Genomic DNA, 144,179 nt, shown 5'->3' on the forward strand with positions numbered 1-144,179 from the left:
TCTGCAAGCCCGACCTTGGGAGACGGCAGCGTAGCCAGGCTTTTCCCGGACTGGTTGGCCGGTTCATTCATTCATCCAGCAGGGATTCCCGAGAGCCCGCACTGCCCAGCGCTGCGTCGGGTTGGAAATTGGGGGTGAACAGCCCAGGCGGGGCCCGTGCTCTCCTGAAGCTGTGCGCGCCGGTGGGGGAGACAGTCCCCGCCAGCAGCTCCGGGGCAGCCACGCCGTGCAGGCGATGCTGTAGGTGCTACACGGCCCCGGGGCGGGCCGGCGGGGGGAGGAAACGGAGGCCGGGGCGCAGGCGGGGCTCGGGGGGCTCCCGGGGCGGCGGGGCGCAGGCCCTGCTGGACTGCGCGGGGCCCGCCGCTCCCGCCCTCCGCCGGCCCACGTGACGGGAAGCGGCGGCGGCGGCGGCGGCGGCGGCGGCGGCGGCGGCGGCGGCGGCGGCGGCGGGGCCGGGCCAGCCCAGCCCAGGAGCGGCGGGCCGGGAGCGGCGGGCGGCGCGGGGCCCCAGGCCGCAGGGCCGCGCGGGACGGCGGAGGGCGGCGGGCGCCGCGCGGGTGAGCGCGGGGGGCGGTGGCGGGGCCGGGCGGGGCGCGGGGGGCCGCGGGGGGCGGCGAGGGAGGGGCGCCTGGGGTGGGGGCGGGGCGCGGCCGGCAGGTGTGTCGGCGGGGGCGGGGGGCTCGTTGGCGAGGGCAAGTGTGCCCGTGCGCGTGGCTGGGACAGGTGCGCCCGCGCGGGGGGTCAGCGGGGGCGGAGGGTGCGGGGCGTGTGCGTGCTTAGGGCGGGGGAGGCGGGGAAGACCCAGTCCCCGGTTTGGGGGAGGCTTTCGGTTTTCTGGGGGGAGGAGCCCCGGACTCCACCCCTGCGCCCGGAGCCCCGCCGCCCCGCCGCCCCGGGTAAGGACTGGTTCCGTCGCTGGAGCTCCTGGGATTTCAGAGTTGGGATTCCGGGTCACGTTGGGGCCCGAGTCGTGGCCCCCGAACTGGGAGACGGGGCAGGGGTGTGGTGCGGAGGAGGAGAGCGGCTTCGGGGCCTGGAAGCCGCCGGCCCTGCGGGATTCTTCCTTTCCGCGGCCTCCTGGAGGTGCAGGTGCCAGCCGGGCGCTGCCGCTTGCCTCCTGGGTGTTACATGGGTCCGACTCTAAAGACAGGCGCTGTGCTCCCCACTTGTCTGCACCTGCCGTTGCTTCTGCCCCGGGCTGTTGGGTGATCTTCAGACCCCCCCACCCCCCGGCTGGCTGCCGGGAACGGGGGTGCACGCCGCTGCTTGTCAGTGGACTGAATGGGGCGCTGGGGTCGGAACCTGTCGGAGCGCCCGTGGGTAGGCGCCCGCCCATCCGGAGTGAGGGCGGGCAGCCGCCTGTGTGCCTCCAGCCGCGTGAAGGCAGTGGCCGAAGTGCCGAGGAGGGTGTGGGGCAGGGTGCACTGGCTGACCTGTCAGGGCCCAGCGCCCCCCCCCCCCCCCCCGCTCCCTCCCGGTGGGCTCCCTCGCCCTCTCTCTGTCCTGCCCAGGAAGCTCCCGGCCTGTGGGCCTGCGGTCAGATAGGAAGGAACTCGGGGCTGGCTGCTTCCTTTGCATTTCTGCCAGCCCAGCAGATTCAGCGGTCCTCGAAGTGGCTGGCGTCTTTGATGCGTGCCACCAGAGAGAGCACTGACCAGAATCCCTTGGAATTCTCTGCAACGTGCCTTCCCGGGCTCCAGTTCCTCTGTATAAGGGGGACAGTGCTGCTCCGCGTGGAGCTCTGGGTTCACACCCTGCCCCTGCCGCCTCCTAACTGTGAGCCTTGGGCCGTCTACTGGATGCTCTGCGTTCCGATTTCCCCCATCAAAGTAGTGGAAAGATGCATGTGTTCCAATAAGAAAATGTGCATTTGGCACAGGGCCTGGGACTTATTAGTAGGTGCTCGGTAGATTATTAATAAATGTAAATGAGAATATAGTGCTGTATCCCAGCTCTGAAAAATCAGTAGTTTTATGCTCTGAGAAATTGCTAACTTAATGAATATTCTGCTCTAGAGTTAGACTGTTTGGGTTCAGAGTTTCAATTTGCTGTACACATCACAGCGTACATTTTACAAAGAAATCGTGTGAGAGGTGTGGCAGTCACCTTCACCTTCATTCAGATCCCCTGCCTTTTCTCCTCTGCTCAGGACTGTGAAGAGCAGCCCTTGCTCCAAGAGCTTCTTCCTCTAGTTTTAAAAGCACAGAGCTCACAATTTTAAAAACGCTAGATTTTCTAGGCCTGATTGGCAGCTAGCATTTCTGATCAGGGAGAAAGGGGAAAAAAAAAGTGAGTATTATAATTTCTTCCTTCACACTAATATTAAAAATGTGTGATCCTTTAGGAAAACTTGAGGAAATTTTCCTTACTGGGTTAAGCATCTTCATCTTGGTCTGAATCCAGTCCTCATTAGGAATACATTAAAGTAATCATTTGTGGCGGCCAGGTGTTTGGATACTGCTGGAATAATTTGGCTGGGGCTCTACAACTCATCTCCTCTGTGGCAAACCTGACCTGTTTTTCTTTATTAAAAAACATGTAACTACTAAATGAACGTAGAAGTAACAAGTTAATTCGGGGCTGCCCCAGACAAGCTTGACTGTTTCACGCAAAAGAACAGGAGCACTCATTGAGTATGTTGTGAAATCTTGCAGATAATTGGAAAGCAAGATCTTTTCTCGATCGTCAAGTAACTGCTATTGAGGAAATCAAAGACTCAAAAAAAAATACCGAATGTAAAGTAAGACCATTGCCTAGCTTCCAGCAGGCACTCGGTAATTTTTTGTAGCTCTTTGAAGGTCCAGTATTGAGGAGATGCTCTAAAGGAGATGCCCTTAAGACCCAAGCCCCGCTCTGGTCCTCTTCTGCTCTTCCTTCACTTCCCAAATCCCTTTAGTTATAACTGTTGGCAGTAATATTCTAGGATGTATGTGATATATACATGCATAGACATAACATGTACATACATGTGTGTGTTTGTACCTGTATACCTAAATGTTTATATATACCTAGGATATGTACACATATAGACATCTGTATACCGTAAACATGCAAATAGGGTGTGTGTGTGTGTGTGTGTATATATAAATATATGTAGTGTGTATAAGTAGTGAATATATATTATGTATACACTTACATATATATTTACATGTATTTGAATAATTTTGATGAGTGTTGCCAAGGAAATGGATACCAACTATGAATAGTTACATATAGGAATGCGCCAGGATAATATCAAGATGACAGAGTAGACGTTAGACATTAGCTGTGTTTTTTTCTTCTTTTATAAGATATACTTTTGGGTCACTGGAGCAGGTTTATTGTGCTGTAGCTAGTCTCACACTATCTCTGTCACATGAGTGCAGAGATAACCTGAAGTGGTTGTCAGGCAGGGCCCTAATCAAAAGACAGAAACGTTGTCTGTGGTGCATGTCAATACATTTGCTGTTGATTCCTGGCAACTTTCAAGATTGAGTCAGGAAGCAGATGGCTGTGAGAACTTAGTGAAGAACCCAGGGACCAGCATGGGGTACTCTCCTGTAAGAACTATTTATGTCACGTGAACATATATCCTGTTTTGATAAAATTACTAGCTAGTGGGGAAAAGTGTGAACATATCTATCATTTCTGTATCTGAAATAGTAAGGCAGTGCTGACACTGAATTCCACATGGTCAGAGGCATTTATTTATGACTAGCGTTGTTTAGGGGGCCACGGAGCAGGGGTAGGCCGTGTGGCAGCAAGGGGTAAGCTGAGGGATGATAATAGCATTTCTCTTCTGGACTCATGATGGCAAAGGTAGGGCTGTGCTGAGAACAGGTGTTCCTGAGGAGGAGCTTACTGCAGGACATCTAAAGACCTGGTACCTTAGTGGCCTCATGTTTGGAGTAATCGGTTCCTTTAGGAGGACTGAATTCTAAGACCGGTTTGAAATCAACGTGCCCCCTTCTGTCATCAGAGTGGAAGGAATACAACCATGGAGTCAGAACTAGGCACTGGGGTGGAAGCTGATATCATTACCTTATAGCTGAGTAACCTTGACTGAGCCACTGAAACATATCTGCATGTCCATAATAGTATCCACCTGTCAGAGAACCGTGGGTGTGAAAGAAAATCATTTCTATCCAATATGCAGTAACCACCCGAACCCAGTGCTTGGGGCTCTCAAGAGGTGGCTGTCAAGGCATCCGCCAGGGCTGTGGGTGGTTGGTGCCCAAACTCAGCCCATACTTGGAGCAGTCTTTACCCCTGGGCAGACTGTGTGCTCCATGCTTAAGGGTGTGGGTGCGTGAGTTGAACTACCTTGGTTGGAATCAGCTCTCATGGTCGTTTAGCCTATCTAAGCCCGTTCCCCTCTCTGCAGAGTGGAATAATGGTAGTACTTTCTGACAGGCTCCTTGTGAGCATGGAGATAGCTCTTAATATTGAGTCTGGCACACAGTGAGCCTTCCAGAAGTCTTCAGTCCTCTCTGGTACTATTACTATTACTCTTCCTGCAAAGGAGCTAGAAAAATAGTGTGGGGGAAGCATGTAGTGCAGTCTAAATTACTATTTTACAAGGAGGTATCAGGCCCAGAGGCTTTAAGTAACTTGCCTAAACTCAAGCAGGTGCCCAAGCCATGAGAGCTCAAGGTCCCCAGATTAATATTGAGAATGCCTGCTGTGGCTCATACCTGCTTTAGCACCGCTTGCCAGGTTGGCTCTGGGGCCTGAATCCTTACAGAGGGCACTGGAAGCCTTCATCCCTTTCCTCTGCTGACGCAGAGCCCCACGGCTCTTCATCCGAGTCCTATACTGGCCTGCTTCTCCTGAAGCTCAGAATATATCAGATTTTGGGCCCAGTGGGAATCCGTTCACATTTATCCTAACTTCAAAAAAAAAAAAAAAAAAGCTTGATTCATAGGTATTATTCATACTTGTCATTTTAAGCTAGGACACCAAACTTGAGACAAATCACCCCGGAAAGTAACTCTATAAAGCAGCTGACCAAACCACTCCCGGAGCCTGTGGCAGTCAGGGCATGGCGGGCTACCCTCCATCCTTCTCGGTTACTGACACAGATCATTCTGAGCATCTCCTTTCCTGCTCACAAAGGAGAGTCTAGGAGCTCCATTCTCTTCGATTACTCTAAGGCAAGATGATAAACTAATAAACTATGATTACATTTATCTTTTTAACTCTCTGTTCTGAAGTCACTCTGGGTTTACTGAAGAGTCAGAAGAGTCCAGAGCTCACATATATGTCTACCCCAGCTTCCCCTTTTGTGAACACCTTGAATGTGGTAGAGCGATCAAGACTAATACGCTAACATCAATACTATAACCAGACTACACACTCTATTCATCTTCACCGATTTTTCCACTCACATACCTGTTTTCTGTTCTGTGATCCTGCTTCTGATCCAATTTCACCACAGTGCATTTAGGTGTCGTGTCTTCTTGGCTTCTGATCTGTGACACTTCCTCAGTCTTCGTTTTTCATGACCTTTATAACTCATGAAAGAGAGGGATGTTGTAGACTGTCCTTTAGCTGGTGCTTGTCCGGTGTTTTCTCATGATGAGGTTGCAGTGAGTATGATGGGTTTTTGTCTAGAACACCACAGTGGTGGCATGCCTTAATTCCATTTTAATTTTAGGGTGCAAAGCTTTTCATAGCTTTGTCTTTCACCCCCGAAACAGCAGGGGAAACTGCTGGAACTTTGCTGGATCCCTCTGCCCAAGCCCCAGTACTGATACCCCTGCCAGACCCCTGCGGAGCCAGGACAGAGATGTTCTCTTCTTCTCCATCAGGTCTCTCTTGCTTTCCTATGCCCAGTCCCCTAACTCCCTTGCTATATTCCCTCAAGGATTTAGGGGAGATTTTTCAGAAGACCCAGTCACAGTTTAAGAAACAAAAATGTCAAGTTTTCTTATCATTAAAAATTGTTTGTGACCACTGAGCCCTTAAGTCCTATCAACTCTCATCTAACTTTCGAGTGGTTACTAAGATAAGTCATGTTTTTTTTCTTAACCTCAAGATTATGTTGATTTTAGTTATAGTCAATTTGTATCCTAAGAAGAGAGCTGATGGGCCCACAAAGACCATCATAATTCATCTTTAATGTGTGAACTAAAACTTTTAAGATGCTGGTGTGTTTTATTAAATGTATTATTTCTGCAGACTGAAGTCACTTGTCAGCACCCATAGGAATTGGGGATATTTAGCACTTTGTTTTAGTAAAGGACTTTGATTAACATTTTATTTTGCTAATTTAGCACAAAGGAAGCATCTGAAGGTAGCTTGCAGTGGAAGAACTTTGGCTAGCAAGATTTGCCTCTTCCCACCCAAGAGAGAGTTTTGAGTCTGTGACTTGGCTATTCATTCAGTCAGGAACATAACAAAGGAAATAGAGGTTTCCAGGCCAAAGGAAAAAATGGGTGTCCAATCCCAGCTTCCTGCCCAGCCTGATGCCCAGGATGAGCGTGCAGTGGGAGGGAGGAGGATGGGCAGGTCAGAGTGGTGCTCAGGGCCAGCAGGTACAGAGACAGAGGCTGGACACCAGGCAGCAGGTCCCGAGCCACTGCCCGTACTGTTTCTGCTTTATGTAGTAAGCTGACCTGAGCTGGGCTGATACCAGTACATGCCCTCCACCTAGCCAAGTCTATCATCTAATGTTTCTGGCTGGCCCAGGGCAGGCATCAGGTCAGCCTCCATGGCTGGGACCAAGAATGTGGCCCTCTCGAAGGCTTCTAACTTTCCTACCCAAAATGTCCCTCAGGACCAGCCTGAAACAATCTGGGAGTCAGGCAGAAGGTTGTGCTGTGTTGTGGAACACTCCCTTCTGGACCCTTCCTCCTCCCCCATGATGATGTGCTATCAGCTCCACCCTCTGCGTTTCCACTGTCCCTCCTGATCACAGGGGACCAATGTAAAAATCCATTGGCATGCAGCTGAAAATAGCTGAAATAGCTGATGGAGCCCAGGAGGCTCTGTATTCCCTCCCACCCCTTTCCCAGGGTGTGAGGCTGGATGATGGCTTGGCTTAACTCCCCTCTACGTTTGGTTTTTAGAGCTGGTGTTTTCAGTTTTCACAAAGATTTTCCCCTGAAATGGGTATTGGTATCTGCTTATGGCTTCGTATTCTCAATAAGTATGTTTACCCAGGATAAGTGAGAAAATTCTTAAGAAACTTTTTTTTCCACAAAAGGAAAGTCCTTTATTAATATGGCAAATCAAAATTTTCTAAAAGTCCATGTAAAGAAATACTACAAATCACAGGAAGATTTAGGAATGCAGGCACACTTCTACCTAATGCCTGAATTCCCATGATGAACCCGTGAATGGTTAGGGGTAAGTCTGCAGTCCCCCATGCCCACTTCCAGCCCCAGCTTTGACCCTCACACATTACTTCTTTCCATGTGTACAGGTGACGACAGTTGGCAGATGTAGATGAGGCAGTGTCTTTTACGTTAGAGATTCTTATGTTGTTAAATTCAAACAAACCATCATGGTTAATGATAACTATTTTCTAACTAATGGTTTCAGACTCTTAAAAAGGTACTGGGAGAATAGTTTTGGCTCAGGACCCCTCTTCACCACTGGTTGGTTTGTGACATTCGCAGGTACTGGCACTTTCAAACTCAAGCAGCTAGTGGACTCAAGAATTCAGAACTGAATGTAGCTGAATAATAACGAAGCAAGGGACTAATAATGAGGGACTGATATGAATAGATCAATAGCTGTAACTTGTCTTTATACACAGGAGCATAAAGATTGGCCAGGATTGGATTTTTAAGGGCTGCATAACTTCTGCTGAGTTCAGAGTCTAGCTGTTAGGCAGTGGCATCCTTTCTGAAGCATTTTAAGGATAGTGACAACATGATGTTTTAGGCATGAGGTCCGTGTTCCTGCTCATCCTCACCTATGGCTTTGAACCTGGCCTGACTCAGGCCCAAACATTAGGATGACCGTTTGATCTCTATTCATCTAAAATGGGCTATCAGAAACTCAGAAGAAATTAATGTAAAGTGAGAAAAATAGTAAATCTAACTTTAGGTAGAGTATCCTTTTTAAATGTAGAGGAAGAATTAATCCCTTATCCTTTTTAAAACGTAGATGAAGAATTAATCCCTAGCTTGTCATAGGAGGTCACCTCCTGTTAGAGGGCTGTCAAACACATTGATGAGTTTTTGAGTTTTTACCCTCCAAGGTGATGAATCTCTGGTGCACGTAGAGCTGATAGAGCTCTAAAGAGTCTGTTTCATTTTAAAGTGTTGATGTCATTCTCCAATGTGAGATTTTTTGCAGACACATAGGACACTGTGTCTATCTTGAGGTTGTTCTCATACTCTGTGCACATTCTGTGACAGGAGCTAACAGAGCATCATTCTGTTGGTTCAAGAATAATAATTACTGGTAAAGATTTCATCTTAATGTCACTTTGTCATAGCATTCTTAGAGCAGAATGTATTTCTGTCCCAGATCAAGAGTACATGTTTTTTACATATATATGTATATATTTTTAATCTTGTAATGTTGGATCTACAAGCCTCTTTCCACATGCAGATAATCTCTTTCAAACATTGTCATAGTCCATGTTTATTCTTTCTCTATGACTTTTTAAAAATGAGGCCTGGCCTTGGTGGGAGTTAGTACTGAGAAAATGAAGAGGGGAACAAGACACTTACTAATACCAGTCTCGAACTGGTTGAAAAATAAGAGTGGAGATACAGTTGACCCTTGAAAAACACAGGTTTGAACTGCACGAGTCCATTTACACTTGGATATTTTCCATAGATACAGTACTGCAAATGTATTTTCTCTTCCTTATGATTTTCTTAGTAATATTTTCTTTAACCTACTTTATTGTGAGAATACAATATAAAATACATAAACCTACAAATATGTACTAATCTGCTGCTTATATTATCAGCAAAGTTTCCGGTTAATAGCAGGTTATTAGTAAGTTAAGCTCTCGGGGGAATCAAAAGTTATACACGGATTTTGGATTGTGCTGGGGGTTGGCATCCATTACCCCCAGAGTTATTCAAGGGTCACCTGTACTTATATGGAAGGGGAAGCTGGGGAGAGGTCCCGGAGGGAAGAGGCTGGCCTCGTGGGAGCTGGGACCCCAGAACGTGCAGGGCATTTACCTTCTTGGGCACCTCATGTTAGTATTACATGTTAGTATTTTCCTCTGTCTTCCAAGAATCTAGGGGGATTTGTGGAAATAACTGATAGGCTGCCCTATATTGAACTTTGTAAATATGGATACACTGTAAAGTAAGCTCTGGGTTTAGATGAACTAAGAAATTATGAGTAAACCACTTATATCAATGATAAGTGTTTTCATTAAATGAAATTTTAGATCAGGAACGTGGATTTTGTGCCTTTCTTTAGGTTTATTAAGCTGAGGTTCTATATCTATTTCTACAGTAAGCTGGTTTGGGGAAATGAGTAGAATTTGTGTGTGTGTGTGTGTGTGTGTGTGTGTGTACATATAACTTAACTGCTATTCAGTACACTTAAAAGAATATAGTCTACATTAAGACATAAGGAATAATAACAAAGCAGCCTCAGTTTGGGGTGTCTAGGTGGCTCAGTTGGTTAAGCATCCGACTGTTGATTTCAGCTCAGGTCATGATCTCAGGCTCCTGGGATTGAGCCCTGCATCGGGCTCCATGATCAGCAGGGAGTCTGCTTCACAATTCTCTCTCTCCCTCTGGCCCTTTCCCCCAGTAAATAAATAAATCTTTAAAAAAAAAAAAAAAAAAGCAACCTGAGCTAAAGAAACAGAACATTACTAATACGTTTGGAATCCAGCCTATACTTATTCTCCATCCTGCCTCCCTGGATTTGTGTTTATCATTCCCTTACTTTGCTTTATGATCTTAGTACATATGGCTGAAGCCCTAAACATTATATTAGATAGATGGTCATGTTTCTGAGTCTTACGGAGCCTTATATACCTATCATTCAGCGTAGCGTGCTCTGCAACTTGCCCCTTAGCTTGAGATCCATCCTTGTTTGTAGCTGCAGCTCTTTTGCTGTTTAGTGCTCCGTCCTGGCCAGGAACATGAGCTGTTCCCAGTTTCCTCTGTCTCAAACAAGATTGTGGTTGATGTTCTTGCTTATGGCCCAGTGAACATAAAATCTGAAGAACATATGCCTAGAAGTAGGATTGCTGGCCTGCTCCTGATGTCCAGAGCTTCTGCATAGCTCCGGAAAGGTCTTGACAGGTTGGAAGCTTCCACCAGCAGTGGAGAGTTCTCATTGCTCCATGTTCTTGCAATTAGCCGATGTCATGGGACTTCAGATGTTTTGTCGGTTTCATGGTATAAAATGAAGTTTCACTGTAGTTACAATTTGCAATTCTAGATGATGAAATCAGGTTGAGCATTCTTTCATGTCTGTTGGCCGTTCACCTTTCCTCTTCTACGAGACACCTGCTCACATATTTTGCCCATTCATCTATGAGATCTTTGTTATTTTCTTTCTGTAGCAGTTCGCTGCATCATCCAGGGATCTCTTTTTTTTTTTTAAATCAGATATGTGATGTCAGTGTCCTTTCCCATCTTATCACTTTCTTCACAGTGTCTTCTGAAGAACAGAGATTTTACATTTTAACGTGAACGAACTTATCTCTTTTCCTGGCATTTATACTTTTTTTATATATATACCTTATTTTAGAAATTCTTCCCTACCCGAAGGTCATAAGCATTTTTTCCATATTTTCCTCTCAAAGTTTTAAAGTTATGCCTTCCATACTTAAGGATCTTAATCCACCTGGAATAATTTTGAAAATGGTATAAGGAGTCAAGTTTCTTTTTTTTCTTCTTCATGGCATCCAGTTGTCTTGCACTGATTATTGAACATGTATAGGTTCTCTGTACGCCCCATGATATACAGTACCACCCTGTCATAGTTTGAGGTTCCATCCATGCACATCTGTTTCCTGGAGCCGGACATGTTCTCTTGGGTTCGCCTCATACCTGTACCCCGTTATCTTAATAGCCATACCTTTATGTTACCTTTTATCTGTTGAGTCAAGTTTCCTTACTTATCTTTTCCAGAAGTGTCTTACTTACTTGGCCCTTCTCTGCCATATGAATTTTATAATCTGCATGTTCAGTTACACACACGTGTATTCCTGTGAGGATTTTTCCTGATTGCACGTACAGACCCTACGTGCGCAGCTCAGTAAATTTTGCCAGATCTAACACACCCGCGTAACCAATACCCCAAACAAGGTCTAGAATATTTCTGTCACCCCCGATATTTCCTTGTGTCCCTTTCCATTTGGTCACCCCCTTCCCTCCAAGGTCTACACCATTCTGATTTCTGTCGCTAGAGAGGAGCGTTGCCTACTTTTGAACTTCATCTAAATGAACATATACAGTAGGTGTATCATTTTTTTCATTCATTGTTTTTTATTTCATTCATATTGGTGTTTACCAGTAATTTATTCCTTTTTTACTTCCAAGTCATGTGAATACCCCACATTGAAATGAATACAAATGAATAAAACTGAGCTGTTTCCTATTTGGGGCTATTATGAATAAAGCTGCTGTGCACATTCTGGTAAAGGTCTTTCTGCGGACTGGAAACATTCAGAGTGGAATTGTGGAGGAACAGGAAAAATGCATGTTTAACTTTATAAAAATCCATCAGATTTCCACAGCGATGACATCATTTTTTTTTAAAGTTGAAATGTACTTGACATACAGTGTGATTAGTTTTAGGTGTACAGTGTAATGATTTCACAATTCTCTACATTACTCGGTGCTCACTAGAGCAAGTGTAGTCACCATCTTTCACCACACAGTGTTATCACAATATTATTTTTTTAAAAAAGATTATATGTATTTATTTGAGAAGGAACAAGAGAGAGTAGAGGGAGGAGCAAAAGGGGAAGGAGAGGGACAAGTGAACTTGGTGGTGAGCAGGGAGCCTGACGCAGTGCTCGATCTCAGGACCCTGAGATCATGACCTGAGCCAAAGGCAGACACTTAACCAACTGAACCACCCAGGTGCCCCTACAATATTATTGACTATATTTCCTACATTGTACTTTTCATCCCCATGACTAATTTATTTTATTTTATAACTGTAGATTTTTATCTCTTAATCCCCTTCAACTATTTTACTCCTCACTCCAATCTCCTCCCCTCGGACAACCATCAGTTTGTTTTATGGTTCTATCTCTGCTTTTTTGTGTTTTGGGGGAGGGGGTGGTTGTCTTTTGTTCTTCGGTTTTTGTTTTTTAGATTCCATATGTAAGTGAAATATTTGTCTTTCTCTGACTTATTTCACTTAGCATAATACTCTATAGGTCCATCCATGTTTATATGGCTGACTAATACTGCAAAATATTTATATGTATACACATATACATGTATATGTAACATATACATCGTATCTTCTTTATTCATCTATCAGTGGGCTCTTGAGTTGCTTTCATATCTTGGCTATTGTCAGTAAACATAAGGGTGCATTAATCTTTTTGAATTACTATTTTCATTTTCTTTGGGTAAATACCCAGTAATAGAATTACTAGGTTGTATGGTATTTTAAAATTTTTTTGAAGAACCTCCATACTGTTTTCCATAGTAGTTGCATCAGTGTACATTCCTGCCAACAATCTGTGAGGGTTCCTGTTTCTGCACATCCTGACCAACATTTGTTATTTCTTGTCGTTTGGATACCAGCCATTCTGATAAGTGTAAGGTGACGTCTCATCGTGCCATGATTAGTGATGTTGAGCGTCTTGTCATGTGTCTGTTGGCCATCTGTATGTCTACTTTGGAAAAATGTCTATTTAGTCCTCTGCTCATTTTTCAATCATATTATTATTTTGTTGTTGAATTATATAAGTTGTTTATGTATTTTGGATATTAACCTTTTACTAGATATATATTATATTGTTACAAATATCTTCTCCCATTCAGTAGGTTGCCTTTTCATTTTTTTTTTTTTGATGGTTTCCTTCACTGTAAAGCTTTTTATTTGGCATAGTTGCAATAGCTTATTTTTGTGTCTCTTGCCTGAGAAGACCTATCTAGACAAAAGTTGCTGATGTCTAAGAGGTTACTGCCTATGTTTCCTTCTAGGAGTTTTATGGTTTTAGGTCTTGTATTTTAGGTCCTTAATCCATTTTTGAGTTAATTTCTGTGTATGGTGTAAGAAAATGGTCCAGCTTCATTCTTTTGGATGTAGCAGTCCAGTTTTCCCAGCACCATTTGTTGAAGAGACTGTCTTTTCTCTATTGTATGTTCTTGTCTCTTTTGTCATAGATTAATTGACCATGTAAGTGTGGTTTTATTCCTGGTCTCTGTGTCCTGTTCTGTTGGTCTATGTGTCTGTTTCTGTGCCAGCATCATACTGTTCTGATTACTGCAGCTTTGTAGTGTATCTTGAAACCTAGGATTGTGATGCCTGCAGCTTTGTTCTTTCTCAAGATTATTTTGGCTCCTCAAAGTCATTTGTGGTTCCATACAAATTCTGGTGTATTTAGGATTATTATAGTTCCATGGAAAATACTATTGGTATTTGATAGGGATTGACGTGAATCTGAGACGGATTTGGGAAGTATGGACATTTTAACGATATTAATTATTTTAATCCATAAGCATGGGATTTGTTTCCATTTGTGTTGTCTTCAGTGTCTTCTATCAGTGTTTTGTAGTTTTCAGAGTATAGGGCTTTTATCTCCTCAGTTAAATTTACTTTTCAGTATTTCATTTATGATGCATTTGTAAATGATACATTTTTTGAAATTTCTCCTTCTGCTACTTGATTATTAATGTATAGAAATACAGCAGATTTCTCTGTTTACTTTTGTTCCCTGTGGCTTTACAGAATTCACTTATTCTAACGGTTTGTTTCAGTGGAGTCTTTAGGGTTTTCTGCATATAGTATCACATCATCTGCAAACCCTGACACTTTTACCTCTTCCTTACCAATCTGGATGATTTTTATTTCCTTTTCTTATCTGATTGCTGCAGCTAGGTCTTCCAGGAGTATGTTGAATAAAAGTGATGAGAGCGAACATCCTTGTTTTGTTCCTGTCTTAGAGGAAAAGCTTTTAAGTTTTCAGCTTTGAGTATGATGTCAGCTGTGGGGATGATACCATTTTATACATCTTTCAAAGAAGTATGAGATTTTTAGTTGTTCTTCATCCTCATTAATGTTTAGCATTGCCATTAACATTTAATCCTTTTAATTGTAACCATTCTAAGAGATGTGAAATGTTATTTCATTATGGCTTAAAATAAATTTATCTTACGACTAATGATGGTGAACATCTCTTCTCATGTTCTTATTGGTCACTCATATACCCTCTTTTTTTTTTTTCAAGATTATTTATTTTAAGTAATCTCTACACCCAACATGGGGTTTGAACTCAATCCCAAGAATAAGAGTCACTCACATGCTCCTCCAAGTGAGCCAACCAGGAGCCTCTGTATACCTTCCTTTTTCGCATATTTTAAAAAAATAAGTTTGTCTTTTTATTACTAGTTTGTAGAAGTTTTTATGGATTCTACATATGAGCCCTTTGCTGGATATATAATACCGCAAATTTTTCTCCCAGTCTGAGGCTTCCATGTTCACTTCCCTAACAATGCCTTTCAGGGGACACAGTTTTTAATTTTTATAAAATCCAGTTTATCAACTTTTTTTATGGTTGGTGCTTTCTGTATCCTAAGAAATCTTTATATACCTCAAGGTCTCAAAAATATTCTTCGATATTTTCTTCTAGAAGCCTAATAATTTTGGCCTTTGCTTTTAAAATAATTTGATTCATCTCAAATTAATTTCTGTATTTGGTGTGAGGTAGGAATGTTTAAAGTAAATTTTTCCCCTCATTAGGTTATCCAGTTGTTTCAGCACCATTTATCCATGACTTTTGGTATTTGGTATTGGCACTTTTGTCAAAAACCAATTTCATGCATATGTGTAGGTCTGATTTGATCTTCTCTTCCATTGATCTGTTTGTCTTTCCTGTTATCTTAATTATTGCAATTTTATAGCAGTTTCTGAAATCAGTTAATGTATGTCCTTCATGTTTGTTTTTCATTTTCAGGATGGTTTTGACGATATAGGTACTTTAATTGCCATTTCAATTTTTTAAAACCAGCTTGTCAATTTTTGCAGGAAAATCTGCTGGGATTATAATTTAGTCTTTCTTAATGCTGAACAGTAAGATTTTATGTTTTTCTCCATAAAGATCTACATCTTTGTTAGATAATTCCTTCATAATTAATTTTTAATACTGTTGAAATATCTTTTTTAATAATTAAAGTGTCTGTGGATGGAAATGCAGATTACTTTAATATGTTGATTTTTAAAATTAAACAATATTTCTAAAATTTTAGTAATTCTAGTAGTTTATTTGTGAGTTTCCATGTAAACAGTAATAGTATCTGTAAATAATTAGTTTTATGTTTCTGTTTTCAGTTTCATAACTGTTCTTTAGCTGGCAGAAACTTCCAATATGATGCTGGATAGAGATGGTGCATTAGTGTGCTGGGGCTTCCATAACAGAGTGCCATAAACTGGGTGGCTTAAACAATATAAATTTAAAAAATAAACACCAAAAATGTATTGCCTTATGGTTCTGGAGCGTAGAAGTCTGAGGACAGGGTGTCAGCAGGACAGAGTTAGCTTCTCTTGAGGGACACTCTGTTGCAGTCCTCTTGGCCAGCCTTCCGGTAGCCTCATGCATTCCTTGGCTGGTAGATGGCCGTCTCCCGGTCTTTGCACTATGTGTGTCTGTCTTGTCTCCAGATCTCTCCCGTTGTATAATGACACCTGTCATATGGGGTTAGGGCTCACCTTAATGACCTCATCTTAAGTTGATCATCTTCAGTGACCCTGTTTCCACATAAGATCCTATCTGCAAGTAATAGGGAGTTAGGACTTTAACATATTTGGGGGGACATAATCTACCCATAACAGATGGCAATAGTCTTGTTCCTTGTTTTACGCTTTTTCTCTTTTATTTTGTAAATGTGATAAATCAACAGATTTTATTACCTTAAGCCAATATCACATGCCAGCTTATTCATAGTGTGTGTGTGTGTGTGTGTGTGTGTGTTCAGGGTGCTAATATTTAATACTTTTCCATGTGATGTGTGTGTGTGTGTGTTCAGGGTGCTAATATTTAATACTTTTCCATGTGATTTATAAGTAAGAATGATTAGGATTTTCTTTTTTCCTATATCATTATTGGGTTTGGATATTAAAGTTATATTTTATACTGGCTTTATAAAAGGAAGTGGGATATGTGCCCCCTCCTCTTCTTTTTTTTTTTTAATTCTCCGGAAGATTTATTATTTAGAGTTGGTACTATCTGATTCCTGAATGTTTGGTAGAACTTGATAGGAGAGCCATGTGGACATGGTGCTTGTTTTCTGGGACAGTGTCCATGAAAGCAGAGTATAGGGCAGTCCTGGTGGCCCAGCGGTTTAGCGCCGCCTCCAGCCCAGGGCCTGATCCTGGAGACCCGGGATCGAGTCCCACATCGGGCTTCCTGCACGGAGCCTGCTTCTCCTTCTCATGAATAAATAAATAAAATTTAAAAAAAAAAAAGAAAAGAAAAGAAAGCAGAATATAGCCAGTGCCCTTGCATTGCTTATAAATTCATCTGAATCTGCTCTCTTCTGGGCCTGTAGGAGCCTGTATAACTGTTGTTACAGATCTTAAGTCAAGAACATGGAAAAACATTTTTGAAGCTTATGGGTAACCTCAGAATCTCCACTGCCCAGCTCGGGATATAGCAGAAAGAATGAAATTGTCATACTTGAGTTGAGATTTAAGAAACAAAGAATCTGAGGGAAGATGCTAAGCAGCAAGAGCCTTTCACAGTGGCTACGGGTGTGAACTAGAAGATAATGTTTCTGTGTACACCTGTAAAAGAAAATTAATATTTTTCCATTAGCATTTTCAAAGATGCTCACTTAGATTCTAATGTTACCAGCAGGGTGTGTAGGCTCTCAATGTAGTGGAAAGTCATTACTAATATTTTAACTTTGGTCCTTAGTACATATTGTTTTACATACTTGCTTACTTTTCTAGTCCTTTTTCCTTAATGTGTTTGGGATACTCTTGGGAAATGGAGCAGTGGGTTTGTTTTTTTTTTTTTTGCACACTTAAAAGTGTTTATTGTGTTTGTAGTGTTATTCTTATTTGAACTACTGTCTGTGAGCGTACTAGTATTTTTCAGTCTCTTTCCCTCACTAGCTCTGAATTTTGCAGCTTTGAGAAATATATTAAAATGTTGCTCTTTCAAATGATAGCCATGCTTTTAAGGTGATATTCTATCAAAAAGTTAGGCTAAATTTCAGATCAATTTGAGATCACAATATGAATTGTACATCTTAGAGAAAGTTTCAATTTTGTTACCATGTTGAAACCTCTCTGACTTCAGACCCCCAGTAACTTGGACTTAATGATAATACAGAGTGGTTTGGCCTACACTTTACCTTTTTACGATTCATACTGTCTCAGAGTGGGTTTATCCTATGAATTAGATCATGGAGAAAATCTCCCTGCTGCTTGAAGGAGTAAACCACTTTTAGGTACCAGAATGTTATTGCGTCACCTTTCAGTTACCCTTGTGTGATCCTGATTTAGCAACTGTAAAGTTTATAACACATTGCTGATAATTGGGAGGCTGTATTATCTATCCCCTAGTTCCAAGTTTGTGCCCTAGACAACATCTTCCCAGTATCCCCACCCCCAGCCTCTGCTAAGCACCATTTAACTCTATTTGTATGAGTTTGACTCTTTTAGGTACCACATATAATTGAGATCGTGCAGTGTTTGTCTTCCTGTGTCTGAATGATCTCACTTAGCATAATGCCCTCCAGACCCATCCATGTTGTCACAAATGGCAGCATTTCTTTCTTTCGGCTGAATAATATTCCATTGCCTATATACACACACACCTTTACCCATTTCTCAGTTGAAAGACTCTCCTGGCCTGTGAGGGAAAAATTCAAAATCCCTGGATAGCCTAATGGGGTTCCTTTGAAGGTCACAATGTTTCTTCCCCTGGCTGCTTTTAGAATTCTTTCTTTATCCTTGATTTCTGACAGTTTGATGATAATGCGTCTTTTTTGCATTGAGATAATAGGGTGACCTGTTGGCTCAGTAACCTTGGATGTCCATTTCCCTCCCCAGGTTTGGGACACTCTCAGCTATTATTTCTGTAAATAATTTTCTGCCCCATTCTCTCTTCTGAAAACTGCAGATGTTCCAGCATCTGTTCTTTTGGTGGAATCCTGTTGATCTCTCTCCGGCTTCCTTCACTCTTTATTCCCTTCTCCTCATCCTCCTCCAATCTCTAACCACTTCTGTCCTCCATACACTTTACCCTACTGCAGATGCCCTATTGCATTTTTCATTTTACTCATTGAGTTCCTCAGCCTCAGAATTTCCATTGGGTTTTTTTTTTTATGATTTCTTTTTCTTTGGTAAAATCTCGTTTGGATCATGTAATTTTTTTCAAAGCTTCACTGAACTGGCTGAGTTTTCTTGTAGCTCAGAGTTTCTTCAGAGCAGCTACTTTGATTTTTTTAATCAGCTAGATCACAAATTTCATGCCTTTGAATTCAGTTTTGGAGGAGTTACTGCTGTCTTTGTGGTGGCATGTGTTCTTGGTTTATCATGTTCCTTGTGGCTGTGCGTTGCCGCACTCATATTTATGGTAGCGGATACCTCCCTCAATCCCTACAAGTTGCCTTGAGAGAGGGTGTTCGAGCTGCGAACCAGTGGGGGCCAGTGGGGGCGGTAGAGGTAGGAGGGGGTAGGTGGAGGTCGGTGGGGGTAGGAGGGGGTGGGGGGGGTTGATGGAGGTAGGAGGGAAGGAGAGGGTAGATGGGGGTAGGAGGGGGTGAGTGCGAGTAGGTGGGGGTAGGTGGAGGTTGGTGGGGGTAAGAGGGGGTAGGTGGGGGTTGATGGAGGTAGGAGGGAAGGAGGGGGTAGATGGGGGTAGGAGGTGGTGAGTGGGAGTAGGAGGGGGTAGGTGGGGGTAGGAGGGGGTAGGTGGGGGTTGATGGAGGTAGGAGGGAAGGAGGGGGTAGATGGGGGTAGGAGGGGGTGAGTGGGAGTAGGAGGGGGTAGGTGGAGGTAGGTGGAAGTCGGTGGGAGTAGAAGGGGGTAGGTGGGGGTTGGTGGGGGTAGCTGGGCGCTTGTGGGGATAGGAGGGGGTGGGAGGGGCAGATGGGGGTCAGTGGGGGTGGGGGGGCGGGGTAGGCTGATTGGTGCTTGGGCCTGGACCCGGCAGCTCTGCTCCCTTGCTCCTCCTGGTGGCAGGTTTCTTAAATGATGACGTCTTCTCTGGTGACTCAGACTCTGGTGGCTGCTGGAAGGCCGGCCTCAGTTTTCCTGAAGGTGGCTCTGAGGCTCCTCTGGTTTCTCCCTCCCCGCACACTGTGGCCTGCTGTCCTGGCTCTCTCTGCAGGGAAGCGTGCTGGGGCAGCTGCACCCTGGGAGGAGATGTGGGTCCATTGGGGGTGCCTGGAGCACACTGGTGAGGTCCCCAGCTGGGGTGCTCCCACAGCTCCTGGTTAACTTCCTGCTACACACAACCCCCTTAAGGCCCTTTGCGGTTCTCATGGGCCTCTCTCCCAGTCTTCTCTCGCCAGGCAGGGACATCCAGCCTCAGTACTGTGGTTCCTCCTGGAGAGCCATGGAATTGTGCAGATGCCTCCCACACAGCTGGGGTAGCCGCACTCCTGCCCTGCTGTCCCCCATCTTCCCCTGTCCTCCCCCCTCCTTCCCTGTCCTCCTTCATCCTCCCCCTGTCCTCTCCTGTCCTCCCTCGTCCTCTCTGTTCTACTCCGCCCTCTCCCTGTCCTCCCATGTCCTCTCCCTGTCCTCCCCATCCTCCCCCTGTCCTCCCTCTGTCCTCCCTCATCCTCCCCTATCCTCCCTCGTCTTCCCCATCTTCCCCTATCCTCTCCATCCTCCTCTATACTCTCCTGTCCTTCCTCGTCCTCCCCCTGTTCTCCTTCATCTTCCCCCATCCTCCCCTGTCCTCCCCCATCCTCCTCATTCTCCTTTATTTCCCCCCTCTCCCCGTCCTCTCCCCGTTCTTCTCCATCCTCTTCCCATCCGCCCCCTGCTGCAGGGGCTGTACCCGCCCCCAGATGAGCACCCCTGCAATGCTTCCTTGCAGGCCCAGCCCAGGAAGGTTTCTCTTCAGGCTGCCCCTGCTGTGACCAGACCCAGATTGTCTTGTTTTCTGGTTCTGTGGGCTCCAGTGGCCTGCTGGGACCTCCCCCGGGGATGACTGGACACCCCTGTCTCCTGTGTACTCCCGCCCAGGTCAGCGCCCCGCAGGTTCTCTGCAGCCTCAGCAGGGGTTTGGGGGGTGGCTCCGGGCTCCGCAGCAGGGGCCTGTGTGCCTGTTGCTGGACCTGCCCATGGGTGAGGCCCCTTGGGGCCCAGATCCCGACCCCCCGCCGGGGCTTGGTGTGTGGGTGGATGTCTAACTTGTTGTGAAGAGGGTGGAGAGAAGGAGCAACATCTTAGCTGCCGTGAGGCTGACGTGGTGCTGCTTATAAACTACATTGAACTTTTGTTTTTAAGTCCTGTCCTGGGGAACTTGAGCAAGACTGGGGTCGCCTTGCTTACCATGTAGTCAAACAGTGTTGCACGTCTTCTTAAATACTCATCCTGTCACTGTTTAATAAACCAGTTGCTTTTCTTACAGCCCTAGCTCTCCCCTCTCTCCTTCTCCCTCCATCCAGGATTTAGACTAAATATGGGTGTTTTCTGTATTTTCACCACGAACGTGTCTAGTTTATCTCTTGTGCGACAGGAAGACCCTACACCTTGGGAGAGTGACGTAGGGGAGTTCGCTGGCGAGGGCCCGAAGCCTGTACCTCTGTGCCTTCTGCAGAGGGAAGGGTATGCTTCACACCCCAATCGCAGCCTCGCTCTCCGGAGCTCCTGAAGGGCAGCCTGTACTGATCAAGCGGGGAAGGCAGTAGTATTTCGTGATACCTTGCTTTCAGGCACTTAGGATGTCTTAGACATAGGACATTTCAATACCTGTGTTTAATTCATTGGCATTTAAGTGGAAAAAAAAAAAAGTATTGTCTAAGTTGGGTTTTAGATGGAAAGGCCGTCTTGCTCGTTTCTGCGGCCTCTGACTTTGTCGAGTGTGAAACCAGAGTCCTCAGAGGAGGACTTCAGAGGAGGAGGTAGGAAGGTGAGGGCCCCAGGTTGGGGCAGTCAGCCTCCCAGTGGAGGTCATCCATTAACTGACGTGTCAGTGACCTTCTCCCAAGTGCACCAGACACCTCAGCTCCTTACCTGACAGATGTAGAGATCTGAGGCATGTCTTTACCATGAACACATTTACTTGGGGAGCCAAGTATGATGCTGGAAAGAACACAGGGTTCAAGGTGTGGTCCCTGCCTCAGTGTTCGTGACAAGATCCAGGGGTAATACTTAACCACCTGATGCAGTTGTGACCCACTTCACTTAAATGCTAAGTCAGGTGGCCAGAGAAGCTCAGGGAAAGATCAAGGGGGATCATTTTTGCCTGTTTCCATAACATTTCTGTTCTGTCGTCTCTGGGTGAATATGTGTGGTTGTCTTCTGCTGACAGGTACGTCTCCCAAGAACAACCTGAGGAGGCTCCATGTAAATCTCAGCTCTGTTAAGAACGGGCAAGTTGGCCCTAATTAAAAGTGCATGCCAAATAAATAAATAAATGAATGAATGAATGAATGAAAGCGTGTGTCTGTGCTATCCTGGGGTGTGTGGGGGGAGGTCTTCCATTTGCCTGGTGGAAGGAGACCCAGAGGGAGAGCTTTTTCTTAACAGGGTCGAATGGTTTCCCTCCACTGAACTCATAACTGAGGAACTGGGCATATCCACTGAGACCCGACGTGGTCCTGCTTTGTGGTTGGCTACCTTGCATTAATCTTCCTGTCCCCGTCCCCACAGATCACCGCAGACATGATGAGCACCAAGGCCTTCACGCTGGTCTCCGCCGTGGAGTGGGAGCTGCTGGCGGGCGACAAGGAGCGGGTGCACATCGAGTGCGTGGAGTGCTGCGGAAAGAACCTGTACGTGGGCACCGGGGACTGCGTGGTTTACCACTTCCTGTTAGAGGAGCGGGCGCTTCCCACGGGGACGGCCACATTCTCTGCCACCAAGCAGCTGCACCGACACCTGGGCTTCCGGAAGCCCGTGAGCGAGCTGCGAGCGGCCTCGGCCCTCAACAGGCTGCTGGTGCTGTGTGACAACTCCATCACCCTGCTCAACATGATGAGCCTGGAGCCCGTCCCCTCAGGGGCACGCATCAAAGGGGCCGTGGCGTTGGCCTTGAACGAGAACCCCGTGAGCGGGGACCCGTTCTGCGTGGAAGTCTGCATCATCTCGGTCAAGCGCCGGACCATCCAGCTGTTCCTGGTATACGAGGACCGGGTTCAGATCGTCAGGGAGGTGTCGACGCCGGAGCAGCCGCTTGCTGTGGCCGTGGACGGCCACTTCCTGTGCCTGGCTCTGACCACGCAGTACATCATCCTCAACTACAACACTGGCTTCTCCCAGGACCTGTTTCCTTACTGCAGCGAGGAGAAGCGGCCCATCGTCAAGAGGATCGGGAGACAGGAGTTCCTCCTGGCGGGCCCCGGAGGACTGGGTGAGCCTCCGCCGGCCCCCGCCTCCCGTCGGTCCGTTCCCTCGGCCTGGCCTCCGGGAACCCATGCCCGGACCCAACAGGGAGGATGTAGCTGTGAAAGGAGATGCCTGGGAAGGGCATCCGCCAGCGTCGAGGCTGGGTGGCACGGTGGCCACAGAGGGCCTCGCCGGCGTTGGCCCATGTCCCCTGGCTCGCCCCGCAGCTATAGGGCTGGCGCAGCAAATGCAGGTCGGCTTCGGGCTGCACTAAAGAGGAGCCCCAAGGTGGCTCTGGGCAGACAATTCCTTCAAGTAAATAACTGCAAAATAAAAAGTCCTGTAGGACTTCCTTGGAAGATTTTCTCACGTGGGTGGGCTGGTCAGTTGATCGTCTTTAGCCTCCGCTGTCAGTCCCAGTGGAGATCCCTGAGATGTCTTTTCCAGGCCGGAGACGTCAGTGTTCCGGCCATAATAGTACCCACTGCGGTTCCATCCCACCGCGCTTTCTTGCCACCAGCCTCCTGAAAGGCCTTTCTTTGGCTCTGTCATCCCGCCCTGCGAATTCTCTGTGCCACCTTCTTGAAATTAAGACTCAGAGCTGCTCGTGGTGGGCAACTTGTACTTTCTTGCGGTTGCTGATGGCTCAGTTTAGGGCTTGCATGTATCTGTGACCTTTGGGTGCTGGGGAGGGTGAGTCCTCACTGCCGGTACTCCTTAACCGTGGTCTGTGTGTAGGCATCTCATCTCAGAGTGATGGGTACAAACGTATTTTCTGGTAATAACATAAGTTGAAGTCATGAACTAGTTGGTGTACACTTAGTGGTTTTTACATTTTTTTAAAGATTTTATTTCTTTGACAGCACAAGAAGGGGGAGCAGCAGAGGGAGGGGGAGAAGCAGGCTTCCTGCTGAGCAGGGAACCTGATGTGGGGCTCAATCCCAGGACCCTGGGATCATGACCTGAGCTGAAGGCAGACGTTGAACCCACTGAGCCACCCAGGCATCCTGGTTTTCACTTTTTAAAATCGATTTTAATTTTCAGAGCAATTTTGGGTTCATAGCACGGTTGAGCAGGAAGTCCAGAGTTTCCCTACACCGACTGTCCCCAAACACACGCATGTCCTCCTGCACTAACCATATCCCCCCCACCCCACCCCAGAGTGGCACATTCATGATAATGACTGAATCAACGTTGATATGTTACAGTCACCCAAGGTCTGTGGTTTCTGTCAGGGTCACTCATAGAGTTGTACATTCTGTGGGTCTGGACAAATGTATGATGACATGTATCTATCATTATGGTGCCATAGAGAGTATGCTCACTGCCTTTAAAATCCTCCATGTTCCTCTGTTCATCCCCTGCACCTCAACCTGTGGCAACTGCTGATCTTTCCAGATTGTCTTGTCGTAGGCTACCTTTTTGCACTGACGGCTTTCACCTAGTAACATGTATTTAAGGTTCCTCTACACCTCTTCGTGGCTTGATAGCTCAGATTTTTACCTTTTGGGGAAAAAAATCTTTATTCCAACTGCTTTTTTTCTTTAGCAAAAATTCACAATTTTGATGAAAAGCTTGTCTTATGGAAAACATACATGTATATAGTAAAGTTCATCATTCTGATGAACTCAAATGTATCCATCACTCAATTCCAGGTGTAACTAGTTCCTTGCCAGTTGTTTGATTTATCATTTATCACAGCATCATGGACATCATAGCACTTCTCCTATAAACTAATTGTTCAGTATGTAGTTCTAAGTTCCTTAAAAAGAAAAAAAGAAAGAAAACCACAATGCCATTGCTTTCCTAAAAAAAAAACCTTAACAGTGATTCCTTAATATCATCAAATATCAAGGCATGTTGTATTTCTCCTATTATTACACATATGTAGAGAGACGTATGCAAACGCTTATCCATATACATTTATGTCTAAGGATTTGTATATTTTCCAATTTGTTTGGGTCAGATCCCATACGCGGCCTGTACATTGCAGTTGATGGATCTGTTAAGCTTCTCTGGGTCAGTAAGTCCTCTTAAGTTTCCTTCTCCTTCTCTTTTTATTTTTCCCTAATGTTTTGTTGAAGGGGTTTGACCATTTCACCTATAGCTTCTGAATTTTGGCCTGAATTTTGATTATTTTATCCCCTTTTATTGTTTACTGTGTCAGGCTGACCTTTATGATTCCTGCCAACTGGTAATTAGGATGCCAGGTTTGTCAGATTCTTTTTTTTTTTTTTTAAGATTTAATTTATTTATTCATAGACACACAGAGAGAGGCAGAGGGAGAAGCAGGCTCCATGCAGGGAACCTGATGCGGGAATCGATTCCAGAACTCTAGGATCATGCCCTGAGTCAAAAGGCAGATGCTCAACCACTGAGCCACCCAGGGATCCTGGTTTGTGAGGGTTTTGTTTTGTTTTGTTTTTGCTTATTTTGAGGAGAGACAAGAATTCCTCATAGGCGGTGGAGGACTTCCACTGAGGTTGTGTAATTTATTTTTCTCTCTCTGTGATGTCAATAGCCACTGATGAGTGATACGTGATGCGTGGACCCTTTGAATCATGGGGGGCTGCCAAATGGCAACATTCTGTTTCTGTCCTTTCCTCCTTCGTACATTAACTGGACTGCTTCAGTGAAGAGAAACTTATATTTTATTTCATTGCTCCCCAGTACATTGTATAAGAAAGGCAGAACGAGAGGGTTTTCAATAAGGTGATTCCTCTGTCTTCCGGAAGTGATAGTTTTTTAAAAACTATCATTTACGCATCATGGATGCAGACATATATGGTGTGTTTCCATCTATTTGTGCTGGGGGTGGGGAGGGAAGTTAATCCAGGTTGACTGCCAAGCCCCTTTCACATGACCCTGGGACGTTGATGGCCTTCTGGTGTGACAAGGTGTTCTAGGCTCATCTTGTGCGTTTCCTGCCCTTGATCTGGTTGCAGCTGTTTCTCTAAGGACCCCTGATGTTTAGAGACCACAGTTGGGTGCTAGACCTGCTTGCTGTCCATTGTTTTTAGGGCTCTTCAGGGACAGAGTTGGGAAGGATGCATTTCTGTAAAGGTAAAGTCCATCGTGAGATCATACAGATGGAACCGATTCAGGGCTGCAGGGCATTGACCTCGTCTGTCTCTGTGCTCGTATCTGCTTTCAGCTGCATGGCAAGTCTTCATAAACCACTGCCCAGTGTAGTTGTTCCTTTGGTGAATCCCACAGTACGCAGAACGATGCTATCACCATCATTCCCACAACGTAATGACTGAAGAGAGTTTGGTTGTTTAGAATTCTTTTTGTCTTTAAGGCAGAGTGTGGACGTAAAACCCGTCAGGGATGTACAGTCACGTTGCTGTGTCTTAAAGTCACTTGGAAGAGTTCCCCTCTGTCTGGTTATGCCACCACCCAGGTATGCAGTTCATTTATTTTATTTTACTTCTGATTTTTAGGGATGGCTTTATTTAATGTTGTATTTTTACTATGTAAACATTTACAAGGCTCCAAGTTAGGCAAGCTCCAGCAAGGTATACTCAGCTGGTATCCTGTCTCCTTCACTTATTCTCTTCTTCCCCCATAGGCAACCTCTATTTTTATGGTTTATCCTTTCATTTTTTAATAAAAAATACAAATAAATATGTAGATATTTACATCTCTTTCTCAGTACCTCTTTTTTTTTTAATTAACAGTGTATTATGGTGATCCCTTTACAATATAATCCAAAGATATTTCTCATTTCATAGCTGCATGCTACTCTGTTGTGTGGAGTCACCATGGTTATTTCAATCAGACCCCTATTGGTGGTCATGTGAGTTTTTTTCCAGTATTAACGGATTTTGTATGTGTGTGTGTGTTTTCCTGGTGCATCCATGGGAAAGCCTTCTGTAGGTGGGATTGTTGAGTCAAAGTACAAATGCATGTGAATTTTGCTAGGTATTGCCATATTCTTTTGATAGAAGTTGCATGTTTTCTGTTTTCCCCAGCAACATAGGACAATGCTATCCAGCCTCCCATGTTGTTCCCAGTCCCATACATGAGAAATGGTATCAGTGTAGTTAGTTGCATTTCTCCTGTCATGAACAAGAGTAAACATTTTTAAAAATGATTTATTCATTTATTTGGGGGGTGGGTAGAGGGAGAGAGAATCTTAAGCAGACTCCTCTTGGAGCCCAATTTGGGCTTAGTCTCACAACCGCGAGATCACGACCTGAGTGGAAAACGAGCCAGTACCTTACTATTTCAGTTATAAAGGCTTTATAGTGAAAACATTTTACTCCAGTATCACTTGTATGCTCTCTTATACTTTACTCGTATACAGATTCTGTATGCAGCATAGTAATCACCAGCATTATTACATGGGACGCTCAGGCAATTAAGCATCTGCCTTTGGCTCAGATCATAATCCCAGGGTCCTGGGATGGAGCCCCCTGCCCAATGTTGCTCAGCAGGCAATCTGCTTCTCCCTCTGCACCTCTGCCTCCCCCTGTTCATTCTCTCTCTCACTCTCTCTCTCTCTCATTCTTTAAAATAAATAAGTAAAATCTTTATAAAAATATAGAACTAAGTTCAAATAAATTATTGTCAGGAATGCAAATGTACCTTTAAACATATGAAAGCTCTATATTTTCATTCTGCTCCTGTTTCTCTCTGAAGATTATACACACTCAGTCCCATGTCATGAGAAAGCACTCTTAGCTTTTTGCCTGAGCTTGAATTTTCCTATTCTCAGCAATACTTTGTTGAAATTTTCATAACGTGATGGAGTCTTGTGACTTTAAACTCTATCCTTTGATAATTACTTCTTGAGAAATGCAGATAATTCAGCTTTTCCTGACTCACACAGCCCCCTGGCCCCCTCCCCGGCTCCTAGTTCAGATAAGGGGACCTCTAATCTTTAAAGGGTGCATGATTGAAAATAATGCTTTTTAAGGATGTACCATTTACATATTTATTACATTTGCATGTTGACAGCACTTGACTGGACAATATAGAAACAATAGTTTGTCACTTGCTCAGCAGACATATAATTAATTCGTGGGTGTTAATAACAGTTACCGCCTGTCCCTAAGTGGTTCTGCGGCCCCTTCTACTGCCTGCCCTGGGCCTGTCAGCTGCCAGTTACTGCTCCGCTCTTTTATTCCAGTGTCATCTTCTGCTTTCTGGGTGTATAGAAGCCTTAGTTCTTGACCTCTGGTTTCTGCTTATTTTACTCTGAGAACATTCATGTCAGGCCCTCTGCACTGTACACTTCCTGGCCCACATGCTACCCAGCCTTGAGTGGGGGAAATGCGGTCACCTGGATTTAATTCCAGGATGAGACTGGACAACATCTTACCATCCATGTCCCCATGAGAGTGAGCTATCCACTCTCACATGGTTACTTGACCCAAAGTGTCACAGCATCTTCTGCCTTAATGTGTGCTTGTCCTCCCGGGGCTTTACGATTGCCAACTGCCTGGGTGAGTGGCATGTAGGCACCTGTCCCCTCAGCTTCTTTTTAGCTGGCTGGCTCTAAACACACAGGACATTTAGCGCTAACAGAATTTCCTCCAAAGCTAAGCCCTCATTCCACATTCTTGATACTTCTCAAAACTCTAGCCCTCAGTTTCTCTCCAGCAGTTCTTAATGCTGTCTGAATACTTTGGTGATGCAGTTGGCAGGCTAGTTCAGGTTGTGCTTACGTCCTCATCCTCTGACCATAAAACACTGGAAATGCCACACCTGGGGCCTTCAGCCCCTTGCACTGTCCAGCCGCCGGTATCATTCCGTCCTGCCTTCCAGCTCTGAGTCATGTGGTTGGACTTTTCCATGTTTTCTCTGAACTCCTGACTTCATACCTGCTTTGGAAAGAGACGGGAACAAAGGCCCTGCCAGCCTCAGGAGCAGTTCTCGGTTGCGCTCTACAGACACCCTGTATTGTGCTATGCCTTTGGTGTGCTACAACATGGAACAACCTGCTCCTTTCTGGAAGCATGCCACCACCACCCCACAAGAAAGCCCTGGAATGCCAGACTCCTCTCCTGGAAGTCTGTGACATCCATTTCTGGGAAGTGCAAACACTGCCTCTTGAGCAGCCCTGCATCCTAATCCCTGTTCTGTGTTAGACTCCCTGAGGGGCTGTTAATCCTGAGGCTAACAGCTGCATGGTGGCCCTTGACTCACCCCCTCTCTCACTCCCACTGAGTCAACTGCCAGGCTCCCGGCTTCACCCCCGGGAAGTTCAACCCCCACCCCCCACCCCACCCCTGCTGCTCTGCTCCAGCCCTGGCCTGGCCAGGGCCTCCCCTTGTGTGGCCCCTGGCACACAGCCTCCACACTTGTGGCAGGCGGGCCTTCAGACATACCTGTGAGCTGTCACAGACACAGGCCGCACTCCTCAGCCTGACTAGAGGCCAGTGCTCCCTGTTCCAACGCCAACTTGACTTTCTGATGGGGTTTGCCCTGTTCAGGGACACATGCCCTCCCCACTGCTGTGCCCTCCCTGGGCCCTCTTCTTGTGCCAGCTGGAGGCTGATCACTCAGCTCTGTCTGGGCTTGACCTCCATCAGAGCTGCCATCAGCACTCCAACAGCTTTTTACACCTTTCTGTGCCCTGGTCTTTATTTCTCAAGTGGTCATTATTTACGTATTTCCTTTAACCCCTTCACCACTCATGAACTGTTGAATCCTTTGTCTGTCTCTTGGTCATTAACTCCGAGCTCCACACAGCGAATGTTCACTGAACTGAAATCACTGCCCAGTGTGCTCATTTGTAGTAGTTCCTTTTGTCTGTACTCATTTAATAGGTGAGCTAGCTTTCTCTCCTGTTCGTGGTGCGTTCATCCAGGACCACATATTCTTTTAGTGTATTATACTCAGTTTTACACTGTTACTAAAAATATCACTGTGACCATCCTTGTACTTGCCAGTTGGCAAGTAGAATCAATTGAAGAGGGTAAGTTTATGTTCAGTTTTGGTAGATAATACCCAAATTATTCTTCAAAAAGTGTTTCCTTATGCGATACTGATACTTAGAATTATCGATCTATCATCCAATCATTGGATAAAAGTTGTGGTTTTTACTGGGCTTGTTTTTTCATTTAAATTTATGCCCTTGGTGGTTACTAATGAATATGAGAATCTTCAGGGATTTATTAGCTATTTGCACTTTGCCTTTTGTGAATTACTAATTTATAGCCCCTCTCTCTGTGTTGTTAGTCTTTTTCCTAATGATTTTTGGAGACTTTGAAGGGTCAATCAGAAATACTTATGATGAGAATGGTTTATGTTAGGTAATTGTGACTCCTTAGGGGACACATGCGTGTGCACACGCGTATGAGCGTGCACACACACACACACTCTGGGCTTCTTGTTTTGTCTTTTTTTTTTTTTTTTTTTTTTGATTCAAGGTAGCTAACATATAGTATAGTATTGGTTTCAGGAGTAGAATTTAGTGATTGCATGTAACACCCACTGCTCATTCCAACAAGTGCCCTCCTTAATGTCCATTACCCATTTGGCCCATCCACTCCCCCCAGCTCACTTTGAGCAACCCTCAGGTTGAGAGTTCCAGTTGTTTCTCATGTGCTGAGAGCCCGTATGTGAAGTGTTAAGCAGGACCTAACAGTGTTCTGAGCACAGTGCTGTTCTTCGGGGGGGCCTTGCATGTGTTACATTAAGAGCAGGGCATGTACACATGTGTGAGGTCCCTGTAATACCCAGTTTCAGAAACAGCCTGATTTAGAGGAAAAGAGCTCTATTTACAAATGATTGATTGCAGCATATTTCATCTTTATAACTACATAAAATTTAGGCAGGTTGATGATTTCATGGGTTTAGGAATTTTGCTCATGATATAGTTGAGATACGTTCCCTTGTTCCCTTGTTTTAATCTTGAAGTTCTCTCCATGTCTCTGTCTCCACCCTCCACATTCTGCATCCTACGTGGTAAAAAAAAAAAAAAAAAAAAATTATTGCAGTAACAGCTGATGGTTTGCAGGCAACAGCGTGCTGTTTTTAAAGGTGTTTTAAGTCAACTAGTTTGAAAACCAAGTTAAAATGGATTGACTTTGTGACTATCTTAAGTTTGGTAAACCCCAATATCTGTGGACTATATGTAGCTCATTGGGAAATGGCTAGTTTGGTACTTTATGCATGAGACAGATAAGTTGTCATTTGGTATGGATATTATTGACAAACACTCAACAGCAGTGTGTCTTGAAGGGCCAAACTGGTTCTATGCCTGCATTATAGAGTGCCCATGTCCAATATTAGACTTCAGTTCTGAGCAGGGACAGTTCCCGATAGGATGCTTTGTGAAGTGTCTGGCACATAGTAGGAACTCAGTAAATGCTTGAGGGAATGTATTCAATATCCATTCAATAAGGAAGAGCCGTAACTTAGAGACACTAACCAGTTGCAGGACTGGATATGAGAGACAGCTGGCAAAGCTGCTTCACTTGTTTGGAAATCATTTTTTTCCCCACAGGTGAGGACATGTGCTTTATAAACCTTTGGGTGGGTACATGTAAACCTTTTTGTAAGCTCATTTATACTTGGAAGTAAATGAAAGGTACACATTCTGGTGGGGGGATAGTTCTTTTCACAAAAAAAATTAAGTCATGGAAGGTTCTCCACACCTGAAGCATAATAAATTATCTTTCCAATCTTGAAATATAAGGAAGGAGAGGGTGGTATTCTGTATCCAGACACATCTACAGAAAGGAAAAGTGCCACGGTCCTTTGGAGGCCACCTAATGCTTCCTATTTTTGCAGGCATGTTTGCCACAGTTGCTGGCATATCTCAGCGAGCCCCCGTGCACTGGTCGGAGAATGTGATCGGGGCGGCCATTTGCTTTCCGTACGTCCTAGCGCTCGATGATGAGTTCATCACAGTGCACAGCATGTTGGATCAGCAGCAGAAGCAGACCCTGCCCTTTAAGGAAGGCCACATTCTACAGGACTTTGAAGGTACCTCTTTGACAAGAATCTTAATGAAACTTAGTTCTCAACCCTTTTGTGACGTTTCTTCAGTAAACGGTATTAAGGCCCCTTTCAGAGCTTGGACCTCATGCTAAACTTAGAAGCTACATGGGAGATGGTGATACGGAGTCTGTGCTGCAGGGGCTCCAAGGTTAAAGGGGAAATAGACATTTGGACAGATAACTAGCAGTTTAGGAGCTTGATAGGCATGAAACAAGGCCAGTGAGGAGAGTGGGGGACAGGAGGGGGGAATGTTTCCTGGAAATATTGCAGAGGGCTTCCTGAAGGAGATGGTATTTGAGCCAAACCTTGAAGGATGTGTAGGAGTCAACCCAACAGATTTGGTGTGAAAGAACCTCAGGTAGAGAGAAAGGTACTTGCAGATTTGCACAAGAGGGAGCCCTGACGCTGGGAGGGCCAGGCTGGCCTGAGCTGAGGCTGCAAGAGACCAGGGCCTCCAGGAGTAACCTCCCCTTGTGTGCAGTGGTGAGCCAGGCAAGGGGTTTCTTTTACTTTCTTAAAGTTTATTACGAACATTTTCAAACGTACTGAAAAGTCAAAAGAAAAACAAAATGAAGCACCATATACCATTCACCTTGGCTCAGCACTTGTAAACATTTCACTGAGCCATTCAAAAGTAAGTAAAAGACATCATGACATTTAATCTGAAATACTGCAACATGCATCTCCTAAGAGTTAGAGTATTTTCCTATATAACCACAAAACCCTTTCACCCCTTAGAAAATCAACTCTAATATCCTGTCCGTGTTCAGATTTCCCCAGTTGTCCCAAGAAGGTCTTTTATGCTATTTTCTTCCAACCGGGAATTGATCTAGATTTACACGTTGCATTTGCCATTTAAGGATTTTAGCTCACCAAGCATCCCCCTTCCTGTTATAGATGCAAGGGATATAAACTTACTGAAACTCTTGGCCCCCACACTAAGCATGTCACATTCCAGTTGGAGTCCCAACACACATATCAGAAGCACATGTCTTGTAACAATATCATAGTGCCACAGACATTGAGTGGTAGAGGTGGGCACAGGGTCATGAGCACATGGAGACTGCCAACATAATACCCCCCTGCCCCCCAGGTGCAGGTGCAGACAAGGGAAGGCTTCCCAGGAAGAGGGACACCATGCAGAGAAGGGACAGGATCTCATCTGAGTATGAAAAAAATTACTTCGCTTGTGATATAGAAGGCAGATAATGTGGACAAGAGAGCAGAATGGGAAGACTAAAAAGAAGATGTCCAGGCAAGGAGAGAAGAGGCCTGTTAGACCAGACAGTGGGCTGGAGTGAAACGATGGGTTCCCAGGAGAGAAGAGCAGAGGAGTGGGAAGGCTTGGCTGACACTGTGTCATCCTTCAGACAGGAAGGAAAGATCATCCCATTGCTTCCTATGCACAGTAATAGTTTGCTTAAAGAATGTCTCCAGAGGGGAGCAGAACTCAAAGCTTTGTAGCAGGAGCGTCTTGGATTGCAGCTCCAGTTCTGTGGGCTATTAACCCAGGGTCTCATAAGTAACATGAGGGTGTTGGTGTTGGCCGCAGGTCAGGTGAACTCACAGGGCTACGGGGAAGTCAATAAAGTCAGGCCAAGACTTGGGTATTTGGATGGTAGGTGAGTATGAAATATCTAATGGTTCAGAATGTAGTATTATAATCTTAGGTTCCTATAAACTAACGTGGAAAGAAAAGGAAGAATATCATAATTCCCATAAATCATTTGCCATAATTGATCTGTACAACTTCTTTGGACTATATGTTATGTATCTACTCAACTGATTTTATTTATTTTTTTTAAAGATTGTATTTATTTATTTTAGACACAGAGCATGAGCAGGGGGAGAGGGAGAGGGAGGAGCAGGCTCCCTCCACTGAGGACAGAGCCTGACAGGATCCATCCGAGGACCCCTGGGATCGTGACCTGAGCCGAAGTCGGATGCTTAACTGACTGAGCTACCCAGGTGCCCCACTGCTCAACTGATTTTAAATTTATCAGCACTTTCAAACAAACAGCAAAACATATTTTGTACTTTGGAAATGTGGTATTAGCATCCTACCCTTTTTCTGACAGTTGACAATATGGGAAGAAGAAAATAAAAGCATTGTAATTTATAATTTCTGTAGGAATTCTGTGTTGGGAGAACTACAACGAAATTAGCCATCAAGGGTGCCTGGGTGGCTCAGTCTAAGCGTGTGCCTTTTGCTCAAGTCATGATCTCAAGGTCCTAGGATTGAGCCCTGTGTCAGGCTCTGCTCAGCGAGGAGCCTGCTTCTCCCTTTCCCTCTACCTCTGTGTTCTCTCTCTCTTTCTAAAATAAATAAATAAAATCTTAAAAAAAAAAAAACAAAGACAAAGAAATCAGCCATCAGATCGGATGACAATCCTATTTGGGGGAAACAGCGTGTGTCTGTACAGTGTGTTCTTTCTCTTTCCAATATTGTTGAATTTTTTCCCAGGAAGAGTGATTGTTGCCACAAGTAAAGGAGTTTACATCTTGGTACCATTGCCCCTGGAAAAGCAAATACAGGATCTTCTAGCAAGCCATAGAGTGGAAGAGGCTTTGGTTTTAGCAAAAGGAGCCCGGAGGAACATTCCAAAAGAAAAATTTCAGGTTTGTAATTAGTTGGTCACAAGAAACCATGCCGCCAAGCCACCAGCTACATGACATTCAGATTTCACTTAGGTACGTTGGCCCTTCTTGTGTGCCATGATCCTGCAGACTGCTTCTGCATCTGTGGTTTAACTTCCTCAAGCCCATCCCCATTACACAGATACGGAGGCAGGTTGCAGAGCAGCTGGAGAGCTGGACTGAGGCCTCACTGCCAGCTGAGGCCAGGTCAAACTGTGAAGCTCTGACTTGATACCAAGTAGTATTTCTAATCAACTCTCTTTCCAATGGGCCTTCGGAGAAGAGTCAGGAGCATAGTGCTCATAAACCTCAAGAGTAACATCAGCTTAATTTGTCTCCTAATTTAGAATTTGCATTTTTTGGGACAGGATTCAATGCTAAAAGTTTAGACGTTCAGTATCTACAGGAAAAGCTTTGTTAGCCATACTGGTAAATGATCTAATTCTGCAGGAATCCATCTAATTAATTTCCATAGGAGAAAACTTTTAATGCACTTGAGACACCAACTTTAATATAGTTGGAATGATAAATAAAATGGATCCAAGAATCATGGGTTATTCTTATGTCCATTGAAATCAGCTTCCCTAAAAATTACTGCTGAATTGGTTGTTAGGTTAGTTCACATTATTCTACGTATTTGAAAGTAATGAAACATTCTGCTTCACTGATTATCGAAACCAATCATGAAAAGTTCTGTGACTTCATCATGATCCCTCGATACTGCCAATCAGCCAGATTGGCACCAGACTCAGTGATTGTTGTGCAATGAAGTAACGCCTTCTGACCTCAGCTGCTTTATGCTGCCAAATGAAAGAAGACCGGACGTGTAACTTACTGTTTTAAGTAAGAAAGTGGGCATTTTTTCTGTAATTTTTTTTTAATTTGAGTAGAGTTGAGACACCATGTTACATAAATCTCAGGTGTACGACATAGGGATTCAGCTTCTCTATATGTTATGTGGGGCTCACTACATGTGAAGAGGGTGTCTTTTCTATATTTAAAGAATGATAAACTGTTCCTCCGGGATCGTATTTAGAGTGGAACTGATCTATTAGCGTTCAGCAGGGGGCAGCAGAGGCAAAGGAAGAGCAGCAGCTCCTGTGGGTTCAGGAGCAGCATTGAGCCACTTCCCCCTGCAGCGCTGAGGCTGTCCCAGAGGGGTGGCTGTGCCTTCCACAGGGTCTGAGGCCGCCCCACCCTGCTGGCTCCACCCCCGAGCTGCCTCCTGTGGACGTGTGGATGCCTAGGTGGGCCCCACATTGGGGGGGCCCCCTCCTTGCATACACACATACATGTGCACGCTTTAGATGCAGGAAATGTTCTTCCAGAAACACCCAGTGTTCCTTGTCTGATCTTTGCTCCCTTGCTTCTCCTTTTGCTGAGTAAAGAAATGCAGTCAATATTGACTCATATTAGTTCTCATCTTGCTCAGACGTCACCTAAGTGTCATCCTATCTCAGGTGTAGTTTTTTCTTTCTCACATGCTCCTGCCTTCTCCCACTTGTGACAAAATCATATATCCAGACCTGGAAATAGATTTTCAGAATGATCTCGAATTTAGCCCTCATTTCCAGTGCCTGTTGCTTTTGCTGGTGTGCAGACACATCTGTTTTGCCTGAGTTGTTACTTTAACAATGTGTGTGTGTGTGTGTGTGTGTGTGTGTGTGTGTGTGTGTGTGTTCCATCGTCCATGCCATTGTGGGAATGTTCTTTTTTCTGCATTCTAGTGGACTCGTTTGCTCAGAGTATCATGGCGGGTGCCTCATGCACACTCTTGAAGAGCTTCGTGGTCTGGCCCATGCCACTTCCATGACCCACGCTACGCCTCAAAGGGTGGAGGGCAAAGGAGTCGACAACTCTTGAGCCCTGAAACATGTAAGCATTCTGTGAGGTACCTCAAGACATTTTTAATCCTCAAAATAATTAAGAAGTAGCCAGCACCACTGTCCAAAGATGAGAAGGCAGGCCAGCTGAGATGATTTCACATGGGGACACCTGTCCAGCTGCATCAGTGCCAGCCCTGTGAAGTGGCACTTCACCCCATGTGCCTAGCCTGCCCGTTTGCAGAAGGCGCCGTGTGCTTTCACACACCTCTCTGTCCTCCCCTTTGCCTGACTTGTTATTTACGCTGGCTTCCATTACTGGGGTATGCTTCTGTACTCGATGATACAGAACTTTGCTTATCTCTCTCCTCTGAGTCCTCCCCATCCCTCCAGGAAGAACCAATCCCTCCCCTGCTCTTTGTGTGTTAACATTTAATACATCTGTTTGCACTACATGGCTCAAGTTTTGGCCTCCTGAGTTCCTAGGTAGACTCTGCCCTCTTTCTGTCCCTTGGTAGCCTGGTCACACCTGGGGCCAAAATGCCACACAGTGGGTGATGGTAACCCACTCCTCTTCAAACACAGTTGGGATATAGTGGATTGCAGAGCAGAAGTTTTGTGTTAAAAACAGAACCATAAGGGAAGAGTAATATTGACAGAAAAGATTTAGAGAGAACTTTTCCTGAACATGTCTATGTTTTTGAGGATGAGATGTGACTCTTAGATGATGAAGCACGTTACTTATTTTAACCTGAGGATGCTTGCCACCAAATGCTGGACTGTGGGCTTAGAGAAGCCAGAAAGGGAGAGAAATAGGGACAACTGTCTAGTGGACAGGCTTGTCACTGTTTCGTCGGTTTTGTGTCACTGACTTCTGGACTAGGGAGGGATTTATCAAGAAGTTTAATTCTGGGACCAGGATTAAAAGAATAATGCTCCTAGAGATCCCAAAGGGCCAGAGAGTTTAGATCTCTAAGAAAACTGGGCTTAAATTATCTTAAGGTTTAAGATATCTTAAGGTTTTCTGTAAAGAAAGCAGCAGTAAGGAGACCTCTTGTGTTACACACAAAGGCTTGTGTCAGAAAGTTCTCTTGGTTTGTGTTGAGTACTACGGACAGTTTTCGTATTTAAGCTTGAACTCCAATACCTGTATTTCTTTTTCTGTCTCATCTAAAACTAGTTGAGTATATATCTTTAAAAGTCAAGATGTTCCCTTTTAAGTGTAACCACAGTACGGTCTACAGAACTCCCCAAAGTCATTACAAAGTCCTTCAGAGAACAGAGAGTCCCAGCAGTTTGCATTCCTGTTGTCCCGTAAGTGCTGTGTCTTGTTATTCTCTCTGTCCTTCAGGGAACTCCCAAGCGGGCTGTGCAGTCAGGTGACTGTGCTAGAGCCCCCCGGGAGCCAGCTCTGTGCAGGCCCACCACTGCGTCTCTCATGTATGTAGTTAGGGTCCTTTGTTTGTACATTTGTCTTCTAGGGATTGCTTTTTGGAATTTAATTTTGTCTTACGGTTATGTAAAATATTTACAGAATTTAGAAGTCAAATCAACAAAACCGTTCATTCACAGAACGCTGTTCTCCCTTCACCTGTCAACCCCCACCTCCAGCACTCTTCCTTCCTCCTCATTCCCAGGTCTTCTTTTGGCATGAAGCTTGCAATTTCTGTTCTAATGGTTCCCCTAATAGTATTAACTTTATAAAAGTCCTTTGGTTTTTTTCTTCTTCTTGCTGGGGAGAGCTCCTATTGTCTGTCGATTCCCCACTTTGAGCAGCATTTGGAATTAGCTGGTAAGCCCTTAGCACCTTTCCCTCCTTGCCCCCAGCATCTGTGTTCAAGTCACATTCCTTAATCCTCAGAGAGCACATTGTACTTCTGCATCATCTCTCTGTTGCCCCCTGTGTTTCGATGGTCATGATGTCTCTGCTGTTTGAATGCATCTCCTGCCTCCCTTGTATTTGTCTGTCTTTGCTCAGGGCAGATGTGTACTGAATGCTCACTGGCACATTTTATGCCGCTGACTCTGCTGTCCTCTGGCTTCCTGCAGCAGTCGATCCCCCAGCAGGTATCCCAGCATGGGGGTTTGAGAACACTGTCCCTACACATTGATAATAGTTCATCTGCAGCCTTTATGCCTGAAGACCACTGTGGCTGGCCCTAAAATCATTGACTCACACTCTTTCAATGAGAAACTTAAATAAGTTGCACCATTATTTTTTGCCATCAAGCATCGACAAAAATTGGATGACAATATGAATTCCTCTCCCTTTCAGTGAGTTGGCCTTTTGTCTTAGATGCCCAAGGAGGTTTCCCTTGGTTTAAAGCTCCCTTTCTCATTGTTCCACTTACTGGCAGATTGGAGCTGGCAAAGGCCCTTTTCCCTCCCAGGCTTTCCAGTGGTTCCTGACAGAGGTTTGGAAACTCTGGCTTTCATGACCGTACAACCCCCTTGGCCTCTCTCCGCGGCTCCCCACAGTCTCATAATGTATATTGGCTTCCCGTATAGTTGGTGCTGGTTTGTCCCCAACAGCTCGCGCTTCTGGGTTTGTGGGATGCTGTCACTTGATGTTGTCACTGAGTTTTTGGTTTTGTTATTCCAATAGTTTGTTTGACTTGTGATAAAATACACATTAACATAAAATGTACCATCCTAACCATTCTTAAGTCTACAGTTTGGTGGCATTGAGCATGTTCACATTGTTGGTCAACCGTCACTACCATGCATTTCTAGAACTTGTCATCTTGCAAAACTGAAACTTTGTCTTCATTAAGTGCTAACTGCCCCTCCTCCTCCCTGTGGCAATGTCATACTTTCTGTGGTCTATGATTTTGGCTGTTCCGAGTACCTCCTGTAAGTGGACTCATGGAGGATTTGTCCTTTTGTTCCATGGCTTACGTCACTTAGCATAATGTCATCAAGGCTATAGTATAGTGCCTATGTGTCGGAATTTCCTTCCTCTCTAAGGCTGAATAGTATATTCCATTTATGGATATACCACATTTTGTTTATCCATTCATCCACTGACACTTGGGTTGCTTCTGCCTTTTGGCTCTTGTGAACTGCTATGAACTAATTGTTCTGTTTTTATGAGGAAGCTGCAAGATTAAAAAGACTGCATGCCACTATCTTCCCAGATACTTTGGTTTTGGAACATTTTAAAGTAATTTTTAAAAATTTAATAAATTTACATACATACACTTACAAACATATTCTACATGTAAAACCTACTATAAATAAGTTTAAAAAGTAAGTAGCAAAAAAGTACTTGCAATTTAAAGCACAGAAGGTAGGCTAATTTCTGTAAAATGTTAGGACCTCCTCCAAATAAATAAGAAAGAAAATGAATAGCCCAATAGAAAAATGGATATTAACAGATATTTCATAGAAACTGAAATCACCTGTCTTACAAATGTATGAAAAGATATTTTGTCTCACTCATAGAAATGTGCAAACTCAAAGCTCACTAATATGTTTTCCATTCAGATTGTTAAGGATCAGAGGGCTCAAGGATACTCTGTTGAGGGTGTGGGGAAATGGACACTCACAGATAGCACTTCTGCGAATGTAAACTGCCTGTGGAAGGACAATTTGAGAATCTCTCCCCAAGTTACAGATCTGTGTCTAGAGGGGTATACTATGGATCTAGCCACAAAAATGCAAAATAATTAATGGAGAAGATGCTTCACGATCACACTGTTTACTTAAAAAGAAAAACCAATGACTCAGATGCTGTCGGTGGAGGAATGGTTGAATGCGCTGTGGTCTAGAGGGCCGTCGGGATGCTGCAGAGCCATGAACGAGAACCAGGGACTTTGTGTGTCAAGGCAGAAGGATTTCTGAAAGACACTAGGTTAAATATGTACAGAGAGTACAGACAGTACTCTGTCTTTAGTGCTATTAAATGGGGGGAGTTTTCTTATAAACACATAACGTATTTCTGTGGCTACCCCAGAAATTGATAGTATCGGATTATCTCTGGAGCAGTGCTGGCAGTGGGAGGGATGAAATCCCTTTGAATGTTTTGAAATTTGAGCTATATGAATGCATCACTTACATTGTAAATCTTAAAAAATACATGTATGTCGGTAAAGAAAAAAAGATCGAAGAGCAAGGGGGCTTTTGCCTTCAGAACATCATTTTTCTTCTAAACAGCCATGTGTTCCTATCTCTTAGTGTATCCTTTGCAAGGGTTTGGACCTGTGCTTTGGGTAGGTTTCGTTATGCATGCTGAGTTCCTCAGGCCCTCTTCTCTTGCCTCTTCTCATGCTGGCCCCCACCATCCGCACCTTTGGAACTGACCATTTTTCCTGCTTTGCATGCTTCCCCATTACATGGCTGCCTTCTGGAGCATGGCTTCCAGTTTGCATGTCACCAGATCCTTGCTCTGGGATGGTGATGGGTGCAAGGTGGAAAGGTTCTGTTTTGTACAGTTGCATTAATTGTGTTTCTTAATTGGAGGACTTCTCAGAGCTTCTAATATACTAATATCCATGTATTATATTTTTATTGTTATCTTTCTATGAATTCCCAAAGAGGGACATATGTAAAATACATTATTTTATACATTATGGATTTGTTTTATATATGTAAGTGTGTGTATATATGGCATGTAAATACTTTTTACATATATATTTTACATATCATTTACTTATTTATTTTAAGATTGATTGATTTGAGACAGAGAGAGAACACAAGTGGGGAGGAGGACCAGAGGGAGAGGGAGAAGCAGACTCCCTGCTGAGCAGGGAACCCAATATGGGGCTCCATCCCAGGACCATGGGATCAATGACCTGAGCCAAAGGCAGATGTTTTACTGACTGACCCCACCCAGACACCCCATATCAACATTTACAGTAATACACACACATATATACACGTAGACATCTGTTTCCAAACTTAATCAGGATGTATTGCCTTTTGAACGAGGAGAGAATATCATGGCTGCTTAGGTGGGATTACTGTTTCACCCAGTGTGTTTTGGGAAAAGTGTTTCTATTTAGGCAATAATTAAGTAAGAAGAGTTTTTTAAAAAAAGCCTAAAACCCACCACTGAAGTGTGTATTATAGGAAAAGGTATGAATACAGTTTAAAGTATAACATTTGTACCAATTTTTATTTAAAGTGTTAGTTGTACTCATTTTACAGGAATGATATGTAGGTACCATATATCCCAAGTCTTCTTCTTATAGAGCATTATAACCAGAAACTTATGGGTAGTCTCATGTCAAGAGTAGGCTGTCCTCTAGGTTTGTATCTGGTTGGTAATGACTGCACCTGGTGATTTGTTAACAACAGATACACAGTTATTCTCAGTAGGAAAGGGGTATGCCCACCTGCCCTGCTGTCCTGAAAATGAGCCCACTGGCAAAGTGGAAGTGCTAAACCCCTGAGGTGGGAATTGGGGGATCCAAGCCTGATCCTAGAAGTTGGCTTTTCTGCCCTTAAAAAAGCCTCATTCTAAATCAAATAGAATAGAATCTTCTGTTTCACAACATTTCTAGTTACCCAAAGCATGAAATTTAGAAATCTTAATTCAGAAATAGGATAGTAGAAACAGAAGTTTTGACTTCAGTTTCACTTTGCTCCCAGAATATACATGACCTCTTACACCTGGCTCGTAGGAGCCCCCCATCTCTGTGCTGAGTGAGTGGCATAACTTAGACTTAGAGCTCTATTTTGCTAATTTACTCTCTTGGCCTGGGACTTCTAATAGCTACCTTATGCCAAGGGACAAATTAATAAGTTAAAAAGACAGCTAAAGATTCCATTGAATTAGTTTTGATGCTGGGAAGATAAACGGACTTTCTTGTTCTTTTTCCTCACATGGCCATCCTCCTTGTCCTGCTGGCCAACCTGGCCCCAGGTTTACAGTCCACATCACCTGAGTGGAGTGCCAAAGGAGCGGTCAGTCATAGTAGGCAGTCTGGAAAGGAGACAGACTTTCAGAGCACTGGGAATTGGCTATGCTTGCTAAGGTTTTTGTTCAGGTGTTTTTAGGTCTGTCAGTGGTTTTATGTATCATCCATGGTTTTGCCTCTAGATGCTTATGTTCAGGATGATGGGATCTCTTTGCATGCTGCTTCTAAGTCTACCTAGAGTGAATGTGGACTAGAATGCAAAAAGTAACTCCATATTCTTAAAGATTGGGAGTGTTTGCATAAGTGTTTTTTATTTCCCTTTAGGAAGGGAAACAGTAGATGGCATTTGAATACTGCAACCACGAGGAGTAAATTGTAGTTTGGCTGATTTCTCATCACAAGGCCAGGCGGTGATCAAGAATTCTTCTGCTGGAGCTGCTGGGTCCTTTGGATCCTTTTTGCTAAGTGGATAGTCTTTATCACATCTATTTCTGGAAATGGAGCTGGCATTCCTGTATAACAGAACTTTGACCCACCCCTGTCTGCTTATTGTTGGGTATATATTGTTAGGCCACAAATGGCTGCTGTCAGGGAAGAAAGGTAAAGGTAATGAGATGAAAAAGCAACCTGCCTTTCTGACTTCTCTCAAGGAATTTCTATGGGAACAGGGAAGGAATGCTACATTTTGAGAACTCTTCAAAAGTACAGCAAAAATTTCTTTAAAAGCTGATGTGAGGAAACAGGATTCTTAGCCTCTAGGTTCCAAGTCTCCTCTTCCCTCACTTCTTCAGTGAGTAACAGTATTAACTGCTTGCTGTATAACTGTGCGACTCAGTGGGTGGAAAGAATTGGGCTCTAGACTCCGAAAGATCTATTTTTTAAACCCGGCTCTACCACTTATGACTTCACTAACTTTGGGCTAAGATTTTAATATCTCTGGGCATCAGTATTGTCTCAATACCAAGACAACAGCTCTTCAGATCCAGAAGCACTTCCTGAATGGCAGGTGCTATGCTGGGGTGTGGGGCTACAAAGAGGAGTAACATATGCACTGTGCTTCCAAGGAATTCATGGCTCATACAGCAGCACAGTGGTTGGAAGGTGGAGGAATTGAACTCTCAGGGTCTGAAACATGAGTAGAATCTTTGACCGTGTGAGGGTGACAGCCTGGCTATAGGATGGCGCCAGTATGAACAGAGCGAAGAGACATGTCCTAGGGCTACTCCAGGCAAAGGATGGATGCCTGCATGTCCAGCACTGACCACGTTGGACAGCAACAGGGTGGAATCGAGACACCACAGGAGAGCTTTCTGTAGCACACTTTGCTGTTACAGGATGTCACAAGAAAGAAGTTCTGTGGTCAAGGAAACCTTGGTGGTACTGGCTGAAACAAAGATCACCCAGCACCTTGACAGCAGGAATTCTGACTGGTGTGTGACTATGGATCATGCAGCTCCAGGAGAGGGAATGCACTGCATTTTCCCAGCGTGGGCTGGGAAAGCATGAGGGTTTATCTATTTTGATTAAATGGCATAGGCCCTGTGCTCTGAGGGATACTCAGAAGTGAGGTGTCAATTCCAGAGGAGTTGGAAGCAGGGTGAGCAGCTTCTGGACCTCCAGAAACACTGGAGCTGTTGATATTCATCTGAGCATCCATAGGTAGAAGCCCTCACTGCTGCCCTGTGAGTTAAGGAGGAGGAGGAAGATCAAAGAACACAATTGGGAAGGAAATGAGATTTAGGGGGAAGATCTGAGGAGAAAGTGAGGGAGAATAGTCAAATAGGGAACAGCATTATTTCAGGAATGAGCGGGTTGATTGACACACACACGCCCACAAATATATTTGTCTATATTGAAAATAATTTCATATATGCCATTTTTTTCTTTACCTTGGTTGGAACTTCCAGTTCCTGTGTAACCATGAACATTTGGCTTGGGTTCTGATCAGAAAGCTCCTCCTGTTGTGTTGGTTTTAGGGTTTGTCTAAGAGATGGATTAAACCTGTCTTTCCTTGCAGGTAATGTACAGAAGGATTCTGCAGCAGGCGGGGTTTATACAGTTTGCACAGCTTCAGTTCCTGGAAGCTAAGGAGCTCTTCAGGTAATTTGAGGTGCTGGTGGCGAGCCTCCCCTCATGTCCCTCTGTGGCCCAAACCTTCATCTCGATTGGGATGCCATGATTAGAGTGTGCTCAGGGGTGATGGGGAGGCTTGTTGACAGCAGCATCTGCCACCGGTGCTCATTCCCCACCCGCACCCCTTACCCTCAGTTTATCTGCCCTGTGTCTTGAGGAGAGTAGAAGCTAACGAGGAGGTGCCCATAGCAGGCCCGTGGAGAGAGGAGAAGGGAATCCTGGAGTGAATTCACTAACATGGAAGATTCCTAGGAAAATGCTATTATTTGCTCACCTTCCTTTTCTTCAGATATTTTACAGGAAATTAGAAGTTTAGGAAAAGAGCAGGTGCCTCTGGGAAGACCGGTAGAAACTGCTTCTTCCAAAGACTTTGCACGGAAACCTTCATGAGGACAACTTAGGATATAATTTTTCGGACTAACCAGACTAGATTCCACACAGTTTAGAGGATAAAGTGTATAACAAAGGGTCCGAACAGATCCTTCACATCCAAGTAGCAAGCAGAGCAGAGCACGACTATAGCATGCCATCCGCAGTCCATTCTGTGGGGTGTGGACTCAGCCCAGGCCCGGCCTCCTGCTCTGGTTGGAGGAGCACACTTCTGAGTATAGTCACTTAGCAAGGAGTGATGCCCCGTATAACTTACATGTATGTGAATTCTGCATGCTATCATCATCTATTCCTGGCAGGGTCAGCAGTAACTTGGGGACTGAGGTAGATTCTTTGTCCCCGTGGACCTAGCTCCTTTCTGCCCTACCTGTTTTAGCCAGGTGGTGTCAAAACCCTCCTCCTTGGGGTCACGGGACTGTCTTCTTCTCGTGAGTTAATTTGTAACAGTGGGCGAATGGTCATCATGCATTCCTAGAAGAGTTCAGACTGTGACAGAGTAAGTGGAGGGCCTGCTGGTCATTAACATGAGGTTCCTGTTTCTCATGCTTCGGCCCCTTAATAGCTTAAATTGATGGCTGCTCAGTTTTTGTCAAAAATGTGACCGACACTTAATACTTGAAGTAGGCATGCCGAAGACAAGCGTGATTCCACTTTCCCTTCCTGTGCCCACGGCAGATCTTGCTAATAACTTGTGATTTTTTTTTCCTTACTGATTGAGACCTATCCTCAGATTCTTTCTCAGTTCAGGGCTAGAAGCCACAACTGCCAACTAATCCTGGTCGGCAGCCTGGAGAGAACCTGTTTATGATGCACGGTGTGGGCCACACGGTCTGTGCCTCTTCCTCTAGATGTCCTTGTGTCCGGTCAGGTCAGCATGTCTCCCATGAAGCTGACTTGGCCCCAGTGTCACAGCCAGAATGTCAGGGTCACACCGCACCCTGCTTTTATGGCGTGCCCATGTGGGTCTGGACTCTGGCTGTGTGTCCGTTAGGCAGCAACGTGGGTGCTGCTCCACGGTGGGGGTGGAGTGCTTTGGGGGCAATGCACAGCATGGGCATAGATCAGGATTTGGCTGGAAGCTTCCAAAATTGAGAATCATACCTGTCATCACTTTTTGGGCTGGATAATCTGTTATGGGCACCCTCTTGTGCATCCTAGGAACTGCGGCCTCTCCCCACTCAGTGCCAGTAGTACCCTCCAGTGGTGACCAGAAGCATCTCCAGACATGGAGAAAAGTCCCCAGGGGAGCAAAACTGCTTCCGTGGAAGGCCGTGGCTTTAAGCAGAAGAAGCAAGGCAGCAAAGCCTAAGGCATGAAGTGTGTAAACTAGGGAAATGATGGGTGGCACAGAAGCATCGTAGAGTGGGCAGGATGGTGGAAGCCAAAGCTGTAAGATCAGTGGGAGCAGCAAGGAAGAACACCGTGCTCAGGGGTCTGAGCCCAGCCTCGAGAGGCCCAGCAGCAAGGAAGATGGAGTGGGGAGGCGGCAGGAGTGGAAGCAAGGAGAACCAGAGGCCGGAAGCTGGGGAAGAGGAGAGGCTGTCAGAACTTGCAGGGAGGCGGGTGCAGTGAAAGTTGCAGGATGTGTAGACCCCAAGCCGTACCTGGGGTTCCCATTCATGTCGGGGGCCCTGCAGCTGTTTCCATAAGAGGGGCCCACAGGTGAGGCTGCTCCTGGGCCAGGGTTGAGGTCTGCAGCTCCGTGATGCTGCCGTTGTCATCACGGTGGACAGGATGAGCAGGCCTGCGGAGCACGGTGGGGCCTACAGGCAATAGAGGTAGGACATCACCAGATGGGTTCCCTGGCCTTTTGAGGTTAGGACACCACGCGGCTGTTTGAGTTGTGGCCTAACCTTATGCTCTGAGAGGCCATCAAGAGTCAGCAGAGCAACAGCCTCATGAACACTCCCATGGCTCCTGTCCTAAGATCTTTGATGAGGCAGTTGTAAGTCATGTCTGGCAAAGTCCCTTTGTGGGCCATTGAGCAAACCTGCTTATAATTTGGTGCCAGGACAAATGTTGGTTTCAGAAGGACTGTACTTTGCCTTTGACCAGACAGTGCTGTGTTCCCTCCATATTCCTTTCTTGGCCTTGGTTTCCAGGGAGTCTGATGCTCACTTGGTGTTCAGACCACCTCAGGTCTTGATACTGGGCATCAGCACTGGCAGTGTGTGTATCTTTCTCTGTGGTCCCCTCATGCGTTCTTGGGATCACGTGCTCTGCTGGGCTTGCCAATTAGGACTCACCCACACATCAGCTCCCCGTTACTGTGTGCGGATGTGCACGCCCCCCATGTCGTTTTGTGTGCCTATGTGTAGTCTTTCTCTCTTTTTGCTTCATTTAGTTTGACACTGTAATTGCAGAAGCGGCCAGCTTGACGTCCGGGAGCTGATCTCTCTGTACCCCTTCCTGTTGCCCACCTCTTCCTCATTCACACGGTCCCACCCTCCTCTCCACGAGTATGCAGACCTGAACCAGCTGACACAGGGGGACCAGGAGAAGATGGCCAAGTGTAAGCGCTTCCTCATGAGCTACCTGAATGAGGTCCGCAGCACAGAGGTAGCCAATGGCTACAAAGAGGATATCGACACGGCCTTGCTCAAGCTGTACGCAGAGGCTGACCATGACAGTCTGCTGGACCTCCTGGTCACTGAGAACTCCTGTCTCCTAACAGACAGCGCTGCCTGGCTAGAGAAGCACAAAAAGTGAGTGTTCCCTTCCCACATGTGGCCAGGGGCATCGTGAAGGGGGGTGGGCTGTTGTGAAGCCAACACAGCTGGTGGGTGTGAGTCCCCAGGACACTCAGCAAGTGACTTCCATGACGTCATAGTGACATCCCAGCACCCCTCAAGTTAGATCACCCTTGGCACAGTCTGCAAACAACTAGAGAGGTCTTGGAAGGCATTAGCTCTCATAGCAACTCTTTTGTTGTTGTTGTTTTGTAAGATTTTATTTATTTGAGAAAGAAAGAGAGATCAGAAGAAGAGGGAGGGGCTGAGGGAGAGGGAGAAGCAGACTCCCTGCTGAGCAGGGAGCCCAACACAGGGCTTGATCCCAAGACCCTGAGATCATGACCTGAGCCGAAGGCAGACGCTTAACCAACTGAGCCATCCAAGTGCCCCTCATAGCAACTCTTTAAGGTTGGTAATTACAGCCAGTCAGAGGCCCAGTTAGTAAATGAAGGGATTCTTAGCATTCATATCCATACTGTTCCATGTAAAACTCTCCTGTGGAAGATGCCACATGCATGCTGGTGAAATTAATAGCACACTTTAGTCGTCAATAGGCCAAATCGCACAGATAGATAGCTGTCTGGATAAATAGATTAAAAGGGAGACTTTTTGATCTTGTTGATAAAAGTTTATGGCTTTGAACTCTGCCTTCATAATGAGCACGAGTTGGTAGACAGCCGCCCCCTTGCCTGACACACAAGGGCAGTTGGCCATAGCACCTGGCTGGGTAAGAGCCGGTAGCTCCATCCTGGGCAGGTATGGGGATGAGGGGGGATTCTTTCAGAAGTGTCAGATGATCTCTAGACTCCCTTAAGCAGTAAGGTTCTTCAGCTGTGATTTTTGTTATGTATTTGAAATGTAGAAGGACAGATGCAGTCCCATGAGAATCTTAGGGGTTACAGTATAGATCCTGTTCAGATGGAACAGGGGATCAGGATTGGTCTCCACGTGGGTGTTGGCCCTTCCCAGCACTTTCCTTCCATTTCCCAGACATGCTATAGAAGAGAATTACTTTGCTTAGGAACCAGAAAACCTCACTGATGCCTCATGATCGTGGCTTGGACTGGTAGGGTCCAGAGAGTCAGTATAACTTCCTGAAAGGCTGAGGAAAAGAGGAGGGCATGAATAGTTGGATACCTTGAGAGTTCGCTCTCGGAGGGAGGCAATCCAGCATCCCCCCCCCCTCCCCCCGCCCCCGGCTCAGCTTGGTCCATCACCGGCTGGGGAGAAACTGGACAGGGAGCAGGACGCTCCTGTGGAACTTGGGAGGCTGGAGCAGCTCATGCCTAGGCAGTGCCTGAGCTACTGCTCACCCTTCCCTTCCCACTCACCACTGAGGAAATGGGGGGCCAGGCAGGCTTTCTACTTGCTCAAGGCCACAAAGTCCTCAAGTAACAGAACCTAAATTGAACCTTGGGCCTAGATACCCGGGTGCCCTCCCCGACCCTCCCGGACCTTCTGTTCTCTGTGACAGCTGGGCCCTCTGGGCCTGCATTGCTGTTGTTCTTCAGGCTCCTGACCGCCCCCCCCCCTTCAGTAACAACTCTGACGACACACCCTCCAAATATTCTTCGACACTTCGTGATGGGTTGATGGTGATCATCTGAAAAGATACGAGATTAGATTAATATTTGAGGAAATTGTAAAACAATTCCAATTTTGATTCTCTGTAATATAGTTATTTTATTTTTTGGCTCATCCTAGACTTGAATATGATCCTTTTTGGAAATTGATAGGGCAGATTCTTTTTTTAAGATTTTATGTATTTATTCATGAGAGACACAGAGAGGCAGAGACATAGGCAGAGGGAGAAACAGGCTTCCTACAGGGAGCCCGATATGGGATTCAATTCCAGGACCCCAGGATCACAACCTGAGCTGGATGTAGATCCTCAGCCACTGAGCCACCTAGGTGCCCCAGTAGGGCATACAGTTTAATACCAGAGTAAATAAACTGAAATAAAGATCGTGTTGTCCTTGGAAATCTGTTGTTGAACTCCTCGAACACAGGCGATTGGGGGCTGTCGCTGGGCGGGTGCCACCCACAGCAGGTGGTGGGGAGAGGGTGTACTTACCACCTTGTCTCCTTTCAGGTATTTTGCACTCGGACTGCTCTATCATTATAATAACCAAGACGCGGCTGCAGTTCAGGTTAGTTCAAAAGCATCTTAGCATGACTTAAAAATCACTATCATTTAACTTGGAAAAAAAATGCACAAGTTGACAGAGACCACTTTTGCCCGACCCACAACTTTTTTTTACTGAACGAAAATAATACTGTTTTAGAAAGTGAATTCCTTGAGAAAAGTCAGTCAGCGGTTTTCTTTTGTCTTTACATCTTCTTTGAAGGACATTATCAATATTGAGGTTTTGAAATTTTAAGAAACAAAAGTAAATGATTTCTTACTGAGCCACACGGCATATGACATCCCTGCCTTACTGGGAAAATAACCCTGCAGATAACGGTTTGTTTGTGATTTCCACTATCAATGACAATAACCATTGCCAGTGAACAGGGTAAATCATTCTCCCTCATCACCTGGGACAGAACTAAAGCTGATGAAGGCCGCTCGCTTGCCTGGGGTCACAGCCCTGCTCAGCAATAGAACGGGGATGTGAACCACTATTCCGGTGGCCCTGGCCATTCGTTTCTAGGCTCATATCTCGTCTCTCGTCCCAAGTCTTGTGACTCCTCAGGAGACACTGTCCCCGTCTGTCACTTGTTAGCGACTGGTATTGCTCTGTATTATAGTTTCCTCATGGGCCTTTTTTATTTTGTTCTATGAGTGGCCAAGAACATTAGCAGTGGTCACAAAGCTAAGGTCAGCCTCATGACTTTGGCAAAGCCACACATGCAGTCACTGTCATGGTAACGATATGATTGCAGATGAAGTTAAAAAAAAATGGATTTCCATCAATACATACCCAGTGGCTGAGTAGACTTGAGTGTCAGGGGCAACATTTTTATACTGTAAAACACACAACCCTAGGAATTACAGCTTGATGTGAGCATAATAGTAACATCAGCAGAGCTACATAGGAGGGATTTGCAAAATCGAAGTGGTATGAAAGATATCTTCATATATGGTGGGATTCTACTGGTTAAAAAAAAAAAAACAACATATTTCTGTGTGTGATTAGCTTATTTGGTTTGAGGAATTCAGTGTTAAAGAAACTGGTATCATGAGAAAGGTTCACATGCTGATACCAGATTCACAGAGTTGACCCCGCCAGCCCTGTTTCTTGGGCTTCATGCCGGTGGTGGTATAGTCCTGAAGTGCAGCATAGCAGGCAGGCGGGTGGGCGGGCAAGGTACAGGGGATGCGGTATGGCTGTGGGGCAGCCTCCCTCCCCCACCCCCACGTGATGCAGCCTCACTCTGGGTCTCTGGCAGGAAGCTTGGGTTGACACAGCAGGGAAGTTTCTGGATGATATAGTGAGGGACTGTTACTATTAGCAGCTGCCATGAGCCCTGGTGCACAAGACAGCACAGTAAGGGACAGAATCACTAGTATTTCCGAAAGCACAGTGTCTGCCTATGACAGTCCACAGGGACTTCAACGGCGAGGATTCCCGAGGTGGGGAAGGTGGAAACAGCCCCGCTGGTGGAGGCTGGTGAGTTTCCTCTTCTGGGTTGAGATGCTGTCAGTGATTGTTCTATTTCATGGAGAAACCTCTTTAATACATCTACCACTTCCTGTGTATTGTGTTTCCTATTTGCATTACTGCCATACCGTTAGGACGGAAAGAAAAAGAATCTGGCCCTTTATCTCCTTGGTTTCCTGGGCCACGTCTTCCCCATCATTCTGTTTCTCTGAAAACTTTAAAATTGACCGAAGCATTGAAAATGTGTCCTACTACTTTCAAGTCTCAGAAGGCCAAATGAGTGAGCGTATGCTCTTGCTTAGATAATCCTAGAAGGTATGTAACCTTCCATTTCTCTTTCTAATTTTCTCCCCCCCCAGCTGTGGGTGAACATCGTGAATGGCGACATTCATGACTCCACTCGCTCAGACCTGTACGAATATGTCGTTGACTTCCTCACCTACAGCTTAGACCAGGAACTTGTCTGGAAGTATGCCGATTGGGTCCTGCAGAAAAGTGAAGAGGTTTGTGCCTTATAAATGTCTTTTTCTTTTGGGAGGAGGGGGTGGCTGGCAAAAATAGAAAGCTTTGTTTCCAGTGAGACACAAGCCATCACGCTGTAGCCTCAGCCTGCCTGTCATTTGCTCCCCTTCTAATACATCTCAGTGTGCCCCTGGCATGCCAGCCCTTAGGAAAGTCTTGCATCTCAGTCCTGAGATGTGCTGTTTGGCATATCTGTCTGGGGCAGGCCACTTTTACAGAAAAGCAGAAAGCAGAGCCAGGTCACCTTCTTAGCGTCTTTTGAAAAATGTGTGCGTGTGTCTGTGTGTATGTGTCTGTGTGAATCCCCCTGCCTGACCAAGTGTGGCACCTCCATTTTTGGTGGGCCGGAGCAGTATCAGACTGTCCCCTCGCAGGGCTTGGTGCCCCTGCCTGGGCCATAGCAGGCCACCCCTTGTCCTGTCTCTGTGCTGCCACAGCCCCTGGCATGGAAGCTGTGGGTCTGGAGGAGGGAAGGAAGCTGCACGGGACTTGCCGTCTTCGAGCCAAGAAGGGACAGCAGAGAGGGGGTGATGGTGGCTGGTGGCTGCTCACTCCTGGGGGCAAAGGGCAGTGTGCAGCAAGCTCAAGACTCCTTAGGGAAGCCCCAGAATGACTGGAAAAGAGATAATAATAGCATCTCAGTTCTCACCGTTAAAAACACATGTTTCCTTGGCTCCCCTTGGAGAGACAAACTTAGCTTTCTGATGGAGGACCTTCGTCATAAACGTAGAATTTTCTGTGTGTCACATGTGCCTTTCTAAAATCTCAGCATTTTAGGGTCTGTGTTCCATGGTGCCATCTGAACAGGAAGGTCCAAGCCCTTGTGCCTCGTGTACTTTTTCCTTCATCTTTACCTTGTCTCTGTGCACACGCATAGATAATGTACCCGGACACACTCACGCACACCTGCAATGCAGACTCAAAGCTGTGGGAAGCTTTGGGCTCTTCACAGTGCTGACGGATGGCGTCAGCAGATCATCTCCAGAATTCTGTGTGCCTGATGAGGTGCCAGCCGCTCAATGCACATCACCTCTTAAATGCCACAGCAACGTCAGGAGGTGGCAGCTACAGACAAGGGAACTGAAGCTCAGCTTTGGAGACTTCCCCCAGCTCGTGTCATTGGTACAGCACAGACAGATCCAGGCTTACAGAACTGAGATCCAGGCTAACAGAACTGAGAATTCATACTCAGGGGAGCTGTGCTGTATTGCCCATGATGGGGGTGGTGTGTGTGTGTGTGTGTCAGTGTGAGATAGAGTGAGCACACATCAGTGCCTGGAGAGGAGCAGGATGCATTTACTTCCCTGCTTGACCCATTAGCATTTCCCTAGGAGATGGAATTGCCACAATGATCTCCATTCGAAAGGTACAGAAAGGCAGTCTGGAAACTTGCTCCAGACTGGCCTTGGATCTGCACAGATGAACCACATCACGGATACTAGTGTGCAGAGTACTGAGTTTACAGGATACTCAGTACTGTACATATTCTGTCACTTACTGTTCAGTAAGTGGCCATCCTTGTTTTCGGACGAACTTAATAGCACAAAGCCAAAGCTTCTTGGGTCAAAACCTGCTACCAATAAATGTTTCTTTCTTTAATTTGTGACCCTTTGGGAAGAATTTCCAACTAGGTGTGTGAGTAGGTTTCAGAGTTTAGGTCATCTTTCCTGCCTTTGTGTCGTGCTCTTTGGTCTCTGTCAGAGTCCCATCCTGCACTGATTTTCTGTATCCCTATGTTTTTGTTTTTTGTGGGGTTTTAAAAGATTTATTTAGGGGATCCCTGGGTGGCTTGGCGATTTAGCGCCTGCCTTTGACCCAGGGCACAATCCTGGAGTCCTGGGATTGAGTCCCGCTTCGGGCTCCCAGCATGGAGCCCGCTTGTCCCTCTGCCTGTGTCTCTGCCTCTCTCTCTCTCTCTCTCTATGTCTATCATGAATAAATAAATAAAACCTTTAAAAAATTAAAAAATAAGATTTATTTGTTTGTTTTGGGGGCTGCAGAGAAAGAGAAAGAGAGAGAGAGAGTCCCAAGCAGGCTCTGTGCTGAGCATGGAGCCCATGCAGGGCTCAGCTCAATCCCACAGCCCTGAGATCACAACTTGAGCCAAAATCAAGAGTTGGCCACTTAACCAACTGAGGCATCCAGGTACCCTTCCGTATCCTCTATATCCCCTGTATTGACAATAATACTACCCAAACATAAATGGGCAGTGCTCAGAATAAAGAAAAGGTGGTGTCTTGGAAAAAAGCCATAACAAAATTGCCATTCTTCTTTCAGGTTGGAGTTCAAGTTTTCACCAAGAGACCTTTGGATGAACAGCAGAACAGTTTTAATCCAGACAGTATAATCACTTGCCTTAAGAAATACCCTAAAGCCCTTGTCAAGTACCTGGAACATCTAGTCATAGACAGAAGACTGCAGGTGAGCACCTCCAAACTTAGACTAACGTGTGCAGGGCTGCCCGGTCATAGTAGTGACCTAAGAGATAGAGGTGGACTAGAAGGCTTGTTGGCAGATGGCTCTAATGCAATATCTTAGGTGTAGGTTTTTTTTTTTTTTTAAGATTTTTATTTATTTATTCATGAGAGACACAGAGAGAGAGAGAGGCAGAGACACAGGCAGAGGGAGAAGCAGGCTCCATGCAGGGAGCCTGATGTGAGACTCAATCCTGGGTCTCCAGGATCACACCCTAGGCTGAAGGTGGCGCTAAACCGCTGAGCCACAGGGGCTGCCCAGGTGTAGGTGTTTTAAATGTTCTAATGTAGTATTTTAAATGCCCTGTTCCCAGGATGCTCAGCCTGTATTTGTGGATGGCCTAGGGCGCTGGAGGTTTCTGCAGCCTGGAGCGCATGGCTTTGTCTCTATCTTCCTTTGTTATTATCCTTAGGGAAATGAGGGAAGCTTCACCTTTCTGGAAAATAGCTAAATCCTGTGGCCCTCACTTCTCAAATGAGAAGCGACCCTTTTGTATTTTTTTCTCACAGATCTTAAGTCTACCTTCTCTGTATTGTGGTTTCTGGGATGTTTTCATTCAGTGAGCCTGTCCTGTTAACTGCCCCAGAGACCCTGCCCCGCTTGCCTTGGCGCAGTCCTGATCTTGGGAGCACCTGCTGGCTGGGGGAGTTCCCACTTCCCGCCTACAAACACTGTCTGTCTGCTTGGATCCCCATCTCCTGCAGAAGGAAGAGTACCACACGCACCTGGCCCTCCTCTACCTGGACAAGGTGCTGCAGGAGAGGTCCGGCGCCAACAGCAAAGGTGTGGAAGCGACAGAGACACAGGTGAAGCTCCAGCACCTACTCCAGAAGTCCGATCTATACCGAGTCCACATCCTGATAGGTGAGGAGTAGCCCACTAGTCTCTCCCTGATCCACTGCACCCAGCAGGGAGGGTGGGAACAAATGAAGGCTCTGGCACAGCTCTTTGTCCTGAGTCCATGGGGTGATTCCTTGAGCCTCCTTTGGCACAAAGTCCGCCTTCCTGGAGGGCAGAGTGAAGAAACAGACATTGGCCCTTTGGTCGGTGACATAAAGCTGCCCCACTGGGTTTGGAAGTCTGTGTTACTTGTTGAGCATCACATCATTTAGACTGCCTTATTTGGCTTTGGTGTGCTTAAATCATAGTTCCTTCTGATGGCACCAGTGTTTGGGCGAGACCGTGCCAGCTGGCACTGCCCCCAGCAGCCCACTCAGGCTGCGTGAGGCTCCGAGCCCTGAGCCGTTGGAAGGTATGCAGGTATCTTGGATGGGAGCCTAGTTTTCATTCCTTGGGGTGCACAGCCCATGGTTTTTGTGTTGTGGAAAGCGCCACAAATGAGCAGCACAGTGCCCATGCCTGGTACAATTGACGAGTTTCTTAATGTATTTGACATCGTAGAATTTTCAGATTTGTTCTTACTGGGATTAATAGTGTATTTCTGCTTAACAGCATTGACACTGTTTTTTAACCATTAACCATAGTCACTTCTCATTATTCACCATAGTTATATTCTAAAAAGTCTCCATGGACACTGAACCATTCTCCCAGAGAAACATAGAGGCAGGTTCCTGCAAACTGCTGATCACAACATTTTCATCAGCCAAGAAGTACATACCCTTGTTTTATGAGTGTTTCTGTGTAAAGACACCTTATTTAATAGGTATTGTTGATCCATGAACATGGAACTCAGATCCAACAGAACTCTAGCTCAGGCCTGAGTGAAGCTTAGCTAACACACACGCTTTCTGCACAAGGCACATCACAACCTGCCCGTGCTTGGAAACATTAGGCCACACTTCAACACTGTGTTGGAGGCCCATTTTAAGGGGCAGTATTACCAATAAAAGAACACAAAAATGCAAAAATTGTGGCACTGAATAAACCACGGAGAGGACTGTTTGCAGAATAAGGGCTGCAACTAGAAGACAGAACATTGATTGCCTGACGGGACCTTAGTGGGAAACATGCGTAGCAGGTGGCTCAAATTGTGTGCCACCCTGCACATGTCTGCAAATAATCATAAAAGCACCACAACTGCTGATTTTGGAGTTATTTAGGAATTTAGACAAGCAGGCAAATTCATGAATATAGGATCTGTGAATCACGAGGACTGGTTGTATGTGCCAGGCCCAAGTCGGCATGTTTACCATGATAGGTGACTTGGGGGTGGCCAGCCTGGGCACAGTGTGATGATAATTCTTATGCAGCCTGCCCTTTCGGGGTGGCTAAGAATCTCATATAAACAGGATGACATTTGGCAGATGTGGTTTCTTAACCATCTTTGCATCTGTCCCATGCCTTAAACATGGTAGCCACTTAGTAATTATTTGGTGACCGTTCCTCACGCGTCTGACAAGAATGCACACTGCAGCTTCTGTGTTTAGTTCCCTGGGTGGCGTACATGGTACAACCAGTTCTTTGCTGCACGTCTGCCATGCGCTTCCGGCCTGAGTATGGTCAAGCTCCAAAGGCGGGAGGCCTATAATCTGAGTATTAATGTTGGGCCCTGAAATATCTTTCACAGCAGGAAAAGATGTCCCATTATCTTCCTGTGTTACAGGGGGACTGGAAAGCAAAGGGCCTCTTTCTCCATGAGACACAGCCCACGACGGGCAGGGCCTTGGGCAGAACTTTCTGTGATGGTGCCATTTTACTTATAGCCTAAAAACTTGAATGCAGGAGAAACAAAAGAAGAGCTGTAGAGTAACGTAGATAGGGATTTTTGACAACATGAACCCATACTACTTTATGTGAAATATAGTTTAAATTGGAATAAAGGAGTTCACCACACATTTTTTGCCAGGGATGGTTAGTGTCTGAATTTAAATCAGTATAGTTTCTTTCTGCTGTCGTTGAAAGTTCCCAGACTGGGAAAATAGGAACAATGCTGGATTAATAGGAAGCCTGGAGCCGTGATGCTTATGTGTCACTTGGGCCTGCTGAGATGACAGGTCATTTGTTTTGTTCAGTCACTAAGCATTATTAAAAATATGTATTCTGCAATTAGGCACTACCCAGAAGTAGGGCCTGGCTGCCCCACTGGGAGCACCCCTATCTGCAACATGGGGGTACCTGCGAGCCTTGTATGAACCGTCTAGGTAGCCAAGTGTGCTTTGCCCTTTCTCAAGAGGAGGGCATGGGGTGGGCAGGCTGGGACTGGCTCTGACCACAGGCTGCTGCTGCACAGACAGGATCCGGGGTGCTGGCCTCCCCATGGAGAGCGCCATCCTGCATGGGAAGCTGGAGGAGCACGAGGAGGCCCTGCGCATCCTGGTGCACGAGCTGCAGGACTTCTCCGCAGCCGAGGACTACTGCCTGTGGCGCTCCGAGGGCCGGGACCCGTCATACCGGCAGCGCCTCTTCCACACGCTGCTGGCCATGTACCTGCAGCCTGGCCCCGCTGCACCTGAGCTGGCTGTGGCCGCCGCCGACCTACTGAACCGCCACGCGGCCAACTTTGATGCCGCCCGGGTCCTGCAGCTGCTGCCGGGTGGCTGGTCGGTGCAGCTCCTGCGCCCGTTCCTGACTGGGGCTGTGCGGAACAGTGTGCATGCCCGCAGGACCACGCAGGTGGCTCTGGGACTGGCCAAGTCTGAAAACCTGATCTATAAATATGACAAGGTGAGTGCCAGGCCCTGGTGGCCGAGCCAACTTTCTTGACATCCCCCCGCCCCCCCATCGCCCCTGGGGCCGTTGTATTTCAGGTAGTTATCTGGGAAGGTTATTCTTTGTCAGTTTTTTTTTTTCTGCATCTTCGACACCTTGGACACATGATTCACCTCACATAGAAACTGGGGTGCATGGAAGCAGAGGTGGGAGCTGGGCTGGAGGGCGCCATTCTTCTCCCCTGTTAGAGAAGGACATGCTGGACAGCATGCGCCCAGTAGAGGGATCTTTCCTGAGTGAGAACCTGACATGGTTCTCCCATGCAGAAGCCTTTATGACTCTCCAGGGGAGGAGTTGAGGCCTGGAAAGTCCCCTCTCCTCTCCTTTGGCCTGGCCCTCTTCACCTCTCTCTGCTTCCCCAGGACACGTGGAACCTCCCTGATGTCATGTGTTGTTTCACATACACAGCCTTTGTACCTGCAGTTCCCTCTGAGATATTCTTAACCTTTCCTTTTGAGCCTGGTGACTGACCACTCAAAACCCAGTCTTAGTAGTTTTTCCTTTCTGAAGCCTTCATGTCCCTTCAAGCAGGTAAATTCCCCCCTTTGTCTACCTGCATGTTCCGTGCCCGTGTCCATAACCGTCGCCCTCACTCTTAGACTCTGGGGTCTTTGAGGGCAGGGAACTTCTTCTGTTTATCTTGGTATCCCTAGAGCCAAACCTGGCGTCTCGAAGGTGTTTAAGAAATGCTTGTTGAAGGACTGATGAAACTGAGTACAGGGTGCTTGCCTGGGCTAACACCAGTGAACTGTGCGAAAAGGCTTTTTTAACTTGCTGAACTACTGTCCTGTTTATCAAACAGCGTCTGAGGGAGGTACAGCCCAGTTTTGTTAGTTACCTTTAAACAGATGAGAGTATATTTCCCAGGACCAGGGAGGACCGTGCCAGTCATCGACCATATGGCTTTGACTTGTTTGCAAATGAGTGGACCAGAGAATTAGATGATCTGTCTGGCCTTCCTCAGCTCTGACACAGTGGGACTTTGCACCAGATGTTTGAGAGAGGGTCTAGTTAGCAATGCCTTGACCAAGCAAATAGGAAGTACATTTGTAAAATAAGAAAGCAGTTTTATAGCTTTTTTTTTTTTTACTTCTCCAGTTACTTGGGACATTTTTGTTAATTTTCACCTCTAGTGTTCTGTTTTGAGAGGTTGATGTGAAAGCAGTCCTCAGGAGTAGTAACAATCCACAGGGTAACGCAGATGTGCTCTGGTGTCACTCTAGATGACAGGGTCCTCGGTGTTTATTTCTCTCTCCTTTGTTTTATTTATTTATTTTTTGCAGATGAAGTTGAAGGGAAGCTCAGTTCAGCTCTCGGACAAAAAGCTCTGCCAGATGTGCCAAAACCCCTTTTGTGAGCCTGTATTTGTTAGATATCCAAATGGTGGGCTCGTCCACACCCATTGTGCCGCCAGCAGACACACGAACCCCAGCTCCCCCGGCCCTGGCACTCGGACCTGAAAAGTCTCACCGAGGGCGTGAGGAGGACGCTGAGTTCTTTACCAAGCCTGCTGGGTGCAGAGAGCGGAAATCCGCTGCACTAGTGTCAGCCAAGATGAAGGAGTGACATCTGGGCGCTGGGGAGACTTGAGTCAACGTGAAACAGGGGCTCTTCACTGCTGACCACTCCACATTGAATGTACGCGGAAAACCTCGGAAACAGAGACACGTCAGGGTTCACCCACCCCGGGACATAGTCACCCCAAAGAAATGTCTGCTTCGAGAGACAAATGAGCCTTCCCTGTGCCGTCCAGACCAGCTGGATTCCCCCTCCCCAGCGCCCCGGTCTTCAGATATGCTTTGGCACTGGAAACGTTTGCTTCAGGGTGGCACGGAGATGAAGCTCTCTCAGCAGGGTGAGGAGCACAGCCTCAGGGGGTGGGGGTGCTGTCTGTGTTGGGATCACCTCGGGGGCTTTGCCTTTGCCCTTAGAAACGGCTCACCTTGGGGAAAGGCTTTTCGTTCTTTCCCAGTTCCCACCTGGCCACCAACCCCTGAAGGGTCTGCCTTGTTTCCCGAGCACCCTCACCCGGGGATATCCGTGCTTCTGGCTGCTGCACCAGCAAGGACCCACTGGAAAGTGCGAGAGCCCCAGGAGGGAAGCTGCACGCCCCACATGTGAGAGGACAGCAGACAGGAGCCCCCGGGAGGCAGGCGGGGGCCCGGGTATCTTTTGTCCGTCCCTGTGCTGTCCTGCCACCTGCTGATTCGAGACACCGCGATTGACATGTTTAACTAATGGTTTTTATTTGAAGTTCCGTCATCTCTGCAGTTTTTCTCGCATTTAGAAATTCATCTGTCATATCCATTAGGGACATTTTTTTCTTGTTAAAATGTACCTCCAACTGACCACTCGGGAAATGAAAAGGGAAATGTTATGAGCACAAGCCGAGCAGCATTTCACGAGAGGCCAGTTTTAACCTCGCACCCTTAGCGGGGCAGGCCATGGGTGGCAGCTGCCCCCACCCATGACCACAGCGTCACCCCTTCCTGCCGGGTGCTTCTGCACACCCCGATGAGGAAGTCCAGTCAGGCTGCCTTACCTCCCAGCACTTTAACGCCTGCTCTGAGGTTTCCTGAATACACAGGAGAGTCCCTCTTGCTCACCACAGACCGGGGATTCGCTGTGTGTTTCTGCCAAACATCGCAGAGAAGCTGAAGCTATTCTTATTTCACTGCCCTCTCTTGAAATTTCTTCATTGGGATGAATGATTCTATTACGAACTAACACTAAACACTGTGCCCCTCACCCCTGCCGTGATGCTGGGAAAGCAAGCACCTGCTTGTTATGTGTCACAGGAGAGGACCCTGGAATATGGCCTCTCTGCATCGGCCCCAGCCTTGCCGAACAGGGGCAGAAAAGCTCATGGTCCATTCTCAAAACCATGTTTGTCTGTACTAATAATGGTCAGTATTCTTCTTCCTTCTGTGATTCTAAGTGGCTCAAGAAAGCGAAGGCACCCCTGCATTCTTCCCTAACTGTGTCTCCATCTAAAGAATAAATGATGAAGAACTTCTCCTGGTAACTCAACCCCATACTATGTCAACAGGGATGAAGTCGCAGCCCAGTCATGAGTTTGACCCTGTGGATGACTGTTAGGGAATGGTCGTATTACTGTGCACGTTATCATTATACCTGACGAGATTGCATTACTTCCTCAAAGAAGAAGTCCCTGGCACATGCAGTATCACACTTCTGAAAGCACTGTTTCACTGGACACAAAATGGGTAAAATCTGGAGAGCGCCTTGTGATTGCTCATTCCTAACTTGGGGACACTAGTCTCTGCTCTCTCTGAACATTGGTCATTTTTTTGAAATGTTTGTCATCCTTTAGAATGACGGGGATTAAAGTTCAGTCATCTCCCGTGTTCAAAATCATACCTTGCTCCCATCTTTCTCTGACTCCCACAGGCCCTTTTCGCAAATCAGATTTTTAAAATAAATACATGGTTCTTTCTAAAGGCCTGCTGTTTTGTGACTGTGACATTGAATAGAACAATTAGAACATTGCTCAGCCCCTTTCTCCCCTCATTAGGTCCTATGTAACCATTCTAGTTAAAACAGCATGAACTGAACCCAGTTGACATTAATATTCTATGGGCAATACTATTGAATTTTATGAACTGTTTCTCCGCTGTTGCCTGTCAGATATTAATGTGGGAGTGTCCTGTAGGGTGTGGAGCATATGGCCTGAGGTCAGAGCCAAAAAGCTCATGCCCACAAGCTTGGTAAATATGCTTGCTTATGTCAGGAGTCCAGAGCAGCTCAGGTGGCCATGGGGTTACACCGTCAAATTGATACCCGTCACACAACTAGGGTAGCCCTTCCTTTTTGCTTGCTCTCCTGTGGAAACCTGTGTCCTTGCAACTTTATCCTTCACCCCTGGTTGGGTCCCAAATACACAAAATGTACAAATGTAAACTTGTTGATTTTATTAAAATTCTTTTAATTCTTTGTTCTTTCTGTAATTTTTTTTTTTAATAAAAATTATCTTGGTGAAGTGATGGTTTCCACTTGCACAATATCTAGCCAAAGGTGTTCTGGAACTTACCTGGACCTTATGGCTCCTCCCAGCACCTGCAGGGGACTTGCATTGGCCGCCCCTTAAATTCTTTGTTATTACTTTACTGAATTTTAAACGATCTACTTCTGAATTTATCTCCTGCATATTTTCAAGGTGCCCCTTGACATTTGTTACCTTTGCATCCATCATGCCATAAGGAATTTAGCAGAGGAGATTTCTGGTAACTTCTCACATCCTTCATCTTTTAGCCAAATGCCCTTTAAGTAAGACTGTGGCCCTTATATTTCTAACTCTGAACATATTCAAAGAATAGAACTTTTTTATTTCTTTGTTTCACCTTTTAAATTTTACTTCAAAAAAATAAATAAATAAATAAATTTTACTTCATCCCTAGAATTTTGTTTATAGCAGGTCTTTGAGAAACCCTGTGGAATGAATTTCACCATGTGTTCCCTGGTTGCTCTTTTTCATTCCAGGCGCTGTGCCAGCCCTGAGGAGAGGCTGTGCTCTAACCCTATTCTGCATGCCGGCTGGGCTGGTAAATTCCAAATACGTGTGGCTGATAGTAGAGGTGAGATGTTAGGTGTCATCTGTATCTCAGGTTGAAGGAACTGAGGCACAGGTTGGTGGGTGATTTTGTTGTGAGGACAAAATCAAGAACTCTAGTCCCTGCCGACAGCGTTACCCTCCCAGTGTTCCACCAACCACAAAACCCATAATCAACCCAGGGTTGACTGGGGTATTCAAACAGTGGTGCTGCCACTTTCAGAAAGTCATGAAGCAACAAGTTTAATATCCTCTTTTTTCTGTATTATTGGGATCCTGTGGCTCTTAGCATATTGAAGATTAAAAGTGGGGTGCATAGGGGCGCCTGAGTGGCTTAGTCGGTTAAACATCCTACTCTTGATTTTGGCTCAGGTCATGATCTCAGGGTCGTGAGACCGAGCCCTGCATTGGGCTCTATGCTGGATGTGGAGCCTGCTTGGGATTCTCTCTCTCCCTCTGCTCCTCCCTGTCCTGATCATATGCTGTCTCTGAATGAATGAATGAATGAATGAGTGGGTCCTTAAGCTTACAAACCCGACTAGAAAGGGCAAAGTGGTAGATTCACATTGCCTACCAGAATATTACAAGGCCAAGTGGCTGACAGAGAAAAAGAGTGTAAACTGTTGTCCTAAATGTGGCTGTTGGTAGAAGCAAAGACTGGTGCCTGACTCCGTGAAATGGGCTGTGACTTGTGTTAGATTAATTAGATACCAACTAACACCCCATTTGCTTGTAGCAGATCTGTCAGCCTTAGCATCTGAAATGAAAATGTACAAGAATCTAGACCATATGGACTAGAGGCCCTTTCACCTCAAAAACGTTAAATGGCTGGAGCGCCATCTAAAAGCTTGTTAATGCCTTGTTCAGTGATAAGCATGGGAATTAATGAAGCCTGCATTTCTTTAGCTTGCAGCCAGAGAAGGGAAACAAATAGCTATAATTCAGTCTGCAGTCCAGAGCTGTAGATTAGTTAAATGAGACATGTGGCAAGTGGGCCCAGAAGCACCACGTGCAGCTCAACAGGCCAGGTGCGAAAGGAAGATGTCATCACTGTACTCCAGGGACCCTGGGTCTTGTTGGGCTCTGACACACCCAGCTGAGGGCCTTGGCTGGTCACATCCCCTAGACCTTGGTGGCGTCATCTGTAGACTGGAGCTGGAGCTGGGTGATATCTGGGGATCCTTCGGGAAATCAGGGCAGAGGAGTGAAGTGGGTATGGTCCAGCCTTTGAGACCAAATGTGGCCCCAGAGGCTCTTGGATCTCAGGCTGTGCCCTAGCTCTCCCACAGTCCTTTACGGTTAGGGTCATCTTCCTCTAGTGAATATAGTCCATTTGTCTCACTTGACTAGTTTTTCATTTAGTGTCCCCAACTAAGCTAGGGAGGCAGATACCCAGCCTCATCTCAGTAGCCTCGTAAGCTTCAATACATAGTGTGTGGCACCATTGGTACCCATCTGACTGACTCATCCCAGCCTCTACCTTTTTCATCCGCATGTGTCAGAGATTTACCTAGAGCACTAAGTGTGTACAATAAAATTAGCATAGCAGGGGCTGCCCACCACCCCTCCCACCTCTGCTGCCAGCACGGTGTCAACTCCCACAACTATTTCTAAAGTATTTTTCAATACATTGCCGATTTACAGTCAACTGTTCACTTAAGCTTGCAAATAAACCAAAATGCTAAACTTTGGCTTTCTTTAGAATTAGCAGGTTCCTTCCTAGTTGTACACATCTAAAGTCATTTGAATATATATTTTTTTTTTGCTTTCACTTAATTTACAGGAATGTGTTTGCTTTTTTATTATGAGTGATAAACTCAATTTCCTATCAAAAAAAGTTACCAATTTACTAATAATGGCTGTGTGTCAATATATTTTTCATGTCTTAGTCTTCTTGCCATTTTCATGGATTTTTTAAATTATAAAATATACATAACAGAATTTGCCATTTTATCATTATTTTTCAGTGTATGGTCCAGTGGCATTAAGTACATTCACAGATCCCTCACCACCATCTCTAGAACGCTTTCCTCTTCCCAAACTGTAACTCTGTGCCCATTAAACACTAACTCTCCACCCTCTTTCCCCAGCCCCTCAGAACCCCCATTCTACTTTCTGGCTCTATGAACTGGACTACTAGGGACCTCCTATAAGCCACAGTATTTGTCCTTTTGTGACTGGTGTATCGCACTTAGCATAAAGTCCCCAAAATCCACCCAGGTACCACAGTGCCTCCTTCCTTTTTAAGGCTGAGTAGTAATCAGTTTCATGACTTTTAAGTAGTATATGTAGTTACACAAAGTGTGTGTACAGAAGACCATTTACTGATACTGATTTTATATGAAATTAGAATTGTCACTTTATATATCCTTATCAACATGTAAGGTAGAACCCTATGCCAACCATCTAAAGGTCATCCATTTACTGTCCTAACCTCTTTGGCTGGGTTAAAACAGACCTACAAACAAGGCTCACAAGTCCCCTTATGTGGGCCCTTTGAAAATGGGTTCAACATCAGCACAGCTCTTTGTCCACAAGCAAGACACAAACCTTCCCCCATCACAAAGTGATGCTCTTCATCTGCAAGGGTCAGCATAGAGCTGATTCAGAAACAGGCCAGACTAGCCTATAGGAGAAAGTGGCCAAAGCCAGAGCAACTTCCCGACAGGCCAGAGCATCTGACAGCAGGCGAGTGGGGACACGGGGGCTTCCTTAGCAGGCCTTCTACTGAAGGTGTGCACGGCATCCACGGTTTTCCCAAGTATTCCTTACACAAACCTCTGGAACATCGGGAAGGAAGGAGGGTTGGTGGCTCCCAGACTCCTGGTCAGGCCCCTTCTTAGGCTGTTGTTCCAGATACTATGGGTCCAGTTCCTTTTCTCAGTAGGTCCCAGGAGTGTGGAGCCTGATGAAGCCAAACACTGGGTAGGAAGGGGGCATTTTCTTCCTCGCTTTCCTGCAAGAGCAAGAAAGCGACAGGCAGTGTGGACAGTGTGTGTCGTATGTGTCCGGGTCTGGGATGGTGAGCGGTGGCATTCTCTACTTCCTCCAAACATGGGAAGCAGGGAAGCTACCACAGCAAGTGGCAACCAGCCTATTCACTTCAGTCCAATTCCTTCCGCTGCCATGAGGAGTCTTGGGGCCAGGGAATTCTAGCACGTTTCTGCGGCTGCACTGCACTCCTACATTCTGGGTCATCCACAGCAAAGGCTATGTCATCACTGGGGAAGGCACATGGAGTGTGCGAGCATCATCTTTGCTCCCGTAACTGCAATCTCATGCAGTGGAACATTGGCAACGTGTGGGCGATGGGCCAAATTCGGATTTGTGCACCTACTGGTGTAATTTCCAGATACCTCATGTTTATGGAAAATAGTAGAAAATGAGCTTCTAAAAAAAAGAAAAGAAAATGAGCTGCTTCATCGCAGCTGACAGGGAAACTCAGCTCTTCCTAACCCACTAGGGCTGTGCCTGGATGCACATCCAGTGGGCCGGGAGGATGGAAGGCTCTCTGCGTGGGAGCAGTGCAGGGCTGTCCTCGGTGGGGAGCGGCTAGGGTCCCTTCTCTGGCAATCGCAGCCATGGTGACTGCAAGTTACTGTCCTGCTCAAGCACGTGCAGAAACAGAACCAAACTTGCCAGAGGAAGAAGGCGTGGAGGGGATAAAGGCCTCACGTTACCAGGAACTGTATTTAATGACGTTTTAATGCCAATTTAATGAGGTTTTCCTGTTTCGATTCATGTTTTCATTCAGTCATATATTCAATCATTCATTCATCCCTCAAGCCTATGTTGGAAGACTGCTATGCACCAGGTATTGTGCTAAGCTCTGTGGATAAAACAGTGATAAAAGGGGCACCTGGGTGGCTCAGTTAATTAAGCATCCAATTCTTGGTTTGGGCTCAGGTCAGGATCTCAGCGTCCTGGGATGGAGCTCCGCATTGGGCTCCACATTCAGTGGGGAGTCTGCTTGGTCTTCTCTCTGCCCCTCCTACTCTACCTCAAATAAATCTTTAAAAAACAAAACAAAACAGTGAAAGACACACATCTGGTCTCGGCCATGCTAGAGTTCACCTTAGGGATACTTAGAACACAGCGGGACAAATGCCAAGAGGAGGCAGGTACACCCGCAGCACCTGTGAACCTTCGGTCAGAAAGGAAGTGCTCCTGCCAGAGGGAAGAGCAGAGCCAAGCTGGAAGGTAAGTGGGATGGTTGAGCGCCTTGAAAATAGAGACTCAGTTTGACTGCAGCCTGGAAAGCAGGCAGGGAAGGGTGACAGATGACCCTGGGGCTGAGGCTTCAGCCTGCTTCTCAGCAGAAGGAAACATGCCAGTGTTTGTGCTGTGAAATGACCAACTGTCCCAATACACCAGGGTATCCACTGCCAACATCTGCATCTAGGATTTTGCCTCTTCATCTTTACATAGTTTTTAATGACACTGGAAAGAGCTCCCAAAAGACCACAACACAAACTGTTTTAGCCAGTTTATTTGGAGAATCCTTTATTTTAAAATGTGTATTAATAGACAACTAGAGGTAGAGGAAAGCCAGCAGACCAGGAGATGATGGCAATTGAAAAGGTAGTTTTTATACTCGGTCCCCAAGAGGAGGGGCCGTGCCGTGGCCTAGGGTTGCACAAGGAGTCCCCAGGGTAGTCACGATGCTCCAGGAGAGGATGGGTGCGGCGGGCAAGGGTCTTTCTTGTGGTCTCCCAGGGAAGGAATGGGTGAGGCAGGGGAAACAGGCTTGAATGATTTGAGGAGGCTCTGGGGTGTAGAGGCTGTCCCTGGTTGTCTAGTCCCAGGCCCGGGGGTAAGCAGCGGAGGTAGAAAGTGGCTGGGGGCGTGGGAGCCTCAAGGAGGTGATGTGGGGTTTTGCATTAAGGAGATTTAAGATCTGGATTGCTGTTTTGCATTTAAGAGATGCCCGATAGGCAATTTGGGTACTCTGGGAATTAGCTAGCCCTGGGAGTGGCAGTGTCTCCACTGGCAGTAAGGCCACAATGTCAAAGCATCGGAAGATAGAAAATAAGAGATGTGGTTAACACATCCTTTGCATGCGGCCACCCGGGCAGTCTCAATTGTATTCTACTCTGCCTCCCAGCTCAGAGAATTGAACTTAAATACTTAATATGCTTTGTACAGCAGGGTAGAAAAGGTTGCCTCAGAGTCACATAAAGGTGGGGAACGGAAAATAGAATGGTCTGGACATGCTTCCTAGGCCCAGCCTGCCAGCCAGCCAGACTTCTCTGTGTTCGAAGGGTCTCTTGAGTTTGGCTGACTCGAGTTGGCCTGCACTTGCTACAAATAATCCTCTCAGCCCAAATTGGTCTCTGGAGAGGCAGAATGGCTTTAACAGTTATTTCTGTGACTCCGTTCTATATGGAATCAGTGAATACATATTAATTGGCCTTAACTATCGCACAACTGCAGTGTTCTTGTACATGCCTCCTCAGTCACGACAGACGCCTGTTGGCTCTGCCAGCTACCTCCACGCCCCAATTTATGATCGAGCTGACGCCCAAAGGAGCCTCTGCCCAGCTCGTGGGCATAGGGCCCATTGGTGGTTAATTAGAAGTGTTTCATGACCTGCCCATACACTCTTTCAGGTTGTTGGTAATTCTTTTTTTTTTTAATATTTTATTTATTTATCCATGAGAAACACACAGAGAGAGGCAGAGACACAGGCAGAGGGAGAAGCAGGCTCCCTGTGGGGAGCCTGATGTGGGACTTGATCCCAGGACTCCAGAATCATGACTTGAGCCGAAGGCAGATGCTCAACCACTGAGCCACCCAGACATCCCAGTTGTTGGTAATTTTTAAGCACAACCGGTGAGAAAATAAATTGTCACACACTTTCTAAAAATATATGTATAATTATATATATTATAATACATATATTTACATAATGTAATATATAATGAAATTATATATATTATTGCACAAAAAGCCACCCATTCCATTTTTAGAATTTACTTTAAGAAAATAGTAGCTTGGCAGAGAAATTTATGCCAAAGATGTTCATTACAACACAACATTTTTTAAAAATAATGAAAAATGTAAAAAATGCACAAAAAAAAGAGTACATCAGTTACTTAGCTTGTGGTGCATCCACACAATGGGAAACTTCCAGTCAGAAGAAAGCACTTTGAAAAAACAAAAACAAACAAACAAAAAAAAACCCACAAGAAAAAACTAGGCTGTGAAGTTGTAGTGTGGTATTGCATGATCTGAACTTTGCAAAGGAAAATACACATTTTTTACATTCCTTTAAAACAAATTTTTTTAAAGATTCTATTTATTTATTCATGAGAGACACAGAGAGAGGCAGAGACATAGGCAGAGGGAGAAGCAGGCTCCTTACGGGGAGCCCGATGTATGACTTAATCCCAGGGCCCCAGGATCATGACCTGAGCCAAAGGCAGATGCTCAACCACTGAGCCACCCAGGTGCCCTCTATTTTTTTCTATTTCTTACATAAAAATACAATTGTGGATTTTTATTATGCAAGTTTAGGAAATGTTTAATTTTCTTTGTATTGGAGTAAAAAAAATCCAAGTCTCATTTTCATTTCTATAAGCAGAAAATTATAATTGAAAAATCTATAATTGAAAAAATTAATAGATATGATCTTTATAACTTTTTTACTTAATTCTTTTAGAGAGAGAAAGAGAAAGTGAACAGGAATGGAAAGGAGGGAGAGAAGGAAAGAGGGAGAGAATCTTAAGCAGTTTCCATGCCCAGTGCAGAGCCTGAGCCGGGGCTCAGTGTCACAACCCTGAGATCATGACCTGAGCCAAAATCAAGAGTTAGACCCTTAACTGACTGAGCCAACCTGGGCCCTGATCTTTTATAACTTTTCCTAAAACTAGAGAAATTTATTCCTAAGGATGGAGAATATATAATTCTTCTACAGAATATAAATCTAAACTTTAATAAATTAGGATCCCCTCTTGTCTAATTAAAAGCTTACTCATATCTCCTTATTGCATTAGGAGAAGATCCAAGAAAACCAGAGGAGCAGGCCAGGGAATGAAGAGGACCTGTAGGCAGAAGAGGCTCACGGGAAGTATAACAGAGATCTAACTCCTTGTGACAAAGTCTTGTGGGACATTGTCACTATGTAAGGGGAATGGGGAAACAGCCAGAGTGAAGGCCAAAAGTGCCCACAACCACTGTGCAGGCCTGAGGTGGCTGCCTATCAGAAGCCCCAGGGCTCCCCACAAAGGGGGAGGTGCCTTCTGAATAGCCTGGACTGCTTCCAGAGAGGCCCAGCAAATTCCAGAAAGTATGGAAAGCCTTGTGGAGAAAGAGCTTTCCATTTCTCATGTTTCCCTGTTGCCTTTGTTCACGTTTTGAAAGCAAATTCAGCTTCCCTTTTTTCCCTATGCATATTTTAAATTGCTCCATCTTGTTTGTCTTTTATGGTAATCCTTTCTTCATGGTTTAATACAACATTGGAAGACATTGTGACACTACAGCAAAATAGTGTGACAGCGGGCTAGGACGGCAGCCCTTTAATGAAAGGAGAAATGAGACATATAGTCCCCCAAAGGACAATTAGGAAGGAGCAGCAAACCTGTCTTTAAAAATGCTTCCAGAGGTGAGCTTGGCTATTTTTCCCCTCCACTGCCATGATCGGCAAAGGGCTAGCAGTTGCCAGAGGCAGCAGGAAAGAGCGCAGGGAGGCTGGAAGGCCCAGATCCAGTGCAAGGGATCTGTCTTACCTACTGGACCTCAAGGGATCTGCAGGCATTCATGGGAGCACCTTAGAAGGCTCAACTTGCCTCAGATTTCTGACGGCAAGAAGGTCAAGTTCTGGTCATACAGGTAAGTTTTTTCTGTTCCTATCAGAAAAATTAGAAAAAAAAAAATCTGTGCTGCAGCCCCTCCTGTTTCATTCTCTGAACCAGGCAATGTTGGGCATTCCTCTTGTTCCTAGAACACCTGTCCCCTGCTTTTCCAGGATGAAAGATGAGAGAGCAGAAGGCAGACTGCTAAAGTAACCTTGGATGCCTGCCCAATATAACACAGGGGCACACGCATGTGCACGCACACACACAGACACGCTATGCTTTTGCGTCCCAACCTCTTTATTCTTGCAGGATCCAGATGTGAAACTCCCAACTGGGGTCCCCAGGCCCTCCCTTTTTGTGAGTAGTTACATTGGGTCATCCTGGCCTGAGCGCCCGCCCACACTGCCTGTTGGTCCACCTTGCCCTGGGAGCTAGTCTCCACCATACACTAGGCAAAACTTTGATATTATACTTTTGCCTTGAACATAATTAAATTCTTAGGCAGAGCTGTTCTCAATCACTGTTGACTGTTGTTTATTTATTTTTAAAGATTTTATTTATTCATGAAGGACAGAGAGAGAAGGCAGGTTCCCTGTGGGGAGCCCAATGCGGGCCCCCATCCCAGGACCCTGGGATTATAACCTGAGTTGAAGGCAGATGCTCAACCACTGAGCCACCCAGGTGCCCCTTGACTGTTGTTTTAAATAGTAATTTTTTTTTATCTTGACCAAAATTTATTCCCATTTGTGGCTGCAAATTTACAAATAGTTTAGCTTTCCTGTCTCCCTTCTGTGTCTGAAAGATTAAATGTGGCAGCTTTATCTTCTTAGGCCAGGCATAAATTCGAGCAGTACTTCTCAGTGGATGTAGGTCCCTATGTGTTGAGGGCTAGAGGTAGAGAGGCACCTTCTTGGGTGGATGGGATAGAGGTGTGTTTATTTTACAATTTCACCTGTGAAATTTGTGCTGAGTATTTCAGAATTGGTATGTCAGCTAGGATCCCTTGTTTTTCAAAATTGTGTGACATTTTGGCAGAAACTGCTAAGAATCCACCGAATCCTCTCCCCTTCCATGCTAAGAAAGCTATAGCTGGGCCCAAGTCCTCTGACCAGGGACTCCATTTCCTAGCCTCCTTTGCAGCTGGCTGTGGTCATTTGACTTGGCTCCTGGCAGCTGAAAACCAGGGGTCTTATCCCACCATTCCTTTCCTCAGGAGCCAAACAGAGCCCTGGCTCCAACCAAAATTCACCACAAAGATGAGGACAGTGCCATTGAAGGAACCTGAGTTGAGCAACTCCATGAGCAGGGAACCCACCCAGCTGCCCTGGACCTCAAGGAGAGGAAAACAAGGTTATTGTTTTAAAGATTTTATTTATGTATGTATTTATGAGAGAGAGAGAAGAGAGTGGGAGGAGGAGCAGAGGGAGAGGAGAAGAGAATCTCAAGGAGACTCTGAGCCCAGCATGGAGCCTGATGGGGGGCTTGATCCAGAGACCCTGAGATCATGACATGAGCCAAAATCAAGTCAGATGCTCAACGGACTGAGCCATCCAGGTGCCCCAAGAAGTTTGCTCTCTGACATTAAGCCCACCCATGCACCCAGCTCTCGTGGATGCTGTGTTCTTGTCAGCTGAACCCTGAAATCTTAGGACGTGGACTGAACAGCCAAGCCTCTGAAACAGATTTCTACCCTTGCCCAAAAAGGACAAACCTTAGCCATAGAGCAAGTTAGCAGAACAACTGTGACCGGTATTGCCACCATATAATCAGCCTCTCCGTGGACCAGGCCTGTGCTAAATCCTTTATACACATTATTTCCTTTATTCTTCAGAGAGGCCCCCTGGCTGGAGGATCCTGCCGTGTAGGACACGAGGAAGCCGAGGTGCGCAAATGCTCTATATCTTGCCCCGAATCACATGGAGAGCAAGGCGGCCCTGGGTTTGGACTGTCCCATTCCAAGAAAACATGTCCTTCCCCCTCCACTGCCCATGTGTTTCCATAAGAGTGAAAACCCAACCTCTGGGCACTCCTGCTATTTCAGAGGTTCAGAGATAGCGCCCATACGCTACCCATCACTATCTGCTCAGGCAAGCAGGGCAATGTAGGAAAGTCTTAACATAGTGGGTTTGTTTGCTTTTAATTTGAGAGTGAGAGAGAGAGAGAGAGCATGAGCAGAGGGAGGGCAGAGGGAGAGGGAGAAGCAGACTCTGCTGAGCAGGGAGTCCTACATGGGGCTCCATCCCAGGACCCTGAGATCATGGCCTGAGCCAAAGGCAGATACTTAACTGCCTGAGCCACCCAGGCGCCCCCTCATAGTAGGTTTTTTAGTCCAAAACAACATGTGCTGTAATTCACGTTGGGGAAAATATTCCCAGGGGTCGGAATAGCAAAGGAGGAATTGATCTAGACTTGTTGCTTGGCTTGGTTGTCAGAATGTCGAAGAGAAACTTTGCTTTCATTTCACGCCAGCAACAGGCATCAAGACTCAAGAGAAAAAGGTAGTGGATTTTTCAGGGTAGCCAGAATTAGGATGACACTTCTGAGGTGTATTTGTGTTTCATTTTCTGAGGTGAGGCCCTCCCAAGGAGCTTCTGAGATAGGTATTCAGTTGCTGCCCAGGCCCCACAGAAAAAAATTCAGGTGCCTCAGGGCTAAAGAGAAGATGTAAACTAAAAGTCCATAAGCACCACTTGCCCTTGCCCTGCATGTCTGGGGGCAGGAGATAAGAACTTGGTCCTCATGCACTGTTTTAGGAAAGCAAAGTTCATTAAAAGTTCAGCGAGGCTGGAGAGAATTCTGAAGGTGGCAGACTGGAGGTGAAGACTGACCAGCTGGAGTTACTTAGTGGGGCTATGATTTGTTTTAAAAAAAATGGGAACCCAGGTTGTGACCCCCATTGTTCAAATAGTCTCCCCATTGTCATCTTATTGTTAACTTCCTTTAGTTATTCCAGCTTGGTTAGTAACCTTGACTTGGTTAGTCTAGGTTCTAGATTTCCTGAAGCTGTTTCGTCCTAGGAGGTGTTAGACACCAGATGGTGGCTTACTATTCACAGCCATGGTGCTAATTCTAGTAAGAACACAGTCTTGTACACTGAAAGAGCAATAATACTTTATTTAAAATATATACAAAATTATTACTTTAAAACATATATGTTACTGTACAACATACATCATAGAACACTGATATATAAATTTTGATACCTTCATTCAGTTTGTGATATCTCTTTTGCTCCTGAAAAACATTCCCTTGAATGCCCACCAGAGGAGAGGGCCCTGTGGCTGTGACCCTGGGTGTGCTGGCTGTGCTCTTGGATACCACTAAGGCCATGCAACTCATCTTGTGGGAACTGAAGGCAAATCCCCCAACCCTGCCTGGTGCACTAGAGTTGACAGGATCCACCTCATTCAATCACAGGCCAACTGCAAGTCTTCAGAAGTCTCTCTCTCTCTCTCTCTCTCTTTCTCTTATCTGCATATAGACAGATGGGGGAGTTGGTGAGAAAGTGGCAATTATTTCCTCTAACAGACCTTCTTCTGGGTTTAGATTAATGTAAATCATGTTCTCTCTTTGCCTCTGGCACGAGTATCACAGGAAGAGAGCATTAGAATGCAGAGTTGGCCTCTTAACACAATCTTGGAAAGGAAATGAGGAAAGAGACAAAAAGAGAGCTTCTGTGCTGTTAGACCAAATTCAAGTGACAATTATCCTGAAATAAACCGGACAACTGTTTTTCATCACAGCCCATGCCTTATTCATCCCTATTCCCTACAGTGCCTTGCATCTAGTAGGCACTTAATAAATGCTCATTGCATGGGCAAATTAACAAATGCAGGGGATCTGGTGACTCCAGGTAGGAAACATACACACTTAGAATCCGAGTGTCTGGGGATCCCTGGGTGGCGCAGCGGTTTGGCGCCTGCCTTTGGCCCAGGGCGTGATCCTGGAGACCCTGGATCGAGTCCCACGTCGGGCTCCCGGTGCATGGAGCCTGCTTCTCCCTCTGCCTGTGTCTCTGCCTCTCTCTCTCTCTCTCTCTGTGTGACTATCATAAATAAATAAAAATTTAAAAAAAAAAAAAGAATCCGAGCGTCTGTGAAATGGCAGGGGATGTTGGAGGTCATCTAGGTCTCCTTCCTTACTGGGCAAACAGGGAAACTGAGACCCAGAGAAGTGTGGTGAAATGAACACGTTCACAGGACTAGCTCCTGGCAGAGTTAGACTTGGAATCAGATTTCCTGAACTCTCCTTAAATTCCCACTCTCTTCAGATCTGAAACTATAACAAGAACTCTGTGGCCTCAGTGGCCTGCCTGAACTTGGAAATCAGCCCCTGGCATCAGAAGCTCCTGGTGGTGATGGGTGGCCCTGGGCACAGCGGCCGAATGTATGGCACAAGCAGAAAGGTCCCCTCCAGGCAGCTTTAGTCCTGGGGTCCCAGTCCCATGTGGGGTCAGAGGCCCCAGGCTCGGGTAGGTAGCCCAGACAGCAGCAGTCAGACTGCAGGTCTGAATGAGGTAGGAGGAAGGCAGGACTCAACAGGGACCCACTCAGCAGGGCGGGTGTTTATGATGCCACCCGCCCGCCCCAGCACTGAAATCCTTGTGGCAGCTCACAGAGACTGCAGCCTCAGACATGGAGAGGAAACACCAACCAAGCCCACTGACCACTTCTGAGACTGAAAACAAGTCATTGCAGATACTTGCTGAAAAGATGGATTACAGGAGTGGGTTTTTTCTGTGCAGCAGATGGATGGCATGAAACAAAAGGAGGCACGGGGGACAGTGGGGGAAAAGAGAGAAGGGGCAGAGGGGCTGTCACGGCCCCACAGAGAGGGCGAAGGGCCTCCGGGCTGGGGACAGGGCTGACGGGGCCAGGTAGGCCAGGAGAGCTGCGGTAGAAGCCCCGGCTGAACACCCACAGGAGGCTGTAGACGGAGTGTGGCAGCCGGCAGAGCGAGAAGCCACAAAGAGGATGAGGACGGGTCCATGCAGGACCACTTGGGTGGGCTGTTCATTTCCCGCTGAACTACCCCTGATCATGCCCTGGGCTTTAAGCCGCTGAGGCCTCCCACGTGTCACACGGGGGAACTGAAAACACACAGGGGCTCACTCTGCTTCCCCGCGCGATTTTGGTTTATAGAAAGGATGATTCGGCGTGATCAGAAATGCATTCCCGACCAACACAAAGAAGCCTGCGTATTTCCTATGCTCCACAAACATAAATCCGTGTGAAGAACGCTGGCGTCAAGTGAAATGAGTGGGAACCCGTGAGATGATCCCTACTGTGCTCCCCGCCTCAGAGCGGGGCACCTGCTCTGAAGCAGGTGAACTGGGAGCTCTTTGGACAGAGCCTTCCTCCCCGCCCCCCTCCCTGACTTTCTGCCCCACGTGCCCACTCCACTCCCACTCTGTCTCGACTATCCTCCTGTTTCCATCAGACTCACATCCTGCTCTTCCCCTGCGAGAAACAAAAATCATTCATCTTGCAAAGCTGGGAGCTGCAGCTTATCCAGCAACAAATGAGTACCCCAGTGCTTCCAAAGCCACCCCAGACGCTGACTACACCCAAGACGCCAGGCCACCGAGCGGAGGGACGCATGATGCGCCCTGGGACCAGTCCGCGGCGCTCCACCTGCAGGTTTCCTTTTACACCGCCGACTGGTTTTCATTGCACACGTAGACTGTGCTTGGCTGGATTCTCCTTCGGATCCGCTCAGGCACTTTGGGGAGGATTTGGACGGTCTGGGGCAGCAGCTCAATGCAGGCCTCGCGGAATTTTTTGATTCTCCAGCAGTAGACGATGGGGTTGAAGACAGACTTGAGGTAGCTGAGCCACAGGACGCAGGAGCTGGTGGTGTAGAAGGAGGAGCTGCAGTAGAAGCCCCGGCTGAACACCGACAGGAGGCTGTAGACGGAGTGTGGCAGCCAGCAGAGCGAGAAGCCCACAAAGAGGATGAGGATGGTGGTGCACGCCTTGGTCTTGAAGCTCAAGTCCAGGCTGACCTGCTGTTGGCGCTGCAGCCGCCGCAGGCCGGCCCGGGTGAGTTGTCTGAGGTCCAGGCTGTCCGACTGGTTGTGCACGCGAATGGCGTTCTTGCGGACCGTGTGCAGGATGCACAGGTAGGAGCACAGCATGACCCCGAAGGGCACGAAGAACACGGCCACCACCAGCGCCACCACATAGGCGCGCTCGGCCGGGAGCTCCGTGTAGCCCAGCACGCACTGGGGGGCCCGCGCCGGCACCTCCACGAACGTCCGGCCGGCCAACGAGGGCGCCGCCACGCAGAAGGACAGCGCCCAGGAGACCACAATGATCCGCTTGGCCCGCCGCGGATTCAGCTTGTCCTGGCGCTGCACGATGATGAGAAAGCGGTCCACGCTGATGATGAGCAGGATGGCCACGCCCTCCAGGACGAAAAACCAGTACAGGGTGGCCGAGAGGCGGCAGAAGTAATCGCCAAAGTGCCAGTGGACGGTGATGAGGGTGACAGCGGTGAAGGGCATGCAGCACAGGGACAGCATGATGTCGGAGAAGGCCAGCGTGGCCAGCAGCAGGTTGATGGCCGAGCGCATGGCTGGCCGCTGGTACACGATGATGCAGACCACGGCGTTGCCAAGGAATCCCACCACGATCATCAGCATCATGATTATTGCCAAGGATATCCTGAGGGGGGCAGGTGCCAGGGGGACCCCAGAGTCGGACACATTGCTCCCGTTCAGCAGCAAGTCCTGGTAGGTCTCAATGGTGGAGCTGTTGCAGGCCATCATGGAAAACAACTTGGAGCTGGGACAGAAAGGACTGGAAGGACTCCCCTCAGCCCTTCGGTGGCTGCCATTTTCAGTGTGCCGGTTGCATTCTTGGATCCCTAGGGCCTTGGAATGGTCGCGAAGCGTCTTTCTTTGGAAGCACTAGCCAGGATTTGCAATCAATCACAGTCTCGTCATCTGCATGACCGCCGACTGTGTCTGCAGCTTCCTATTTGGATGCTCTCTGTAGCCTAGAGCAAAGCAGGGGGGAGAAGGAAGTGAGACTTTCCAAGCAGGTTTGCATACAGCAGTGTTTAGATTTTGCAGGTATTATAAACATTAGGGTGGAGAGAAATAATGCCTCGTTGATTTAGCATATTCAGAACAAGGCTTGGTAGTCACAAGAGATTAGGAGCCTTGTCAAGTAGCCCCAGGAAATCTCATCAGACCTATTTTGTGTGGGATGAGAAAGTGAATACTTTGTGGTCAGTATCTACGTAATGAGCATGCATTTAATACATTTTATTGTAAGCAACCTGACCAAATGAAGCTTTGGACAAGCCTGCTTCCTTTAGAATACCAGCTTCGTGAGGACTGATGTGTGTGTGTGTGTGTGTGTGTGTGTGTGTGTGTGTGTGTGTGTGTTCTCTGCTGGAACCCCAGCACTGAGAACAGGACCGGCACAGAGAAGATGCCCAATGTTGAGCCGAGGTTAATGAATACATGGTAGTTGAGGCTGTTGCTACAGTATTTGTTTAAATTTATTTTGAGATAAGTGTAGTTTCACATGCAGTTATGGGGAAGAAAATACAGCCAGATCTTATATGCCCTTCACCTACTTTTCCCTGATGGTAACGTCTAAAGTAACTGTAGTGCTGCCATAGGATTACTTTTGGAAATGCTGATGGAAAGGAGGAAACTGTCCCTAAACATAAGTTCTTTTATTTATTTTTGTTTTTAGAATATTTTATTATTTATTCATGAGAGACACAGAGAGAGGCAGAGGGAGGAGCAGGCTCCCTGCAAGGGAGCCTGATGCAGGACTCGATCCCAGGATCCTAGGATCACGACCTGAGCTGAAGGCAGATGCTCAACCACAGAGCCACCCAGGGGCCGCAAGATAAGTTCTTTTAAAAGAGAATGTTAATTTTTATTTCATATCTCATAGGTGTGCTAAGAACAGTGTCCAGTAGCTCACAGAGTCAGATTGCCTGGGCTGGGTAAAGTCTGCATCCACTACTTATCTTTCACTGGGCACCCGCTGGCAGGCTGCTTAGACTCTGCTGACATGACCTCCTCCACTGCAACGTGTGAGTAATAATTAGGCCTACTACAGACGAGCTGTAAAGATTAAATGAGAGAATGCCCAAAGAATGATTTAAGCACACCTAGATCGGGGCACCTGGGTGGCTCAGTGGTTGAGCGTCTGCCTTCGGATCAGGGTGTGATCCTGGGGTCCTAGGATGGAGTCCTGCATCAGGCCCCCTGCAGGGAGCCTGCTTCTCCCTATGCCTGTGTCTCTGCCCCTCTCTCTCTGCCTCTCATCAATAAATAAATAAAATCTTTAAAAAAAAATAAAGCACGCCCAGATCATAGATGGCATTTAATAAATGTTAACTATTATCATGGAGCCCCAAGGAAAACCAATCACAATGTTACAATGGCTATTGCTTCATTTATATGTTATACACATGGGCACATTGGCATGTGTTCTAGACCTGCCAGGCCGTGAAGCGGCTCGATCCAGAGTGAGGATGTTCCCAGCACATTTCCAGTTACCTTACCCCTCACCATTTTCAATTCAGGCATTCTTTGTTTTATGGCCTTCTCCTTATTGCGCTTTGCAGATGATTGCGTCTTGTTTATTTGTTGGTTTACAAAGTGAAGGTTTGTGGCAACCCTGTGTCAAACAAGTCGATCAGCACCCTTTTTCCAACAGCATTTGCTTGCTTTGTGTGTGTCTGTGTCACATTTTGGTAATTTTTCCAATATCTCAAAGTTTTTCACTATTATTCTATTTGAATTGCTGCGATCTCATGTTAAAACGTAAATGGTTGAGCAGTTGCTTCTAAAACATAAAAGGATGAGCAAAGAAAGTGGTTTCTGGAGATGGAATCTACTCCTGGTGAAGATGCTGTGAAGATTGTTGAAATGACAACAAAGCATTCAGACTATGACATGAACTTAATTGATAAAGCAGTGGCAGGGTTTGAGAGGATGGACGCCAATTTTGAAAGAAGTTCTACTTGGCTAAACTGCTACCAAACAGTATCGTCTGCTTCAGAGAAATCGTGAAAGGAAGAGTTGATCAGTGTGGCCAACTTCATCTTTGACTCATTTTAAGAAATTGCTACAGGCATAGTGTGGCAGTGATGGGGGACAAGGAGAGAGAGAAAAGACTAAAGAAATTGCCACAGCCACCCCAACCTTCAGCAGCCATCAACATGGAGGCGAGACCCTCCACCAGCGAAAAGATTACAAATTGCTGCAAGCTCAGATGATGGCTAGCATTTTTTTAGCAATAGTTTAAAATTAAGATATATAATTGTCTTTTTTAAAAAAGATATAATGCTGTTGCACACTTAATAGACTACAGTTTAGTGTAAGCATAACTTTTTATATGTGCTGGGAAGCCAAAAAACATCATTTGACTCACTTTATTGCAATATTTGCTTCGTTCAGTGGCCTGGAACCAAACCTACAGTATCTCCGAGGTGTGCTTGGATAGCTGATTGGATGGGCAGCGGCCCCAAGGGTAGCTAATCCATATCCTGGCCAGTGATGGCAGAGCCGAAATGCTCTCACTCCACTCACTCAGCTGGAAATCTGAACTGGGAAATACTGAACCACTGAAGCAATTGCCCTGAGATGTCACAAAGGGTATAGAGAGAAGTCTCAAGGCCCCAAGGGTATGGTGGACATTCTGTGTTCGCTTCTCCAGATCTCCTGGCCACTCTCTCCCCTCCCCTGCCACTGTCTGGGAGACTGGGCCCCCTGGGCCTCTGGTGGGAGGGGAGGGGGAAGGTTTTCTTGCTCTGGCTCCCTCCCACCTGGGTGTGGCTGGCAGTGGTCTATTCCTCTCCAAGCTCTCAGTGCCTCCAGGAAGCCTCTCTGCAGATTCCCTCCTGCTCCCTGCCTCACCCCGCAGGCTAAGAGGTGACGGGGCTTCCAGTGGCTGCCCCCCTCCTGGTTTCCCTTGACCCGGCCTCTCCTTTGACAAGAATCCCTTATTAATCAGGGGCTGAGCTCTTTCCTATTTACACTCTGATACAAGGGGTCCTGGCAAACAAACCCGAGCTCTGAGGAAGTGGAAACTAAGTCAGTAAGTAGCTATTCGGGGGCAGAGGGAAGTGATGTAGCTGTATGTATAAAGAAACAGAAACACGGGGAAATCCACCTTGGTTCTGGCAGATTTCCAATTAAAGTTGCATTTCCAAACATGTATTAATATTTACACCTTTCTTTTTAATTGCATTCTTAGCTTTTCACTTCCATGTACCTATTGGCCATTCATATGTCTTCTTTGGGGAAATGTGAAATCACGTCCTTTTTTTTTTTTTATGTGTAATCAAGTCTATTGTTTTCATTGGTTTGTTTTTCACTCTTGGGTTGTATTTCCTTATATATTTTGGATATTAACCCCTTATCAAATACATGGCTTGCAAATATTTTCTCCCATTCTGTAGGTTGCTCTTTCATTTTTCTGATTGTTTCTTTTGCTGTGCAGAAGCTTTTTAGTTTGACATCATCCTGCTTATTTATTTTTGCTTTTTGTTGCTTGTTGGTGTCATATCCAAAAAGTCATTGCCAAGACCAGTGTCAAGGAACCATTTTCCAATGTTTTCTTCTAGTGTTTTTTTTTCTTTTTTTTTTTTTTAGATTATTTATTTATCCATGAGAGACACAGAGAGAGAGGCAGAGACACAGGCAGAGGGAGAAGCAGGCTCCACACAGGGAGCCCAATGCAGGACTCAATCCCAGGACTTCAAGACCACGCCCTGAGCCAAAGGCAGACAGAACCACCCAGGCATCCCAGTAGTTTGGGGGCTTATATTTAAGTCTTTAATCCATTTCAGGTTAATTTTTTGTGAGTAGTGTGAGACAGGGGTCCAATTTCATTCTTTTGTTTGTGAGTATCCGGTTTCCCCAGCATCGTTTATTGGACAGTATCCTTTTCACACTGAGTATCTTTTGTCAAATATTAGTTGACCCTACATGCATGGGCTTATTTCTGGGCTCTTAATTCTTTTCCATTGATGTACGTATCTGGTTTTATGCCAGGACCATACCGTTGTGATTACTACAGCTTTGCAATAAAGTTTGAAGTCAGGAATTGTGTTGCCCTTTAGCCTTGACTATCTTTCTCAGGATGGCTTTGGCTATTTAAAGTCTTTATTAGTTTGCTTTGTTGGTGACATGTTTCCTTGAATATTTATGATCCTTATGGTCTTGGATTGGTTCTGCCCATTTGAGGAAGTAGGCACCACTTCTAGTCTTTACAGACTATATTCAGCAGGGGCAAGCTGGTCCAGAGATTCTGGGTGGGTCATCTGGTGGTGTTAGCAGGTATACTTGCTGGTGGAGCCCCTGGAGAAGTGCCTGGGTCAACAGAGGTGTGGGCTGGGGCTTGAGCTTGCAGTTATAGGTCTAAGACAAGGTCTATGTGGGTGGACCTGGGTCCTGGGTCCACTGGGCCCAACCCAGCTCTGGGGACCACTATCTGGGTACACAGGGCTCAGTCCAGAGACTCGGGCCATGGGGGTGGCCTATAACCTGGGGCCTCAGGGGCAGACCTGGAGATGGTGCTAGAGTAAGTCAGGAATCTAAGTCTGTGGAAGCTGGTTTAGAGCATGAGTCTATGGGGGCTGGTTGGTGCTGGGGTGCGCCAGGGGCCGGGGTCAGTCCCTAGTAGTTGGCCTGGAACTAGGGCTGATTGAGAGCTAGAAGCCACAGGGCCTGCTGGGTCAGCAGGAGCCAGGTGACACTGGGGTGAGCAGGGAGCCTGGGTTCACAGGAGACTGCTAGGAGCTTGGAGCCCTGGGAGCCACCTAGGGCCATAGAAACTGGCCTGGTACTGGCTTGGACTGATGCTGGGGTCTCTGGTGAAGTCAGATGCTCACTTTTCTTCTCCCATGGAGAGACATGAGAGAAGAGAGTGTATTTCTCTGCGCTGGGCTGCTGGATTTCCAGTGCGGGGTGACAGAGGGAAGGTGGATCTGTCTTTCCTTCCTTCCTTTGTTATTTCTAGGATAGAGGATTCATTTACCTTGGCAAAAGTTTTCTTAAGATGGAATGCAGTTTCGAATTGTTAAACAATATATCATACCTTATATATTTCTTAAAATCACCTGATAGTAATATAAAATAAACACACGGGAGTTTGTTGCGTTTCTGTACACTAACAATGAGGCAACAGAAAGAGAAATCAAGGAATCGATCCTGTTTATAATTGTACCCAAAACCATAATATACTTAGGAATGAATAGGACCAAAGAGGCAAAAGATCTGTATTCTGGAAACTATAGAACACTTATAAAAGAAATTGAGGAATATACAAGGAAATGGAAAAACTTTCCATGCTCATGGATTAGAAGAACAAATGCGTTAAAATGTCTATGCTAAAAAAAAATAAAAAATAAAAAAATAAAATAAAATAAAATGTCTATGCTACTGAAAGCAATCTACACATTCAATGCAATCCCTATCAAAATACCATCAGCAATTTTCACAGAGCCAAAATAAACAATCCTAAAATATGTATGGAACTAGAAAAGACCCTGAATAGCCAAAGTAATGTTGAAAAAGAAAACAAAGTTAGAGGCATCTCCGGACTTCAAGCTGTATTACAAAGCTGTAATCATCAAGACAACAATTTGACCAATTGTTCTTTTTACAGGAGCAGGTTTTTTTTTTTTAATTTTGGGAAATAAATATATAATAATTTCAATAAAAAGAATGTTGTTATGCAAGATGAATCTGCCAGAGAGCCATCAGGGAGGGGAGGCAGCAGCTTCTGGCCCCACCAGGTCACCTGCAATCTCTGTTGGCCAGGGCTAAGGATCACATGGCAGCCCTTCCTTGGGCCTGGTGGAGGCAAGGCCTGCAGATGAGCCCTAAGAACACACTTGACCGCCGAGAGCCTCCTACCATGGATAAGGGCACCAGAGTAAAAGTAGTAAAAAGAAACTTGAATTGTTTCTTCATCCTTCTACTTTCTACCAGAAACAAAACGTGGGAATCGGATAAGAATTAGACTTGACAAAGGCTTCCAGAGACTCCCGCAGGGACACACTTGACCTGCTTTTCTTCTTCGGAAGCTTCCATCCTGCTTTCCACTTAGCAAGTCCCACTTCATCCCCTGTGCTTCCAGAAGTGTCTTTTTCCTAAGCTCCTTATGGTTGATATTATAGATAAATGGATCACCTGCTTTTTGAAAGTTTTCTGTATGCCACTTAGCTTTTATGTCAAACCTACATTAGTCCTGGTTTTCCCTAACTGAAAGAAATCCAAAGAGGATTTTTTTTCCAAAAAAATAAAAAAGGCAAAAAGGGACACTAGTGTTCAATGTCAGTTTTGCAGCGAGCACTCCAGAGGCAGCATGCACCCAAGCTCTTTTCAGGGGAGCTGCACTCAGCATCTCAGCATCACACCGCCAGAGCTCTGACCTGTGTCTGTGAGCATCTGCGCTTTTTTTTTAATTTTTTTATTTATTTATGATAATCACACACACAGAGAGAGAGAGAGAGAGGCAGAGACATAGGCAGAGGGAGAAGCAGGCTCCATGCACCGGGAGCCCGACGTGGGACTCGATCCTGGGTCTCCAGGATCGCGCCCTGGGCCAAAGGCAGGCGCCAAACCGCTGCGCCACCCAGGGATCCTGACATCTGCGCTTTTTTATCTCCATTTATTCTGTGCATCCACTAGCAAGATATGTCTATGAGTATCAGAAAAGTCCAACAGCGGTTATCTTTTAGGTCTGGGCGGGTCCTGAAAATTTTTTCCCATCTAAATTAATGGTAATTGCTTCATTGCAGGGACACCGCTTCAGCTTATAAGAGGTTTCACAGGAACACTTTAATTCAGATAGTGGGGAACACCTGTACCTGGAATTGAAGGGATATGGTAAAGTAAAAGGTCAGGAGACCCAACACCAGGCCAGCAAGGATAAAGCTTCTGCAAGTGGTAGTATCTTGGTGATGTTACCTCAGTTTAGATACAACCTAGAACCTGATTTGGCCAAGCATGCCTAGGATGGGCTCATCTTTCAGTGGTGGGTCCAGTTACCCAACTTCTGGAGGTTGAGCTGAATAATGAGAGGTCCAGGGTGTTATTCTACAAGTGAGGGATATCCCTTGTGCAGAACACAGATGCTTGTGTTAGTGTGATACAGTACCTTCGTGCCTCAGTTTTATGATCTGTGAAATGGGGATAATTACCTATCTCTTCCCAGAGTTTTCAAATACATATGCAATGCCTGGTACAAAGAAGGGAGTAAGATCAAATAATTATTAAAATTTAAAAATTAAAATTAAAAGAATAAAAAACTAATGATAAATCAACTCCACATCTCACTATTTCAATCATGGATTTCTTTCTCTTGGATCAAAGAGTAGAAACTGTGACATGCAGATATGAAGCCCTCATGGATTAAGCTCTTCCTGGAACACAAAATAAGGGGCACTGAATAGAAAACACACTCTTCCGTATCCATGTGCCTGTTGATCCTAACTGGTGGGGAGTCCTTCACCTGCACCCTTGTGATGCTGTAAGATTGGATTGTCCCTACTGTAATAGTTACAGAGAGTGGTTTCGTGTTTCACCAAAGGAACAGATAGTGCAGAGAATTTTTCAAAAAATGTGTTGTATCTTGAGGTTGAATCAGATGAAAATTGTTTGGGCTTCTAGGCAACAACTTGTCTTAGATATTTAATATAGCGTTTTGGTCACAGTCCTGTTGTTAATATCCAAATCGAGAACACATTTATTACCAGACATTTTGGCAAGTTAAAGATCAAAGTAAAAGGTGACAAGTTGCACAGGGAATGTTCCACTACCGATCTTTCAGTTTGAAACAGCCCTCACTCTCTCTCTGGTGGTTTTCACTCTGAGGAATGGGAGCCACTGTGTGAATTATAAGCCGAGAAAGAAGACAGCTGGGAATGGAACCGTTTCAAGGTACTTATCATAGTTTTTCCAATCCAAATCATCTCACTCCGGAATGGGGGTGGGGAGTGTCACATAGGTGTCAGAAGATCAATAAGCTAAGGAGAGGACAACCAGCCTGTGCATTGCCTGTGTGCTCAGGGGTGAGCACAAGCAGGCTGACGATGTCCTCATGAGCTGGATCTGTGCAAAGGATAGAAGGTGCTTTTGACCTTGAGCAAAGAGGAAACACTGCTATCCACACACCGAATTTGCTGTGATGTTTTCTAAAGCTCCTTCAACCGCCCCACCCTCACTGTCCTGCCACCTTGCTTCTGCACAGTGAGGACTCCTTCCCAAGCCCCCAGCTATGCCCTGTCCTGCCATCCTCACAACTGGGGGAGGGAGGGCAGGAGATGAAAGGGATGCTCTGATACAGTCATGAGAGCTCAATGTCATAAAAGCAGTAAAAACATGGAGCCAGGGCTGGAAGCCAGGATTCTGGTACTGAGAGGCCCCAAAAGGGAAACCAGTGTTAGGACCATAGCGAGAGTGAGGAAGGCCTTAGGTCGATGAGGCTCACAAGCATGGGGAAAAGGAAAGCAATCTCCCACCCCAAACCATCCAAGATGAGGTGGAGAAAACTTTGAGATGAGATCACACCCTGCTCTCCTTTCCAGGAGGTGAAGAATGGATGATTACACACAGAGCTTCGGTGGCTGATAACCGCAAGGATGAGGGAAGGAAACTTCTCCTCTCCTCTCCATTTTGACAGCCCAGTGTGGGACCACCAGCTGGCACCCTGAGGGATCTCTGAGGGCAAGGGCCAGCCCCAGGTTGCCAGGAAGTGCTGGTGACTCCTGCTTGCCTGCCTTTCTTCCTCCCTCCCCAGTCCCATCCCCTTCTTCCTTTCTCTTTGTCTCTCTCTTTCCTTGATAACTTCTAAAAACTTTTTATAATACTACATTTCAAACCTCTAGAAACAGAAAAACTAGAATCTCAAAGCCCCATTTGACCAAGTTTTGAGATCTATTTTTCCCACTTCCTTCCATTTTTGTGGGCAGCAGCTCTATAATTCCTTGTCCCTATCACCTCCTCGTCAGGCTTCTGTTCCTAGCCGGGCAAGGGGATTCTGCTAGGTTTTCTTGGAGATAGAGGAGGCCAGGCTATGAGGTACAGGAATATCCTGATGGACAAGTGGAGAAATACATACCAAGGAGAAGATCCTAGAAGACAGGAGGGCTGCAGGGGGAGTAAGATTCCCAGCAGGCACCTCTCCAAGCCCTTCCAAGTGTTTGACCCAATCTAATACTGATGGACCTAAACCAGAGAGGAGTCCGATGGGCTATTTCCTCTCTGTTTTGCAAACCTCTAGTTTCAGACAGCAAATCTTGACTTTAGCTGGGAATATGTTTGGCTTTAAATTGATGGGAAGGACATCCTCTTCTTTCTTCATCATCGAGGTCAGATAAGGAAAGATCAGTCAAGCTGTACACTAGAAACCTGGAGAGCCGCAAGGCCTGGAGGGAAGAGGGGAAAGCAGTGAAGGGTGGAATGGGAGGACGGAGCAGAGGAGGGGGAGGCAGGGCAGGGAGGCTGGGAGGGCCGGGGAGCCTGGCCGCTGGGGTGAGCGAGCACCAGCGTGGGTTTTCTTTTCTTTTTCTTTTTTTTTTAAATAATAAATTTATTTTTTATTGGTGTTCAATTTGCCAACATACAGAATAACACCCAGTGCTCATCCCATCAAGTACCCCCCTCAGTGCCCGTCACCCATTCACCCCCACCCTCCGCTCTCCTCCCCTTCCACCACCCCTAGTTCCTTTCCCAGAGTTAGGAGTCTTCATGTTCTGTCTCCCTTTCTGGTATTTCCTACCCATTTCTTCTCCCTTCCCTTCTATTCCCTTTCACTATTATTTATGTTCCCCAAATGAATGGGACCATATAATGTTTGTCCTTCTCCGATTGACTTATTTCACTCAGCATAATACCCTCCAGTTCCATCCACGTGGAAGAAAGTCTCTTCAATAAATGATGCTGCGAAAATTGGACATCCACATGCAGAAGAATGAAACTAGACCACTCTCTTGCACCATACACAAAGATAAACTCAAAATGGATGAAAGATCTAAATGTGAGACAAGATTCCATCAAAATCCTAGAGGAGAACACAGGCAACACCCTTTTTGAACTCAGCCACAGCAACTTCTTGCAAGATACATTCACGAAGGCAAAAGAAACAAAAGCAAAAATGAACTATTGGGATTTCATCAAGTTAAGAAGCTTTTGCACAGCAAAGGATACAGTCAACAAAACTAAAAGACAACCTACAGAATGGGAGAAGATATTTGCAAATAACATATCAGATAAAGGGCTAGTTTCCAAGATCTATAAAGAACTTATTAAACTCAACAGCAAAGAAACAAACAATCCAATCATGAAATGGGCAAAAGACATGAAGAGAAATCTCCCAGAGGAAGACATCGACATGGCCAACATGCACATGAGAAAATGCTCCGCATCACTTGCCATCAGGGAAATACAAATCAAAACCACAATGAGATACCACCTCACACCAGTGAGAATGGGGAAAATTAACAAGGCAGGAAACAACAAATGTTGGAGAGGAGGTGGAGAAAAGGGAACCCTCTTACACTGTTGGTGGGAATGTGAACTGGTGCAGCCACTCTGGAAAACTGTGTGGAGGTTCCTCAGGGAGTTAAAAATAGATCTGCCCTACGACCCAGCAATTGCACTGCTGGAGATTTACCCCAAAGATTCAGATGCAATGAAACGCCGGGACACCTGCACCCCGATGTTTCTAGCAGCAATGTCCACAATAGCCAAACTGTGGAAGGAGCCTCGGTGCCCATCGAAAGATGAATGGATAAAGAAGATGTGGTTTATGTATACAATGGAATATTCCTCAGCCATTAGAAACGACAAATACCCACCATTTGCTTCAGTGTGGGTTTTCTATGGAGGGCTCAGATCGCCTTCTCTGACGCCTCTAAACAGAATGGCCGCAACACAAGTCTGCGTGCAGACAGTGGAAAGCATTAAGTGAAAAGTCAGTCCAGGCCAATCCAGAAAGCCCATGTTACTGCCGTTAGGGTGTCAGGAAAATGAGTGAATTTTCCCAGGCGACAATGACTCTGAACACCAGGGGTGAGCTCCTTTGCGACACCTGCCTGTCCTCAAGCAGAGCAGTCCTCGGCCCTTCCCTCTCCCCATGTGGCTCTGTACCTGTACCTAATGCAATATCCCTGGCTGCAAGCTCCTGCAGGGTGTGCGGAGCACCCGCGCGCCCCCGTGTACCGCGCGTCCCCGTGCACCGCGCGTCTCCGTGCACCTGTGCGTCCCCGTGCACCGCGCGTCCCCGTGCACTTGAGCGTCCCCATGCACCGCGCGCCCCCGTGCACCCGCGCGTCCCCGTGCACCGCGCATCTCCGTGCGCCGCGCGTCCCCGTGCACTCAAGCGTCCCCATGCACCGCGCGCCCCCGTGTACCGCGCGTCTCCGTGCACCAGCGTGTCCCTGTGCACCCCGTGCACCGCGCCTCCCCGTGCACCCGTGCGTCCCCGTGCACTCGCGCGCCCCTGAGAGGAGATTGTTCGGTTGAGGCCCCGCCCGCTGTGTGTTCCAGGGCGGGGGGGGGGGGGGGGGGGAGGGCACGACCTAGTAGGAACAAAGGGCCCCTTGTGCCCTGCCAGGGAGTCAGAGCTCTTTTGTAACTATTTTACACAAACAGTAAAGAAGTCAGGTACTCACTATATGCACAAGTACATTTACATTTTAATTGACAGATTTAGAAATACACACCCATTGACATATATGTACATGTATGTATTGTGAATATAATACAGACTATAGCAGGTATATAGATCGCCAATAGAACTTGCTGTTTTTGCTGGTTCTGATCAAGCCAAATGGCGGGAAATTTGGTGAGTCCTTTCTCCGGCGTGGTTAATATTGCTTTAAGTAACCAATGGGTGTTTGTAATATTGGATTTTTAATTCCTACACCAGAAGAACATATCGGTTCACAAATGCCAGCTCTAAGGAATGGAGTCAATTTTGGCAGATGGGTAAGTTTGCGGTTGAAACAGCTTGACTCTGTCATTACCTGCAACCCTGTCACCTGTCTCTTTGATACAAATTCTCAAACAGATGGTGTATTTCAATTTCAACAACTTTATTGGCAATGAGAAAATATGCAAGAGCTGCCAAAAGTAATACGTCAAGTAGCTGTGTTTAGAAACAGGTGTTACCCCCACGTGTCTGAATTTCTAAGAAAAGTGAACTGAAAGAGACCAGAGTTTTTATTTCTCAACTCAGGCAGGACTCTTGCGGGGAAATTTTCAAATAGAACAGAATTGGGAAGCTTTAAGGGAGCAAATCTTTACTGATTATTTTTCTTAGTAGTACCTAAATTCTTTTTACGTCCAGGCTAAGCCTTTTTCGTAGCGCAGGGGCTCTCTGGATTTGCACTATCATCACCAAGGAACGTGTTTCAAGTGCAGATTATCAGGGCCAGCAAGACCCACTGATCTGAGCTCCAGCGGTGGGGGTGGGGTGGGGTGGGGGGGGGAGCTCCACCATCTGTTTCAACAAAGGGTCCAGGGAGGTAGATATCCTCGGAACATCTCAGAATCACAACCATAGCTTATTGAACCTGGCCAATGACCCAGTTTTATGGATGAGGAAACCAATGAGCTGTTCTTTACCTAGAAAGTAGTAGATTCACCTGCATTGGAACCCAGGAGTTCCGGTTTAATCCCTGGCTGTGCCACTTCCGTTATGATGTAATTGGTGGTTCACTTAAGACATTTTTTGTTTGCTGGGGTGCCTGGGTGGCTCAGTTGGTTAAATGTCTGTCTTCGCTCAGATTGTGATCCCGAGGCCCAAGGGTCCTGGCATAGAGCCCCACATTCAGCTCCCTACTCGGTGGGGAGCCTGCTTCTCTGCCGCTCCCCCTGCTTGTGCTTGCTCTCTCACTGTCAAATAAATAAATAAATAAATGAATAAATAAATAAATATCTTTTTAAAAAGGACTTTTATATTTGTCATGGGTTAGGATTGCAGAGCAAGAGCAAGGATGTCTTTTGGCAGGAGCAGAGAAGAGACAAGGGGAGAGGATGCAGAGACCCTTTGTAGGTAGGACTGGCAAAGGCTGACGTGCAGCAGGGCCTCAGCAGTCATGAACACCAGGTTGCCCTCAGACCTCAGTTCCATTCTGTGCCCCAGATGGACCAGCTCGCACAGATGCCTTTGGAGCCAATGTGGATGGAACCTACTTGTCCACCACTTTAAAATTTGCTGGCTGTAGAGGAGGTAAGATTTAATGCCAGATCCACAGAGACACAGTGTAGCATGGGGATTCGGCCACTAAGCAGTGTCTGTTCAATCCTCGCTTCTTCCCCAGGACACATACAAAAAAATATCTGTATGGTAGACTAGAATGACAGAGGGCTGAGAGAGTTAATTCCTTGGACACACCGGTAGTCCATTCGCTGCTCCAGGGCCATGCACCCTGGTTGGGAAGCCTAATCCTGAGTAGCCAACTTGGTAGACTAAATTTTTCTTCTGACCAAAGACACAATAATAGTATCTACTATTTGGATAAGATTTTGAAATATACAAAATGTTGCCAAAAAAATGTGTTCTTCTTTCTTTTTCATGGCCATCTGATGATATATTCTTACTTCCATTTACAGATGAGACAACAATACGGATTCAGTGATTTGCTTAAGATGGTACAAGTGGAAGAGGACATTCTTCTCTTTTACTTGTAGGCTCTTATCCCCTTTTCCTCTGTCCTAGGTAGGGCCCAGGTCAGGGATTCCTACTACTGTACTCAGGATGTTGTTGTGTGCACAAAATCCTCTCTACAGGTTCAGATTATGATTCAGGTCAACTAACTGGCTACCCTTGATATAGTTATGAGAAAGAATGATTGGTATTTTAAGTATTTCTGAAAAGTCCAGAATAACCCACCCAATACTCACAAAATGTCTGTTTTTATGTCTGCATGTGTTACTGCCTTTCTTTAGAGGAAGTTACAGTGTATTACTTTCTCAGAGTCATTAGTTTCCAAGCACATCTTTCAGAGTTTCATTTGTGCATTTAACTGTTAAAAGCCAACTTATTCATTTATTTATTTATTTTTCCTTTCTGAACCAATTTAGAGGTGTTGCATCTAAGATAGGGTTTTTAAACTCCCTGAACCATGTATGAAGATTTGCTAGAGGCACAAAGCATATGGCGCTTATTTAAAAATGGATATAGCTTGATATTTTAATGAAATCTGAGACTTAGCGTTTTTCAAGATGCTAGAAGAGCTGCCAATGCCAAGTTCCTCCAGGTAGAATATGTGACGTCCCAAGTAGCCTGTACCCGGGGGCTCCCAGGACTGCTGTGGCTTACTCATGTCAGAAGAACCTGATGCTGGCACCTCCGACTTCTCAGGTTGCAGCTGGGCTGCTTTGCAAAAACTTTTCCCTTCTCGAAAATCACAGCTACTAGGCGCCCTTCCCCTACTTTTATTTGGCTTCCTCAAAAACCAATTTTAAACTCCTTTCTGTATCGTTTGCAATTTTTCTAACATTTCATGCCTCTGTTCTGAAAAAAAAAATAAAAAGAAAACCTAAATCTGGTTAAAAATATGCCTCTTGGTTTATAATAAAGACAGATACAGCTTATCTATTTGGTTAAAATTATTTTGATGATGTTTTAATGTTTTCAACAGCTTTATTGGGACATAGTGTACATATCATAACATTTGCTCATTGTAAGTTTATAATGCAGTGATCTTTAGCCAATTTATTACATTGTACAACTGTCCCCGTCTATCCACGTAGAGCATTGCCATCCCCCCCAAAAAAGATCCCTTATGTCTATTTGCAGTCATCTGATTTAATTGTTTAATAGTGATTTCAGTTTATTTTCCAAAAATGAGTTCCCCAAACCCCCAAGAATTGGACAATTCTAATGGAAGGCTGGTCACTCCAGAAGCCCCTGCCCTTACATTCTTGCCCTGACCCACGACATATGAAAGAAAGTAGCACTGAAGAGGCTACCTTCCTCATAAAGAGGGAAAATCATTTAAATCACTTTAGTCCCTCAGTCCTGGCCCACGGTGACATTCATGAGCCTGACTTAACAAGTGTTAGCTGGGTAGGGAGCAGGGCAAGCTTAACTTATTCACTCATGCCTCCACCAAAATACTAACCCACTAACATAAAGTCAAGATGAATGAATGAAGTCCAGGAGGCAGCGGGGCCTGCGTGACTCACAGGGCAACTCCAGAAGATCTAAACTATGGTCTCTGCTCCTTAGCCTTGTCACCTGGGGAGCAATTCCCAACATTCCAGCCTCTGATTCTTCTTTTGTATGTACCTCCCAACGCTGTTGTGAACAGTAAATATTTATGAAAGCACCTTTCGAATCACAAGGCATTCGGCAAGGTCAAGGGGGGCCTCTATCAGGGCAGATGGCTAGTATAGTCCCATCAATAACATGCCAGATCTGGGGGCACCTGGGTGGCTCAGTGGTTGAGAGTCTTCCTTGGGCTCAGGTCATGATCCCGGGGTCCTGAGATCAAGTCCTGTATTTGCCTGTTCTCTCTGTGTCTCTCATGAATGAATAAATAAAGCTTTAAATAAAACACACACACACACACACACACACACACACACACAACATGCTAGATCTGACGGACAGTTCCAGACCATCATGGGTATGTGGGTCCCTGGCGGTGTCACCCTGAGGTTCTCCTGACGGTTTTTGCTTCTAAATAAATTCAATTTTAAATGTTTAGCATTTCTGCTTTGCAAAAATGGTTCATGACCCTATTACTAGTGCCACTGAACTAGTTCCACAAGGTCACAGAGTGTGTGCAGAGCAAAGCTGGCACCAGTTCCTCCAAGCTGGACGTCTGTGATTCTTCTCCCACAGAGGCTGAGAATCCCCCACTGGCAGAAAGAATGGCTCCAGAATTTCAACCCTCTTTCTTAGCAGAGCTTGAGCCCACTGGCATTTAAGGGGCTACTGTGACATGAGCCAATTTGTCCATTACCTTGCTCATTGTTAATGAGCTAAGAGGGTCTATTTAAAAGTAAAACAACCATAGAAGAGTTGATTTGGTCCATTATATGGAAAACGTAAAATCTAAGGGAAAAATGTGTTCACTTTCACTTCTTGGAGTTGTATGTTAAAAGGAAATCTTAAATCTTAAGAGAAGTATTCATTGAATTCTTGGGTTACAAAAAATTATTAAAATATTTAGGGGTGCCCGGTGGCTCAGTTGGTTAAGTGTCTGCCTTCTGCTCAGGTCATGATCCAAGGGTCCTGGAATGGAGTCCCACATCGGGCTCCCTGCTCAGCGGAGAGTCTGTTTCTCCATTTCCCTCTGCCCCTCCTGCTGCACCCCCACTCATGTTCTCTCTCTCTAGCTTGCTCTCTTTCTCAAGCAAATAAGTAAAATCTTTTAAAAAATTATTAGAATATTTAAAAAGGGACTTGTTAATTTGTAAGTTTTGTAAGCCCTATGGAAATTTTCCAGCCTGCATATGGCTCTCCCGCTGTTATACAAACTTAAATTAGTTAACCAGTGGTTGTGAATACAAAGGGGATGTTTCAAGGCTTCCTAGGTTGAATGCATGTGACAGCAAATGCCAAATTTGAAATGTTCCTGCTTAAGTGATGCGTTGGGTAGAAATGCAGGGTCTCCTGAGAAGCAAAGCTTCTAGGGTGTAAGATATTGGGGAGTGACATGGGGATAGGATGGGGAGACCTCAGGGTGGGTTAGACTCTCCATTCAGTCTTCCTGCAAAGTCATTTGTCGGGATCCCTGGGTGGCGCAGCAGTTTGGCGCCTGCCTTTGGCCCAGGGCGCGATCCTGGAGACCCGGGATCGAGTCCCACGTCGGGCTCCCGGTGCATGGAGCCTGCTTCTCCCTCTGCCTGTGTCTCTGCCCCCCTCTCTCTCTCTCTGTGACTATCATAAATAAATAAATTTAAAAAAAAAAGAAAAAAAAAACAAAGTCATTTGTCAGTAGCTCAAAGTATTTGTATTTTATGAGCCTCAACAAAATTATCTGTGATATGGGTATTATTATACCCATTAGCTTGTAAGAACCAAATGAGAAAAAGTCTGGAAAATATACACATTTAGTCTTTCACTGACTCTAAGGGCCACTGATTTTAAGATGCTTCATTATTTTACATACACTAAGGAAGTAAGAACACTTCCAAATAAACCCTGACTCGGCGTCTTGACAGTGGTCCTGTGCCAAGCAGGAATGGCCACCAGCACATCTCCTTGCTTTGTGATTTCTGTACTCCACCCTGAGGTATTTGGCAACTGCATCACTTTGGTGTATAATGGCTTTTTTTTTCCCATATGTCTTGATAGCAAAACAACATAGCTTCGTATGTATATTTCAAATATTTAAAATTTTCTATATATTGTGATGTTTTGACATCTTTTTTTTTTTTTAACTTAGTGTCTGATTTTTTTTCTCCCAAATTTTCATTTAAATTCTAGTTAGTTCTTAAAAGACCTTCCTGGCTGTGGAGATCTGCCTTTCTGGGGCTACCCAATTCTTAGAAATAGCAGAGCCAGGCAGCAGGGTCCCTTTGATACACAAACTAGCCAGTCCAGAGCTGGACCTCTTCTCTGTGGCCCTATGGCCCAGGGGGCAATAGGCTTCTGCCTTAACCATCCCAGAGCCAGGTGCCAGGCAACTGGAGATGACCGCTAGAGCCCAAAGCCCACCAAAATTATCCCAACTAGCTAATCCTATGGTGTTCACCCTGCCCTGCCTTGCCCTTCCCAGGAAACCCTAATAAAGGCCATGGTCTAAGCCTTCCTGTCCTCTGTCTGCCGACCTGCTGCCTTCTCCAGGTCACCCGGCCTGGTGTGCCTCCAAACTCTAGGACCCCTGAGCTGCTCCTCTATCCCCTTCTGTGGCCACACCTGACTGAACTTCTCACAAAGAATACAAAGCAATCCGCGTAGGTTTTTTCTTTCCATAGGTCCTGTAAAGTATTTGGTTTTTGTGTTATGAGAAAATGTGGAATTCAAAGAATTTCTGGGATGACCAATCTTCCTTTTACTCATGTAAAATGTACGCCCCACTGTGCTGTTTTTGTTTGTCATGTAGTGTGTGTGCCAGGAACTTTCTATTTTGGCACAGAATTAGGATGTATTCTTTTTGAAGACAGTTTTTTTTTTTTTTTACTTTTTTTTAAGACTTTATTTATTAATGAGAGTCACACAGAGAGAGGCAGAGACACAGGCAGAGGGAGAAGCAGGCTCCCTGCGGGGAGCCTGATGCAGGACTAGATCCTAGGACCCCAGGATCATGCCCTGAGCCACAGGCAGATGCTCAACCACTGAGCCACCCAGGTGCCCCTCCTTATGATTTTGTTAATAACATTTTTTTCTCCAGTTTATTTATTGTAAGGATACAGTATATATGTATGTATATATGTTAATTGACTATTTAATTATCAGTAAGGCTTCTGGTCAATAACAGACTATTAGTAGTCAAGTTTTTTGCTGGAGTCAAAGTTATACGTGTATTTTTGAGTACATGGGGGCCAGGGTCATCTCCCCTAACCACTTGGTTCTTCAAGGGTCAAATGCACGTCAGTTTTGTCAGTACAAATGAGCTACCTTAGTAAGTGCTCTGTGCATGTTAGAAAAACAAGAAAACCCTCACAATATGCTGTTTTCTTTTTCTGTCATCTCACTCATTCACTCACACACACACACACACACACTCACACACACAAACTTGTATGTAAAATCCTGGCTTTGGTCAAATTTCTAAACCCGTGGGCGAGAATTAATGTATTCATTTATTCAAGAAATACTTAGTAAGTGGTTACCATGGGCAGGTGTGAGGATTCAATGGTGATATCTGTCTTTTAGGAATTTATAGTTTAGTCTGGTTTTCTCCAGATGTGGTCAGAGGATGAGCTGCACAAAGCTGGCATGGGCTACTTACTGAAAGACCCACTAGACCCACTAGAGCAAAATCTCTGGTTGGGGGCTGGAAATCTGCTCCCAGGGGACTTTTAGTGCCCCAATCTGTGAGACTGGCAGTGGATCATAACAGATAATACTAGAGAAACAGATGATGGGCTTGGCTCTGCTGCATGTCACACCATCTGCCTCCCTCTCAGGGCCAAGGGAATCTGTGATCGATGATACAGCCACATACCTGTGCCAGACTCCCAAGAAAATGAGAAATTTGAAAGATCATAACTCACAAGGTTATGCTGGGGCATCCATCACCTGTTCCTCCTGCACTGAGACAGGTGTGCCAAATTCTACTGTGCACACTATCACTTGTTAAATACAAAATGTTAGCCAGAGAGTGCTCCCAGTACACTGACAGAGGAGGCATGACATTTGGGTGTTGCTAATGGTGGGAGGATTATACCCGCCAGGGAGCTCCTCCCTGGGTCCGACTCTCCAGACACACCACAGCTGGAGGCGGGATGCCCCATGGTCTAGCTTGTCAGATGGTCATCTAAAGTCACCCAGAAGCACCCCTAGTTACAATATTTGCTACTCCAGGGGTTAGGATTGGCAGGATGCTCTGGAAAGCCTCCAGAAGTGTTGCGCACTGGTTAGTGCCAAGGTGGGCTTTGGAATTGGTTCTTTCAAAGCTGAGTGACTGCAGGAAAATCTTTCATTTCCCCAACCTCATTTCCTGCTGTATAAAATATGGACAATTATATTCATTACCCAGAATGTTATAAGGAATCGATTTAATAAAGCAGACTATAACATGCATAAAAGAGCAAATGATGCTGTTACTGCCATTATTATTATGATAAAATTTCCTCCATCTCTTCCTGTCTTGTTCTCCTCCTCTTCATCCCAGGCTCTGAGGTCCATAAAGACTTGGTCTCAACCCAGCAGGCCTTGGGGCTGCTTCACTTGGAGCACCTACTGCTTGACTTGAAGCTTTGTCAATGCTGGGCCCTTTGGTTTTGGGGACTCTGTTAATTTCTGTGGCCACTGTAGCAAATTACCACAAGCTCTGGTGATTTTAAAACAATAGAAAGTCACGCTCTCACAGTTCTGGAGGCCAGAAGTCCAAAATCAAGTTGCCAGCTGGGCCATGCTGTCCCTCCGAAGGCTCTAGGGAAGACTCCTTCCTCAGTTCTGCAGTCTCTGGTGGCAGTCTCCTGGCTGTGGCTGTGTCACTCTAGGCTCTCCCAGTCTTGAGGTTATGTCTTTTTAAATTTTTTAAAAGATTTTATTTATTCGAGAGAGAGAGCAAGAGCGAGAGAGATCACAGGAGAAGAAGAGGGAGAAGCAGATTCCCCATTGAGCAAGGAGGCCAACGTGGTACTTGATCCCAGGACCCTGAGATCACGACCTGAGCTGAAGGCAGATGCTTAACCGACTGAGCCACCCAGGTACCCCAAGGCTACATTTTTAAATATGTGTCACTCTGTTTGGGGTTCAAACGTCTGTGTTTGCTACAAGTACTAATCAGTATTTGTTTTTTTGTTTTATGAAGTTTTTAGCAAAACATCTGATCTCCTGGAGGACGTTGATTCCATCAGGAAGAAAGCAGAAAGCACACTACAGAATGAGGGGCCTCATGGAACAAAGGATGTGCTATTTATTTTCTTTATTTAGTGAGATATGCTTGATATATAACAAGCCAAAATAATGTATAGCTCAGAAGTATTTATCATTAATTTATATGGAAAAAAATGTTGAGCATGCCTAGACTCCCCCAAAATAGCCTCTTTTAGGCTTTTCTGACACCTTAGGGACACATCCTGATAATGAAGGCGGAAAATAAATCGAGATAAAGCACAGATGCTCACAGACACAGTTCAAAGCTCTGGCCCCTTGATGCTGAGATGCTAAGTGTAGTTCTGGGGAAGAAAGTGGGAGGTGCCACTCTCCCCTAGAGGGGTGATTGCTGTCTCTATGGTGGCTACAAAACAAACACTGTCCACTCTCACCACTTTTATTCAACAAAGTACTGGAAGTCCTGGCCACAGCAATCAGACAAGAAAAAGAAATAAAATGCATCCACATTGGTAAGGAAGAAGTAAAACTGTGACTATTTGCAGGTGATGTGATAGTCTATATAGAAAACCCTAAAGACTCCACCAAAAAAACCCAGTAGAACTGATGAATCCAGTAAAGTTGCAGGATACAAAAATCAAAGTACAAAAATCGCTTGCATTCCTAGACACTCCTAATGAAGACACAGAAAGAGAAATTAGGAAAACAATCCCATTTACAAATGCACCAAAAATAATAAGATATCTAGAAACATACCTAACCAAAAAGGTGAAAGACCTGTACTCTGAAAACTATAAAACACTCTGCCTGTGTCTCTGCCTCTCTCTCTCTCTGTGTGACTATCATAAATAAATAAAAATTAAAAAAAAAGAAATCTTGAAAACTATAAAACACAGATGAAAGAAATTAAAGATGACACAAAGGAATGGAAAGACATTCCACACCCATGGGTTGGAAGAATATTGTTAAAATGTCCATACTACCCAAAGCAATCTACAGATTTAATGAATGCTATTTTTGCTTTTCACCTTTACTTTGTAAAGTGGAAAATTGCCTTCACATTTCTTTTGGTTAATGAAAACAGACTAATGCAGATCTTTTGTAAAAGAAGCGGCATACCGCTAACTTGAAAAGCAGGGGATCCCTGTATACAGTATGGTATTATTAACTAGAGTCACTATGCTGTACATGACATCTCCAGGACTTATTCTGGGTAGTTTTATAAAAGTGCATGCTGGAGCAAGCCCCAACCTCTGAGATCAGCACTTGGGGTGGGCAGCAGGGGCTGTATTTCCAGCCCCCACCCAAATGTCCCGATGAGGTCTCCTGGCCCCCATTATTTCTGCAGTTCCTGTAGCAAATCTGCAGTTTGTGCTGCACCAGAGCTGACACCTGCCTTCTGGGAGGGAGCAGCCTGAGAGTTATGGGAAGAGAAGCAAAATGGGAGGAGGGGGTAAGTTCAATATTGGCTGTGATTTGGTGCTGTGCCTCTCCCCAGGGAGACATGATTGGCCAGAGGTGAGGCCTGGACTCTGGGATTTTTAAATCCACCCCCACACCCGTGATGTCCTGGGGGGCAACCAGAAATGAGAACCCCTGGGACAGCAGATATCAAATAAGTTAAAGGGTGGAAGAAGACGATGGATTTGTCCTCAGGAAGCAACACAGCTCCGTGAGAGAGGGCACTCAGTGCAATGAGAAAAAGGCTGGATGTATTAACTAGATTTACCTATTTCCTATATTCTGATGCTCTGGCTCCTGGGGCCTTCCTGGCTGACTCAGGGAGACTGCCGCTCCCAAGGTTGGCCAATTCCCAGTGATAGTAAACAACACACCCATGAGCATGCTTTTCAAATACAAATGACCAATTCAGAACCCACATCCCTGCTACCTCCTTAATGGGGATCCCACACTCTGGGCTACTGTCCACTTGCTCTGATTACCCTGGGCCATGTCCTGGACAACCAGGGACAGCCCTCGTGTCCCAGAGCCCAATCCTAAACCTGCTCACCCTGCCTCTCCCATTTCTCCCTATGGAAACCACAGCAAAAGCTCTTGTCCACCTCCGCCCCCTTTCCCTCGCCCTCCTAGCTGTCCCTGGTGCTTCCCCAGCTTGGTGCAGTGTGCCCTGGCCTCTTGGGAACTGGGAGCAATAAGCTGTCTTTTTCTTCTTTCTTAAAGATTTTATTTATTCATGAGAGGCACAAAGAGAGAGGCAGAGACACAGGCAGAGGGAGAAGCAGGCTCCATGCAGGGAGCCCCACGTGGGACTCGATCCCAGGACCCCAGGATCACGACCTGAGCCAAAAGCAGATGCTCAAACACTAAGCCACCCAGGTGCTCCTGAACTATCTTTTCAATGGTGGTCATCTCTTGATTTGTTGGCCTGGGCACACCTGATAATAAAACACCCCTACATTTTAAAACAGGGGGATGCAGGCTAAGTTCTCAGCACTGCCTTTTCCCCAGACACAAAATGAGGGGAGTGTGACCCTTGTCTCCTGTAGTTGTTGTGAGACCACAAAGAAGATGGCCACGAAGGAGCTTTGGAAATTACAACCGGAAAATGTAAAGTACACACATGCCTTGACCATCAAAATTAACATTGTACTGGGAAAAGTATGACATTAAGAACATTATTTCCTTTAAAAAATATGGTAAAATAAATAAATAAATTAATTAATTAATTAAAAAAATAAAAAATATGGTAAAATACACAAAACATAAATGTTACCATCTTACACATTTTTAAGTGTATAGTTCAGTAATGTTACCTACACCCACATGGTTGTACAATCTCCAAAATATCTGCATAAACCTGACACTCTGTACCCACCTCTCCATTCTCCACCCCTCTCAGCCTTTGGCAACCACCATTCTACTTTCCATTTCTATGAATTGGACTGCTCTAGGTCGTCCATATTAGCACAGTATTTCCTTTCAACACATATTTATGTTCTAGTAGGAGTGGGTGGGGTGAAGGAAAGAAAACAAGCCTGAGCAGAGGAGAGAGGGGCTCAGGATTTAAATCTAAATGAGGCTGCTGGCACTATTGCTACAATTTCCCCCAGAGCCTAGTAGACTGTCTCATTCAGCCCTTACCACAAGCCACCAGGTAGGAGTTATTTCTACTTAAAGAGATTGAATAACTTGCCTGCCCAGCATGGCAGGGCTGATCATGGCTGAGTGGGTCCTTGAATGCCCCTCCAGTTTACATCCTTTCATCCCTGGACTGGGGGACACCTAGGACGTCACAACCCCTTTCTTCCCAGCTCACTGGCATCATGCAGTGTAGCCACTCAGGAAATGCCTGCCTGGATCTCCAAGAGATAGCCCTGGTATGAACATCTGCTGAAGACCACTGCCAACAATCTACTGTGGCCCCCTTGGAGCAAAGGTCTGAATCTCGAGAAACGCCTGCTAATGCTTGTCCAAGTTCTTGTTCTGGAGAAACCATGAATTCAGAGAGTCACACTTCAAAGAAATCGCATCAGACCAATGGTAATTACTGCTTTGAAAGGGACTACCATCCGTGGTGTTCAATATCATACATGGTCCCTCTGAGCATCTGGAACAGGTTGGTCCTACTTGCTTAATTTACAAAACAAATATAGCCTGTTGTCACCTTAAAAGAATTGGCTAGAAATTCCTCCTCTAGGAATCGATGCTAGGGGAACAATTATTGATACTTGCAAAGATTTAGCCACGGGGATGCTTATGGCGATGGTATTCGTAAAAGCAGAAGTGGGTTCTAAGTTCAAGGACAGTAAGGGAGTCAGAGGGGCAGGACCTGGACTCTCAGCGCTTGGGTTAGATATTAACTCTGCCACTTGAGAGCCAAACTGTGATGAAGCTGGGTGAGTCACATGCCTTTGGTCTCCTGGTCTGAAAGTGTGCATAATGAGATTCCCGGTCTCCCAGTGCTCTTGGCAGGGACACCACAGAGCCTAGAATATGGTGAGTGCGAGGTCAGGCCAGCTTTTATTACTTCTGCTCTGCCACATAAGGTCTTAAAACAGAATTGCTTTAGGCATCAGCAATCACACTGGAGACAGATGCTCAATGGAGTGGAAAGGAAAGCTGTTCATGAAATATCAAGTGAGAAATGAAGGTTAAAGAATAGTTTATAGAGTTTGATCTTTCATTTATAAAATGCATTAAAAACAAAGACCGTTCACAATGGTTCTCTCTGGCCATCTCCCTGCCTCTCCTCCTCACTTCCCACAGACCCGCCTCGGCACAGGGGCTGGGGGCTCCTGCTAAAACGTAACGGACCAAGTCCCTTTTGTGCTTCAAGTGTTCCACTGACTCCAAACTCACTCAAATCAGAGTGAAGGCCAAGCTTGTTACTTAATCTAGATACACCAACCTCCAGCCCCAGCTTCCTTCATGTCAGCACCTCCCCTCATCTCCCTCCTCTCTTACTCTGCTCCTCCACTCTGATTTCCTTGCTGTGCTGCCAACAAATGGGGTATGCTCCTGCCTCAGTGCCTTTGCACTTTTTAAAAAAAGATTTTATTTATTCATGAGACACACACACACACAGAGAGAGAGAGAGACAGGCAGAGACACAGACAGAGGGAGAAGCAGACTCCCTGTGGGGAGCCTGATGCAGGACTCAATCCCAGGACCCCCACGATCATGACCTGACCCAAAGGCAGATGCTCAACTACTGAGCCACCAGGTGCTGCAGGGTTTTGCACTTGCCTTTCCCTCTATCTGAAAAACTTTTGCTCCAACTATCCTCATGTCTCATTCCCTCACTTTCTTTGAAAGTCACTTTGGCACAGGGTTCTGTCCACCATATCTACAATGTTAACAACCATCCCACCAACAGCTCACATCCTGTCTAAGCACTTACCACAAGAAGACAGGGAACCTGTCGGTGTGGGTTACTCTTGTATCTCTAGTACCTATTCCAGTTTCTATAACTTAGTAGCTGCTCAGTAAATGTTCATTGAATGGATGAATAATTTCCTTTTCTTCCATTGCTAATCTATATCCTTCAAGCTTTCTGCAGGTAACACACCTTATTTCTTCTAACAAGAAGAATGACCATTTGAAAATTAAGTAGCATTACATCTGTGGGGGTCAATTTTACCCTGTTTCTGTTTTGAACTCCAGGTATGTAGATGTGATGAGCAGGGATGGAAGACAAGGATTGTGAGATGGAGGGAGGGAGAGGGAGACTGGCACAACCTGCGACTTCAGGCCACTTCCTTGACAGTGACCAAGTCCTTTGCTAAATCAAGGGGCTGGAATAGAATACTGCTCTTTATCAAGAAAGCCAACTCACTGATTTAAACCTAGGGCAAAAATATTTCAATACCAGCTGCTCCAACTTCTAATAATTTTCAACATATTTTTATTGTTCAGGTTTCTAATAACATCAAACACATGCCTTCTCCAGCATGAGGAATACATTTAGTTCAAAAGCAGCCAAGATGGAAAACATTTGAAGTTACATGGCCAAGCCACAGGGCTGAGCCAACCCCCAGGTTAGCAATTCCATGTGGGCTTCTCCCACATTCAGCCAGGAGAAGAGGTTCATTTGCTATAATGGAGGCTCGTTTCAAATTTCTTGAGATAATGTTTAACCATCAGCGCGAACACAGAAACCTGTTCTGTGTTAACCTCATCTGAGTAGTATTATCCAAAGTCTGGAGTGTATAAGAGATGATGACTTGATTCTTACTTGGAGACATAGGTTATTTTCTTCTAGAAAAGAAATGGTGAATGTCCCAGGGTCTGTCTTTGCTTTCCTCATATATCTTCCCTAACAGATCTCCTCTCTTCCAAGATTTCAAACACTCTCAAGATACTGCTCAGTCTCAAGTCCACAAACCCAATCCAACAGTGTTCCTTGAGCAATAAAGTCCATGGAAAAATCAACTGTTGGGTGTCCCATACTGAAGATATCCAAACCAAAACTTGGAACCCTCACTGCCAAATGGGATTCTCCCCCATTGCTCTGTATCTCAACAGCCAGCACCATTGTCCTTCCAATTACCAGAGTAGAATCCTGGAGTCCTCCTTGAGGACATTTCATGTGGCCAACCAATGATTCTCCATCATAAGAATCTCAAAAATCAATCCACTTCCCCCTACCCATACTGCTACTGCTTGTATTTGGGGTGCCCTCATCTCTCAACCAGGTCACAGCAACCAACCAGCCTTAGGGCGCCCCTCCTCACTCCCACCACAGCCCATCCTCTGGTGCAGCTAGAGCATCATTCCACAAAGGAAACTAGGCCGGCTTGCTCTTGGCTTAAAGCTCATCGCCAGTTTCCTACTAACCTTGGGATAAAGTCAAATTCCCAACCATGATTTACAAGGGGGTGCAGAGACTCATTGGAAAGTTGTAAAATCAACTTTGGGGGTCATAACCAGCATTGAAAAAAAAATAGAACAGAAATAGAATACTTTGGGGTCATAACCAGCATTGAAAAAAATAGAATAGAAATAGAATACTTTGTTCATGGTAAGTGTAAGTGCTTTGTGACCATTTTTTCTGGCACACATGTGTCCTGAGTTACAACTTCACATGTATTTCTTGCTATGTGTTGCAGTGAAGAAAAGTTTGAAAAACACTAGTAGACAAGATCTTTCATGATCCGGCCTTGGACCAACTCTCCAGATACCCTTCTGCCTTCTCCCTCTGCTTGCAACTTTCTCTAGGTACACACAGTAGTCTTCCTGAAGTTCTTTGCTTGTCCTGCATCTACCTATCTGCCCCTCTTTGGCCTTGAATGACTAATTCTTACTCTTTCGATCTCAGCTTAAATGTCCCTTACTCATGGAAGACGTCCTGATCCCTAGGCAGGGATAGGTCATCTGCCATATGTCCCCCATCGTTTCGTCCTTCCCCTTTGTAGCACACATCACACTGTAGTGCAATCCATCCCTTGCATTGTGTCTGCTTTCCTGCCATTGACCCCATTGAAGTAAGAGTTACATCCTTTTTCACGTCTGTGTCTCCAGCCACAGCAGAGTTCTCAACATCTAACAGGTACTCAATGACTATGTGTAGAATGAACAAACAAGAGAACCCACTCATTAATTTAAGGGCTATTTATCAAAGGTCGCTTAAGCCCCTCAGATGTCCAAGGCCCTGTAGACACATAGAAGCAAATATGGCAGCATTACTGCCTTGAATTCAAAGAGAATACAGGCCTGACATCTACAGCAGGGCCACATCTCCCCTAGAGAATGGCTCACAGACAAGTTCATGAGTACAGTGTCCTACAGGGTACTGCTAGAGGATGAAGGAGGATTCTTTTGAGCCCCACATAGAAGGCAAACCTCCTCCATATGATTTCAGCATATGATTTCCAGCATGAAAATAGTTTATTTTACATGAAATTTTTATATGGAAATTATCTTGGTGGTCCATAAAAATTACATATGAAATAAATATGAAACCCCTGGTTTACATTGAAGTTTAATATTTTGGAGGCAATAAGAAGGTGTCATTAGGCCTGAGCCAGACAAAGGGGCTTTGCCAAGCTTCTAATGCATCTACCCAGGGAGAAAAAAATACACTATAAATAGCAGTTATTCATGCTTCATTAATTCATTAATTCACATTTATTCCTTATTAATTCTAAAGTCAAATGGTGTTGAGCAGAAGGGGAAGAGACTACAGAATTCTAGTACCTGAAGCTGGGAGTCTGAGATCGGAGGCGGAGCAGGAAGCAGGGCTGGAAGGACATTCTCCAACTTCTACCTCCACAAAGTGGAGACGGGGCTGGGGGAAGGAGGGCTTTGGGGTCAGCCGGCTGCAGTCGTGAGCCTCATCCTGTCCTGCTGCCTGGGTCACCCCAGTCAAGGCACTGAATTTGCCCAAATCACATTTACTTACCTGTAAAGGGACAATAAGGTCTGTGACTAAACTTGCTGGGAGAATGAAAAGAGGTTAAGACTTTGAGGCTAACTGTAGTCTAGGTTCTCAATGTGGGTGCCCATCACAGGCAGGGTGGCTGGGAAAGTACCCTAGTCATGATGAGGCAGGGTAAGTGGGCTCTCTAAATCGGAGACGGTGCCCCCCCCAGCTCCCCAGAAAGCTTCGCCAAGTGGGGCCCCAGGTAGAGGTGGGGAAGCAGGATCAGGCCACTGTCACACTCCAGGGCTAAGGCAGGGGTCAGAGCACTGGCCATTACAATAAAAATCACACTGCCCAGGATTAAGGAATGAAAGAGAACTTTTGTAAACCATTAAACCATTTGTTTTTCTTTTTCCTTTATATTATTATGAGTTTCTGTGTCTGGTAAACACACACACACACGCACACACACACACCCAGTAATAATAGTTTTCTTCAGTGGCCACATCAGCTTGAGGAAATAATTAAGGAGTGAATAAACTCCTGCTTTATTATTCCCTGTCAGCCCTCCAGTCAAACTGCTTATCTGATGTAAATGCACCCCAGGAGCATCCCAGGACGGTGTGTTCTCCATTTCCTGACGTGCTGGAAGCAGGGAAGGAAATGAGAGGGGGAGGCCAGGCCAGCTGGACCCAGGGAAATTGAATACCCATTGCCTTTGTTGAAAATAATTTTAGCCAGTACCTTTGAGAAAGCTAATATAAACCATGCGAGGGAGTCTTTGCATCTCTTTAAACATCTAATATAAAACATGTACAAAATGGTCAGTGGGCTTTGAAAGAAAAGTGGTTTGTTTTCCTCAGAAGAGTCTGGAGGTCAGATTTGTAGGGAGTTTCTCTAAGAAATCTGTGAAAGTGAGAAAAGTGAGGGGTCCACTTGGCCGTTCTAGTTTGAGGTGAAGATTGGTGAAAGGTGAGGCCGATTGTAGCGAGGGGAGTACAGTGGGTGGGTGGGTCGGTCTTCCCTTCAGTTCACCAAAGTGGGTGTGATAGTAAATATTATGTGTCAGCTTGACTAGGCTATGCTACCCAGATATTGGCTGAACATTATTAGGTGTCTCTGTGACAGTATTTTTCAGATGAGATTGACATTGAATCCAGTAGGCTTTGACTAAAGCAGATTACGCTCCATTATGTGGGTGGGCCTCATCCAATCAATTGAAGGCCCTAAGAGAAAAAGACTGACCTTCCTGAATAAGAGGGATTTCTGCCTCCAGGCTGCCTTCAGACTTAAGCTTCACCCTCAGCTCTTCCCTGGGTCTCCAAGCTGCCATCATGCCCTACAGAATTCACACTGATCAGCCCTCACGTTGTGTGGAAGACATGGCCTCCGTGTTTCCCCACAGCTGCAACCCTCCTCAGGCCTTCCCTTTAGGGAACATTAGTGCCCCTCTGAAGCCCTCCCCACTGGGCTCTGAGGGGTTCTGTCTTGGCTCAGACAATCTCTGGGCTCTGCTTCCCGAAGTCTTTACTTATTGAGTTAATCCAGACCAGAAAGCTGCCTCCTTCCTGGATTTGGATGCATGTAAATCTGCACTATTTCTAGTCAAGGATGTAAGAAACATTTCTGTCCTATACAGAAAAGCCCTAGATCCATTCAGGAGAACCTGAAGTTGGAGCTCCAGCAGGGAGGGAAACTCGGGCTGGGTTTCCACCTGCAGAAACCAGGTAGTTAAACTCCTGTGGTCTCTGTGGTCTACGCAGAAATCACCAGAGGAGAGCCTGGGGTCAGCTCTGCAGCAGCAGGACTTTGGAGCTAAACAGAGAGTGTTCTCTATTGCCAATGACTTAATGGAAATAAAGACTGCCCACACTGAGTAGAAAGTGATGGCCCTTCTCTGCCATCATTAACTGTTCCTGAAAGGTGAGGCTTCACCCAGCATTAGTAACATTTGTAATTTGTGTCTTCTTCAGAGTCCTTTCATTTTGCTCAAGTGCCTGATGGAAATATCCTCTTAATTGCTGGAGTTAGAGTAGTAATAAGGCACCTCTGCATCTCACACGAAATGGCTGTGGAGGAAGCCCAGCTGGAAACAAGGGAAGCATTAGTAACAGTGGCAAATGGACTTAATGATTGCACCCTAGCCAGAGCAGAGCCTGCAAGTGAGCAAAGAGGTGGCATTGTGAATATTTTATCTTCTGGACTAGACATTATCTGAGAGAAAGGGGTCACATCTTTCTACTTTTATATCCCAGCCATTGGAGTCAGCAGAGAGATTTATATGTGAGTAAGCACAATCAGTATTAGATTGATATGCATGATAGTGAGCTCTTAATTTTCCACGTCGGTGTCAGGAACATTTGTGGATAGCAGGAGCAGCAGTAGTAACAATAATATAAATAATAACTACACCCTAAAGACCTAAACATAAGACCTGAGACCATAAAATTCCTAAAAAAAAACATAGGGGGCAATGTTTATGACATTGGATTGGGTGATGAGTTTGTGGATTTGACACCACAGCACAGGCAACAAAACCCAAAATAGACAAATAGGACTACACTGAACTTTAAAATTCTGCACAGCAAAGGTTACAATCAACAGTGACAAGGCAACCAATGAACCAGAAGAAGATATTTGCAAATCGTTTATCTGACAAGGTTTTAATATCCAAAATATATGAGGAACTCCCACAACTCAATACAACAAAAAAATATGTTAAAAAGATTAAAAAGTGAGCAAAGTATTTGAATAGACATTTCTCTTAAGAAATACAAAAACGGCCAACAAGTTTATGAGGAAATGCATAATATCACTAACCACCAGGGAAATGAGAATCAAAACTACATTGAGATATCACCTCACGCTCATTAGGATGGTTATTATCAAAAACCAAAACCAAAACCAAACAAAAACAGAAAATACAAAGCGTTAATGAGAATGTGGAAAGATCAGGACCCTCCTGCACTATTGGTAAATGGAATTGTAATGGCAATCAGGATGGAGATTCCTCAAAAAGTTAAAAATAGAATTACCATGTGACTCAGCAACCCTATATCTGGAAATACATCCAAAAGACTTGAAAGTAAGACCTCAAAGGGATAATTGCACACCCATGTCCACTGCAGCATTAGTCACAATAATCAAGAGATGAAAGCAACGCAAATGTCCATCCAGGGGTGAATGGATACACAAACTGTGGTCTACACGTACAATGGGATATTATCCAGCCTTAAGATAAGGAAATCCTGTCATGCCACAACATGGGTGAACCTTGAAGATATCACGATACCTGGGTTAAGAAAGTCACAATAAGACGAGTCCTGTATGATTCCACTCCTATGAAGTACCTAAAATAATCAAACTGAGAGAAACAGAAAGTACAACGGTCGTTCCAGAAGGTGGGAGGGAGGAAATGGAAAGCCGTTGGGTGGTTACGGAATTTCAGTTTTGCAAGATGAAAGAGTTCTAGGAGTCTACTGTGGAAAATGTGAAATGCAAATAAATAAATAAATAAATAAGGGGAGTAGGATGGCAAAGTTCAAGGTGCGTGATGTTACAATGAAAAATGGGAATACTTTATAATGAAGAGAACACTACCAGTCGTTGACCACTGTGTGGCAAGCACGTGACCAAACTCCGATGTATTATTTCGCATTAGTCACTGCTCAGCACCGCGGCGCCAGAACTGCCATCACCTCGTTCTGCAGGAGGAGCCACGGCCGGGGGTGCCTGCGCCCGACTGCACAGCTTAGGCAGCCCGAGCGCCGGGCCCGGAGCGCGCCCCACAGATGCTGGGCCGGGTGAGGCCTCGCCCCAAGCCCACGCCCCCACGACCTGCTGCACCGGGTGGCTCCGGAGACGCCCCCCGGGACGTGGGGTCGGGTGCGGAAGGAGGCAGGCTTGTTTGCAAGAAGGAATGAGTGACGGTGCTGGTAAACCCAGTACACTTAAAAAAAAAATTTTTTTTTGAGGTATAATTGACAGTATCATATTAGTTTCGGTATTCACACAGTGATCTGACATCTGCAGGGAGCATACGTTTCAGAATCGACGCAGAGAGTCTGGGGGAGGGAGGCGGAGGCGCCATATTTCCCGGGCCCATACAGAGTCCCTCTCCCAGAATCCTTTGTTCCCCGCATCCCGGTACTTCGTGTGACGTCACTTCCGGCTTCCTGCTGCCTGTCCACGGAAGTTAGGGGAACAGAACCTCCCCCCTGACTGCGCCTGCGCAGACCCTCGTCCTGTCCCACGGGCTGCACGTCCTGGGCCTGGAGCCCAAGCGCCCGCTGTAGGAGGGCTCCGCCGGCCGTGTTCCTCTCTATCCCCTGCAGTGGCCGGGCTCCTTCACTCTCGAATCCTCCCCGCTTAAGAACTGCTTCCCCCTCTCCCCCCACACCCGGTGAGATGTACAGCAAGGTGTGCCAGCACGTTTCATGGGCAGATGAATCGTTTCAGCAGCCCTACTCTACGTCACAGAATTATAGTTAGCGATGATCACTGTTTTCTTGATTCATTCTCTAGTTTTAAAGCAATTAGCAATTAAAAACATTTGCGTTATAAAGCTCCTGGAATTCAATGTGTTTCGTGGCTGGAATCTGCCCTTGCCAAACCAAGATGTTACACCTTGCAGTTTGCGTGCGATTGCACTGTTTTGTACATTTTAGACACAAAAGCTTCAGTTGGGCTCACAAAAGCGGCAGAAGTAACTCAAGTTCTGTTTACACGACTATGCGTTTCTAAGTCATCGCAGATTCGTTTTGACACACCTCCCTGCCGCTCTCTGAGCTCGGGGCACCTGGAGCCGCTGCAGAAAAATCGCTCCTTAAAAGCAACAGAAGGCTCCCAGTGCTCCCCCAAGGCACTAGACTTTGCTCCGTTTCATCATGGGAAATGGCCAGGAATGTGCCCGATTGCTTGGCTGAAGGCCTCCCACAAGTCTCAGACCCAGGATGGCACGTTTGTGTCACAGGCTCTTTTCACCCTGCCCTTCCGAGAGCCGCGCAGAGGTGACTCACTCTTCAGTCACGGCCCTGGGTATGGTCTCGGAGGTGTCCACGACTCACCAGGCGGCTACTGGTGACTAATAGCGGTGGCATGCGAAATGACATTTATTGGCCATCCTTCGTTTAAAATAGTTCAGTGTATATATTTTGATCCTGTGCTAAAGTCTGAAGCTTAGTTTGTAATTTATCTGAAGGCTCAGGAGACTTAGATGGGGTGAGATGAGGGGAGGTGGCAGCTCTGGAGCCCCTAAACGGCCCCCTCCAGAGATGGCTGGCAGTCCTGGGTTCCCCGGCGGCCTTCAGGGCAGCCCGGGGCCCGCATTCATCCCAACTCTGCGGAAGAGCACTCTCCCTGGAGTTCAGAATCTCCATTTCTTTTAATTAATCAGCTAGTTAATTACTTTTTAAATTAAGAATCATCCTGCCTAAAATATCAACAAAATCTCCACTTCTGATTGTTATTTCTGCTTGGTTCTCTCAAAGCTTTCCTTACTCAATATGCCTAAACTAAAGCCATTGCTCTTCCCTTCTAAACAAGGGCCTTTGCTGCCCAGTCTTGGCACATGGTCCCACCATCCACCCACTGTGTGAGCCAGACGACCTTGCAGGGAGGCTGCACACCATATTCCCTTCTAATTCATCACCAGTGCCTGTTGATTTTATCCCCCCGGGCTCTGTTTCACTGCCCGTTTCTCTCTAGACCACAACCATGGGGGTGAATCACATCTGAATTCACATACTAAAGCCCTGAGGAGTTCTGTATAGAAGAAAACTTTCTAACTTAGTTAACTGAGGCTTTCTAAATTATGTTTGACCCTGGAGCACTTGATATCTGCAGCCCACCTCCCCAGACTGTGCTGTGGAAGGTTCTTTGGGAGACCTACCCCCTTGACTTCTCTCTGGGGAGACCCTATTGCATTTCCACTCTGTCCCGATGAGGAGCGAGGCCATCTGACTACTGGCGCTGAAGCTGTGTCACCTGGCCTCAGCATGCTTCCTGTGCTCCCTTTTCTCCCCCCTTCTCCATAGAAGGAATGAAGGCATTGAATCCCTCGTGCATGGGGCATATTCTGGGACCACTTGCCATGATGAAGGTGAAGCAACACCAAGTGTTTGGGAGCTTCTTGTTGTTAATCAACAACATTTCAGCAGTGGCACCAGGAATTTCTATTTAGGCTCACAAGAGAGCAGGCCTGAGCACTTTTCTGGACAGTATGAGCAGCAACGACACGTGGCCAAAAAGAGACAATGTACTCTCTGAGGCTTCAGAACACACCTGTCCGACCGTTTACTCAGAGGCTTTTGCCTATGTTTTTTTTTTTAAGATTTTATTTATTTATTCATGAGAGACACACACAGAGAAGCAGAAGAAGAAGCAGGCTCCCTGTGGGGAGCCTGATGTGGGACTCCATCCCAGGACCCTGGGATCATGACCTGAGCCAAAGACAGATGCTCAGTCACTGAGCCACCCAGATGTCCCTTGCCTATGTTTTCTTTCCCTTCTTGCCTACATTGCTTTTTCTTGTCAGGATGCATTTAATAAGGCCCACGCCAATCCTCAGGCCAGGGAGATGTCCTTGCCCTCCCACATTCTTCCTTGCGCTGTGCAAAATTTTTGATGTTCAATCTCTAAACATCACTCACTCATTCAGTGATTGTCAACTAGCATGTTCATTAAGGTTTCTGTTTACACACAAGTTTATTTATTCAACAAGTGGTTATTGTGCCAGACACTATTTTAGATGCTGGGAGTTCAGTGGTGAAGAAAACCATCAAAATCCCTGCATTCAAGTAGCAGGGAGATAGACTATAAACAGACACACAACAAAAACTGTGGAAACCAAGTCCGATGGTGTTAAGTGTTATGAAGAAAAATAAAACAGGGCTGCTGGCTGATGGGAGGGCCTGAATCTTTTGAATCAGGTGGTTGTCTAGAAAGGCTGTGTAAGTTGGTTGTTTGGGGTTGGGTAAGGGTCTCACAAGGGAACTGGAGGCCCATGCAGGCTGATGGACTGCAGGTGCATGGAAATGGGCCAGGGTCTTAGGATTGGCCCTTTAACAGTTAGCTGGCCACTACCAAGTGGCCTCTATCTCTTTTGTAAGTAAGCATATGAACAAATGTGGGTCAGGACTCTTCCATGTGTGCAGAAAAAGAATCACATACCTGAAAAAAATTGCTACATTAGCTACATTAGATAAACTAAAATCACTGCTTACTTAAATCATTACCGGTGCCTAAAAACGTGCATGTTCTCTTGAAATAAGCACTTCAAGAAATGTTTACTTCATCTTTGAGTTTAAATATAGAAAATGCTTCTTGGAGACAGGCTTTTTCTAACTTTGGCTACAAGACAGCTTTGAGAGAGACATGAGAATGGACAAGTAAGTGGATGACTCCTTAGTACCCCTCCTTCAAAGTAGGATTTGACACAGCAGCACAGATGGCCTTTGTACCAGCATGGCTGGGAGACAGTCTTCCTCCTGTCACCTGGGCTGTCTTCACAACCGAGTACTGCTGCTTTCCTATGCAGGCAGTCACTACATCATGGATAAAATGTTGAGCTCCAGGAAAACATGGCACGTGGTGTAGCTTAGAGACCTCAGAGCTTCCATGTATGGAGATAGTGGGGTGCATGTTCATTAAGATGAGGGATGTTCCTATAAATTTTTTTTTAAGTGTTAATGGGTTTGAATCCTACTATTCCCTACAGGTTCGACCTCCTTTGGGTAGATTTCCCTGACCATCCCAACCCTCAACACCAGTTTCCTTCTCTAGAATTCCAGGCCTTCTCTGGCATCTCTTATGTCACTCCCATTATGCCCTGGGGCACACACTCCCCTCTCAGTGGTGCTTGGCTGAGTGGGTGGAGAACAGAGCCTCTCCAGCTTCCCTTGGCACCACCTGGGGTCTGATTACAAGGCAGTCTCTAGATCTGGGGTGGGGCCTGAGATGGTGGGCTGCTACCAGGCTCTCAGGTGAAAGAGCCGCACTACTCAGAGCCCATGCTTTGAGTAGTGAGGGGGCAGGGTTTGAGTGTGGCTTGCAGACAGACAAACCAAGGCTCAAATTCTACTCTTCATTAACAAACTATGCAGGCTCAAGCTCTTTACTAGTCAGATTTCTTAAAATGGGCATAAGCACCTGGTAAGTTTGTGGATAGCGGCTATTCCCCACAGTGTTGCCTATTCTTTTATGAGATGTCAGTCGGGTGTGGCCACAAGAAGAGACAAAGGGAGGCTCAGGGAAACAAAGTTTACTATACTCACAGGTCCTAGAGACAGAAGGCATGCCGATCAAGGCCACACGGGAAAGACACCGGTGTGGGCAGGAGGCAGAAGGGAATAAAGGTTTAGGACACTGCCTTTATTGGTGTTTCCACAGGAGGGACAAACAGGGATGGGCAAACAGCATAGAATGGCTAGTTTGAATAATTTGGGCAGACTCTGGGATCTAGGGGTGGTCTCTAGTTGCCTGGCACCTGGCCCTGGGATGATTAAGGCAGAGGCCTATTGCCTGCTGGGCTGTGTGCAGCCCCGTGGAGGGGGTCTGGCTCTGGATTGGTTAGCTTGCATATCAGGGCACACCTCTGCCTGGCCTTTTGCTGTCTCTGAGACTGGCCAAGGCTGGGATACGCAGCTCTCTCCAGCCACAAAGATCTTTTAAGATCACAAAACATCATAATATAAATAAAAAGAAAGTAAAATATATACAATTCATGCATAAATGGAACTTCTAGATCACGAGTTCCTTACAGCTTTCATTGCTTCCTTTTATCGTGCTCATACAACAGGCCAATCTGCCATCTTCTGACCCTCCACACAGGGCCCGTTGGGGGGACCAGCTGCCGTGAGGATGTACTGGTTTAGCTCGCTGCCTGGCACACAGCACTCCATAAATGACTGCATTGCTCTGATTATTTTTTTATTATTCTTGCTCAAAGCTTTACCCTGTCCCATGTGATTAACTGAAAAGAACTACTTCATAAACCGCACCACCGTTACTTACCAGAGCAAAATAATGAGGAACTTTATGTGCCGACTTTGAGGATGAGCAGGACATCTGCCACAATCTATGTGTATTCCTAGGAGCACGAACTGAGCATCAGCCGCTCACTCCTCCCTTGTATCTTATCCCTGAGCCGATCCATAAAGACCCTCCACCGAAAGGAACAAATTATAATGATCTTGGTATGAGGCAGTTTAAACTTGCCTTCCTGTTGCTCATGAGCTAACCTGCAACCCAAACTGCTGAGAAATCCCTGCCTGTCAGATATTTTTCTCCTAACTGATAAGAAAGTGCTCAAAAATAGAACTGTCATCTGACAAATTCTGGAACTAATTGCCTTACACATAGCAGGCTGCTAGATGTGACCGGCATTCTCTCCTCTGTTCAGTGGTTCCCAAGGAAACAAGGTTAATACATTCACGACTAACATTTGCCTTGTGAATCCCAGTTCACTGCAGTAGGCATATAGCATGCAGGAAAAGTGCTGAGGACATTGCTTGTGCATTTTCCCCCTTCTACTTGAAGTGCAACACATCTCAACCAAAGATTAAACAAATGCTCAGTCAACCATCAAAAATTAATCAGCATCTACACTGGCCCCATACTTTAAATGCCTGCCTGGGTGTTCTACTGCTACCAAAACATGGAGGCCTTCAAAATCCCAAGGGTAGTTAACACTTTAGTTGTGAGTGGTTAAATTTTTTCTCTGGTACATTTTGGTAATTTCTTCATTTTCTTCCCTGGGTCTGTGTTACTTTAATTTTTTAAAATACTACAAAATACCAGTCTTCAGAAAAGTATAGATATTATTAAGAAGAGCACTCATGTATGTTACCTAGATCTTGTTTCATATTTATTATCAGGAACAACAGTACTAATGACAACAACAAAGTCCCTACATTCATCTACATTTCTTCCAAATCTGTCCTTCCTGACTTCTGATTTTTGACATTGACAGCACCGTGGTTCAGGCAGTCAACATGAAAACCCTAGAACTCTGGCTATTTTTTAAATTACAAGTCCACTTGATGAAACCACCAAATTTCTTGAAAAAATTCCATTTGTTCATTCTTATTGCTACTTCATTTCAATAGCTTTAATTGCCACCCTCTAGTAATTTCTAGGTCAACAGTTTTAAGACTTTGAAGAGAATATTCCCCATCTCCTTGCTCCATTACAATCTGAGAAGTCAGTGGAAAGTCTAACTATAATTTCTTTGCGTATAATCTGTTTTTCAAAAAATCTGTTTCTCTGGACAATTTTAAGATCTGTTTAAATTAAAAAATTTTAAAGTAAGCTCTATGCCCAATGTGGGGCTCAAACTCATGACCCTGAGATCAAGAGTCTCATGCCTCACTAACCGAGTCAGCCAGGTATCCCAATGATTTTAAGATCTTTTGTCTTTGGCATTTCTCTGCTGTGACTAGTTGCAGATGTCCCTACCCGTCTCCCCCCTTTTTAAGATGTATTTATTTTAGAGAGAGAGCGAGATAGAAAGCACGATGTGAGGAATGGGGAGGGGCAGAGAGAGAAGGAGAGAGGGAGAATCTCAAATAGATTCCCGCTGAGCATGTAGACTAACTCAGGGTTTGACCCCAAGACCCTGAAATCCTGACCTGAATTGAAATCAAGGGCAGCCTGGGTGGCTCAGCGCTTATCACCGCCTTCAGCCCAGGGCGTGATCCTGGAGACCTGGGATCGAGTCTCATGTCAGGGTTCCTGCATGGAGCCTGCTTCTCCCTCTGGCTGTGTCTCTGCCTCTCTCTCTCTCTCTTTCTCTCTCTCTCTCTCTGTGTGTGTGTGTGTCTCTCATAAATAAATAAATAAAATCTTAAAAAAACAAACAAACAAAAAAAGAAATCAAGAGTCAGATGATCAACCGACTGAGCTCCCCAGGCACCCCTGATGTCTTTTTAAATATCTTACTTGACATTACTTGGGCTTCCTGAGACCAAACTAGTTTTCTTATCATTTGTAGAAATTCTACAATTTCTACATCCAATGTCCCTTCTCTCTCATTGTTTTTTCTTCTTTCTCCAACCTTAGTTAGACATTTGAGAGGAATTCTCTCTCTTTTTAAAATATTTTATTTATTTATTTGAGAGAGAAAGAGAGCATACATGGGCAGGGGAAGGGCCAAGCAGACTCCCACTGAACACAGAGCTGAACATGGGGCTCAATCCCACAACCGTGAGATCATGATCTGAGCTGAAGTCAGACACTTAACTGATTGAGCCACCCAGAAGCCACAAGAGGAGTTCTCTTTATTCTGTGGTCTCATAACATCTTATTTTCCATTTCATCATCTCCTAGTTGTGCTTCCCTAGTGACTTCTTCAGGTTTTTCCTCCAGTTCAGAAAGTTTTCCTTTTGCTGAGTCCATTCTGCTATTTGATCTGTCTAGGGATGTTTCAATTATTCCTTTTTTTTTCATTCACATATTCCTGGCACAGAGTTTTAGAACCCCTTGGAGTTTCTGATGGGAGTGTCTTTGTTATGCTAAAAAGCTCAGGATGGGGACTGGTCACCAGAAAGACAACCCTGAAGGGTTGGGACTTTCAACTGACATCCAGAGAGGAAAGGGGGCACAACAGGTTGAGTTCAGCTACATGGCTAATGATTCTACCAATCATGCCTACCTACTGAATCCCTGATAAAAACGGGACACCAAGGTTTCCTAGTTGGTGAACACTCTGATGTGCTGGTAGGACGATGTGTCCTGATTTCAAAAGGAGAGAGTTCAGAAGTTCTGTATCCTTCAGAACAGAGGGATTGTATTGTCCTCCCCATTAGTATCCTTTATTAACCTGTAAACATAAATATAGCACTTCCCTGATTCTGTGAGTTATTCTAGCAAATTACTGAACCCAAGGGGGTCACTAAAAAGTCCTGGATTTATAACCAGCAGTCAGATGTGCCAGTAGTGTGTGCATCCCCAAATGATAGCTGGCATCTGAAATAAGGGCAGTCTTGTTGGGGCCATGTCCTTGAATTTATAGTGTCTGTGCTTGAACTTAAGAGTGTCTGTGCTAACACCAGGTAGTTAGTGCCAGATTGCACTGCAGTAGATCAAGTTACAGTTGAAATAGAAATCTCAGTCTTCTCACCTGCTGTGGGTGAGACCATGGAAAGTCACAAAATCTCTCTGTGTCTAAGTTTCCTTATCTTAAAATATGATAGCATTGGCCAGGCTCCTGGGTGGCTCAGTCAGTTGAGCATCCAACTCTTGATTTCGGCTCAAGTCATGACCGCAGGGTCTTTAGATTGAACCTTGTGTTGGGCTCCAGGCTCAGTGCAGAGTCTACTTGGGATTCTTTCTCTCCCTCTGCTCCTCCCCTCACTCTCTTGTGCTCTCTCTCTCTCTTTCAAATATAAATAAATAAATCTTTAAAAAGTGATGGCATTAGCAGTACCTACCACATAACATGTTTGACCAATAAATGAGACAACTCAGTTGTCTGGCACATATCACTGGTCAACAAATATGAATGCCACAAGTTCCTGCTCAAATATCACCATGGCCAGGGAGCTTGAACTGCTATCCTAAGGAAAATATTACTCCTCTTTCCTTGCCATGGGTACTTTCTGTCCCTTACTCAGCTCTATTTTTCTTTTAGCCTTTACCATCCCTTCTATTCGTTGGCTCTTTCAGTGATACTGCTTTGTAACAAATCATCCCTTGAATTTCTTCACTGCTAGTAGCAAGTCTCTCCTGCTCACAGATCTGCAGGTATACTGGATTGGTGGATCTGGGTGGGGCTCGGCTGACTGCCTCTGCTTCTGTCTTTAGTCTGCTGGGCTCATCTCCATGCTGTGGGTGGGGTTCAAGTCAGCTCTATGGTGTCTCATTATTCTTTGTTCAGAAGCTACTCAGAGCATGTTCTCATAGCAATAGCAGAAGCAGTAGAAGCAGGCCTAATCCCACAAGCATGTTCCAGGCCTCTGCTTACATCATGGCTGTAAATATCCCATAAGCCAAAGTGATTCATGTGACCAAGTCAACAAGAATAGAAAGGTATCTATCTACCTTCTGTCAGAGAACCTTCACTATCAATGGTGTAATTCACTCTGATGAGTAATTCTAATAGGAACAGGGTGTGAAGAATTGGGGAATGATGTGCCATCCTGGCATACCACTTGACATAGTATATTTTCATTTGTTTTTATCTCTAGAACTTTCCCTGCTCCTGTAATACACATTTCATGAGAGCAAGGATCTGTTGATTGAGTATATGAATGACCCAGTGCATAAGTCAAGGAAGAATAGCAGTGATGTAGCCCTAACTGTTCCATGGTACACCTGAAAATAAGCTGTGAAATGGCCAAAAGAAGGGAGAGATGGGTAGATGGAGCTCCCTTGATGCTGAAGGGAAGGGCCATTGCCAAGGCTGATGGCCAATTGCCTCCTTATTCTAGCAACCTGCACCAAGACAAAGGAGATACAGGTTCTGAAGCAGGCTGTCAATTATGCATGTGGATTCATCTTCAAGACAAGATTCTTTTTTTTAAGATTTTATTTATTTATTTGAGAGAGAGAGAGAGCAGGAGAGAGAGCAGGCACACATGTGAGCAGGGGGAGGGGCAGAGGGAGAGGAACAAGCAGACTCTGTGCTGACCCTAGAGCCCAACTCAGACCTTGATCCCAGGACCCTGAGATCATGACCTGAGCCGTAATCAAGAGTCAGATGGCTAACCAACTGGGCTACCCAGGTGCCCCTTCAAAGCAAGATTCTAAAGCAGGAGACACTTCAGTATCTCACTTCCCTTGGTTTTTCCACCATCCATTCTAAGAAAAAGCTGTAGTTCTAGGTTGACTTTACTAAAGCAATGCTCATAAGCTGGCTGACAACAGAATTAACCAACTTTGATTCAATAAATAGAAATCTACCTGAATTGGAAATATTAAACCTCCTGTTATATATACATATGACATATATGAGATATATAATATATATTATAATATAACATAAATAACACATACAGACACACACACACACACATATATATGTGTATATATATACATTACTTTGCTCAAGTAATAACACCATGAATGGAAAGAGCCCTAAAAATACAAATTCTCTACAATTTACCAAATGCAGGGACAATGCAAGGTCTAATAATAAACTTGAGACAGACTAAATACTGCATAATTACCACACTTGAACCAAAGGCAGAAGAAAAACATATAATTTAATCTGAATACTTTAGGAAGAAATAAAGATGGTCTTATAATAGCTAAATCAACCAGAATGAGAGAGATTATAAAAAGCAACCTCCGATTGATTTCCCCAATAAGAAGATTTGAGACCAAATAGGCCCAATTGGAAGAAACAGAGGAAAACACACCTACTGATACAAAAGAATGAAGGTGATGTCATTCCAAAGAGTAAATGGTTGCTTTTCCCACAGCACCCTGGAAGACCGAGCTCCCTTGTTGCTGGTAAGAACAAATTAACAAAAATGTGTGAAGTTCGGTTTACGCGTGCTTGTTAAACAGGAATTGTGCACAGAACCCGACGTTAAGAGCTTTGGGGACAAAGGTGTGAGGAGCTTGGTCCCTGCTCTGTGCACTTAAGACCCCTGGGGACAGCCCCTCCAGTGAGAGAAAACCAAGTGGGAACTAGCAGAATGTCCAAGTTACTCTGCGTCACACAAGGTCGGAGCAAAAGCTGAGATAGGGGCCCACCATGAGGTCTGCTGAAGGGCAATGAAGGGTGGTCCCAGTGGGACACCTGGCTTAGCCCCCTTTTTGCTCTACAGCTACCGTCACCTAGGACCTCTGTTCCAATTCAGTTGCTGTTAGACTAGAGTAAGGTACAGAACCCCCTGAGCCTGAGTTACTTTCATTATGATCTTATTGTTATTATTATTATCATTTAGAGAGGCGGTGAGGGGGAGAGGCAGAGGGAGAGGAAGAGAGAGACTCTTAAGCAGGCTCCACGCCCAGCACGGGGCCCATGCAGGACTCGATCCCAGGGCCCTGAGGTCACCACCTGAGTTGAAATCAAGAGTTGGATGCTCACCCGACTGAGCACCCCGGGCACTCCAGTTATGATCTTATTTAAATAGGCACAAATATAGACCTCGGGGCAAACTACTTATGCTGTGGCTCTTATGCAGCCAGAAAACCCAAGCAAACTACAAATTCAATATAGATCAAATGACAACATTTTAGAAAGCCAAAGGAGAAGCAATAAGCTTTCTGCCAGCACAGACTGGGTGGCTGGGGAACAGCAGAGATTTCTTCTTCAGCGTTCTGGAAGCTGGGAGTCTGAGATCTGGTCCCAGCCTGACAGGATGCTGAGAATCCTCCCCTGGTTTACAGACTCTTCCTTTCATCCTCACCGAGTAGAAAGGGAGAAAGCTGTTGGGGGTCTCTTTTCAGAAGATGACTAATCCCATTCGTGAGGACTCCTCCTTCATGACCTAATCACCTCCCAAAGGCCCCATCTTCTGATACCATCACATTGGGGGTTCGGATTAGAGGTATGAATTTGAGTGCAGATGGGTACACACAAACTTTCAGACAAAGCCTGACGCAGGTGGGAAATGCTTCTGAGCCTCCTGTGCCCGAGGCACCAGCCTTCATTCCTGGGCCTGCACTTGAAGCTTCCAGAGACTGTCACCCAGCCTCCCTGGCACCCTGCAGCCATCCTGCCCCCCATGTGTGCACCTACTGGCATGTATCAGAAGAGAGAGCGGCTGTGGCAGGTGGGGGGAAGACCCAGAATCAACACAGGATGGGAGGCCCCAGGCGCGGGGGGCAGTTCACCAGCTGTCTGAACACCCAGAGGAAAGAGGGGCGTCCCTTGCCTGAAGCTCAGGCACCCGAAGAAGTGGTATCTTGCACACTGAGGTCATTTCAATAATCTACTGGTTTGGAAATTTTGCTTCTAAGTCCTCTGGCTTCTTGTCTTTCGTATGACAGAGGAAATGGAGAAGCTAACTCCTGGCAGGCCCCCGACGCTGGAGCAAAGACCACGTTGGCCAAGGCTCAGCAAGCGGCTCCGGCCGCCCGCTCGTACCAGCGTCCAGCCCTGGCCTCACAGCGGGCCCGACACGGTCAGGCAGGTGTGCTCGAGGTGCTGTTCCTTCCGGGGCGGGAGGAGGAGAAGGGGGTGGGCAGAAGGTTTCTGTGGCTGGGCCAGAGCCCCCGGGCCCCTCGGTAGGGCCCCTCCACCCCGTACACATGCAGTTCACAAGACTTTATTAGGCCTTTTTATCTCTAGTGAGTATGTGCTACCTCCACTTCCTTCGAAATCTTCCAAGGCTTCCCACTGCCCTCGGAATAAACCTCCAGAACCCGACGTCCTGCCATGTTCAGCCCCACCTCCCCTCACTTCTCGGCGGCCACGTGGCCCTATGTTTTTACCCCAGGGCCTTTGCACTGTGGCTCCTTACCTGGAATATTCTCCAAATGATGCCCTGAGTCACTCATTCTCAGCTCTGCTCACATTTCACCTCCACCACCCCCTGGCCAAAATCACGTTCCTGCGAGCGTGCTCTCTCTCTCCTCTTCTGCTTTCTTTTTCCTCAAAGCACACACCTCTACTTAACCTCACATCATACATTTGTTTGTTCTTTGACTTCTCTCCACATGCACTCCAAGGGGTGGGGCTTGATCTTTTTTACTACCCACTGTGGTCCCTGGTGCCTAGAATAGTGCATGGCTAGAAGTGCAGGAATAATAAATGTATGTTGACTGACCGGATAAACATAGCTTCGCAGAGGACAACACGGTGCATCGACCCAAAAGCATTTACCACATGCTTCTGCAGAATTTGTCGCCTTAGCTAGAGGAACGCACATGTTCATCTTCATATCGCTGTTATAAAAATTAGCATCAAGTAACAGCAGCCACCCTTTGTGGAGGACTTAGCACAAGCCAGGCACTAGGAATGCTGTTTGCATGAGATTTGTTTCTCGTGAACACCTTCTTCAGGAGGTATCCCATCTCTGGGAGATGAGGGGGCCACTGAAGCCCGGCAATCTTAATGACCTGCCGTGGAGAAGCAGGACTCAGGACTATCTGGGTGGGCAGCCGGGGGAGCTGGGGATGAGCTGGGGATGAGCCAGCAGGCAGCCTGTTTCTGCAAGGAGCCTCTCCAGGAACCAGTAAATCTCGGATTGGCAGAAAGATTCCTAGCATGTTGGCTCTTCTCCAGTGTCTGCACAGAAAAAACTAAAAGTATAATTACTTGCTTCCTGCTCTCTCCACTTAAGAGAGCCCCCAGAGGAGGGATGGCTGGCTTTCCAGGGAACCCACCAGGCTCTGTCTGGTGGTCGCGGTGATTCCCAGCCAGGGTTGTACCACAGAGTCATCTGGGGAATTTAAAAAATACCGATGCTCAGGCCCCACGTCCTGACATTCTGTTTGGGTTGGCCTGAGGGTAGGTCTCGGCATTCTCATTTTTAAAAAAGTGCAACCGTTGTTTCCAGTGTGCAGGAGGGAACCACTGGAACCCCAGAGGGGGTGGGATGGAGGGGAGACCGGGGACAGGGGATTGAGACCTTCATTTTTAACTAAAGGCAGGGTCAGAATTACTGATTTTTTCCTTTTGCCTCAGGTCCTAATATGACCCAGGCGTGTTAACAAGCCTGTCTTTATTTAAACATTTGGATATTTTGCTCATTGTGGATTTTTTGTTTTCATTTTGCATGAAAATATTATTTATGTTGATCGTTTTTAGGGGGACACCACGTTAGATTTTGTGGTCCCACCCACGGGAAGGGTGAGGCCATTTATAGAGAGCCTGCCACCCCTGGGCACTTGGCGAGGCCTCTGTACATTACCTTTCAACAATCATTCATTCATTCATTCATTTGTTCATTTACAGCAACAGGTACTGTTAATTAGGAACTCATTATGTGCCAGGTTCACTCTGGATACTTTTAACACCATTTTGGCTACTCTTCTCGAGACACATAGCGTCAGGCCATTCTGCAGATGCTCAGAGAAGTTTCTTGAGTGATCTGCCAGCCCCAGAACAGGATGTAACTTAGTCTCTCTTGCCCTAAAGTTGTGCTTTTTCGGTTATAGGATACTGACTCTCAAGCTAGAAATGTTTCTGTTATTTTGGCCTTGTGCGTGTCCAAGGCTTTAACATTATCTGTAATCTACATACAAGGTGTCGTTAGCTCCATTTTACAGATGAGGAAATTGAGGCTCATAGAAATTAGGCCACTTGCCCCAAATCACATGAGTAATAAATGCCAGTGCCAGGGTTACTGGCATCCTCCTCCTGGGGCAGTCCACACAGCAGGCTGCCTCACATGGATCGCCTTGCTGGAACCCTACACACTTTTTAATAGATCATTTTAACCTCTCCTGCATCTGTGAGCCATTTATGTCTCTTCTGTCTGACAGACTGTCCTGAAGCACATCACCTTCACTTCTTCCTTCTCGCCTCTGCTCCTCATGTCATTGGCCTAGGCTCTGGAGTCAGTGCTGGGCCAGGGACGGGGAAATTGTTTTGACCGGGGAATCAAGAAGAGCAAGAAGGCTTTGGGAGAATACGGTGGAAACAGGAAGAAGTTTTCTGTCAGCAGCCAGGCCCGGGTTGGAGGGGCCACAGCAGGTGCTTTTTGTCAGGCCAGCTGGTGCACTGAGTTCCTAGAAGTTTCTACGGAGATGCCTCTGCTGCTTTCTCTGTTTCGCTCACCTAAGCGGCAAAGCTCAGGACACCGGCTCCCACTAGGAATGGTTTTGTAAGAGAAGATTGTCCTAAAGTGAATTTTCTTTTCCAAGGGAATGATCCTATTATTAATGTTGTGACTCTGTCTCAGGGAAGCCTTGGATACAACCGATGTGGGCCAGTGAGCCGGCACCTCCTCACCAGGTATCTCTTCTTCTGGCAACAGAATTTGGGTTTGGTCCAGATATATCTGGGCATCTGGGCTGGTGAGCTGGGCCCTGGTCTGGGGGACGCATGATCCAGTCCTGGCCAATGCGGCGTGAGGGGAGTTGGCCGGGGTGCACTTGGAAAGATATGAGCTCCCATATAAACATCAAGCACAGGAAGGGCAGGAACAAAGCCATTTTGTGTTCTTGTGGCTCCACAGGACTGAAAAACCAGACAAGCACTGAGGAGAAGAGGGATGTGATGTCCTGGGGGATGCTAATCAGCAGCCAGTCTAGCCCTGGATCCTGGACCTTTTGTTCCCTGAGTTAATCAAGTGTCTTTATTGCTAAAACCACCTTTAGCTCGGGTTTCTCTTCCTTGAAGCCACGTAAACAAGTAATGGATCAGCCAACATCCAGCTGAAAAGAAGCCAGGTTAGAGCTCTAGTTAGTGATGTGTGGCTGCTGCAGCCCAAAGGGGTCTCTGGTCTCTTAGTCCAGCCCGATGCCCTCGTTTGACGCCTGAGGAATCTGAGGTCATGGAGGTGGAATGCTTTGCACAGGTGCCCTGGCTGGAAAGCAGAGGAGCCAGGAGGAAGAACTACACTTCGAAGGGTCAGAGCGCAGACACTGCCCAAATCCGGTCTTGCAGCCCATCCCATTAGCTTTGTGCTTCGATCAGCCACCCGCACTCTGCACGGGACAGGAGAGCCTCTGGGGACCTGTCTGTCTGAACTGACCCCTCCTTCTGGCTCCCTTGGTGCCTTTACACCATGCAGGGCCCTCCAGTCTTAGAGGGGAGTGCCCTAATAAATTAATTCTCTCTAGGGTGATGAGGACTTACTGAGTTACCGCTTAACATTTTGGAAGATGCAAGTGCAAAGCTCAGGTTAAAAGGAATAACTTTCCTACAGTAGGATTTCAGGACATTTGTTTAGAATCCCTTCCTGACACCGCATCAGGCCCCGTGCACTCTGCCCTCGGCCAATCAAGGAGCAGCTTCTCAAAGCCAGCTCATTTCCTTCCTGAACTTGGAGAAGACAGGACCGTCCCATGCTCTCTGAGCACAGATCCGGCAGCTGTTGCAATACTTTGAGGAAACCAAGAGATTCAGCAACCTGGGCTCTCCTTCTCACTTTGGTGATTCAAAGCAGAAACAAGGCTTTGATGCACCGGGCACTGGGCCCAGCATTCTCGTAAACCTTTCCATTGATTCCCAAGGTAAGAGTTTGGAATATAAAGGGTTAATCCTATTGTACAATTGGGTGAACCAGGCTCAGATGGGAGAACCAAGTCCCCAGAAGCCACATGCACGGGCTGAAGTGGCGTAGCCAGGGAGGGAATCCTGGACTGTCTGGGGTCAAAGCCCCATGGGCTCTTTGCCTACAACTCAAGCCTCCTATTCTAGAACACGTGATGGTGGCTGGGTTCTCCCAACTGGGTCCAGGCTACAATTGCTTGCAGAGGGTTGTATGACCTGAGGGGGGAAAGGACACCAGGATGACAGACTCAGCACTACTGATGGTCCTCTGTTTTTATGACATAGAAAATAATAACTCCACACATGACTGGAAGCGTTAACAAGCTCACGACGGATGAGAGCTAATGCGTGAGAGGAGAGGAAATACCTAATTTTCAACTTAAAATAGAGTGTTTCTTGGATGGTGTGCTCATTTCCCAGAGCCTGCCTTCACAAGTTCCCACAAACGGGGTGTCTCAGAACAACAGAAACGTAGTCTCTCGTGGTTCTGGAGGCTGCAAGTCTGAAATCAAGCTGTCGCTGGGATTGGTTCCTTCTGGAGGCCCGAGGGGAAACTTTCTTGTGCCTTTTTCCCAGCCTCTGGTGCTTGTCGGTAATCCTTGGTGTTCCGCGTTGTGTACACACCTCACTCCAGTCTCTGCCTCCACCATCACGTGGCCTCCTCCCTTTGTGTCTGTGTGTCTCTGTGTCCAAATTCCTCTCCTCTTACACATGAGTCAGTGGGTCACTCTAATCCAGGATCACCTCATCTTCACTTGATTCTATCCACGGAGGCCTTATTTCCAAGTAAGACTGTGTTCAGGGGCACTGGGGTTAGGACGTCAGCACATCTTTCTGGAGGATGCATTGCAACCCACAACTGACAGTATTGTGAGTAAAAGTATATTTAGAGTCCATATCTTTTCCAGTAAATGCCGGGGTATTTATAGATGAAAGGATGTGACGAGACGGGGCGACGGGGCGGGGGGGGGGGCGGTGGTTTGTTCCCAAATATTTTGAAATGGGGGAACTGGCTGGAGTTCTAGACTGGCCAAGAGTTGATCATTATTGAAGGTGAGTGATGTTGTACATGGGGTTTGTTATACGTGTCACTGTTACCTGTTGCTGTGTGACCTGTCACCACGAGACTTAGAGGCTTAGAACAACAACACTTGTTTTAATACTCTCTTTCAAGGTGCTAGAGGCTGGCCAAGCTCCACTAAGATGTGTACTCGCTCCGTGTCTCTTGCACAATTACAGTTTTCAGATGGTGGTAAGGCTGGAAACAGTTCAACGTTCACCCATGCCCGTGCCTGGTACTGGGCTGCGAAGACTCCAGCATCTGGGCCTCCTTGGGCTTTTCTGACTACTCTGTCTCTCTCTTTCTTTCTGTCTGTCTGTCTCTCTGTGTGTAAGATTCTCCCAGGACAGGGAAGCAAAGCAAAATATGCCACTCCCATTTGCCAAGTTGGCATAAGAATTATTTTGAGCTGAAAACAATGAAGAAAGAGCAGATACAAGAAAAGCACTTTGCCCTCCTCCGATTTGCCTCAAAGCAGGACAGAAATTTGTAAAGGAGCCTTCCCTACCCTCACTAGCAGGAAGGGCAGAAACCAATCACCAGAGACAACTCCAGACCCTTACTGTCCAAAGATGGCACAAGAGGAATCTACGTAAACTTTGCTAAAACTAGTCCTTATTTACTATCGATTTCCCCAGAAATTTGCTCTCCCACAATTTGCTGCCCTTCGAAGCTCCAGATCCTTTTTCTTTGTCTTGCCACCTCTCTATGAAATTATTGGTCTATCCTGGGATGCTACAGAAGCCCACGTTGAAGCACCCCTTCAGTGACTCCTCCCTGAGTGGTCCCGTGTGTGTGCGTGTGTGAGTGTGAGTGTGCACTGAACATGTTAATAAACTTCTGTTTGCTTTTCTCTTGCTAATCTGTCTTTTGTCAGCCTAATTTATAGGGTGCCAGCCAATGAACCGAAGATGGGTAGAGGGAAAACTAACTTTTTCCCAACCCTACAACAGCTCTTAGGATTCCTTTTACAGTAGCCAGGGGTCCCAAGGTGCATGTCCCAAGAGAGAACCCCAGGCAGATTCTGTACTGCCCTCCTTAATCTAGCTTCAGAGTCACACAGCATTATTTCCATCATACTAGTCGGTGGAGGCAATCACGAATGTCCACGTGGGTATAAGGGGACAGAGACATAGATAATGAGAGGGATGTCAAATGACTTGCAGACACGTTTTAAACAACTGCAATACTGTTCTATTTTTTTCTATGTTCAAAATATTTCCAAAATAACACACACACACAAACACACACATACACACATACACACAGAGATTTATGAAATACTACTTGGGAAATCCCTTTACTTTGTTAAATTAATTTCAAATTAAAGTAATGTAAAAGTTTTACATGCAGTTTGGAGGCCAGAGAAAGGAGGGGGGAAAGAAATAGCCTAAGAAGGAATATATTTTTCCACCACTATATATTATGCAGAAAAATAAACATTAATATCAAGACTTGGGGAAACCCAAACACTGTTTTCTTATTTCTTATAGTCTATAATTTTAGTTCTCTTTGCGTATCATCTTTCAGCTCTGGGATCTGGTAATGTTTGCCAACATATTTATATTCATATAAACTGCCATAGAAGAAAGAATAAAAACTTTACTCTTTCTTAGCCAGGCAGATGGCGGTACCCTGGGGAAGCGAAAAGTGCTGTGTGCAAGAAATGAATGAAAAGACTCTACCATGGAGGGGCTGTGTCATCCAAGGGATCCCTCAGTGCTCCACTGGGGGAGTTGGGGGTGAGTGAACAGAGAATGGGTGGTGGTTATTGGTGGAGCCCACCACGTATATCTTGTAGGTTTCCAGCTGCACTGTAGGGTTGCCTTCTCTGCTCTCTTGAGGTTGGGGGTGGCAAGCAATTTGTGTTGCCCAGCCAACTGTGAGTTGCACACTTCTGGGCTGATTTTAAGGGCAATGTGGGTTGATATCCTCCTTCTCTTGGCCCTTGGCAGTGGAGCCTCGCTCAGTCTGGGTCCCTCCTTCATCCCTAAATGAAAGTGATAAAAAGAAGAGCCCTGACCAATCTGTGGTGAACATGGAGCACGAAGAGTAGGAACTCTTTGTTGCTCTATGGGGTCATTACCACAGCATAACTTCTCTCCTCCTGACTGATACAGCAGGCATAGATTCAGGGTTTGGATCAAAACCCTACCCCCAACTAAGGGTTTGGGCAAGTTTAGTTGCCCTCACTGAGTAATACATATATATATATATATATATATATATATATATATATATATATATATATATATATCAATGCTTCCAACAAGCTACAGAGAATATTTATGAGGCTTCGGTGAAGGACATATGGAGAAGCAGATAGCACAGTGCTGGGCACACAGTAGGTGCTCAGTAAAAGCTCATTCTCTGATATGCTGGTTCCCTTCAAGGCCTTGGTTTCCTAATCATTAAGATGAGGTCATGAGCTTAGATTGGATGGTCTCCAAGGGCTGTTCCTGCTCCCGTTCTACGGTGGACTTAAAATTTTTTATGCAGTCACACTGTAGAGTCTGACACTGGATTTGTCTTGACAATGATGGATTATTTGGAGGAGGACACCAAGTGCCCAGTTGTGCCTTTCTCCTTCTTGGAAGAGAGGTAGGGTTGCTTCTCTGCCCTGAGAATCATTTATTATATTCATAAAACACTTGGCAGTCCCTTGCAAATAAATAAGTGCTCAGAATCTCTGGATGTCCCCGGGAGCCTTCAAGGATACGCACCCAGAAGGTGACTGACTGTCAGACCTCGAGGGAATCACATACGTTCTTTTTTTCAGCTTCTGATTAGCCATTCCAGACATGGGCTGTTTATTTTTCACTTGCTTATGTGATTAGATCTGCTTGGCTGACTGCATTTTAAAGCTTCGTTCTCAGTAAAACCATTCTGCCATTTAATAAGTAGAGGATGGTTGCTGTAAATCGTAGGATGCCAAGTTAAAGTTGACCCCGCTCCTCTCCTCAACCCCTACGTAACATTTCTTCTCCATCAAGCACTCTTCCATGGCAACAGAAATATTTGCAGACTCTTTCCCCAGCACATCTTACTTCCCCACATGATTCCTTTAAACAACAAGTAATTACTGAGCATCTAATTTGCGCTGGGCTCAGCATTAGGGGCTGGGGTTCAGGGAGGCGCCTACCCTCATGGGATATGATGGGAAACAGACTTTTAATGGAACAATCAGCTAACTAATGGAAAGTGACAAGGCTGGGAAGGCCTGAGAAAGCCATATCTATGGTGCAGAGGCCACAGCTGCCTGGGGACAGTGGGGCCAGGGGAAGTATCCCTCCCCACATGTGCGTGTTCTCCAAGTGCGTGCTTACACTTTCCTGCTTCTCCTTGAGGGATCGTACATGTTCCCACCTTGTTGCTAATATTCCCAAATTTTACCCTTAGCCCCCATGGGTAAAACCCTAAGCAGTTTTTCTGCTTGCATTTTCCAGCTGCTGGTTACCTAACTTATTATTCCTTGTAATAATCAAACCAAACATACATCAGGCACTTACTATGTGCAGATTTTACATCTATTTACGCCATTCTCTATGAGTCCTTTTACTATTCCCACTTCATTTTTGAGGACACAAGAGTGCAAAGTTGTTATAACATCCAGTCAGGGTTGCATAACCTACAAGTGGCAGAATTCAAATTTGAACTCTGAGCTATGATACCACACCTGGGTCCTTCTCTACCTTCCATTCCTTTGCCCCCTGCATGGCTCTGAGCAGCTCCTATCAAAATGTCTGAAACCAGTCTCTTCCATCTCCTCTTATCCACTCACCCCATCTGAGGTCTGTCCTTCTTTCTGTTTTTCCTATACATGACATTTTCACTCTCTTAGGTACTTGCACTTGACACCTTGAGTCATCTTTGATTCTCCCCTTGCCTCCTCCATCCTATCTAATCACTTGCTGAGTTCTGTGACTATTCTCTTGCAAAGTCTTCTAGATCATTGCAACAGCTCCCATGTGACCCACTTTCAGCCTCATTTCTCTCCAAGTGATCCCACTAATGACATGCAACATTTGCCCTTAAATGCTGGGGCTATTGGGTTCCTCTTGATCAAATGCCTATGGCTTCCTAATCAAAGTCATGAATCCTAAGTCCACCCACCCTACAGCCAGACCTCTCTTCTGAGTTGCCCTGGAATTCACCCATGGGCACCCAAAGCTCAAAATGCCTCAAACTAAACCACACCTTCCACTACGAAGATTCCCCTCTCACCCTATCGATTCTCCTTTTTTCTGTCCCCAGAATACTAGTTGGGCACAAGACAATGTTTCCCCTTTTCCCAGCAGTGAGGTATTGCCATGTGACTAAGGTCTAATCAAAGAGACATGAGCAAAAGGGATCTGGGAAACCTATGAGTCATGACCGGAAGGAAAGAGATATGTTCTCCTCCCATTACACTGGAGCCAGGGGACTTGGTGATGAGCTGTCATGGACCATGTAGATCACAAACCAAGGTAGAAGGAGCCTGTGTCCCCAGACCATGGAGCTACCATATTAGTTCTAAACTGCTTACACTTCCACATCTGTGTGGGAAATAAATAAGCTTTCCTTTTAAGTCATTTTGTGTGTGTCTTATATGTGAGAGAAATATCTTTTTCTTCTATCCTTCTAGGCTCTTGACTGGGACCCCTAAAACAAAAGATTAACAAGAGAAGAGCATACACATTTATTTAACAAAAGTTTCACAGGACATGGGAGCCTTTATAAGGAAATGAAGACCCAAAAAATGGTTAAATCTGAGTGTTTTTACGGTTCGATGAAGAGTGGAAGGTTATAGAAAAATATGATCAGACGAAGGGTATGAGCCAAGCGTACTGAGCTGCGGGAGACTTAGCAAGGCCTGTTCATTCAGATTCCTGTGTCTGTCCCTTTATCTTCCAAGATGAAGATGCTCTTCTCCTCTGAGTAGAGGGAGGGTACTTCTCACATGATGATTTTATGATCTGTTTCAGGGAAAGGTCAGAAGGTCCTTGTGCATGTCATTTCTTAACTTCTGTTTGAAATATTCAATATGTCAAGGAGCTATATTTTGGGGGTAGTGTCCTGAACCCCATCACTGTGTATATGTGTGTTTCATTTTGGTCTTTGTTTAAATATCCAAATTTGTATTCTAATAATACATCATCCCTTCCCTCTCCTCATCCAAATCCCTCCCTCTGATAATGATACCCTGTGCTCCAACCTACTTAAACTAGAAATCTGGGTGCCACCAGCTGACTCCTTTTCCTCACCTTATACCTCCAATTCCACTTCTAAGACCTGTCTCTCTTTTTTGGCTTTATTGACCTTAGCACATCCAGTATTTCCCAGATTCTGCAGGCACCCAGATTGTCAGGTCCTCTTCAGTCCACCTGCCCCAGGCTGCCAGATTGTTCTAGTAAGCACCCTGTGCTGTGACATGCTTCTGCTCAAATCCCCTCAGTGACCAAAGTGAGAATGGAGGACATATCACCTGTTCTTCTTAACAAATAAGTGCCAGAGACAAGAAGATACAGGAGTAACTCTTACAGATTTAACAAGACTTAGGGCTTATCAACTAAGTGCAATGTGTAGATTCTGTGTAGATCCAACACGCCACCCTTAAAAGATGTCTTGGAGCCAATTGGGGAAATTTGAAAACTGGTTGAATATTAGATGATATTGTTATCATTAATTTTTGAATTGTAATAATGGTATTATGCTGTGTTCTTTTTTTTTTTTTTTAAAGAGCCTTTTGGGGCACCTGGGTGGCTCAGTGATTGAGTGTCTGCCTTCAGCTCATGGAGTGATCCTGTGGTCCTGGATCCAGTCCCTCTTTGGGCTCCCTGCAGGGAGCCTGCTTGTCCCTTGGCCCATGCCCCTGCCTCTTTCTGTGTCTCTCATGAATAAATAAATAAATCTTTTTTTAAAAAAAGTCTTTTTCTCTGAGAGATACATACTGAATATGGGCTAAAATGAAATATCTGGGGTTTAGTTTAAAATAATCTAGGGGGTGGAGGATGGGGCAGTGGAAAAATGTTAAATAAGACAAAATTGGCTATATATTGATACTGTCCAAGGTCAATAAGGGGTATAAGGACAGTTTGTTATACTATTCTATTTTTTTGTGTGCGTTTTAACATTTCTATAGTACTTTTTTGTTTTAATTAAAAAAGCAAGTGTGCAATGAAATCTGTTGCCTTCACGGTTAAGTACTGCCCTACAAGTAAGGTGCTGTAGGCTGTCATGCCTCATTCCTAACCTCTGGACTCCTGTCACTCTGCCCATACTCATCTGGGCCTCCAGCCTTGCCAAGCCCATTGCTTCTCCCAGGACTTTGCAGACCTTCTCACACTTACTAGAAACATTCTTTCCTGCCTGCTGTCCTGGTGCTCACTCAGTGGCTCTGTTGGACTTTGTGTGCCTTTCTATGACCCACCCCTTCCCCCCCTCCCAGTGTTTAGGGCTTCATCCTTTCCTCCCAGAGTATCCAACACACCTCAAAGACAACCCCCTCCACACAGTTCTGAGTCCATTTTCTTGCTTCAGTCTCTCCTCCTAGAGCCTCAGTTCCTTGGACATGGCAATTACTTCTGAATATTGTCCCCAGAGGGCTAGCTCTGTGTTGGTCTATGCTGGCTGTTCAATACATGAATAGAATGAGTTCAGAAGAAAAAGTCTGAGCCAAGTAAACAGTTGTTTTCACCATGGATAAGTTCACAGGGTAAGTGTGTGATGTTGCTCACTCTGAAGAAATGGAGGACAACAAGGTAGAGAAAGGCTTCCTGGTTATAAGTTAATCACCTCTGGCAACCACAAAGTTGGGGGAAAGGGGGTTCCAATCTGGTGTTAAAAACAGAAAAACAGGCCCAAAATAGAGTCATTTATGCTAATCTCCACACCACCAACCAAGATTTAACTTCATTACAGTTTTCAGCCTCTTCCAGAAATGGAATCTTAATTCAGTCAGTCAGGACTAGTGAAGTAATCTGTCTGATAGACCCTTGTCATTGCCTAAGGAAAGGTGACCTTACTACAGCCAATCTACTTTTTGCTAGTGTTAACTTCTTTGTTCCTGCTCCCTTCTGCCTCATTTTTTTTTTTTAAGATTTTCATTCATTTATTCGAGAAACAGAGAGAGAGGCAGAGACACAGGCAGAGGGAGAAACAGGCTCCATGCCCAGTGCGGGACTCCATCCCGGGTCTCCAGGATCATGCCCTGGGCTGAAGGCAGGGGCGCCAAACCGCTGAGCCCCCCTGGGCTGCCCCCTTCTACTTCATTTTGTACAGCTCCTCAGAGCTCCTTTCTATCTGCTACAAGGAATGCTGTCTTATTCATGAATTTTTGAATAAAGCCAATAAGATCTTTATTTTTTTCCTTAGTTGAATTTTGGGTTTTAATAATGGGGACATTGTTTTTAAAAAGACACTAATCAGAGTGCCTGGGTGGCTCAGTCAGTTAAGCCTCCAACTTTGGTCTGGGGTCAGGTCATGATCTCAGGGTCATGAGATAAGCCTGCCCCTGGCTCCAGGCTCAGTGTGTGCTCAGTGCTGAGTTGGCTTGGGATTCTTTCCCTCTTCCTCTCCCTCCCCTTCTGTTCCTCACCCTGTGTGCTCACCCATGCTCTCTAAAATAAATAATAAAATAAATAAAATATTTTTTAAAAGAAATTGATCTTGGTTGTCAAACTTCTTTATAAGTGAGAACAGACCACCGAAGTGTCTCTGCTGAGAATATGTTTTTCCATAATGAAGACTAGCAACTTTCCCTCCTCCCAGAAGCCCTGCATGGCTCTGGGCCTTGGAATAGGCAAGTGGCCTGTATGTCCTCTTTAACATGAGCCCTCCAGACAGGGTGAGCACCTCTATTCTGTTTTGTCAGAAGAAAATTTTTGAGGAGCAAGGATAGGAGGCTTCCACCCTCTGGGAGTCTGAACTATAAATATCTGTGGAGACAGATTCTCCATACGGAATCAAAGTGGAGAAATTTGTGATTAAAAAATATGGAAGGGTGTCATATCTCTTTGGTGAACAGGATTCCAATTATCCTCAGTTGCCTCTGGGCTCCACAGGGCAGTCTATCATTTCCTACAAATCTTTTAAGTCTGCAAAGTTCTCCCCAAATATATTGCCACATCCCTTTGCTTTCTTGAGGGTGGAAATAGCACCTAGAGGAAGCCACTCCATTCACTCTCTGCCCTACTAAAAGGAAACAAAAAAAACTAAGCGACCAAACATGCCTTGCCTCAGTCTCTTCTTGGATTTAGTACTTGAGAAAGAGGAGATTCTATTGAATTAAATGAGGCAGAAATGTTATTTACTGGATGCAGGTCAGTGGCCAGTTGTGACCAGTGAGGGCCCTCCTGGTGGTGTGCTGGGTTCTGGGTGCTGGGTGCTGGGATGCAGCCCTGAATGAAACCCACAGAGCCCATCCTTGGAACTTACAGTAACATGGGGAATTCAGACATCCGTCAGTGCGCCTACAATAGCTCTGCCAAACCAACCCAAGTATCTGGGGACAATCTGTGAAACTGATGTGTTGACACATGCCTGACCATCCTACCCCAAGAACACTCTGTCCAACCTAATTGACTTATGAACCTGTCCTGCAGAAAGCTGACCTGCTGCCACAAGACCAAGATTTGAACAAACCGAGAACAAGCCCTGCAGCTGCACAGAGGGACCGTGAGTGAACAAAAGTAGTCTCCGTGACGACACATGCAAAATCTCCCCATGATGGTCGTGCTCCTGCTGCCATCTTTTGCACAAATGACCTAAGTGCCTGAATGTCACTGGGTGGTGCCTACAGAAGCAGTGAGGTCTTTCCCCTTACCTCACCTTTCCCAACATCCAATCATCTCCATCCACCTTTCAGATGCCTAGTAAATTATCATAGATGCTCAGTTCCCCTTATGCTCAAGGAAGCCAATTTTAGAAATTTTCTCCCTGCCCCTTGCTTGGTGCCCTGCAGTAAGGTCCTTTCTCTCTGCCACAAGAACTGCTGTTGGTGTTTGGTTTAGCGTGCATCAAAAAAGAGACCCTTGTCTGGTGACATTTGGAAATTAGTCAGGGCAGAAAAATCAAGCCAAGCTTCCAGGGACAAGCCCGGTCTTCAGTCCTTCCCTGCCACCAGCTCCGTTCTCAAGGTGCACATAATGTTTGGTGAAGAAATACTTGGATAAAGGAGATGATATCTTGCAAAAAATCAGAGTGATTTTTCTGTACACAGACCCTTGGTCATGGGGTGTTCCACTAGTCTGTTCTCTAAATTAGTAATCCCCTAACAATTAACTCCACCATAAACTGCTATGTCCACAACAAATGTCACACACAGTAGGAGGGAATGTAAGGGGTGATTTATGGAGCATCCACTACATGTCTTACACATGCTGTTTCATTTAACCTTACAACAGCTCTGTAAAGCATCTCCCATTTTATCCCTCTTCTACAGATGAGCAAATAGAGGCTAAAACTGGCTACATAACTCATGCAAATCACACAGAGACAAGAGGAGAAGGGTGGCAAGGATTCACATCCAGGTTTGTCTAGTTCAACACCCTGCTTCTTTCTAGAATGTCATGACTTCTCAACTTGCTGCAGCAGGACAAGAAAGACAAGCTTGATTGGGATGTTCCTCTGCTAAAATCAAATAATAATTTATAATGATAGCCTTTTTCCAATTTGCACAAAAAGTCAATTGAGAGAATTTTCTTAATTTCATGTTTTTCTCCTACTATTATTTCCCAAGCTTTGGTGCCTGCTACCCCCTTATGTGAGAGTAACATCAGCAATCCTAAAAGGAATGAAAAATTAGAAAAGGATAATTAACAACTATTCATGCTTCATTCAGTAGATTTTCTTTTAATTTGGAATGAATGCTCCCAATTTTGATTTTATATTGAATTTGTGTTCAAGAACCTTGGGGGCTCACAGGAGAGTTACGTGCACAAAGTTCATTATAAAGGTGTTTGGATTGGATGTCCTAAGGAGGGCTGTCCATCTGAGGGAGAACATCAGGATGAACCCAGCTCCAAATTAGCAAGGACACACCAGGGGCAATGAAATTAATTTCCTATTCAGAAATAGCTGGTCATGTTCCTTCCTCACCTTCAGCAAGTAGCTTATCTACACTGGTTTTTATTAGGAAAAGAAACAGGCTTTGGTCACTCAATAAATCACCGATTTCCCACAGAAGACATGTCCCTTTCATTAAAGAAGAAGGGGAAATTAGGCCACTGCCTTAGAGCTATAGAACAGTATTGTTATGCTGCAAACACATATATAAAAGTCAAGTCCCACTGAGAAGCAGCCTCCCAGGACAATAAGAAAGGAAAGAAATAAAGACTTTTGAAAACAGTCAGGTCTGAGGCTCTGTAGCCCTGCTGAGAAGCCAATTTCTTCCTTTCTACAGCATTTATTCAGTTACCCTGGTATTTACTGATCCAACATTCTTTCAGCTCCTCACGGTGCCATGTAGTGCTTTACTTGATCCCAGGATGAATAGAAACTTCCTACCATCAGGAGTTTTGTAGTCTGGTGGGATACAAGAGTGGTAGAGAGAATTTACACAGCACTGCACCCTCATAGGCTCTGCTCAGTGGTAAAGGGTGCTGTGTGGGGGTCACAAAGAACTGTGGGTCCCACTGAGAAAAGATGTCATATTTCTACATAGTAGTGATGCTCCTCCAAATCTCCAGATTTGATACAAGCAACAAAAGAAAAAACAGACTGGACTTCACTGAAGTTTAAAACTTTTTTGCATCAAAGGACACTATCAACAGAGTGAAAAGGCCACCAGTGGAAAACATTTGCAAAACATATATCAACCAAGGAATTAATATCCTGAATATGTAAAGAACTCCTACAAGTCAACAATAGAAACAATCTGATTCAAAAATGGGCAATGGACTTGAATAGACATTTCTCTAGAGAACATACACAGATGGGCAATAAGCATATGAAAACGTGCTCAACATCACTAATCATTAGCGAAATGAAAAATCAAAACCTCAACGAGATTTTCACTTCACACCCATTAGGATGGCTACTACCAAGAAAGAAAAAGAGAAAACCCTTGTGCATTGCTCATGGGATATAAAATGGTACAGCTGCTACAGAAAGCAGTACAGAGGTTCCTCAAAAAGTTAAACATGGAATTATCATAAGTTCCAGCAATTCCGCTTTTAGGTATAGATCCCCAAAACTTGAGAGCAGAAACTCAAGCAGATATTTTTATACCCACATTCATGGCAACCTTATTCACAATAGCTCAGAGATGGAAGAACCCAGTGTCCGTTGGTGGATGAATGAATAAATGTGGCATATCCATACAATGGAATATTACTCAGTCTTCCAAAGGAAGGACATTCTGGCACGGGCTACTACATGGGTGAAACTTGAGGGCATTTGCTCAGTGAAAGAAGTCAGATAAAAGGAAAAAATTATTGTCTGATTTTACTTACATGAGATATCTGAAGTCGTCAAGTTCATTGAGGCAAAAAAGTAGAATGATGGTTGCCAAAGCTGGGGCAGGGGGAATTAGTGTTTAATAGGCACAGAGTTTCAGTCTGAGAAGATAAAAAAAGTCCTCATGATGGATGGTGGTGATGGATGCACAGCGATTGAATGTACTTGGTGCCACTGAAAATAGACTGCTAAATTTGATCTTATGTAGGTTTTGCTGCAATTTCATTTTTAAAAATATTTAATTTATTTATTCATGAGCCACACAGAGAGAGGCAGGGACACAGGCAGAGGGAGAAGCAGGCTCCCTGTGGGGAGCCCGATATGGAACTCGATCCCAGGACCCCAGGATCACGACCTGAGCCAAAGGCAGATGCTCAACCACTGAGCCACCCAGGTGGCCCTGTTTTGCCACAACTTAAAAAAGAAAAAAAAGACTCTCCAACCCCAAGATAGCACTCCTCTCAGTTATTTTACCCTTTCCCACCTTGAAGAGCACAGCACTGTTTTCTCATTCAGATAAACAAAAGCAAACGAATTCTGTGTGAGATGTAGTGCTCATTTTTCTTCATTTATTCAAGAACCATTGAGATATTGGGGCACCAGGGCATTGGGTTCCCCACTCAGCATGGAGTCTGCTTCTCTCCTTCCCCCCACCCCCAGCCTCTCCTCCCCACTCTGAAATAAATAAATAAAACTTAAAAACAACAACAACAAAAAATGTGCTCTGGAAATCTGCCTGGAGATGTGTCTAGTGTCGCTATGGCCCTCCACCTTGGCCCTCAGATGAACACAGGTGGGGCAGATCCAAACCCCAAACTACGTGATTACAAACATCGACGTGTGCTGTTGTGCTAAAGAAATGAGACTCAGAAATGAAGAGCTTTACCTAACATGTCTAATTGATGGCAGATCTGGTTCTAGAATCCAGTTGTTTTAATGGGCAATCCAATAGTTCGAAAACACTTGCTTTGCTGGTGGAATGAAAGGCTCCAGGAGGCTGTGTGCCTATCAGTTCTGCACCACTGACAGCCCAGAGCCCACCTTCTTCCTGCCAGCAACCTTCCTCCTCTTCCTACCTCATAAATATCCTTATTTTCTCTTTTCTTTCCCCTCTCTCCCTTAGCAGTCACACTACGGCCTACAGCTTAGTTTAGCCTCATCTTGGGTTCAGACGCTCTCAACATTCAGACCAGTAGAGACCTCTCCATCTGGTGATCACACCACTCCCCCAGATCAGTGTGCTCTCCATCAAATGCTATCTTCTTCTCCAAACAGCTCTTCTCCAGACTTTTATATTTCTTTAAAATATCTTTTCACAGCATGCCTGCGTGGCTCAGTCAGTTAAGCACCCAACTCTTTGATTTCAGCTCAGGTCATGATCTCAGGGTCATGAGATGGAGCCTTGCATGAGCTGGCATGGAGTCTGCTTAGGATTCTCTCTCTTCATCTTCTTCTGCCCTCCCCATCTCCACTTGCTCTCTCTCTCTGAATATATATATATATTTTTTTTCACTTTTTATTTTTGAAAAATTACATGTAGATTCACAAGAAGTTACAAAGATAGTACACAGAAGTCCTTCGTGACTTTTACCCAGTCTCCCCTAGTGGTTACATCTTATGTGGCCGTAGTACCCTGTCAAAACCAGGAAACTGACATTGAAGCAGTGGATGTGTGTGGTTCCCTGTCATTTCCTCACATGTGTAGATTCCTGTAACCATCACTGGAAACAAGACACAAAACTGTTCCAATGACACAAAGATCTTACTCCTTTATAATCACACCCATCTTCCTTCTGTCCCCATCCCTAATCCCAGCAACCATTAAATTATTCCCCATTTCTGTACTTTGCTGAAAATATTATTCAAATGGCATCATATAGTATATGATATATGGAGATTGCCTTTTTATGTTTTCAGCATGCAAGTCGCTAGGACAATGCTATGAACAGTGGTGTACAGGTTGTTATGTGGACTTGCTTTCATCACTCTGAGACAAAGGTCCAGGAGTGAGGTTGTAGGGATGTATATTAAGCATATGTTCAATTTTTTGTTTTTTAAATTTTTTTCTTTCAGTTTTATTGAGATGTAGTTGTCCTACAGCACTCTATAAGTTTAAGGTGTACAGCATAACGACTTACAAATATGCAATTATGTTCACATATAATGATCACACAATAAATTTCATTAACATTCTTCATCTAAATGTAGATTCAAAAAATAGTTTTTTCTTTGTGATTAGAACATTTAAGGTTTATTCTCTTAACAACTTTCAAATAGACCACATAGTAGTGTTGACTATAGTCATCATTTTGTACATTACATCCCTAATAGTTATTTATCTTATAACTGGACATTTGTACTTTTTGACTACCTCATCCAATTTCCTTCCCCCTCAAATCCTCACCTCTGATAATCACAGATCTGATCTCTTTTCTTTTAAAGATGTATTTATTTTTAGAGAGAGAGAGAAAGCACACGTACACAGTGGGAAGGGCAGAGGGTGAAGGAGATAGAATCTCAAGCAGACCTCCACTGAGTACAGAGCCCAATGCAGGGCTTGATACCATGACCCTGAGATCATGACCTGAGCTGAAACCAAGAGTTGGATGCCCAAATGACTGTACCACCCAGGTGACCCCTGATCTCCTTTCTGAGAGTAAATACATAAATACACATTCACTGAAGAGGGTATATTTATGGCAGATAAGCACATAAAAAAAACTATATATATGTGTGTGTCATGTAGTTTAGATCATAGAGTATCATACAGAATTATTGTCTTTCTTTGTCTGGCTTATTTCACTTACATTTAGTTATTAAAGAGACTACAGAACTCTTTTCCAGAGTGGCTGCAACATTTCACATTCCCATCAGCAATATATGAGATACATTTTCTCCACCTCTTGCCAGAATTTGATACTGTTAATATATTTTATTTATCTGTTTTGATAAGTGTGTGGTGATATCTCATCAGGGTCTTAATTTGCATTTCCCTGATGGTTTGTGATGCTGAATATTTTTTCATGTGCTTATGTGCCATAAATATAGCCTCTTCAGTGAAATGTCTCTTCATGCAGCTTGTTTCCTAGCAAGATTGTTTTTGTACTGTTGACTTTTGAGAGATCTTTATACATGCTAGATAAGAGTCCTTTGTAAAACGTATGGTTGCAAATATATTTTTCCTATCTGTAGCCTGTCTTTTCAACTGTTTGACAAGGTCTTTTACAAAGCACAAAGCAAACATTTCAAATTTTGACATAGTAAAAGTTATTGATTTTTGTCTTTTTTTTTTTTTTAGATTCAAAAAAAAATTATCAGAGACACACAGAGGGAAAGAGAGAGGCAGAGACACAGGCTCCATGCAGGGAGCCCGACATGGGATTCAATCCCGGGTCTCCAGGATCACGCCCTGGGCTGAAGGTGGCGCTAAACCGCTGAGCTGCTAGGGCTGCCCTGATTTTTGTGTTTTATGCATTGTGCTTTTGGTGTCATAGCTAAAAATGCTTCACCGAGATCTCCTGTTTTCCTCTAAAGGTTTTACATAATTTGATGTTTTACTTTGAAGTCTGTGATCTATATCGAGATAAATTTTGTGCAAAGTGTGAGTTTTAAGCCAAGATTCTTTTAAAAAAATATTCAATTGTCCTAGCACCATTTGTTGAAAAGACTATCCTTCACTGCATTGTTTTTGAATCTGTCAAAAACCAGTGCTGTATGCGATGTCTGGATGGCTCAGTTGGTTAAGGTCCAACACTTGATTTTGGCTCAGGTCATGATCTCAGGGTCCGAGTCCCATGTCAGGCTCGACGGTCAGTGTGGTGTTTGCTTGAGATTTTCAGTATCTCTCCCTTCCTCTGCCCCTACCTGCCATGTGCACTCTCTTGCTCTCTCAATAAACAAACAAAGATAAACCTTAAAAAAAAAATCAGTGCTGTACTTGTGTAGGTCTTTTTCTGGGTCTTCTAGGCTATGCCACTGATCTCTGAGTCCATCTCTCTGTGAATATCACACAGGCTTAAATAGTCACATCTGTATCCTTACTAGACTTCAAATTGGGAAAATGAATTATACCCATTTTATTGTGGTTTCTTTTCCTCAAAATTGTTTTAGTTATCATAGTTTCTTAGCCTTTCTGTATAAATTTTAGAATGATTCTGTCTAAATTCACAGAAAATCTTTCTGGGATTTTGACAGAAATTGTATTCAACATGCATATCAATTTAGAAAATATAGTCATTGTTACTAAGTTGAATCTTCCAATACATGAACACAGCATGCCTCTCCGTTTATTTAGATTTTTAAAAATGGCTTTCATGGCTTTGCAGTTTTCAGCATATAAGGCTGGTATATATATATATATATGATTGATACCTAAGTATTTTATTTTTTGAGTGACTATAAATAGTCTTGTATTTTTTATTTTAGTTTCTTTGCTACTGCATAGAAATATAAATGACTTTGGTTTGTTAATTTTATATCCTGTGATGTCACTTATTAGTTCCAGAAAAATTTTTGGAGAATTTTTTGGGATTTTTTTTAATGCAGCAAATGATGTCATCTATAAATTAAGGCAATTTTATTTCTTCCTTTATGATCTGTATGACTTCAATTCCTTTTCTTGCCTTATTGCATTGGCTAGAACTCTCACTACTGTGTTGAATAGGGGGACATCCTTGTTCCCAAACTTAGGGCAAAAGCACTCATTCTTTTACCATTAAGTGTGATGTTAGCTATAGAGTTTTTGTAGATTGTCAGGTTGAGGATGTTCCCTTCTACTGTTTGTTTTCTCAGAGTTTTCATTGTGAATGGTTATTAGACTTTGTCAAACATCTTTTCTGCATTAATTGATACCATTATGTGATTTTTCTTCTTTAGCCTGTTATGTTAATATGGCAGGTTACATTGATTGGTTTTCATAAATTGAACTAGCTTTGCATATCCAGAATAAATCCTAGTCATGATACATAATTCTTTTTTTATATATAATTGAATTCTATTTGCTAATACCCTATAAAGGAATTCTGATCCTGTATTCATAGTGTTTCGTTTTCCTTTTTTGTACTATTGTTTTCTGGGTTTTTTTTTTTTTTTTAAGATTTTACTTCAGAGAGAGAGAGAGAGCAGAAGCAGGGAGAGGGGCAGAGAGAGAAGAAACAGGTTCCCCACTGAGCAGGGAGCCAGATATAAGGCTTGATTCTAGGACCCTGAGATCATGACCTGAGCTGATGGCAGACACTTAATCCATTGAACCACCCAGGAGCCCCTGCTTTCTGATTTTGATACTGGAATAATAATAAATTCATAAAAAGAACTGGGACATGTTCAATTCTCTTCTGTTTTTTGGAAGACATTGGCCCCTAATCCTCTCTTTCTCTCTTTCTTTAGTCTATTTTCTCCATTATTCAGATTGGGAAATATCTATTTCCCCATCTTCAGGTTCAAGATTCTCTCCTCCCTTTTCCCCATTTTGCTATTAAGTGTGTCCACTGACATTTGTCTTTTATTTCTAATATTTTTTAGTTCTAGAATTTCCATTTCATTTAATAACTTCTATTTCATCATTGAGACTTTCTTCTTTTTCATTTGTGCCAAATGCATTCACAACTGCTCAGACCATTTTTATGATGACTGTTTTAAAATCCTTGTCCGGTAATTCTAAGATATGTATCATCTTAGTGTAAGTATCTGTTGCTTGATTTCTTTCACTCAACTTGAGATTTTTTTTTTATTCTTTATATTATGAGTGATTTTTGATTGAAGCCTAGACATTTTGAGTATGATGTTATGAGACTCTGGGATACCAGAGGCAAGAAGAAATTCAGGGAACTCACCACCATGCCATTCTCAAGCTCTAAGATCCCTAGTGGATCTTCCTCCTTCTCTCCGCTTTTCAGTCTTATGTTTGTTTTACACATTATGTCAGTGAGTTTTAGCTCTACTTAGCAGAAAAGATAAGGATAGTTAATTATACTGTCTTTCTAGAAGCTGAAACTTATTTTTCTTTTAACTAAGCCATCTGTCTTGTTTTAGGAGTCCATTTCTGATACTGGAAGAATATTTGAGGATTACACCCCTCAAAACTCCTTGAGTTAAAAGTATAGTCTTTTCCATGTTACCTGCCTTTGTCCTGATCAGAAACTGTTCATTATCTCTTGCTTGAATTATTTAAATGGCTTCCTAATTAGTCTCTAAATTGACAATCTCTCCCTTTCTTGCAGTCTGCTGTTCTACAGATTGTGGGCAGTTCTATTTCCTTAGGCATAAATCACTGTGCTTCCTTTCTCTTCCTCCATGACCTAAGACAGCTCATCACTGGCTACTTAGTAAAATTCAATCCTTAGCTTGGGGTTCAAAGTCATCAATGTTATGGCTCATTTTCCTATTGACAGCCTTATCATCCTCTGCTGTTGCATGCAATTTGATGCTGCAATGCAAGGGCATCACTTCCAGATCCCACACACATGTTATGCAGTTTGATCCAGGGCCTGCACTCATACTCGCCCTCTGC

At 45.3% G+C, this 144,179-nt stretch overlaps 2 protein-coding genes across 3 annotated transcripts; one reads left to right on the top strand and one right to left on the bottom strand.

Moving 5' to 3' along the window:
- Window positions 1-490: 490 nt before the first annotated feature.
- On the top strand, window positions 491-61,376 carry TGFBRAP1 (transforming growth factor beta receptor associated protein 1). 2 transcript variants are annotated; one of them, XM_055328521.1, is made up of 12 exons: window positions 491-560; window positions 21,946-22,645; window positions 31,366-31,560; window positions 34,040-34,194; window positions 43,914-43,996; window positions 46,783-47,124; window positions 49,244-49,301; window positions 51,116-51,259; window positions 53,556-53,699; window positions 54,458-54,617; window positions 56,944-57,377; window positions 58,706-61,376. In XM_055328521.1, exons 2-12 carry the CDS (start codon window positions 21,958-21,960, stop codon window positions 58,880-58,882), a joined length of 2,580 nt encoding a protein of 859 aa, XP_055184496.1. In that variant the 5' UTR covers window positions 491-560; window positions 21,946-21,957; the 3' UTR covers window positions 58,883-61,376. The 2 variants fall into 2 exon arrangements, with proteins under 2 accessions (XP_055184496.1, XP_055184495.1); XM_055328520.1 differs by lacking the exon at window positions 491-560 and adding an exon at window positions 880-899.
- A 14,059-nt stretch (window positions 61,377-75,435) lies between these two features.
- Window positions 75,436-76,554, bottom strand: GPR45 (G protein-coupled receptor 45). Its single transcript, XM_055327868.1, has one exon. The coding sequence runs from the start codon at window positions 76,552-76,554 to the stop codon at window positions 75,436-75,438; it is 1,119 nt and encodes a 372-aa protein (XP_055183843.1).
- Window positions 76,555-144,179: the final 67,625 nt, after the last annotated feature.

The sequence above is a fragment of the Nyctereutes procyonoides genome, unplaced genomic scaffold, assembly GCF_905146905.1.
Source record: "Nyctereutes procyonoides isolate TBG_1078 unplaced genomic scaffold, NYPRO_anot_genome, whole genome shotgun sequence".
Taxonomy (NCBI): domain Eukaryota; kingdom Metazoa; phylum Chordata; class Mammalia; order Carnivora; family Canidae; genus Nyctereutes; species Nyctereutes procyonoides.

Bases quoted from the DNA above. Each gene is read 5' to 3' on its own strand.
- TGFBRAP1 (XM_055328521.1), top strand. From the start codon at position 21,958: ATGATGAGCACCAAGGCCTTCACGCTGGTCTCCGCCGTGGAGTGGGAG. The intron at 22,646-31,365 runs GTGAGCCTCCGC...CTATTTTTGCAG, and splicing joins GGCGGGCCCCGGAGGACTGG to GCATGTTTGCCACAGTTGCT. The intron at 49,302-51,115 runs GTTAGTTCAAAA...CTCCCCCCCCAG, and splicing joins AAGACGCGGCTGCAGTTCAG to CTGTGGGTGAACATCGTGAA.
- GPR45 (XM_055327868.1), bottom strand. From the start codon at position 76,554: ATGGCCTGCAACAGCTCCACCATTGAGACCTACCAGGACTTGCTGCTG.